This window comes from Coffea arabica, chromosome 7c, assembly GCF_036785885.1.
Source record: "Coffea arabica cultivar ET-39 chromosome 7c, Coffea Arabica ET-39 HiFi, whole genome shotgun sequence".
NCBI lineage: Eukaryota > Viridiplantae > Streptophyta > Magnoliopsida > Gentianales > Rubiaceae > Coffea > Coffea arabica.
The window spans coordinates 16,686,119-16,787,167 of NC_092322.1; the positions used below are offsets into that span (position 1 = coordinate 16,686,119).

General features: G+C 35.2%; 3 protein-coding genes and 4 long non-coding RNA genes across 13 annotated transcripts; 5 read left to right on the forward strand and 2 right to left on the reverse strand.

Annotated features, from left to right (window-relative positions):
• Positions 1-32,362: 32,362 nt before the first annotated feature.
• LOC140010213 (uncharacterized) lies at positions 32,363-34,655 on the reverse strand. Of its 2 annotated transcripts, none has more exons than XR_011817492.1 (2): positions 33,948-34,655; positions 32,363-32,792 (listed from the first exon to the last, which is right to left on the reverse strand). It is a non-coding gene; the product is annotated as an uncharacterized lncRNA (long non-coding RNA). The 2 variants fall into 2 exon arrangements; XR_011817491.1 differs by having other exon boundaries at positions 32,363-32,857.
• Positions 34,656-45,816: 11,161 nt separating this feature from the next.
• LOC113698959 (ribosome biogenesis protein BOP1 homolog) lies at positions 45,817-53,604 on the forward strand. The gene is made up of 17 exons (XM_072058294.1): positions 45,817-45,894; positions 46,095-46,147; positions 46,619-46,773; positions 47,306-47,423; positions 47,538-47,639; positions 48,624-48,771; positions 48,913-49,021; positions 49,106-49,208; positions 49,342-49,492; positions 49,581-49,713; positions 49,800-49,906; positions 49,986-50,071; positions 50,197-50,257; positions 51,047-51,274; positions 51,378-51,462; positions 52,020-52,198; positions 53,218-53,604. Exons 2-17 carry the CDS (start codon positions 46,118-46,120, stop codon positions 53,301-53,303), a joined length of 1,881 nt encoding a protein of 626 aa, XP_071914395.1. The 5' UTR covers positions 45,817-45,894; positions 46,095-46,117; the 3' UTR covers positions 53,304-53,604.
• Positions 53,605-54,257: 653 nt separating this feature from the next.
• LOC140010777 (uncharacterized) lies at positions 54,258-55,358 on the forward strand. The gene is made up of 3 exons (XR_011817923.1): positions 54,258-54,488; positions 54,582-54,633; positions 55,212-55,358. It is a non-coding gene; the product is annotated as an uncharacterized lncRNA (long non-coding RNA).
• A 929-nt stretch (positions 55,359-56,287) lies between these two features.
• LOC113698159 (KIN17-like protein) lies at positions 56,288-57,925 on the forward strand. The gene has a single exon (XM_027217865.2). The coding sequence runs from the start codon at positions 56,429-56,431 to the stop codon at positions 57,602-57,604; it is 1,176 nt and encodes a 391-aa protein (XP_027073666.1). The 5' UTR covers positions 56,288-56,428; the 3' UTR covers positions 57,605-57,925.
• A 3,390-nt stretch (positions 57,926-61,315) lies between these two features.
• Positions 61,316-63,335, forward strand: LOC113698209 (aspartic proteinase nepenthesin-1). Its single transcript, XM_027217929.2, has one exon. It carries the CDS (start codon positions 61,859-61,861, stop codon positions 63,194-63,196), a length of 1,338 nt encoding a protein of 445 aa, XP_027073730.1. The 5' UTR covers positions 61,316-61,858; the 3' UTR covers positions 63,197-63,335.
• Positions 63,336-84,582: 21,247 nt separating this feature from the next.
• On the reverse strand, positions 84,583-86,976 carry LOC140010778 (uncharacterized). Its single transcript, XR_011817925.1, has 2 exons — positions 86,428-86,976; positions 84,583-86,055 (listed from the first exon to the last, which is right to left on the reverse strand). It is a non-coding gene; the product is annotated as an uncharacterized lncRNA (long non-coding RNA).
• Positions 86,977-88,291: 1,315 nt separating this feature from the next.
• LOC113697853 (uncharacterized) lies at positions 88,292-95,434 on the forward strand. 6 transcript variants are annotated; one of them, XR_003450033.2, is made up of 6 exons: positions 88,292-89,325; positions 91,120-91,229; positions 93,119-93,316; positions 93,437-93,909; positions 94,115-94,248; positions 94,992-95,434. It is a non-coding gene; the product is annotated as an uncharacterized lncRNA (long non-coding RNA). The 6 variants fall into 6 exon arrangements; XR_011817926.1 differs by lacking the exon at positions 94,992-95,434 and adding an exon at positions 91,363-91,582 and having other exon boundaries at positions 94,115-94,432; XR_003450032.2 differs by lacking the exon at positions 94,992-95,434 and adding an exon at positions 92,246-92,534 and having other exon boundaries at positions 94,115-94,432.
• The last annotated feature ends 5,615 nt before the right edge of the window (positions 95,435-101,049 follow it).

A 101,049-nucleotide genomic window follows, 5' to 3' on the forward strand; every position in this document is an offset into this window, starting at 1 on the left:
TAGGGGGAAATACCTGCCTGCAGAGGAGGAAGGCGACGAGGAGGCGGCGGACTATGAATTTGGAGGACGCAAATGATTATTGATTTTGGAATCGGATGCAGAAAAATTATCTGAGATGATAAAATTGAAGAATCAATGGTTATGTTAATGCTGATTATTGATGGCTGCGACTCTGATCGATGAAGGCTGGAACCCTAGCGGTGGGTAATAAGCACAGTCGATTGATCTCAGGTGGAGGGGAAGAGAACGAAGGAACGAAAGGACCCAAAATAAAAAACCCCACTACTACTGTCTATTCAGGTTAAAAACAACAGGAAGACAAGGGCACAATGGTAATATGATCTGCTGTTTGGCCATGCTGTACAATATTTAGAGCAGAAAGCACAGATTTCTAGTGCAGAGCTGGTAATGGCAAATTTACAAAAGTAGACACCTATTTGACGTGCCCAGGGACAAAGGTTGATACTATTCAATACTCTAAGGGTTAAGTGCAGTTTGCACCCCTCAACTATTCATAAATTGAACTTTGCTCCTTAATCTTCTAATTTTTGCAATTAACTACCTTCTACATTTTATTTCTCACGTGATTCAAAAAATGAGGTGACCGGTTTACCCTTAGTCTTTTATTGAACTTCCTAAAGTCCCCTCATCACTTTTTCCCTCCTTATTTAGTTTTATGTTCTTAGTTAAACCTAAATTGGCTTTGAGAGAAGCCACCAGATCCACTATGACTAACATTGCCACCTCTATCGTTGGAATAAACTCTTGTTCCACTAAAGGATTCTACCGAACGGCTCTAAACCGTGCCAACACTACTACTACTACCAAACAGTATATCCGTATATTTAGTGGTGATAGGTAAGAGTCTAGAAAAAGAAAAGAGAAATGACTAAGATCCAGTTTTTTGGTTGAAATACAAATTAGCCACTCTTGCTATCAATCTCATGGACTAAAAAAATAAAAGGGTGAAAGTTGTCTTTATATGATTATGTTGATGTGCGTTCACTATGTTTAGTATACTAATTTTTTTCAACTAAGGAATCCTTTGCACGATTCTTTTAGTAGATTCTTTTGATTGGACTTTTATAAAGGAAGAGCAACCAATATGATTCTAAATAGAATTGAGGGAAGCTTCTTGAATGAAAGTTGGTTGAAAGAAACTAGGAGTTGTAAAGATCTATAGGAGCCAATAGTGGTTGGTTTTCATGAGGATATGGTGTTTCTTTTCAATTAAAAATTTATTTTTTTTGAAATCTCGGGCAAGAAGTAATAATCTTCCATTTCTTTAGTATCCAATAAGATTTTTTTTTTTAAATTTGGAGTAGTTGTGCCCAGTAAGTTTTATTGTTCACAATTTACTCTTTTGATTTGATTTGGGAATTTTTCTTCTCTCTTTAATCTAGGCAAGAATTAATGCTCTTCTATTTCTTTTTAATTTTTTTGTCATCGAGATGCTTTTCTTTTTCACTGGTAATTCTCTATTTTGATTTGCATTTTTAATGTAAAGATTCTTTCTTATGTAATTGGTGGATTTTTTTTTCTCTTTTATCTTTTCTTTAGTTCTTGTTTGGCAGTATATTTGTGGTACCTTAATTATGTGAGCTTTGGCCTCTATCATGATAAAAAAAAAAAAAAAAAAAGGCATTTTGGGCTAAAGAAGAAGAACGGTAGAAAGGATCTTTGACTAATTAGTTGCTAGAAGACATTTGTTTTGATTTCTCGAAATTTGGATTATTGCAGTGCATTGCTAAAAATCAAAGGGTAAAATATAATTAACCCTTCGGTGGTTTCTAAACCACATAACTTCCCGTAATTCTAAAAACTATACATAACCCCCATTCGATTTTAGTTGAAGTGTCAAACAAATGGAAATCATCCATCATCACGATACATGGGTGAAATGTCCAAATTACCCCAATATAAGTACTAAAAAAGGTCAAATGAAATTAGAGTTTTTGCGAGCTTGGTCATCATCGTGAGAAACCGAGAGAAAAAAGACTTATGATTGAAGGAGAAAAAGTTTTAAAACCAAAATAAAAAACACCAGATCCGCTATTGAAGATCATAAAATAGCTGTGGAAGACTATCACAAATGTTGTTGCTCTGTCTGGTAAATATTTCGACATCAACTTTAGAATCTGAAATGCATTTGCGTATTTTGAATAGAAATAGTACTATTGTGTGTTGGAAATCTAATGAATCAAATGATTATGACAATTAAGAGGTGATTAGTTTCAAGTTTTTTTAATTTGGGATAACTAGTATTATCATGTTTAAGCAAAGAGTTTTATCGGCTAGGATTCAACTTATGGGTTAAAATTGGATTTACAAAAATGCATGTGGGTTCTAAAATCGTTGGGATTATAGATAAATATGGGTAAAATATGTTTTTGTTAGTTTGAAAAAATGTTGATTAGTATCAGATATGGGTGACACATACATTTGGCAATTTTAAAAATTTTATCATTGTCATTAGATATCTCTAAAGTATAATTTGGTCAGTATGTCATTCTCATATTGTAGCCAAATCGATATAGTATGATTTGGTTGCCAATAAAATTTTGGTAATTTGGGCATAGACTAATCCTCGCTTGTCGGCTTGTTGGCTATCATATGGTTCATTGAAATATGTAATATACTACATGTCTTTTTATTTATCAGATTGTGTCTTTTTCTTATCATATGTATCTCCATTTCTAATGCAGGCTTTGAAAAAAAATGACAACTTCAGAAAGATCACTATAAAAATGCATTTTAGTGGTATATTCATATGGGAACCAAAACTAGTATATACTAGTAACAACATTGCTATATTTTAAAATTTGTGATACAAGAAAATTGTCTAGGGATATGTTGTGTAATATGTATGCTAGGTATGGTGATATTTCAAATGTGAACCTATATTTTGAAGTACTAGTATGTGGCTTGGATGTTGGAGCAGATGAAATCAAATGAGATAAAGATGTAAATTTAATGTCAATTGTGCATGAAAGCGTAGATATTGTTGATATATATATGTTGAATTACATGATGAAGTACCTAGTCAAGTTGTATCCTCTGGAGGAAAAAGTCCTATTAAAAGTGTCACTGCTGATGCCCCACATGTTGTGAGTTATCACAATGATAATAGAAAGGGCAAAAAGTCCCAGTGGCTCTCAAACTATTAGTAGGATGAAGTTTTGGCCCCCAAACAATTAAAAGTAAAATTTTGGTCCACGATCTATTCAAAGTACAAAATGTTAGATCTTCTGTCAAATTCAGCAGTTAATACCGACGGAATCTACGACCACGTGAGAAGTACGCCGAAATACGAAGGGCATTTTTGTCCACAATGAGCTGTCTTCCACTCGATAAAATGGGACTTCTTCATGAACTTGAACAAAGAAAAACTCCATTGCAACCAAAGAAGTTGCTGAACTGAAAGCATGCGAGAAACCAACAATCTGCCTTTCCCATTGTGCAGGTGTGAGAAAATGTCGAGGGTCATAACTTCGTGGACTTCAAGAAATCCTAGGCGGAGATTTGCAGTGTGCATGGATGGTGGTTGCAGATTTTGACAGTGGATTGACAAGGAGATGTGCAGCCGGTCAACGAAGATCATACCTGGGTTTCTGAAAAAAATTAATGTAGCTGAACAACAAAGAGATGCGTATGAAGCAGAAGTAAGAAGACAAGAAAGGAAAGTCGCAAAGTTGAAGGTCAAAGTGAAAGAACTAGAAAAAGAAATCCGTAGCAAAAAATGGGTGAACAAGTGTCTGGTGACATTGTTTTTGTTAACATGGATGCTTACAACTATAATCTTAGTTAGTTAGGGCAAAAAAAATGAAAATTTCACAGTTTTTAGGCAAATAGAAGGAGCAGTATGAAGATGAATGAAGTGGCGCATGTTATTGTTTCTGTACTCTGTAATGACTGTATTGGTAGATGTGCAATGAAGTCTAAGTTTTGATTTGTTGAATGAAAAATCAGACATGCTTCGTTGGAAAAAAATCAGACTATATTTGCAAGGTTTTGTTGTTTCACTTGTTTGTTGAAGTACTCTGTAATGTTGTTTTACTTGTTTGTTGAAGTACAACTGCACAGCTTGAAAGGAATGACACAGTGAAGCTCAATTGAGTCCCAGTAGCCCTCAATATGATGACCTAGTACATTCCATTAACTAGATATACTAACTAGACAAAGACATGAAAATTTGCAAAAGTGGGGTAATCAAATATAAAGACCATTATATTATACTGACCCTACATAACCAATACTGCTGTCAATGGTCTACAAAAATATAGTCAAAATATAAAACATAATCAGCACTAACAAAAGTTGATTGGAATTCATCCACTATCATCCAACGAGATTGGAGATTGTAAGACAAAAAATAGTTGGCAAAAATGTGATGTGGTCCCTCGTCAATTAGCTCTTGACTGTTGGCCCTCTTTAATTAGCTCTTCCCCCTCCCTTGTCTTTTGTGGCTTGTCTTCCTCTCCCTCTACCTCTTCCACTCGACTTTCCTCTGCAAGAACCAACTGTGTACGGTGGCTCCTTACCCAAATATGTATAGTTAGTATTTATGACTTCTTTTTCTGCATCAGTGAGTGGTTTCCTAATTGAAGTTTTCCTGCTATGGGTTGATGGACAAGTCCTTTCACTCGGACTTGGGGTTAGGGTTGCAAACGAGCCGAACCGAGTCGAGTTTTGAGCTAATCGAGCCGAGTTTCGACTAAATTTTACCAAACTCGAGCTCGACGAGTCGGCAATTTTCAAGCTCGAGCTCGAAAAATATAAAAAATAATTTTTTATTTTTAAAAAAATAAATAAAATAATATTTTTTTTCTTAATAAATAATAAAATACTAAGGATATATACGTAATTTTACTATGAAAATAAAAAATAAAAAAATATATATAATATACGTAATTTTATTATTAAATAAAAATAAAAATAAAAAATATATATATATACTCAAACTCGCGAGCCGACTCGCGAGCTAACGAGCTTAATATTCTGAACTCGAGTTCGACTCGAGCTTGACTCGAGTCGCTCGCGAGCGGCTCGATTCGTTTGCAGCCCTACTTGGGGTAGATGTTTGTTGTTGTTGTTGTGGTTGGTGGTGTCTAGGTTCATGATCATGGACTTCATGTGGTTGTTGCTGGCCTTGTGGCTGCTGATGCGGTCTTGTTGTTGGCCTTTTTGCTGGCCTTGTTTGTTACTGTTGCTGGCCTTGTTGCTATTGTGGCTGCTCATGCGCAGTTTCATCAATCTGCTGTTGCTGTGGTATTTCTGACTGCACAACCTGCAAAGTTTCATGAACTATGTTAACTACTAAACAGGAAAAATTAAAAGTGAACGTTGTTGGTTGTACTTACTATTTGTCTCCTCCTTCTTGGACTTGATTGCTGCCTTACAGGTTCAGTTGAAGTTTCTTGCTGCCCTTGTTCATTGGTTGGCTGCTTGCATGTTGCTGCATTATGACCAGTCTCCCCACATTTTCGACAATAAATGATGATCCTTCTTCTTAGTCTTCTACCGTGATTTTTGCCTTCAGTCGTGTCCCTTCTCCTAGCTTTTCTAGGCCTTCCAAATTGAGTTACTGATACCGGGGGCTCCAATTCAGGCATTGTTGATGGGGGCCAATGATTCTCACCACTAATTGGTTGTAACACATTTTCTTAAAGCTTTAAGAATAGCCCCCTACTATAACAAACATTCAAGTACTGTCATGGGTCTTCATTCCTCAAAAGAATAGCAGCAATGGCGTGACAACATGGAATGCCACTAACCTCCCATAACCTGCAACTGTAATTCCTTTTCTCCATATCTACGACAAATTGGGCCCCTCTTGGTCATTTCACCTGGTAGCCATGTAGTGCATTCCAAATAAGCATCCACTGACTTGCAATTTTTACCTTATTTTCAATAATTTCGTTGATTAGAGGTCCAGTTAGGCAATCATATCTTTTCATTGCTGATTTTCTCTTCTGGATCCTATCCATAAGGTACTCCCTGATCATTTCCAGCATTGTTATAATTGGTTGGTTTCTAGCCTCAAGAATATGTGCATTAAAAGACTCACACAAGTTGTTGACTAGCATGTCACTCTTTGTGTGAGTTGGAAAAAAGGCCTTACACAAATGCCGAGAAGTTGGAGCATTTTTTACCCACTGATATGCCTCGTTATCAAAATCTTTGAGTTCTGCCATTACTTTATTGTAAAGTTCCTCTGTTGTGCTGTTGGCAATGTTCCACAGCCTATCCTTAAGAAGCAAACTGAATGTTTCTTCTTGAAGTTTCGATATATGTGTTGGACACAATACCTATGCTCACAATTTGAAAGAACTTCAGCTAATGCTCTATCCAACCCTGTAAAGGAAGAAACAAAATATCAGTGGAGGTTACTATGTATATATATATACACATACATACACATGTCCACATTATTGTAAAGTGTATATATATATACCTTTTGTTGGTCAAAAATAAAGGTATAATGAAATTGATTTTCAATTTCCAAATCATCACTGAGGTATTTCAAGAACCGCGTCCACTGCTCTGTAGCCTCTCTCTCTACAACTGCCCAGGCAATAGGCCACCACTCATTATTAGGGTCAGCTGCAATGGCAGTCAATAACTGCCCTCTATAAGTCCCCTTCAAATGGCACCCATCCAATGGTATTATTGACCTCAAATCATCCTTAAATCCTTTCTTCAATGGCTCTAAACAGCAGTAGAGTGTCATAAATTTTGGATTGCCCGCAGACCCTCTAAATGGAGTAAACATCACCTCCATTGTGTTGCTCTCATGTGTCTTTTTTATCTCAGCACAATACTCCAAAATTCTCTTATATTGTTGTTCGGCTGATCCCTTTATCATTTCAAGTGCCAGTTTCCTTGCTTTGGCTGCTATCCATCTGAAAATTTGAGCTTGGTACTCCTCATTCACAGTTTGCCGGATCTCTCTAACTGGGATTCGAGAGTTCGACCTAATCCTCTCCATGTACCTGTCAGACAACCACTTAGCCTTCAAGTTTTTATTTTTCCAGGCGTGATTGCAATTTTCATGCTTGTCATTCATGCTTTGAACTACCAAATCAGTACTCCCAAGTGCTTTTTCAATTGAGGCAAACACAAACTATTGGCATGTGGCCTTGTACTTGGCTCTCACCCTTTTACTCTTATTTCTCTTGGTGTATATTGGCCTCCCCATCTTGATACTATATTCTTGAACAGCTGCCTTAAACTGGGCTCTTGAACCAAATTTCATACCCAACTCAAATCTGGTATCAATCTTGAATTTCTCCATACAAAAATCTTTGTACTTCCTTTGGAATTGGTCACCATTTTTTTCTTCTGATGAGCCACCATCATTGCTAAGGTGGTTTGGAATTACATCTTCAGCCAATGTATCAGAAGCTTCTGGTTCATTTTTAGTTTGTTGCTGCTGTGCTTGTACATTTTTCCTTCTCCTGACCTGTTTTTTTTCTGTTGTGGCTGCTGTACATCATGCTATTGTGAAGAGAATATGCCTGTTGCTTCATTATTTTGTTGTGAATCAGGCTACGGTGAATGTGTTTGTGGCTCATCAAACTGCTACTTTGAAGTTTCACCCCCTGTTGTCTCAAACAACAAACCATCGAGTAATGCCTCATCGCCATAGTAGTCACCAGTGCTAAATCTGTTAGAGTCATGCTTTGATTCTGATTCTTCAATATCTTCCATAACTCCTTCCTTTTCAATAGGTTGTTCATTGCTATGATGGCCAATAGGTCGCTGGTTAGTAGAAGCTTCAAATGTACCTTGTTACTAGTCAGTTGAAGCAAAGGCAGCACCTCGTTCTAGATCTAATTCACTAGCTTGCTCATGCTGGATAGTAGAAACAGAGGCAGCATCTCGTTCGGATGTGCCTTGATACTGGTCTATTGAAGCAGAGGTAGTAGCTCTCCCATCTGGATCTAGTTCACTAGCAAGCTGCTGGATGCTCTGCCTATGTACAGCACTATGAGGCTGTTCTGATGACCCAATTTGAATATGTTGTAAACCTGAGTTCTGTAACATATTTTGATTGTCTTTTGTACCAGTATTTTCCTCAAACAACAGACCCAATCTAAAACCTTTTTCAGAACATGGTTCCCCTATTATTCTTCCCTGCTCATCCAACTCCTCAATCACAACACCACAACGTTTTTTTTCTACTTGTTTAACAATCAAAGGTGACCTAAAATTTTCAAATTTTTCAGGTGTCAGGTGATTACAAAATAGCTCCATTACCTTAAACTTGTAAACTCATTCTGAAAATTTGTTAACATCCTCATCAGTGCATAACTCTCTTAAACTATTGGATAGATCTTTGTTTGGTTCAACATAGTAATACAGTATAGCAGCGTTACGATGTCCCAATTTTTCACTATCTTATCCAATTCAAGAATGGGCATTCTCTCGGCGTCGCAAAGATCTATATCATCTACATCTCCATCAACATACCCCACATATTGTCCCCAATTAATTCTCCCCCCATGATGCAAACGTATAGTAAACTATTCAGAATCAGCCTCTGCAACAATAATTTTAGCCTCAGGTAAACACAATACTTAAAATAGGAAGAATAAATTATCTCACAAATTATGAGTCAAAACAGTTGTATTATGCCAATAAACTACTATTTCAGTAGCCTCTTTTGTGAGGACTCGAAAAAAAACTATTATTTTTAATCCCTAATTTTGGCTCGATTAATTATTTATTTGGATTTTTGCCACGAATAATATTTTCTAGTTTTATTGGACCTAAATATATTTCATTATAACTTCGTTATAATTTTATAGAGTCTCGTTTCAAAAATTAATTTTCGGAAGCGTGTTTAGTGAAAATAGTGAATAGTACTTGGAAATTTTATCTGCTTGAGAGTACGATAAGTTTGGAATATTAGAGACTTGTACAATAGTTCTAAAATAGGTAATTTTATGTTTAAGTACTCAAATGATAGTTAGTAGTATAATCGTTATAAGAATTTTCGAAGGTTTCGCGTCATAGCGTTCAGATGGACGGTACGCGTTTTCACACGCGCGACTTTATTTGAAGGACTTTAGACCCTTATTTCGGGACAATTAAGAGTGAATAATATTTATATGATTACAAGTGCATTAGAGGTTTAGTGCACTAGTGAATCAAACGCGAGAGAAAATCGAGGCCTAATCGTGCCAAACGCACCTTATGAAGAGTTGACTTATGGGTGATTTGTGGCCACCAGCTTGTAGCTTCTCAAGGAAACCAATTTTGATCAAAATCACTCTCCCTCCTCTCTCTCTTGGTTCGGCCAGCAGCATTGGAGAAACTAACATTTGCTCTCTCAATTTTACTTCACAAATCTTCACAAAAACTCATTCAAATCCCACCAAATTTGAACTACACCTAGCCTATCACTTGGAGAGACCTTTTAACTAGGAAGAAGGAGAGCTTTCACGATTTTCTTGGAGCATTTGAAGGACCGGAAATTCTGATCTAGGAACACCAAGAAGGTATACCATGGTCCAACACCTTAAACTTGATTTATGGTGGTAGAAAAGCATCTCTAAGCACTTGCATGTAAGTGGGTGACTTAATATTGTTGGAAAAATTGGAAAGTGGGCTCTATGAACTCCCACTCTTGGGTTGTTACTGATTTTGTGGTTGATGATATTTATAATGTTGGTATAGTATTTGAAATGGTGGATTAATGGCGTATAATTAGTAGAAACTTCAAGGAACTCATGGGATAGAAATTTCTGATTTTGCCCCTGTCTTGTTCGGTTATTTTAAGGCCAATTTTTGATGATCTAATGGCTTGAATATGATATTTATATGTTGTATTAGTTGTGTAAAAATTTTCATTGGAAAATATTGAGATTTGGTTGGGCAAATGAATTTCTTTGTGAAACTAGTCAAGCTGGAAAACTGTTTCCGTGTAGCTCTGTCCAGCGATAGTGTTTCGGCTGTAACTCTGTCCTCCGACGTCAAAATTGAGTGCCGTCAATGGAATTTGAAACTAGACATCCACACCTTTCCAACGGTATAAAATGCACGTTTTGGTTCCAAGTGTGTGAGCCAAACCAATCATTTTAAGAAGGCTGCCCTGTTTCTCTGTTCTGCTGGAACGATTTGATGATGCTGCAACTTTAGGCTTAATTTCGAGCTAGTTGCATGCTTAATCTTAAAACGATTTCTTCTGCGAAATTATAGTCCTATGAATGTATTTTCCAACACTATCAACCATGCTCAATTCCAAGTTAAATTGAGTGAGTCATGATCAAAATACGGTGACTGCCTTGTTCTTGAAAACCCTTGGATTTGGACAGATTTGATGTGAGACTCGTTGTGGTCTTACTAAATGAATTTCTTGGTGCTAAACACCTACCAAATGTACCATGTATGTTTCTTAGACTTTTCTTGCACAAATGAACCATGTTTGGAGGTTTTCCTTAGTCGAATGTTTGGAAACGGAGAGAAATGGAGCTAAAGGCAGTTTTGCCTTAGTAATTTCAAAACTTTGGTTGATTGGTTAACCACCTTCCCGAAGGTATTTTACCACGAAATTTGATAGACAAATACCCTTCATATAGGAGTACTATACTGCAAAATTTGGCACCAATCCAAGTCCGTTTCGACACTTAACTAAAGGTCCAAAGTCGGAGACCCAAATCTGGAAATTGTTCAATAGTCTTGAATTTTCCCCAACTTTGAGCTACCATATCTTGGTGCTCGAAACTCCGATTCTCGATCCGCTTGTTCTGTCCTAAACCTTACTTGCACCTCTAATTTAGTTATAAATTTTAAGGATTGGTTTGCAACGAGTGAATTCTACCGAATTTCCAAAGTTAGCGAAAAACCAATCCCAGCTCAATCCTGAACATTCTGGAACAGTGATTTCAAGCTCATTTTTTAGTACTTTTCACTTAGATTCGTGGAAAAGTGTCTTCTAAGAACTTTTAGTACTTTCCAAGAGGTTTCCAACGGTATAAAGTTTTCCAATTTTTGACTTGTATCGAGTGAGATACGATTTTTTCAAAGATCCATATCAAAACTGAAAATTTTCCAACTTTCAAGGAAATAGAGTTTTCCAAGAACCCTTTATTCTTTCGACATTATGCAAACGTTTTAATCTCGATTTCCAAGATAAAAACCCAAATGCTCCTGTACTTTATGAAACGCCACTCGAACCTCGATTTACAAGTAATTAAGGTTCCTTTTCACGAAATTCCCTAGATTATTATAGTGCACGAATTATTTCTCGATAATTGGGTTGTGTGAATAATAATTCACTATTATTTGCTCAGGCGCACACGAGGACCTTCAAGAGGATCCCACGGTGAACGCTTGAATTTTCCTTGACCCTACTTGCACTTAATACTTGGTGAATGTCAAGTGTATGAGTACTTGATACGTGCTTAATTGTTATGAATGATTACTGATTTTAGGAGTGGAGACGAGTGTGTACTTTATCTCACTCGTTCTCAGTTGAATAAATGATATTGAATGAGATTGAATGCAATGGCCGCATACGTCGCTGGAGTGAATCTTCTCGACACACAATGGTAAATGGGGGACGCCCAAACTCATAGGCTGACCTGGGACTCGAGCCGGCATGGGTTTGGTCGGGAACCTAGGCGTGTCATGAGACAAATAAGTTCGACCTATTGAGAGGTATTGCTTGGCATACTCGTGGAGTATTGTCTCATACATGTCTTGCGGGCCCGAGTGGGTGTTCGGTGGACGGAAAGAAGTAAGTGGTGATCTACGGATTGGAAATATCGACCCAGTTGATGGAGTGTCATCGGGGGAAGGTATACGAGTGACATCGTCAAAGCGAGTGGAACTTAGCTCCCGAGAGCTACTATATCCTTGAATTGTTTCTGATAAATTTCCTTTGGTGAATTGTCAATTATTGGAATATATTATTGTTTAGCTCGTAATTGAGATTGTTATTTGAACTACGTGCATGTGTGTTCTTGGCCTCACGAGCGTTTTGTTCACTCTATAGATTTGTTTTCCTTAACAGGATTAAATCTCGGGGAAGTGCAGAGAAACCCTCCTGATGTACTTTTGTTTTGGGGTTTCTATTATATTTTGGCTATGCCCTTGGTTTGGGTTGTACTTTTGGAATTAAAGTGTAATGATTTGGGCCTGACGCATATTTGGGATTTGAGTTGTATTTTGAACACCCCATGTATGGGTTGGATAATGGATGATTGTTAAGCTTGAACGATTTCGCATTATTGTGTTTATGTTATTCTATCTTGTTGTGACGTTCGGTCTGGCATTAAGCTTGAATGAAATTGTTTGAGTTCTGGCGAGAGTTAGGCAGGCGCCCCGAAAATACCCTTTGGTTCGCTTTAGGGAGAAGTGGGGGCGTCACAGTTGGTATCAGAGCGCTAGATTAGAGATCTATATGGGGGATATATTAGATACTCTACCTTTAAGACTCGATATGGGATGACTTAATCATACCTAAAATGATACTCGGGGCAAACTAGCAACTAAGTTAGTTTTACCTCGAGTGATACTTGGAGACGAATTAGTGAATAAGTAAGCATGCATTACAGGATATCCGAACTAGATAGTGATTTAAATTTCTAACCCGAAAAGTGCTATTATTTTGCAGGAATGGAAAACGGAAATGGAGTTCCTGCTGCTGACGGAAATGGCCATGCGAATGGTCATGTAGTGCCTCCTAAACTTATCTACTACCGAATTTTAGTTGGGGAAGCTCGGGTACGCTACTCGCCTGATACTCGATACCCCCGATGTGCTTGTAGAGTGACCTTTGCTTACCCAAATCATGTTGTACTAGCCTTGGACGACGAGCGTCGTCAGTTGGTGAATGCCAACTTGGACTTACAGGCTGAGGTGGACGAGTTTCGACAGATGGTTAGCGCTCAGGGCTAGAGGATCGCCGAGATCGAGGAGGTGCTTGAGGGCGAGGTAGCTACGTCTGCTGTGGTTAATGAGGAGCTTCAGAGTATTAGGGCTCAGCTTGCTAGGTTGAGGGAGGAGATCCGTAGTCGGGCTTCCGATATCGTAGCTGATGCCACTAGGCTAGTAGATGAGACGATGGGTGTGACTCAGGACTTTGAGGAGGAGGTTCCTCCTGATAGTCCTACTGTAGACTAGGTCTAGGCAATTTGACCTTTCTTTTGACTCTTTTGACTAATATAGTTAGAATTAGTTGGGGTGACGCTAAGTGTTGAAACCATTGTATTTTGCATGACTGTGTGGCCTATTTTGAGGCACTTGCGTTTATTTTAGTCTTCCGTTACTAAAAGTACTCTTGTGGCACCTGTGTGCTATATTTTTTATGACTAACCCATGACTTGCTAATTGTATGAATTTGATATGCTAATGAATGTAAATTATTGGTATTCCCGATATTTTCTTGATTGGTTCCTATTCTCTACTTTGCACCGCATAATTTATTTATTTCTTGCACTAGACACGTCTAGATTATGGAGGGACTAAGAGGCGGTCGAGGCCGTGGTCGAAATCGTGGGCAAGGGACTAGACAGGCCCAACCTAAAAAAAATGACTAGAGATCGGCAACTGGACCGACCCAATGTCAGGAAATATTGAGGGTAATCAAGTGGCGACTGCCATTAATAGGATGATTGATATCCTACAGCGCTTAACTGATAGATAAAACCCTGGATCGTTTAACCAACTTGGGGTCAAAAAAGAGGAGAGGATAGAGCCTTGAAGAGATTGCTAAAGTTCAACCCGCCTAAATTTATGGGTGAACCGGATCCCGAGGTAGCAGAGAATTGGCTTGAGAGACTGACTAACATATTTGCTGCTTTTAATTACACTGAGGAGAGGCGAGTGAATTTTGCCGTTTTCAATTTGAGGGAGTAGCCCGTGCTTGATGGGATCTGACAAAAGGAAAATAGGAGAGAACTCAAACCCCCTAGACTTGGGATAATTTCACGAGGGAGTTTAATGAGAAATTTCTCCCACCCTTAATCCAAGAGAAGAGGGAGAATGAATTTATTAAGTTGAAACAAGGAACCTTTACCGTAGTAAAGTACGAGAGAAAATTCACTAAACTTTTCAAGTATGTCCCTGAGTTAGTGGTCAATGAACGGAAGAAGATTAGACGGTTTGTTCAGGAATTTAATGTGAAAATCCAGAAGGGCTTAGCGGCGGCCCAAATCTCTACATTTACGGAGGCTTTAGAGAAAGCACAGAGGGTTGAAAGTGCAAGATCTCAAGTGAGAGACTTCCACAACAGAAAACGGAACTTTTCTAGCCGAACTTCTGGACAGGCTAGTAAGAATGTACAACCTTCCAAAGCGGGAAGAGGAGATGGATGAGCAAGGATTACTGGAGCTTCTAGGGGAGCTCTAACCAGAGGGGGCCGTAGTGGGACAACTCAAGTTAGGGAAGCACCCTCTACTGGATCGGCTGTGACTCCTCAAGTCACTTGTGGGTATTGTGGTAAATTCAACCACTCTGAAAACGATTGCTGGAGGAAGTTGGGTAAATGTTTGTTTTGTGGTAGTGCTGAGCATCAAGTCGCCAATTGTCCAAAATCACCAAAGACAGGAGGAAATGCTCAAAGGCCAGAAAAGTCAACTTCTAAGCATACAGTGCCGGAGGAAGCCGACCGAAAGTACCGGCTAGGGTTTATGCACTGGACCATCAACAGGTTCCTGAGACAACTAAGGTGATGGAAGGTACAATTCCAATCTTTCATCGACTAGTTAGGGTTTTAATTGATCCGGGTGCAGCTCATTCTTTTGTAAACCCTAACTTCATGAATAGAATAGACTTGACGCCAATTAAATTACCTTGTGACTTTGAGGTTAAAACACTCACTGGAGACAAAAGCTTAATTACTAATCTGGAGTATAGGAATTGTGATATCTATGTAGGGGAAAGAAAATTGCTGGCCGATTTGATAAGTTTAGCGATTAAGGGATATAATGTGATTTTAGGGATAGATTGGCTAGCCCATTATAATGCCCAGTTGAATTGTAGGACGAAAATTGTTGAATTGGGTATTCCAGGGGAGGTAACTCTGAAATTGGACGTAAAGGAAAAATTGGCTTCGTCTGCACTTATTTCAGGAATTCGGGCTAGAAAATTGTTAAATAAAGGAGCTCGAGGATATTTGGCTTTTCTTATTAACACTCCTAGTGATAAGGTGAATTTGGAAGACACACCGGTAGTAAAGGATTTTTCAGATGTTTTTTCTGAAGAATTTGAATCTCTACCCCCGGAACGGGAAATAGTTTTTAAGATCAATATGATTCCGGAAGTGGCACCTATTTCTAGAACGTCATATCGAATGCCTCCAGCCGAATTGAAGGAGTTGAAATTGCAATTACAAGACTTGTTAGAACGGAATTTTATACAGGAAAGTGATTCGCCGTGGGGAGCCCCGATTTTGTTTGTTAAGAAAAAGGACGGGAGTTTGAGACTATGTATAGACTATAGAGGCTGGAATGATGTCACCATTAAGAATAAATACCCACTGCCCCACATTGACGAGTTATTTGACCAATTGCAAAGGGCGGTAGTATTCTCGAAGTTAGATTTGAAACAGGGTTATTATCAGTTAAGGATTTTGGAGAAAGACATACCCAAGACTACTTTTAACTCGAGATATGGGTATTTTAAATTTGCCGTGATACCGTTTGGATTAACGAATGTACCTGCTGCTTTTATGGATTTAATGCATAGGGTCTTTAAACCCTATCTAGATCAATTCGTGGTAGTGTTCATTGATGATATATTGGTGTATTCTGTAACAGCCCCACTTTCCCCTAAAGCGAACCAAAGGGGTTAGCGGACTGCCTGCCCAACTCTCGCCAGGACTAACGGATCAGATGACGTCGATCTAATACGTTCCGAAACATACCAACGCGCGCCAACAAGTCAAAATCACAAAATAAAAAAAAATGAAAATCAAAACCGATGATGAACAGTACCGGCCACGTCAGAATCCGGATACTAGGCCGAGAGTAGCCAAATTTTTCTTTTGCCGTTTGAAATACGAGTTAATCCGAAATCCAACCAAATGTCAACCAAACATATATACATTGAAATGTATCATTTACAAGCCAAAAGCCAAAGCGGCATATCAAAACGATTCATCATGGATATACATGTTCGGTTTGCCAATCAAAAGAAATTGAACCCAATACACATTAGGGTTTCATTCAAAGAGCTATTCAAAAGACATTTACATGAGCTCAACTTGACAACCAACTAACACAACCTTATCCAAAAGTGGTCATTTCCTGTAAGGAAAACAAATGGAACGGAATGAGTTTAAACCCAGTGAATTACTACCACATAAGCAACAAAGAGCATATAGCATAACTTTCATTTCAAGTACACAATTAAAGAATAAAACAAGTCGGTAAAAGAATACGGACGGCTCTCAAGAGCCCATTTCCACGCTTACATTCTTGATCCAATCCCATTGACTCTCCGTCAACGTTTATGAGTACCAACCGTAGAACCCACTTCACTCCCATCCCTTCCACCAAACATACCCCAACCGGGTCCGCACTCCAATCAGTAGCTTTTGGTAATACTCGAGTTTACCGGAATCACGAGTCTCATTACTACAAGATTCCCCAGTACAGTTCCCGTGGCATGCCAATTTTCACGACCAAGCCCTCGCCGGCTCGATTCAATTGACTACCAATGGGGTTGAGCTCAGTAGTAGAGTAAGGCCGTTGGATACTCGTCCAAACGACACCAAATCAGTTTTTCATTAAGTGAATTCAATATCTCATATAGTAAGTGCAGTATATCAGTGAGCGGTAAACAGTCATTAACGGTATCACAAGGGGTGAGGGCGGTCAAGTACACCCTCACCTCAATCCATTCCAACAGCCAAATAAGCCTTCAAGGCATCAAAATCACATATAGCAAAGCCACATTGTAACATTCAAGTGAGTAGTATACTCACTTATCAATTAAGTGTTGTTTCATGCACTTCCGTCAAGAGAATGTCGTGAACCACCGTCACGCCCTAGAACACGTAAACAAGTACAATGAGACTCAATAACGAGTCATAAAGTAATGCCAATCACAACCCCAATTGGGTTTCATATGCATATACAAGTATCATAGGTAACCAGAAAATCCGAAAATGCAATTAACTTTGGCCCTGAAAAAAAAATAGTTTTTGTGCTTATTTTGCGATAATGGTACCAATTTCACTACGATTATCGGATGAGGGTGCAAGACCCACCATCTCAAAGCTAAAAGACAGGGCTACAACATTACCGAAGGTCACTCAACCCAGTTTTGAGTGCAAACAGGTCAAAAATGCAAGATACTATATCAAAAACGTAAAACAGATTCACCAAAACGCATTCTAGCGGAAACATCATCACTCAGGCTCTACAAGTCCACATCCAGAAATTTCAAAGGCATATGGTAGCTAAGACATCAAGCTACATTTCATCAGAAGACCTCAAAGGCTAAATCGTGCATTTTCATGGTCGAAAATGGAAGACTACACGAAAACAGAAATCTGGGCGCGAAACAGGTTTCGAAAACAGTCAAGGGTATTTCGGTCATTTCACATGCTACAGTGGTCGGATCAAGTTGACAATTTACAAGAAACTAGTTTATAGCCTTGGCTACAACTTTCATGTTTTAGCCAAAATCTAATTCAGTGAGGATCAGGGTGAAAAGTCACGGTCAAGTTGAGAGAAAAGGCAACCCTGTTCGCAGCACCCCTTCCTAGACCAGTCTCAGTATTTTCGACTTATCTCATTCTACACAACTTCAATTGATCTGAAATTTTACAGACACCTTTAAAACATCAATACCTACAACTTTCATGTTTTAAGCCAAGGCCAATTCGGCCTCTATCTAAGACCTAAAATTTCGGACAGAATGCCCCCCCTCAAGAACCCTAGGTTTCTGAAATTTCTTCCAAACCAGAAATTGGTTGCAAATACCAATCATGTACACCTACTAGAGTCATTAACATCATTTCCAACCATCATGGATAGCCACAACATCATGATCAAATTAAACCAGAAAAATCACCAATAAATTGAAAACTTCACCAAGTCATCCAAAAGCAAGAAATAAACCAGAAATTTCAGCACTTTAGCTACCACTAAGCACAACTTAAGTTTCATTAAGTGTAGGAGGAAGTTCATACACCACTCACCTAGTAAACAAGAGAGGAAGAGTTGTTGGACACCTTAACTTCCTTAAACACTTCACCTATCAACTCACCACCACCAAAAGAAGGATTTTTATGGAGCAATTCTAAGTTTAATTGGTTGGAATGGAAGATTGAGCTAGTTGGAAGCTTGAAATTTGGAGAAGTTTTCTTTCTTTTCCTACAGAGAGAGCCGGCCAAGAAGATGAAGACAAGAGTGAATTTTGTGTGATTTTTGAGATATTTAAGCAATTGGTCAAAAAAGTCAAGAAAATGAATAGTTGTCCTACAAGTGCCACCACTCACCAAGCGACACTTGTCACTACATTTAAAGCATTTCTATCCTTTAAGCCTCTCTCACATCAATCACATCTCAACCTCTACTTATCTCTTAATACCCGATAAATTTCAACCAGTATCTCAAAACTTAACCTAATTGACCGAATTTTTTCGAACTTTTCGCACTAGTGGGTCCCACGTCCGATATATATCCTTAATTTTTCAAAAACTCTCCAATGCAAGAAAAATCATCTAAAAACTATAATTACTCATAAAATTTACCAGAAAAATTTTCTAAACCAGAAAATACAGAAAACATGCCATTAAAGGGGAAAAACCCTAGAAAAATTATTAAGAGGAATTTACGGGTTCTCACATATTCTAAGAATGTGAAGGATCATGAGAAGTATTTGAGAATCGTTTTGCAAACTTTGAGGGAACATCAATTATATGCTAAGTTTAGTAAATGCGAGTTCTGATTAAAAGAAGTGACTTTCTTGGGACACATAGTTTCTAAGGATGGGATTAAAGTGGATCCAGCTAAAGTGGAGGCTGTTTCGAAATGAAAACGATCGAAAAATCCTACCGAGATTCGAAGTTTTATTGGATTAGCAGGGTACTATCGGAGATTTATCAAAGATTTCTCTAGAATTGCTGAACCCATGACTGAATTGACCAAGAAGAATGGGAAGTTTCTATGGAGTTCCAAGTGTGAAGAAAGTTTTTAGAAGTTGAAAAGACGGTTGACCAGAGCGTCTGTGTTAGCTTTGCCAAATGAAAAAGATAGTTTTGTAGTTTACACAGATGTTTCTAAGAAAGGATTGGGGTGTGTTTTAATGCAAAATGACAAGGTGATAGCATATATCTCTAGAAAATTGAAACCGCATGAAGGAAACTACCCGACTCATGATTTGGAGTTAGCGGCTGTGGTCTTTGCTTTGAAGAAATGGAGACATTATTTGTACGGGGTAACATTTGAGATTTTTACAGATCACAAAAGTCTTAAGTATTTGTTTTCTCAAAAGGAGCTGAATTTGAGGCAACGTAGATGGATGGAATTCTTGGAAGACTATGATTGCACTATTAAGTACCATCCTGGGAAGGCCAATGTAGTGATCGATGCTTTGAGTCGTCAAGTGCAAATGGCTGGATTGATGATTAAGGAATTCGAATTGTTGGAAGAAGTTAGTCAGTGGAATCCTCGACTGGAACCGAGGAAAGTAATTTTGAAAAATATTGTATTGAATTCCACTTTGATGGAACGTATCAAAGAATCTCAAGGAAAGGACACTGAAATGCAGAAATGGTTGGAAAAAGTTAAAAAGGGGGACAAGTCGGACTTTAACTTGGGATCGAATGGTGTATTGAGATTTCAGAATCGGGTAGTTGTGCCAAAGGATGAAGGGCTTAAAAAAAAAATCTTAGAAGAGGCACACCGATCAAAGTTCACGGTACATCTAGGAGGGAATAAAATGAACCAAGATTTAAAGAGTCTGTATTGGTGGGAGAACATGAAGAAGAAGATTGCTAAATTTGTCCAAACATGCTTAATTTGTCAACAGGTTAAAACCGAATATCAGAAACCATCAGGACTTTTGCAACCTCAAGAAATACCTGAATGGAAATGGGAGAATATCACCATGAATTTTGTATCGGGATTACCAAGGACACAGAGAGGCCATGATGCGATTTAGATAATAGTAGATAGATTGACCAAGTCGACTCATTTTCTGCCGATTAACATGAAATACCCGTTAGAGTAGCTGGTCAAGTTGTATTTGGATGAGATTATTAGATTACACGAAATTTCCGTGAGTATCGTGTCCGACAGAGACCCGAGATTTATTTCGAGATTTTGGCAAAAGATGCAAGAGGTGTTAGGGACTAAATTAAATTTTAGTACTACCTATCATCCTCAGACTGATGGACAATCTGAAAGGACAATTCAAACTCTTGAGGATATGTTAAGGATTTGCGTTCTGGATTTTGGAGAGAGTTGGAGTAGGTTTTTTACTTTAGTAGAATTTGCTTATAATAACAGTTTCCACTCTTCCATTTAGATGGCTCCATATGTAGGTCTCCGATTTGTTGGGATGAAGTGGGTGAACGGAAGATCATAGACCCGACCACAGTGTCTTGGATTGAGAAAACTAATGAAAAGATAAAGTTGGTACGACAAAGAATTCAAACCGCTCAGAGTCGTCAAAAAAGTTATGCCGATAATCGGAGAAAGGATTTGGAGTTTACTATTGGAGATTTGGTATTTCTCAAGATTACACCTTTGAAAGCAAGTTTGATGTCCGGAAAAGGGAAGAAACTACACCCAAGATTTGTAGGGCCTTATAACATTATCCAGCGTGTTGGAAGTGTAGCCTATATGCTGGAATTACCGCCGAACTTATCTCGAATTCATAACGTATTCCATGTATCCATGCTTAAGAAGTACCATCCAGATCTCTCTCATATTTTGCAACCAGAGAGTGTTGAAATTGATGAAACCTTGACCTATGAGGAGAAACCGGTAAAGCTTCCGGATCGAAAGGTGAAGAAATTGAGGAACAAGCAGATACCACTAGTAAAAGTTCTTTGGAAGAACCACGAAATAGAGGAAGCAACATGGGAAGTTGAAGAAACAATGAGAGAGAAGTATCCAAACTTATTCGTCAACCAAGGTAAATTTCGAGGATGAAATTTTCTTAAGAGGGAGAAGATGTGAGGACTCGAAAAAAAAACTATTATTTTTAAGCCCTAATTTTAGCTCGATTAATTATTTATTTGGATTTTTGCCACGAATAATATTTTCTAGTCTTATTGGATCTAAATATATTTTATTATAATTTCGTTATAATTTTATAGAGTCTCGTTTCAAAAATTAATTTTCGGAAGCGCGTTTAGTGAAAATAGTGAATAGTGCTTGGAAATTTTATCTGCTTGAGAGTACGATAAGTTTGGAATATTGGAGACTTGTACAATAGTTCTAAAATAGGTAATTTTATGTTTAAGTACTCAAATGATAGTTAGTAGTATAATCGTTATAAGAATTTTCGAAGGTTTCGCGTCATAGCGTTCAGATGGACGGTACACGTTTTCACACGCGCGACTTTATTTGAGGGTCTTTAGACCCTTATTTCGGGACAATTAAGAGTGAATAATATTTATATGATTACAAGTGCATTAGAGGTTTAGTGCACTAGTGAATCAAACGCGAGAGAAAATCGAGCCCTAATTTTGCCAAACGCACCTTATGAAGAGTTGACTTATGGGTGATTTGTGGCCACAAGCTTGTAGCTTCTCAAGGAAACCAATTTTGATCAAAATCACTCTCCCTCCTCTCTCTCTCTTGGTTCGGCCAGCAGCATTGGAGAAACTAACATTTGCTCTCTCAATTTTACTTCACAAATCTTTACAAAATCTCATTCAAATCCCACCAAATTTGAACTACACCTAACCTATCACTTGGAGAGACCTTTTAGCTAGGAAAAAGGAGAGCTTTCACGGTTTTCTTGGAGCATTTGAAGGGCCGAAAATTCTGATCTAAGAACACCAAGAAAGTATACCATGGTCCAACACCTTAAACTTGATTTATGGTAGTAGAAATGCATCTCTAAGCACTTGCATGTAAGTGGGTGCCTTAATATTGTTGAAAAAATTGAAAAGTGGGCTATATGAACTCCCACTCTTGGGTTGTTGCTGATTTTGTGGTTGATGATATTTATAATGTTGGTTTAATGTTTGAAATGGTGGATTAATGGCATATAATTAGTAGAAACTTCAAGGAACTCATGGGATAGAAATTTTCGATTTTGCCCCTGCCTTGTTCGGTTATTTTAAGGCCAATTTTTGATGATCTAATGACTTGAATATGATATTTATATGTTGTATTAGTTGTGTAAAAATTTTCATTGGAAAATATTGAGGTTTGGTTGGGCAAATGAATTTATTTGTGAAACTAATCAAGTTGGAAAATTGTTTCCGTGTAACTCTGTCCAGCGATAGTGTTTCGGCCTTAACTCTGTCTTCCGATGTCGAAATCGAGTGCCATCGGTGGAATTTGAAACTAGACATCCACACCTTTCCAACGGTATAAAATGCACGTTTTGGTTCCAAGTGTGTGAGCCAAACCAATCGTTTTAAGAAGGCTGCCCTGTTTCTCTGTTCTGCTGGAACGATTTGATGATGCTGCAACTTTAGGCTTAATTTCGAGCCAGTTGCATTCTGAATCTTAAAACGATTTCTTCTGTGAAATTATAGTCCTATGAATGTATTTTCCAACACTATCAACTATATTCAATTCCGAGTTAAATTGAGTGAGTCATGATCAAAATACGGTGACTACCTTGTTCTTGAAAACCCTTGGATTTGGACAGATTTGATGTGAGACTCGTTGTGGTCTTACTAAATGAATTTTTTGGTGCTAAACACCTACCAAATGTACCATGTATGTTCTTTAGACTTTTCTTGCACAAATGAACCATGTTTGGAGGTTTTCCTTAGCCGAATGTTTGGAAACGGAGAGAAATGGAGCTAAAGGCAGTTTTGCCTTAGTAATTTCAAAACTTTGGTTGATTGGTTAACCATCTTCCTGAAGGTATTTTTTCACAAAATTTGATAGAGAGATACCCTTCATATAGTAGTACTATACTGCAAAATTTGGCACCAATCCAAATCCGTTTCGACACTTAACTAAAGGTCCAAAGTCGGAGACCCAAATCTGGAAATTGTTCAACAATCTTGAATTTTTCCCAACTTTGAGCTACCATATCTTGGTGCTCGAAACTCCGATTCTCGATCCGTTTGTTCTATCCTAAACCTTACTTGCACCTCTAATTGAGTTATAAATTTCAAGGGTTGGTTTGCAACGAGTGAATTCTGCCGAATTTCCAAAGTTAGCGAAAAACCAACCCCAGCTCAATCCTGAACATTCTGGAACAGTGATTTCAAGCTCATTTTTGGGTACTTTTCACTTAGATTCGTGGAATAGTGTCTTCTAAGAACTTTTAGTACTTTCCAAGAGGTTTCCAACAGTATAAAGTTTTCCAATTTTTGACTTGTATCGAGTGAGATACGATTTTTTCAAAGATCCATATCAAAACTGAAATTTATCCAACTTTCAAGGAAATAGAGTTTTCCAAGAATGCTTTATTCTTTCGACATTATGCAAACATTTTAACCTCGATTTCCAAGATAAAAACCCAAATGCTCTTGTACTTTATGAAACGCCACTCGAACCTCGATTTACAAGTAATTAAGGTTCATTTTCACGAAATTCCCTAGATTATTATAGTGCACGAATTATTTCTCGATAATTGGGTTGTGTGAATAATAATTCACTATTATTTACTCAGGCGCACACGAGGACCTTCAAGAGGATCCCACGGTGGACGCTTGAATTTTCCTTGACCCTACTTGCACTTAATACTTGGTGAATGTCAAGTGTATGAGTACTTGATACGTGCTTAATTGTTATGAATGATTACTGATTTTAGGAATGGAGACGAGTGTGTACTTTATCTCACTCGTTCTCATTTGAATAAATGATATTGAATGAGATTGAATGCAATGACCGCATACGTCGCTGGAGTGAATTTCCTCGACACACAATGGTAAATGGGGGACGCCCAAACTCATAGGCTGACCTGGGACTCGAGCCAGCAAGGGCTTGGTCGGGAACCTAGGCGTGCCATGAGACAAATAAACTCGACCTATTGAGAGGTCTTGTTTGGCATACTCGTGGAGTATTGTCTCATACATGTCTTGCGGGCCCGAGTGGGTGTTCGGTGGACGGAAAGAAGTAAGTGGTGATCTACGGATTGGAAATATCGACCCAGTTGATGGAGTGTCATCGGGGGAAGGTATACGAGTGACATCGTCAAAGCGAGTGGAACTTAGCTCCCGAGAGCTACTATATCCTTGAATTGTTTCTGATAAATTTCCTTTGGTGAATTGTCAATTCTTGGAATATATTATTGTTTAGCTCGTAATTGAGATTGTTATTTGAACTACGTGCTTGCATGTGTGTTCTTGGCCTCACGAGCGTTTTGCTCACCCTATAGATTTGTTTTCCTTAATAGAATTGAATCTCGGGGAAGTATGGAGAAACCCTCCTGATGTACTTTTATTTTAGGGTTTCTATTATATTTTGGCTATGCCCTTGGTTTGGGTTGTACTTTTGGAATTGAAGTGTAATGATTTGGGTTTGACGCATATTTGGGATTTGAGTTGTATTTTGAACACCCCATGTATGGGTTGGATAATGGATGATTGTTAAATTTGAACGCTTCCGCATTATTGTGTTTATGTTATTCTATCTTGTTGTGACGTTCGGTCTGGCATTAAGCTTGAATGAAATTGCTTGAGTTCTAGCGAGAGTTAGGCAGGCACCCCGCGAATACCCTTTGGTTCGCTTTAGGGAGAAGTGGGGGTGTCACACCTTTTTGTCGGACATGGTCAATAGGAAAAACAAAAAAATAATGTAGAATCACTGAGGCGAATATAAATTTCTATAGTAAAAGATACCAACATATAGGACCACCAATCTTCCTGACAAACTGAAAATCTGAATAATACCCTCTTTTTAAACGTTATTAACAATGCTTTGGTACTTTCATATACAAACCATCACTGCTAAAGCGAAAATCAAACAAAAATAGGGTCAGACCACTTACTGTAAACAAGAAATGTATCAAAGTACACGTCTGGCTTCCTTATTTGCCACTCCATTTCACATCAATGTCTACTTCCACGGTGCTGGTAGTAGTGCTCGTAATCGAAAAGGTGCAGCAAGAGCCGTTAATGGCAGACAGACGAAGAGATAGTGGAGAAAGTAAACCATTTAGTCAAAATCATTTTTCGCTCCATTTTACCAAGTGGAAGACAGCTCTTTGTAGACAAAAATGCCCTTCGTATTTCAGCGTGCTTCTCACGTGATCGTAGATTCTATCGGTATTAACTGCTGAATTTGACAGAAGGTCTAACATTTTGTACTTTAAATAGATCGGGGGCCAAAAGTTTACTTTTAATTGTTTAGGGGCCAAAAGTTTATCCGGCTATTAGTTTGAAAGCCACTGAGACTCTTTGCCTTAATAGAAACAAGCTATTAAATATGAACATGGGAGAAGATAGTGAGCCATAAAATATCACATTTGAGAAAATTACACCAAAAAGTTAGAAAACTAAAAGGTAAAATAAATAGTCAAGAAATCAGTGAGAAGATCAACCAAAGAAGCTGGAAACAAAAAACATAGAAAAACAATCATAAAATTAGCAAAGAAAAAAAAAGACAAAAAAGTTGTACAGAAGCAAGATGAAACTAAAGAATAACCTATAGTTGAAGATGGTAATAGTGATGTCAAATCTGACCGTTTAGAAAAACCTGAGTGGTTGAAAGAGGGATTAGAAGAACCAAAAGATGAGGATATTTTTGCAAACATAGCAAAGCCAATGAAGCAAAAAAACAACAGCAGCCAAAAGGCACAACTGATGAACCAATAAAAGCAAAGCATACATATAATGAGAGGATCTGCCACTACCCATAGTTGGTCGTAACACTTTTGAAAAAAGGGAAAGTTCTAAAACTAAAGAAGACTACAATGAATTTGTTATTGATGATGAAGAACTGCTTGACAATATGTAGGGAGATGATGACAGAAATGGGAAAGATAATAGCTGCCGAGATTTTAACGCAGAAGTTGCGTTAAGAAAACCTAATTTTGAAAGTTCAGGATAAATTCAAGAACTTATGGGCCTTTGGAGAAGCACTTATGGAACGGAATGTCAGGGAAGGCTACAAAATCAAGTATAAGAAAAATGAAAGAGCGAAAGTTATAACCATGTGTAAACTGGGTTGTTCCTAAAACACACAAACAAGTCCAATTAAAAAAGAAAGCACTTTCCAGAATAAATCAATACAGGGAGTGCATATGTGTAGAAGAGAATACAACAACCATCATGCAAATGCAAGATATTTGAGTAAACAATATCTAGACAAGTTCAGAGATGAACCAAATTCATCTATTGAAGGATTTGTCAAAACTGTGAAGAGAGAAATTATGGTCAATATAACCAATAGATTGACTTATAAAGCTAGAAGGTTGACAAGAGAGGCATTACAAGGGAATGATATGAGACATATCATCAGAGATTATATTGCAAGCTAGTTGATTCGGAATTCTAGTAGCCATATTATATTGCAAGTGGCTAGACTATTTGAGAATGAGTTCAGGACATTTGAAAGAATGTGCTAGAGTTTAAGTGCAATGAAGAATGGGTTTCTAACTGGTTGTCGATCAATAATTGGATTAGATGGTTACTTTTAAAACGCTTATTTGGTAGATAGCTTTTGATAGCTACAAGTAGGGATGGTAATGATAGCATGTTTTTCGTTGCAATTGCTATAGTAGAAACTAAGAGGTATAACTCATGGAAATGGTTTTTGATGGAGTTGAAAAATGAATTTGGTGTTGAAAATGAAGCTCCATGGACATTTATATCTAATAGGCAAAAAGGGTAAGTGAGTGCAATTGATGATGTGTTTTTTGAATTAGAGCATAGGTAATGCATTCGACATATATACCAAAACTTCAAACAGAAGTTCAAGGGCAAGGAATTGAAGCAGTACTTTTAGGCAGCAGCTTCCACCGGGAACATTCGTGATTTTAGGACTGCGATGGCTAAATTGGAAAGAGCTGATCCAAAGATAAGAAATGCTATTAATGTAGCTAGTTGGTTAAGTAAGATTCTTGCACATTTGTGGTCTAGATCACACTTCAGCTTCTCATGCAAAAGTGATATTCTTGTTAATAATTTGAATGAATCATTAAATTCCTACATATTGCCAGCAAGAGATTTTACAATTATCTCCATGTTTGAGTGGATAAAAAGAAAACTAATGTATAGGCTAAATGTGAAAAGGGGAAGGCATGAAAAAGTATCAAGGGAACCTTTATCAAAACATACAAGAACGACTTGAGAAGAACAAGCTCAATAGCAGGTACTGCATAGTTCATTACTCTTGAAATGCTGAGTATGAAGTAGACCGTGGGATAAGAGGATATGTTATTGATATAAGTTGTAGAACATGCATATGTGGATTATGGCAACTAATTGGGATTCCAGGCCCATATTTTATTGCTTCCATTTAAAGGGATGAATCTGAACTTGAACAGTATGTTGATCCTTGTTATACCAAAGGAATGTGTTTGAGGCCCTACAGCTACACTATAGCTCCAATGCACTCTGAAAAGTATTGGGATTCAAAAGGAGCTAAATAGGTACAGCCTCCTTAGATTAGAAAATAACCTGGAAGGCCTAAAAAAGTAAGAAGAAGAGAATCTGATTAAGCTAAAGGCACTACATGTACCAAAAAAAAAAAAAGACTTGTTGTACATTGTAAGAAGTGTTTTAGGCCTTGACATAATTCTAGGAGTTGTAAATTCCCAATCCATCCCAAAACTAGGTTTTATAAGGTAAATTATAGTTTTTGTTAGTTTTTAATCAGTGTAACTATCTCTTTTCTATTTTTTTTCTAAATCTCTAATTAATTTGTTACTATTAAAATAGGCATCAGGTAGAACTGGTGATGTTGGAAATGTAACTAATGATGTTGTCAATGAAACAGGTATTGCAAGTTATATCTTAGTGGTTGCTAAACTTTTTGAGTAGAAACTTATCTATGTACCACCTTATTTTGTTTTGTAAAAACTGATTGATGTATTACTAGATTTTAGTGAACTTCTGGACCACTTTTGGTTTGTCACATGAATTCAAAGTTCAAGTTATGACTTCTAGGCATTTTTTTTGTCAAATTTGATGTATGTCACTTTATCAAAATTCTGTATTATATTATGCACTAGAATTTACTTTGGTACTTCATGCCATATGAAAATCTTGTCTGACCATTTACATCAATTGAGTATCAAAATAGGTTCATTCATTCATTGAAGATAAAATCATAAAAAAGTAATTCATTTGAAGACAATGGGTCCAGAGTTACAGCATTTTCATAGCCATAATTCATCTGATATGTTTCACTAGGACATCAAAAAAAAGGGAATGATAGCACAATATTTTTATTTCAAGCATTCATTCATTAAAGACAACAAAGTAATTCATCTGAAGATAATGGGTTTAGAGTTACAGCATTTTCATAGCCATAAATCATCTCATATGTTTTCACTTGAACATTAAAACAAGGAATGATAACACAGAAATAGAAAAACAAGCAACCATACAAATCTTCATGACTCCTAAGGTTTCTTCAATGCTTTTCATTTTTCTCAAATATAAACAATTATCCACACGCAAGCTTTCCAAATCTGAACCATCAATACTTGATTCCCCACTAAAAATTTCTCTGCTTATAATATTAAAATCACTGGTGTAATTTGGTCTTGCTCTCCTTGTTGGATTGCACCATGAAAAAAATTCACTAGTTTTTTGTCGCACAAAAAAAAATACAACCTTCCCTTCAAAGGTTTTTTGGATTCAACAATCTTTACCACTGCTTTTCTTTCGTATGCACACAATACTGGTATTGGTACCTTAGGTCTTGAGTGCTTCCACTAGCACTGCTTGAGCATGGCATCTAGAGTTTATTGAAAATTTCTTTTAATAAACCAATCGACCATATTTCAGGAAAAAAGAAAAGACTGCATCTTGAAATTATAGCTTACCTCCGGATCTCCTTCTTTCTAAATCTAGGTTTGGTTTCTTGAATAAATGGAGTGCCTCTATCAAAATTCAATAGAAAGTGAGGTGAAATAATTTCATTTCATAAAAAGAGAGTTGGAGTAGAGATTTGAGGCTTTCTTAGGTGCGTTAAAATAGTTAGGGGTAATGTGGAAATATTTCTTATTGCTACCAACAGTACAATCACATATATGCCACATATTAGCTAGGAATTGTGATGATGGATGATTTTTGTCTATTTGACACTTCAACCCAATCCACAAGGGAATTATGTATAGTTTTTAAAATCATAAAGGATTATGTGGTTTAGCGAGAAACCACAAGGGGGTAAAGTGTATTTCACCCAAAATCAAAAGTTGATGATAGTTAGTTGCTAGAATTAAAATTTTGAGGCACAAAGTCCAATGCCCGAATAGTTGAGGGGTGCAAAGTGCAATTAATCCAAACTGAACTTCCTCTTTGTATATATGGTTTTTTTTTAACCGGTGCAATCTTTATATTCATTAGTATATATAATTCACACCTAACTTGAATTTGTTATATAAATACATACACTAACAATTACTTTTCTCCTTTGCATTTATAAACTTTCTTGATTTAATTCTACTTTTCTGAAAACTTAATATTTGAACTCTATAGTATCGAGTGCCCTATTTAGTGAGCTGCTGAAGTTTAATTTTCATAAGAAAAATTCAAATTACATAAAATTGAAATAAAGAGACACATGTCTAATATATGTATGTGTGTGTATTCAACTTGACACAATTTTGTTGTCTCAAATTACCATATGTATGTAAATTGACGTGTAGAAAAGAGCTTCTTTATGCAACTCAATCTAATCATTTCATATTAGAAAACAAGCACATTTTTTGAAATAATCTTCTTATTGTCAAATCTATCTTTTCAAATTAGTAGTGTTGCATGAATTCCATGTATTTTTCTTGTTTTTAATATCTCATGGATATAATTTTCAAGTTAACGATCTTTAATTGCACAATAAACAAATTTTCAGCACATTGTTATTGCTATATGGCTTCAATTACAAATAGTGTTAGCAAAATTAATGAGATAAAAAAATAGTACAAATTAATGATAATATATTATTTTATCGTTGCTACATTATCTTGGCACCTTTTGACTATTTTTAGCACATTGTCATTGATTTATTAGGTCCTTTATGCTATTAATTTTGCTAAAGTTGTCATTAATTTAATTTGAATGGAACAAACTTAGGAGTTTAGAATGCAAAGTATATAAAATTGAGAGTTTAGGATGCAAAGTAGGAAAATGATGCAAGTTCAAGGTTGCAAAGTGGAGCTAATCTATAATGGATATACCATTTTTGGCAAAAGATGCACATTTGTTACAGAAAAAAAAATCCTATAGAGTCCACTTTTATTTTATAAGGGTTAATACAATTTATCTCCTTAGGGCATATTCTGATTCTCATTGTATCCCTTAACCTTTACTTTTTATTGCTTAACCCCCTAAGAGACAAAAGTACCCCTCTATATGCTAAGTTTTTATTTTCAAATTTTCTACTTCCTTTAAACATTGAATTTTAATATGTGGTTTGTTTTTGACTATCCTAATTGATGGCGGTAAAGTTTCACATGAAATTAGTATAAATATTACAGAATACACTAAAAATTTAATAGTTAAAAAAAATAAACGAAAGATCCTAATAAGCTAAAAAATCATTAAAGGAAAAAAAATAAAAATCTATAATACTTGTTATGTGAATGTGCCATTGTAAAAATAGAAATTGAATTTGAATCCAATAATTAGAAAATGGAAGTATAATTTTTTGTTAATTTCTTAAATTGGAGAATAGATGAAATCAATTTGTAAAAAAAAATATAGTTTCTTTAATTTTGTGAATTAGACAATGGATAGCCTTTTTTTTTTTGTTAAACAAATCCTTTTTACAAAGTTTGTAATATATAAAATTTTAAAAAAAAAGAAACTAATTTGGAATAGAGAAGAGGATAGAGACAAAAAAATCAACATAGTAGAGGAGTGTTTTTGTCTCTCAGAAGGTTGAGTAACACAAAATAAATGTTAACAGGTAAAGTGAGAAACAAAATATATCTTAAGGGGATAAATTGTAATTAACCCATCCTACAACGAGTGCATAGAGCATAAGGACCTTTCGAATATTATTACATTTATTCATTTCCATTAAGGGGGTACGTTTGGTTCTATAGAATTAGAAATGAATTAGAATTGAAATTCTATAGAATTAGAATTCTATGAATTGGAATTCCAAGTCATTTCAATTCTTTCGTTTGGGAAATGCATAGAATTGATACGGAATTTATTTGAAATTCCAAATTCTTTGTTTGTATGACAGAAGAATTCATTAGGAATTAGAATTGTTTTCATGAAACATTTGCTTACATAAAATTTTTCTTTTTTTTTCTTTTTTATATAATAATTTCTTTTTTTTCTTACATTTAGCTAATTTTTACTAAAGATTTAAAAGAAAGAACCAATTTGTGCCTTTAATAATTTATTTTTTCCCACTCTCATATCAATTTCTTTGGTGAACATTTCCAGACTTAGGTTGTGCTAAGCATAGCATTAACGAGACGTGTCATATTGACTGCCTTCTTTTGTTCAAGTATGGTATAGATATTGGCATCCAACCAAAACTGGACCTCACCCCCTTAAAAGTAAATCCCCAATGACACTAGCATATTTCTTAAAACATGGTAGAATACTAGACAGTGAATTAGTCACTAATTAACTCAAATAGTACGTTTGTAAAACAATTTAATTAACATTCTCAACAAATAAATTCAGTTTACTATTCGAATTCTGAATCTAACAGTTGATGGTGGAAAAGGGTGTGGAGAAAGGTGGAAGGACCAAAAAGAAAAAAAAATCCAACATGCCTGAGTTATACTGGACACTATTTTTTTTATTGCGGACTGCAAGCAGTAATTCAAAAAAATAAGGATCCAATGGCTAGTAAAGGAGCCACTGACTGCATGAAAAAGACGAAGCACTGTCAAAGCTTATTTTATCACCCTTTTAATACGTGTTGATACTCGTATGCATACTTGCTACTGCTGCTATTTCTGCAGTCCAGCAGTGCACTACACCTCCTCTTCATGTAGGGTAGTGCAGCATTTGGAGGCACGCCACATCCACATTGTCAATTGTTTTACAAACGTACTATTTGAGAAAGAACGCAAAGGTTCATGCAGCTAAAGGACAAGTCAGGGCATCAACACAGGCAGCTATGTTAATCTCAATATCTAAAATGCTATTTCATCAGACAAAAGATCCAATGTCCCATTCTTATCATCTCAAAAACAGATAGAAAATAGCTGAAATACTCCCTCGAATCTTTCTATAATCTTGTTTTGATCCATTACATAAAAAACAAAGAACTCATCAGAATTTAAAAAGTCATGGATACACGATGGAGTAGTAACAACTTCTACTTGCTCTACTTGGGCTTCCAGCAATCAGCTCAACTTCTTCTACAAAAATAACTTCAACTGGAGATTACCCAAAAAAAAATCAATTACCAATGTGCATCAATAGCCAATCCTTTTTTAAAGTCATCTCCGAGACCAGAAAAAGTGTCATACTTTGTCCTGTCATTCATAAGTGAAATACCCTTTGCCTTTCCTTTTTGACTGAGATGTTGCTTCAGATGCCATATCTAAGGCAAATATGCACCAGAAAAACATCACAATGTCATGTTCTTAAGAATAGATTCAACAGCCACTGCATTATAGAATTAAAAGTGAGAGGCAAATATGCAACAGAAAAATCCATACATATGTTAAATGAAGAACTTATGCTGACTTATTTGGACGGAACCTTTTTGTAAAAGCAAATTGGAGATGTTGCTAAGATCATCACTTATGTGCACAAAATAGTTTGGAGATGTCCTAAACTTATTCTAGTGACTTAAAGCTTCTACTGGTAAGGATTTTCCAGCACACTGCAACAAAAGAAAGAAACAGAAAAGTCCCGACAAAGCTTTCTTTCTAGAAACAAGACTAATTGGCTACGAGAAACATCAGAATCCTTCTAAAGCCTTCTATGAGTCTCATCAAAAGGAAAGATTTAGTAGAGTCTCATTTAGAGGGAAGCTCTAATGGAGTTGCATCCTTAAAATTATCGATGGATAATCAGCTGAAATTCTACATAACACAAGAATTTAGTGTACTTCAAACCAAGAAGAATTAAACAAGAACAAGTTTCCGTAAATCATATGAGACATTAATCTTATCTAGATGATAGAGAAATAATATACATTGCAGAATATTGATAATTTACTAGAACACTGCTTGCACAAAATACAGGATATGAAGCAGACATGAACCACAACAAAGCTAAATATTTCATCTTTCAGTGTAGAATCCAAATGCAGTATCAATTTGTGGTTCCACAATGCAAAAGCTTCTAATAGATCTCAAAAAACCATTTTAAGGAAGACATACGAGATTACCCCTTTCATCTTCATCACCAATATGATTTTAAACTAACATTATATATTCCAACAAGCTAAAACTTGGACTCGATTTAACTAATTGAACTCAAACCCAAAATAAGAAAAAGGAAACAAACGATCAACTTGTGCTTTTTTTTTTTTTAATCCTTATTAACAGCATAAATCTAGAAGCCAAAAATACTAGAGCAAAATATCAGAAAATACAAAAAAAAAATTGCTGTTTGATTGGCAAAAATTTAGACAAATTTACCTTCACAAAACAAAACAAACCATTGCAATGTATCCAATGAAAAAAAAAGCTATGTAATAAAGCCCATAACCAATGATTAATTGAAAAAATTTCAAAGATCGAGTTACCTTTCACAAGCCCTAAATGTGTCTGAAATTTGGGGAAAGCGGGAGAGCTGAAGGAGAGAGCTCAGAAAATAAGGATGGGAGGAATAAAAATGATTACAGCAGCAATGGAGGAGCGGCAGAGGCTACCAAACTGATTGAGCCATATCCTTGTGAACTTGGTACTGGCTATGGTCAGCCTTGTTTATCTACGAAATTCGCATGGCGCAGCCCATATCACTTATAGCCACTGGATTTGAGCCAATTTACAGAAAGAAACCCTATAATTTCACTCTTAACATGCGTAAATGAAAGTAGATGTTCAATGCTGGGAAAAGGCAGAGGAGGAAGATGAGTAAGAGGAGAGACAAGGCGTCAGCAATGGAAGTATAGGTGGAGGCAGAGGAGGAAGTATGGGAGGAGAAAGAGCTGCAAAAGAAACGGTGGTTGGTCTGTGACAAGAGATAGAGAGAGGACTTTCATTTTCAGTTATGTTTTTGTTGATTATATAGAGACCCGTTTCACTGATTTAATCCATCTAGGATCCGCGTACTAACCCGAATAGGAGGTGAAATTATGGAATTGGAATTGTAATTCTTAGGTCCTACCAAAGAATTGAATTTGTGGAATTGATGGCCCGTAGAATTCGAATTGAATTCTAATTCTCTGGCATTGATAGTGTCCAAACCGAAGATTTGGAATTGGGACTTCAATTCTAATTCTAAGCCTCCAATTCTGTGGAAACCAAACACACCCTAAGGGTAATTACATGGAATGTTCTTACTAGTAAGGGCACTTTCGGTTTAGCCCATTCAACCCAAGAACAGTTATTTTGCGTTGATGGTTTCAAGTCGGAGATGCTTTCAAGTCATGCAACCAAAGAGAATATCGTGAAATGACCAGATTATCCTAAAAAAGTACATAAATTAACAAGAAACCCTCTATAAAGCAAATATTTACATTTTGCTTTTTCCAGTTGGCAGGAACTTGTAATTGTGCTTTCTTCTAGAAATGTAGGGGGCAAAGTGTATATTCTTCAGGTTTAGAGGGCAAAGTGGAATTACTTCTAGGAGCCAAAGTGTCATTAATTCTTAGTTTGATGACACTTTGCCATAGTCACTATGAAGAGTTTATTCTTTAGAAATGAAGTTGTTATGATTTTGACTCAAACTAGAAATTTCCTATATATGGTGGAAACTCTTATGGTCAAGCACAAAAGAATTACCCTGTCAACCCGTTTACTGAACAAAACAGCAACCAATTAAAATGACTTACAAGATGCTTTGGATAACCACATAATCCATTCAGCTTTGAATTGTATAATGACGAGAACCATGTTAGAATTGAAGTTCATATATGTTTTGGTATGAAAGTTAGCTTATGAAATAATTAGAATAATCCAAGCAGTATATAAAGAAAGAAAGAGAAGGACGAGTATTGAAGTTCATATATGTTAGAATAATCCAAACCAAACTAATTACATTTTAACAATTAGATTAAAATCGGTATGAAAGTTAGCTTAGGAAATAGAGAGTTATGTTGTGTTTCAGTATGAGAATTAGAATAGCATTTTTTTTTCTTCTTTACTAAGTTTTTTTTTTCAGATAAACAAGTGGCTGAACCTCCCAAAATAAATATCACTTTAGGCACATAATTTGAGATAATTTTTAATTAAAGGTCTTTGTGTTACTAAATGCTATAGTTTTATATCAAATAAAATTGATGTTATGTATTTATGTTGTCATAAAACAATCGGGTTATAATTTTTCAATGGCGGTGTTAGTAGATTACATTCACCGCTTATAATTTATAGTTGAGTGGTGGATACACTATTGTGAATTTGTAGAGACATATTTTGAATTCTAACGTCTAAGCTTTCAAGGAGATTTTTTTTTTTTTTAATAGAAAAGCATTGACCCAAGGGCATCTCAAACATGGCCAGGTTCCTAAAAACCCATCGAGTTGTGTTTGTCTGGTCATATTAGGATTGTAAACCAAACGAGTAGTTGACCAGTAGAACTGCTAGGCCAGACCAAATTCAATGACCATGGAGTCAATGAGACCTAAGTTGAAAAAAAACGCTCAAAAGTTGGGTAATATTACAAAGGGAACATACTGATAATTTTGAATATACTTGGAAAATGTAAAATTTATAAAGTGGTCTATCTTTTTTCACCTCATGTTTTTGTTTTATGTTTTTTTGAAAAGCACATCACATTTTATGTTGATTGAGAAATACTTGTTTGAAGATGATTGTTTGCAGTTTCTTAGGTCCCTTGGTATGTTTGTAATATGATACTATGAGAAGCAATGATTGAGCCAAGAGGGGCATAAACCCCTTAAGTTTTGAAAGTTTTAATTCATAATGTGTAAATATATGTGTAAACCCCTAATTTTTTGTAATTTTAGTTTATATTATAAGAGTTTATATATATATATATATATATATATATATATATGAATTAGCCATCTTTAAATTAATTTTTTTCTTCAAAAAAGTTATTTATTTTTATTGTGCTAATTATTTAACTTCAAAAAATTAAGCATATAATTTGATGATCTATAGTAAATTGACCAATTTGATATATTATAATAAAAGACCCAATTTATAATTATCAATAGGCTAAAACAAAAATAATTACTGTTGGCCTATATACAAATATACAATGTGGCCCAATTGATTAAAGTTGCTCTCGCTCTTCTTGTATCAACTGCAACTACAGAATATGCATTTTCAATTATGAAGATAATCAAGACAAAGCTCCAAAAAAAGATGGAAGATAACTTATTGAATAATTACCTAACTGTGTATATGGAAAAGGAAGTTGTTGGAAAATTTAGCACTGATTCAATCATAGATGAATTTAGTTTTATGAAAGAATGTAAAGCTCAATTTACTTTTAAGAAAAGAAGTTGAAATTTTAAGATATGTTAACATAACTTTTATCTTTTTTTTTAATTGAAAATAGTTATATTTATATTGCATAGTTATATATTTTTTTAAGGGCAAAAAACCTCAGTGGCCACTAAACTATTGGTAGGATCATGTTTTGGCCATCAAACTATTTTTCATCAATAATTGGCCATTAAACTATATTGCATGGTTATATATATATTTTTAAAACAGTGACATATTGGAGCATCTTCTCATAATGTGCAACTTGGGTGGTTTATGATATTTTAAGATATTTAATCAAAGGTAATTTCTTGTCTTAATTTTCGTTATGACTATATTGCATATTTATGGAATGGACATACCTTTATAATTAAAGTTAATAATTGATATTTTTAGATGTCATATATTTAAATAGATGAAAATTATTTTGAACATAACATATTAAGATAATTTTGTTAGGAAAAATTTTGGTCCCCCAAAGAAAAGTCCTTGCTCTGTCACTGATGAGAAGATATTAGCCATGAAATAAAAGTGACAAATTTTATTTAAATCTAATTTGACATTTTGAACGCAATTTTCTTGATTTATGATTTGTAAAGATTCAATGCTCCGAATGACTATCCATAGCTAGTACACACGAAACCAAGCAGTAGATTAGCATTTCTGTTAACTTAATTGACCAGTTCTTTTATTTAAAATATAATGTATATGCTTGAAATTTTGAAAATAGAAGCAAAAAACATCAAATGATACATATTAGAGAGAACAAAGTGTGGCTATTTATCGGAGGCTTCATTTGTAATTGAGAAATTATGCGTTCGAATCATTAAGGAAATGAGTGGAGAATCACTATTGATCCTCTTTTGAATGGAAAAAAAAAAAAGAAAAAGATACATATTAGAGCATGCATGTGCTCGCCAACAAAATGATCTTCTAACTAGAAATGTTTCTTCGTATTTTAACCTAAAAGTGCATGATTCACTTTCCATTGAAATCTCAAATTATAGATAAAAGGGACTGTTCCATGTATTTATTATACCACTATTCAAGTGCAATGAATTCTAAAAGGGAAGCAGCTAGTTTCATTTTAGTAATTTCCACAATAATTAAAATACAATGAACTTCATACTAGAAAAGAAGGTATGATGGAAATGATGAATATTTAAGACCGCAAAGATGTAACACTCCAAAGTAGCCAAGAGTCACCCTAGGTACATGTACAAAGTGTATATAATAGATAGATATAGCTTGGAACATCTTTTTTTTTTTCTTAATCAAAAAATTATTTCTCAATTAATCTTAGTTCACGAATTTTCAAAATCCTCAACAGCCAAGTTTTGAAGGTGGTAACGCAAAAAATATCACAAAAATTTGCAATATTTTAGGATGGAGACATCAAATTCACTCCCTTGCATTCCCACCGACATGCATTCTTCACATCTTTTGCAGGCTACCAGTAAAATCTCTAGTTCATTGCAGCAGTGCCTGGAGTTTTGGAGAAGCCTCATGGCCTCCAACGAGTTTTTGATCAAATCCCATATGGAAAGATCTCTTAAAACCAACAAAAATTTTACTCTTTTAGTTTACAGCAAGAAAACTCATAAACAACCATGCAAACTATCACGATCCCACAACTGACATTGAGAAATTGAAGAAAATTTGCCTCGTTACAGGTTGCCTTTGTCTTCCAGATGACTACATTGTTGCAGGTAGCTGTAATGGTCTCCTGTGTGTGTACAAGAATTGTAAGTTTGTAATTGTCTTACTTCCAAACAAATATATCTTTGGAACCCTGCATTGCATCAATGTAGGACTCTTCCTTGTAGCAAATCTGTTAGACGTTTCACTGATTTGGGATTCTCCTTCGACAATTGACCAAGAGGTTGTCAAAATCTTCATGTTCCAACTATAGTTTGAAGGACAAATCTTGAAAATCAATTCACCGTACTGACATGCCTATCCGTTCTATCTATACCGTAGATATTTAGATTCCTGTGGCATTCAATGGGGTTCTGCATTGGCTTGTGTTTAACGTTAATCGTGATGAAGGTAAGCCAGCCTATTCAGTGATCAATTTCTACATTGTTCAAGCAAAGTTTGAGGAGACTTTCATTCCAGAAAGCGTTCCTCTGGGTGACTCTGCTCTGGTTTTTGACAATTTCACTAAGCTCCTCTAAGGTTTTGAAAATTACACTTACCTACATTGATTTGATAGTTTTAGTAACAAAATCTTAAAATAATATTGACTTGGTCAAAATTTTAAGTGAATACCCAAAAATACCCTTGTGTAATGAATTTTAATTTACTTCTCCTATATAATTATAGAATTATCTAGTATAATTATAAGGAAAATATGCCAAATTTTTCATATCCATAACTACTATTTGATAAACAACTATAATAATAATAATAATAATAATTTTATCACTATGACATGATACTTTTCATGGTATTTTATTATGGATAGATTTATAAGATAGAAAAGAAATTGTTAAAATAATTCATTTAGAGTTTATGAATTTTTTTAGTAGTGGGATTATCATAATTTAGCAGTGCCTTTGGGCCATTTTCTTTTTAATTTATTGTTAATTTTAAAACCAAAAAAATAGAAAACAAAGATCAGTAAAAACATTGGATTGCATATAAAGTTAATTCATTAAAAAAAAATCACTAGTTGGTCATTTGGTTACAATAGAAACTAGAGGTAATAGTGATAATTCTATAGTTTTATTGGCAAAAAATTTTTAAAAAATGAATAAGAAGGCAAAAGAATGAAAAAATAATTTTAAAAGTCATTTTAAGTATAAGCATATCAAGCAAAGGAATTTCGTTAAAATATTTAAGGGTAGTATCATCATTTTAAATGATAAGGGAGGTCTGTGCAATTTTTAAAATCTCAAAGGAACTAAATGAAATTGTTAAAAACCTCAAGGGAGGTTTCTGAAATTATCCCAATAAATATGTGTGTGTTTATGTATGTGTGTGTGTGTGTATAAATGTTATTCTTATCTATTTTAACTGTTGGAACAGATATATTTATGTTTGGCTTGCATTCTTTGGGTTTTGGAAATTTCCCTAGCATTCTTTTGAAATGTAATTGATCCGACGTAAAAATGTGATTAAGAAAAATATGTTAAGGGGATATTCCCCAAAATCTTCAAAGAAAAAATTTTCAACAAAAATTACAATCCAAACAAGGGATTTTTGTGAGAAATTATGGATTACTAGACAGATCAAGTAGCTGAATTACCATATAACACTACTTTAAAACAATATTTACTGATATAAGAATAAATCAATTAAAATGTCCTCTCTGTTTTTTTTAAACGTCATTATAATTGAATGTATGGGAGTATTGCTATAAATTTATGAAAGTAAAGCTAAAATAATGAGGCTCATGAATCTTAAATTTGAACTAACAAATTGGTACTTTGTTACCTGAGTTAATAAGTTCAATTGTAGGTTTTAGTTGTCATTTGTTTGTATAGTGTTGCTAAATATGGTAACTAAGATACCAAGGACATGGAGTCTTCCAGAAGTCAATGCATGATTAAGTTAGGTTAGTTAACATTATTTTAATGTTCAATAAATCTAGATTGTTTTGCTAGTCCATTATCGGTTGGGTTTATTAAACTAATTTTTTTTTATAATTTTGTCTCTCACATATTAATTACTTGAGATAAGGGCTGTTTAATTCAAAAATGGATATGAGGGTAAGGAATGTGTATCAAAATTAGTGGTGTCCATACTTATTGTTTAGGTGAGAATCATTCAATGAAAATGAAAGCGTTAGAACCCATTCATGATTTGAATCTTAAATTGATTAACTTAATAGTGGAATGAAATCCATTTCAGTCTCAAACCAAATAGGTAAAAACAAAAATTCATTCCTGGAGCGAAGCTTATGATTATGTGATTGCAATTCTGGAATGTGAACCAAAACACCTCCTTATTTGTGTTTCGAGATTGGGTCACTATTCATTCCTGAAAGAAAAAAAAATTTTTTTGGCGTTTTGAGCAAATTAAAATATACGTGAATATTGTTAATTTACTCTATCAATATTTTTATGCCATCACTCTTATCCTTGTTTGAGGGCGCAACTAGGGGTGAGCAAATTCGGTTCATACAAAATTCATAACCGAATTCAAATTCAATTCGGTAATTTAAAATCGGGTATTTGGTAATTTGGTACAAATTCGGTACCTACCGAATTCATCGAATTCTAATATGGTATGAAATAGGTAATGAGATTATGAATTTGGTAATAACCGATTTCGCATTCAAATTCAGTAATTGAAATAGGGTACTGCATTACTGCATTCGAATACCAAATTGGTATATAAAATTATATAATATATAGATAAATGCTATTTAGTATTAGTATATACTACTAATATATTATTATATTATATACGTAAATGCTATTAATAATAATTAGTATATGGTATTATCATCATATCATGTACTTATAATAATAATAATAATATATAATAATGTACAATATATTATTTTAGTATTTGTTAATTGTTATATGACTGTAATAATACAAATATATAGTAATACATAACAATATAAGATAATTATAATACTTATTATTTTATACACGAGTAACATGACTAGAATTAGATAATAATAAATACATATATGTATAATACTAAATATTAAACAATGAACATAATTAGTAATTAGAATTTAGATATTGGTAATTTGATACATCATCCATGTTTGAATTATTAAATATTTGAATGCGTAATCTGTAACTTGCAAGTATTAGTGTGCTCTAAATTTACATTACATATTTAACATAAAAATTCATATTATCTATTTACTAATCTTAAGGCTTTAAGTATAGATAAGACAACTAAATAGTGTAAGTGAATGCATATGAATTGCAAATCAATGTATTAGTGTATTGACTTTCATAATAATATATGTAAGTAAATAAGTTTTATTTTGATTTCAAATAAATTATAAGTTTGTAACTAATATAACTTATCACTAATCATTGTAATTTGTAAGTTTGTAACTAATATTACTTATTATTAATCATTGTAAATTTTAAATTCATAAATTATCACTAATCACTGTACAGTCTAAGGTTTATTTTAGTTTAAATTAATCACTATTTATGTGTTCCTTAAATCATAGACTAAGGATTCTAGGTATAAGTGATCATATAAGTTAAAATTCATATTATCTATTTACTAATCTTAAGGCTTTAAGTAGAGACGAGACAACTAAGCAGTATAAGTGAATGCATGTGAATTGCAAATCAATGTATTAGTGTATTGACTTTCACAATAACATATGTAAGTAAATAAGTTTTATTTTGATTTGAAATAAATTATAAGTTTGTAACTAATATAACTTATCACTAATCATTGTAATTTGTAAGTTTGTAACTAATATTACTTATTATTAATCATTATAAATTATAAATTCATTGTAACTACTAACTAATATTACTTATTAGTAATCATTGTAAATTATAAATTTATAAATTATCACTAATCATTGTACAGTCTAAGATTTATTCTAGTTTAAATTAATAATTTTTTATGTGTTCTTTAAAAAAAATAATAAATAAAAGATATTAGGGATACAATTGATATTATATATGCATCAGGGGAGGAAAATGAAATTATCCATTTTCAGAAACAAGCGCCTCAGAGTAAAGCCCTTCGCTATCACTGAACCCGCCATAGTCGTCACTTTTGTCTAAGCTTCCGCCACCGTTACTCCCAGCACCTCCCTCCCGATAGCTCCACCGCAAGAAAACGTAATCGGCCTCTCTGAAATCATCAATAGGACTCCACTTAAGGTAAAGATTAAATTTTTTCCGTTTTCTTTAATATGCCTGTATATATATGTCACCGGTGCTTCGAAATATTAATTCTTTTTGCAAGCTTTAAGTCGATATACTTGTTATTGAGCTCTGCAATCGGAAAATCATTATGTTGAATTATAATTTTGTCTACTACTAGGTTATCTTGTTGCATTTTCACTGGATTTTGAAAATATACTGCTTGATTTCGTCGGCATTATGAACAATATACTGGAAATCTTGACCTTGACACAATTGAGATGCATATCATCCTTATATGGTAGAGATTTTACTTCACTTTTGTGTGGTTCATATGGACCAGACTCGGAAGGCGTCCTATCAAATGTTTGATTAATCTTTTCTTTTTTAGACCGAATTCATTACCGTTTTCAAATTTGAAATCGGTTGCGGAATGAATTCGGTTATGGCCAATTCGAAATTGAAAACGGTTTAGATTTCTATAGGTCGAATAACCGAATTCACTGAATTCATTGCACCGAATTACCGATTTTGCACCGAATGCACACCCCTAGGCGCAACTTATTACCGGTCGTAAAGTTTTGGAGGTCAAAAAATAAATCATATGAGATTATTGAAAATTTTAACATACTCAAGGGAAGGTTTAGCATTTGCAAATCTCAAATTAACTCTAATTTTCCACTTTAATATTTAATCATACCCTAAATTCAGACTACTTTTCCAAGCGTGAAATTCAGACCTACCATTTCTAGCAGTTATTCCAATTTCCCAAAAAAAAAAGAGTAAGGAATAGAAGTAGGGTCTATCTATCGGGTGCCCATAAGATATATTTTAGATGTCATATTTTTTAAAATGTAACATTAATTAAGGAAAGTAAATAAATACAAAAAAAGGATAGGGAAGATATATAAATATAAGGGAAGGTAATAATTATTAGCATGCATGTATATATATATATATATATATATATATATATATATATATATATATATATATATATATATATATATATATATATATATATATATATATATACTAGGAAGAATGCCCATGCAAAGCATGGGAGTTTATACCTGTGGTGTTAAATAATTTGGTAATATTGGACAATTTGTTTTTACCTTAGGCAAGGCATACAATTAATAGTAGCCAAAAAGGTCATAACATTGCATACTATTATAGTAGATAATCAGTTGAGAGATTTATAAAAGTTTACGCAACCATAATGTATGGATAATAGACATAGTTGTTGTTCAGATTGAAGGTTGATGTTGAATAGTTCTACTATTCAACGTCATACTATTCACATAGATAGATAGATAAAGTAGTAGTGCTAAGATGTAAGTAGATAAATAACTGAAGTAGCAGTCTCGCAATCTTTTCTATTGAAGAGTAGGTGATATAGGGATGAGAAAGGACACGATTAAATTTCTGCTTCTCTAGGTACGGTGCTTCTTGGTTGGTGGCTGAGCGCCTTCTGCAGAGTTTTGAGTTTTAGTAATTGTGGTTGGCGTTTTTGGAGTGGAGCTTGGTTTTGTTGTTACTTCCAAAGACTTCTATTTCATGAGTTCAACTAAATTCAGTGAGAAAATAACATAGCATATGAACATCAAGACTTGTCTATTCAAATAGCAATTTCAATCTACTCACACCATCTCATGCACTTAATTATTGAAATAAAAAATTTGCATTATCTGTAATATATTTTTAAAATTGGATCAATCATTCACATATTTGTTAAAGGCTCCACATAGCTGTAATCAATGCAATAAAATTGTAATCACATTTAAACAATAGATGACATGCATCAAGTGAAAATACACAATTAACTTGTACCTTTTGGAACAAAATGCAATCTAACAAGAAAATCTGCCCACACTTCACCCACCTGCAATAGCTATGACAAAAGCTAATTCATGAATTTTATTGTGCAAACAAAGCTATACAGTTCACAAAGCAAGAAGCATGAATAAAAATGAAGATACCTCTACAAATCTAACTCTGATAGTCGGAAATGGTAGCATCTAAACCCACAATTTTGTATATTAATGACTGCCATTATTGCCACTTAGTTCAGAAACTAATCTACAAATGGTGGAGAAGATGGAGGGTCCTTAGTTACAGTTGTAACATTGAGCTCAAATGATTCTTAATTTCCCACACTTTAATGAGCTCTTAAACATGCTGCAATTACTGGTTCAAATGAATTTGTTTTGTTGGAAGAACTCAATTAATGTTTCTGAGGTCTAACGATTAAAAGCACAAAACTTCTTATCGTTACAGTTCACAAATAGTTTTCAAATGGTTCTTCTACTTTGGCCCATTAATAAACACATTTAATTCAATTGAATGGCTTACCCCAATTCACCCCACTTCCTTTCTGTCTTACCATTGTACTAAACGGGTAGTTAAAATGGTGAAACTGTCACTAACTGACATATAAGCACCATTTGTGAATGTAATCATCATCTCACAAAGGACACTTAGGTAAACTCATACTCCAATGAGCATGGCATGCTTGTACTCTGAGGTGAATTACTTGTATGATACTTATACAATTCCTAAATTGCCCCTTAAAATATCGGATGAAAATCACCCAATAGACAAACTATAACTCGTTTTTATATGTATTTATTTATATATATGTATATAAGATATAGGTTAAGTGAATGTTAAATGTGTTAACGAGTGTTTTGCTAGAAAAACTTATAAAAAAATCATTTTAAAGTTTAGAGAACAAAAATAAAAAAAATCATAAAAGGTTTGAGGACTACACGCTTTTGTACAGTTGCTCATTGTTTGTCCCTCAAGTTTTTCCTTGTGGTCCGAACATAATTGTTTAGGGCTATTTTGTCCTTTGACTCTTAATTACCAGTTTGTCCCTCGAGTTTTAACAGAGGCTCCGAACAGAACAGTGCATAAGTATTGAGGCCTGTCTCTGTAATTATGAACAATTATTATAATTCTTTATTTTTTAGTCTGAGGTTAGTGGTCTGGTCCTCTCTCTTCGTTCTCTTCGCAGTCAGGAGAGAAGAAACAACGCAAATACACGTCTTTCCGCTGTACCTAACCTCCCAGTAAAAACCCTAGACTCCATCGTCGGCCTTCACTCTCCCCATTCCTTCATTCGCCGACGTTGTCACCCCTTGGTTTGAATTTCTTAACGAGGCTATTGTTGCCTGGTGTTTATAGCTTTTGAATGAGAATCCATCTGAAGACTCATTGACTGATACACAATCAGAATCGGTTGAGCTGACAGACAGCGAGGTACATGGTAATTTTGCTTAATTTTTTCAGAGTGGTTTTATGGAACGGAAAATGAATAAAGATATGATTGGTAACCTCCACATGATTATGGAAGTGTTTATGTTTGCTATATATATATATATATATATATATATATATATATATATATATATTTTTTTTTTTTTTGATGATTTGGGTTGTCAATTTATTAGGGTAATGATGTCTCAGAAGATGATGACTATGGTGAAAGTATGGCGGAGAGTGATTCCTCTGAAGATGAGGTGCGTTATGCGAATACTCTTTTGTTAAGTTTTCTAATGTTTTTCAAGAGATATGGTTGGGGGATCATCAAATTTCTTTTCTTCCTTTCAATATGGTGCCTCTTACTCTTCTGTCCCCTTAGAGTGGAAAGTGGTTTTTTTTGGGTGTTGATAGAGGATTGAGCTCTTCATGAAAGTGTGAAGCAGATACTTAGAATCAGGAAATTCTATACAGTGTTCTGATTACAAATTTAGATGATGATAATCTGCCACCATGTGCTTTTTGGTTGTCCTTTAAACTTCAAAATTTGCAATCAAAGCAAAACTAAGAAATCATATCCCATTGCAAGCAAAGCTACTGTTCTCAGTTGGTTGATGTTTGAGGGCCTTTTCTTTTCCTGGATAGCCTTTTCTTAATATAACTATGCTTTGACTTTTTTATTTAGTTTGGCTGAGATAGTAATGAATTGTTCCTTTCTCTTGTTAAATTAGGTTGCTGCTCATAATACAGTGGGAAATGTTCCTTTTGAATGGTACAAGGATGAAGAGCACATTGGATATGATATTGCTGGGAAGAAGATTAAGAAGAAAGTGAGAGAGGACAAACTTGATTCCTTTCTTGCCAGTGCCGATAACTCTGAAAATTGGTGATTACATAAGCATATTTGTGGTCTTCCTGTCGGTTTCTTGATTATACATACTTGAGATTGAATTTGGTTCCTTTTGGCAATTAATCCCTGCAAAAAATGTGGGATGTATGATTTTGACTGATTGTCAATTTGGACATTGTCCGTATAAATTTTTTTTCTTGCCAAGCTGTGTGAAACAGATTTTCCTGAAGTCCATAGAAAAATTATTGCTAATTGACTGCAGTGAGTAGCGCAAGTATTCTGATAAACTAGTGAAACCAATGGCTATTTATCTGCTTCTTGTGTTTCTTACCCTGTGAAAGTTTACTGTCGCATCTGAATTTACTGTTGCTGCCAATAACAAATTTACTGTTAGATGTTATGAAATTGCACCTGTGTTCTGTTATTTGACATTTGAAGCTTTATTCTTTTGTTGGTGTGTTTTTGGTAAGTAGGAATGTCCTTGTAGTGCTGTTTGCTTATGTCCTCTTTGCGGGGAGAGGTGGGGCCTTTTTCGATGCTCCTTTTCAAATTCTACCTGGTTTTGCAGGCGCAAGATTTATGATGAATATAATGATGAAATAGTGGAGCTGACCAAAGAAGAAACTAGAATGATTCGTAGGGTGCTGAAAGGAATGGCACCACACCCTGAATTTGATCCATATCCGGTTTGTACCTATATCTGTCATGCTTTCTTCTGCTTTTAGTGATTGTCATTCCAACTCTATCTTGTGAATGATGTTTAAACTTTCAGAAGTTCGTTAATTTTTTCCCCCCTGCAGACAGCTGTTGATTGGGTCACCATAGATAAAGCTGAGCATCCCTTCCCTGATGCACCAGAGCCAAAGCGACGTTTTGTCCCTTCGAAGTGGGAGAGTAAAATGGTTTGGAGTTCGTGAACCTTCATTTACTGTGTATTGGGGTATTTGCTGTTAAAAAAAATTACAATAGACGTTGATTTTCCAGTAAAACACTAATATAAGATTGTGTTTTTATGTTAACTTTGATTAGGATATATGGAAGAAGTAGAAAACGGTAATGCTTGTCAATTTTTGATCCTGAATTTTCATGCCGTGAAATATTGGTCCAATATATGAAAAAGGCTATATCCAACTTCTGAAATCTGAAGTCTATGCTGAATAGTTGTTTCAGTGGAAATGTCGTAATATTATGCGTGCTACTAGCATTCGACTGCATCTCTGATAAGAAATAGAGAAATTGAGCATATCGAATCTCTCTTTCTCTCTCTGGGGGTGAAGATGGCATGTATAATCTACTTGGGATAACATCTGGTATCCCAGTTATTCAGGGGTTTGGTAGCCTCTAAGACATCCGTTCAATTTCTACAACCCCTGGTCACCTACCCCAGGGAAAAAAAGAAAAGAAAAAGAATCATTCCAAGATCCTTTAGTGGATAGCTGGAACAAGCTATCCGCTACATGACAAGGACAGGAACATCTCTGTCTTTCTTGCCCCAAGTTTACTGTGCTATTCAAATGATTAGATCACATTAACTGAGATGGTAATTTTATAAAAGCTATTTTAGAAAAATGAGATTTTGTTTTCGCTTTTTCTGGTCCTCGATGCTTTTTCCCCCTTTGTGACTTATATTTTGTGTCACTTGATTTGAGTAGTTCATTTCAGTATTCGATCTTAGGAAAAATGGGGTTCACTTTTCGCCTTTTCTTGTCCCTTATGTGTTTTTCCTTTATCACTTATATATCATGTCACTTTATTTGCCTATGTGTTGAACAAAATTGAAACAAATAAAGATTTACTCTTCTGTAATAACCTTCTTGTTAAGTATGAAGTAGGGCTTATGTGTGGATGGCTTTTAATGTGTTTAATGGTTTCCTTTCCCCTTATAGATTGTTCGGCTAGTACGTGGTATTCGGAAGGGACTAATAAAAGTCGATGATAAACCCAAAGAGGAGAATCGTGTATATCTTCTATGGGGTGATGACCGTAACTTAACAGAGAGGCACCATATTCCTCCACCAAAACCTAAGTTGCCAGGTGGGTAATTCTAAAGTAACTTTTTTTGAATGAAAAGTTCCATTAGACTGTTAATTTTCTGTATTGTGACAGTGTTTATCTTAGTTTTTGTCATTTATGAGGAATCAGAAAAAGATACACCATTAATACTATAAGTTTCAGGTCATGAGGAATCCTACAACCCTTCTTTAGAATATATTCCAACAGCTGAAGAGGTTAAAAAATATGAGCTTATGTACGAGGAAGACCGGCCTAAATTCATACCCAAACGGTGGGTATCTGGTGGTGCCAATTGATTTTCTGTCTTTGGCATTTATGTTGACCATGGTCAATCCTAATGTGCTTTTTTATTTAGGTTTACATCTATGAGAAGTGTGCCTGCATATGATAAAGCTGTTCGAGAATCTTTTGACCGTTGTTTAGATCTGTACCTGTGTCCAAGAACTCAAAAGAAACGTGTATGTATGGGCAAATCTAATTTGTTTACTTGACTTCCATTTGATGGCTCGTGAGTATCTAAAATCTTAGCCTTGGCTATTTTGGTTAAACATCATTAACAATGAATCTGGCTCCCATCTTCTGCTTTTTTAGATTAATATTGATCCTGAGTCCTTGAAACCCAAGTTGCCGAGCCGTAAAGATCTTAAACCCTATCCAACTACATGTTATCTTGAGTATAAAGGTCACAAGGGCCCTGTGGTATCAATATCTACCGACTCTACTGGGCAATGGATTGCTTCTGGTTGGCCACCTTTTTTCTTACAGTTTATCACTTTTCTGTTTACCAGTAATGTGAATTTTCTTCATTATCAAATTCTATACGTATTAAGGTTCTAATGATGGAACGGTGCGTGTCTGGGAGGTTGAAAGTGGAAGGTGTTTTCGAGTATGGGAGCTGGGAGAAGCTGTCCAGCATGTTGCCTGGAACCCTTCACCTGAACTTCCTGTCCTGGCTGTTTCTGTGTAAGGATGATGTAGAAGTTATCTTTCTTTTCATGTGCTGGTTTTATTAAATAAGGCATGTAATTTGAGAGTGGCATAATATTTAGGGGACAAGATGTGTTTCTTTTGAATACTGGACTTGGTAACGATGAAGAAAATCGAAGGGTGGATGATCTTCTGCACGTCGAATCACACATGGCACACAATGAACCAGGTTAGTGTTAGTCACTTTCGCCTAGCATACTGCACAAAGGCTACTCCTTGACTGGTCTTTTTTTCTTTTCTTTGCTCAGGTGCTAGTGAGGCCATTATAAGTGAGACCATTGTGAAATGGTCTCGAGATGATAATCACGGGGCAATCAGATTAAATCACTATAAGGTACTTCAATGCTGGTCTATGTTTGCATGTTATATTTGAAAGCTGTTAAGCAAGTTTTTCAACTTGATCAGTTTGAAGGCCCTTATATAAAGAGAATAACTGCTTATTTTTCTCTGAATGTGCAGACAGTGTCTTCTGTTGAATGGCATCGTAAAGGAGACTATTTCTCAACCCTCATGCCATATGATATCCTTTCACCCATTGTATGTTGATTTATTTTAACCATGTCTATTACATTCTGTATTTTCTCGAATTAAACCACAAGCTTTGGGAAGGGTGGAATGCCGGACTATCAGTTCTGTTATTAGTGAGATGACTATCTCTCTCTCTCTCTCTCTTTCTCGTGAAATTTTACCTGTGATGATAAATTCATGTGGGAACTCAATATATAATTAGATATGCATGATGTCTAAGTTGGTGACTGGAGATAGAATGCAGAGGTACAGGATCACTGGCTTTTGATTTGATTGGATTGGGTGGGATTTTGATTGGGTATTAGGACTGTCATGATTAATAGTCCTGACGTTCGCAGTCCTTTGTAAAAGAGTCATTGTGTGTGGATATCCTAAAGAAAAAGGTGCAAACTTTTTTAGGTTTGTCCTATGCTAATTAAAATAAATTGAAGGGCAAATAAAGTCCATTTTGTAGTATATCTTATGCAGAACTTGTTATCCCAGGAGATTCTCTCCTTTGATTTGGGAAATTTTATTCCATGTAGATGCATGAAACTTTTTATTGGGTATGATGTTATGTAAAAATGCCAGCTAACCACAGACAATGCAGGATTCAGAATCTACTCTCACCTAATTTCATGAACCAAATCTGACCTAAGTGCCAATCAGCATGCCATCATATCATTTACGACCTAAATTAGTTGCACTTGGTATCTTTCTTCCTTTTGCTTCAAGTGCTTATGTTAAGCTAGGAACTTGGTCTCTCTTTGGATGGTGAGTGTTTATTCTTGACGCAATATACGGGAATCAAAGGCAGTATTAGTTCACCAACTCTCCAAGGGGTTAACACAAAGGATACCATTCAAGTTGCATGGGTTACCAGTTTCAACTGCTTTCCATCCAACTCGTTCAATATTTTTCATATCAACAAAGAAGAATGTCCGCATTTATGACCTGTTGAAGCAAAGGCTAATCAAGAAGCTTGAAACTGGAGTACGTGAAGTCTCGTCCATTGCCATTCATCCTGGTGGTGAGATAGTGGTTCCTATGGACTTGTCCTCCTTTCTTACTTGACATTTCCCCCTTTTGCATGTATACATGATTGCTTAATTTTGCAGTGTCTTTTGATGCAGGTGACAATGTCATTGTGGGTAGCAAAGATGGAAAACTATGTTGGTTTGACATGGACCTGTCATCTCAACCTTATAGGGTTCTCAAGTAAGTCACTGCATTAAATTGCAGTGTTAAGAATTTACGTTTGAAAGCTTTATATGAATTTTTGCAAACATTTTTAGTGTTTTGGGAGATGAAAAAGATGCATGTGTATTTGGTTAAACTCTCCAAGTCTGTCTTGTCAGATTTATGCACTGCAACCAAGAAAAATGAACGAAGTAGAATTTTGCATGGCAAAGATAGATAATATAGTTGAAGTGAGACAAATAATTCATAATGAATTAGTGCAATACAAGTGTGGAAGCAAGATAGCAAATTATTTTTAGAAAACAAAAAGGCATATTGAAAGTTTTATGTTTCTGATCGCACGAACTGCATTATGCATTTTGCTTTGTGCAACTTGAATGATGCGTGGAACATGTCTATAATCTGTAAGACCTATATAATGAATGTTGACCTAGATTGTGCTAACCAGCTGGAAGAATCTGCCTGGTGACGTAAAATCCCTTATGGATGGTGTAGAATATGCACAATCATGCAAAAATTGTGGTTGTATTTTCTGCACCATTAATAATTGTGTTTAATTGGTTTTTCAATTTCAGTTGCCATCCAAAGGACATTACCAGGGTGGCGTTTCACCGTTCGTACCCTTTGTTTGCGTCAAGTTCTGATGATTGCACAGCATATGTTTTCCATGGCATGGTGTATTCAGATCTGAACCAAAACCCATTGATTGTACCATTGGAGATTCTTCGTGGGCATGCTAGTGTGAATGGAAGAGGTAACTTGTTGATTCATGGATTTTATACACTTCGGAATGTTGATGGAAAAGGTAGAAATGATGGAATTGATATGAATTTCTTGTTGGGCCTGAGCTTGCTTGCTTAGATTGGTTGAACTGTGAATGCTGTGCCTCTCTAGTCACTCTTTTTGTCATTTCTAGAATTAAATGATGATTATAAACTTGGGCTGCATGACAACCAGTAATGTTGGTAACTCTTTGAAATGTTCGTCATGCTGACTTTTTACCTGTTGAGTTCTTTTTTAAATGTTTGGATTTTTGGTGTAGTAGGATATTAGATAAAGCTTTTTGCGCTGAGCGGTTTTATTAGGTTTATCTCCTTCATATAGGGGAGATGATCCTAATTTATGTCGTCATGATTTGACTTTGAAGGAAAGGGATGTGGGCCTTGGTTAGTTTGACTCAAATTTTCTTTGATTATGCAAGTTTAAATTCTGGAGGACTTCCTTCTTTGATTTCATCATCAGAATTATCGGAAAATGGTTCATGCTCACATATATGGTGAACAAGAATATGAATATGATTATGTGCATAACTGTTATTACTTGTAGCACCATCACCTAAAAAATCCTGCAGAGTGCTATCGTATTAGATATAGGCACCACATGATGCTGCCTGTTGGCCTAGTAATATGATTGCCTTCTCCAGAGACACTTCGGAGGGGTAGGGAATATTTAGTGAGGGGGGAAGGCAGCTTTTCATCATCTGCTCTATCCTGTGATCTCAAGAAGGAAACTCAATGTCAGAAGTGGCTTTATCTAATCATCTCTAATCATGTTTTTATTTTGTATGCTGTTGGCTTCTAAGACTTTTACCATTTGTGATCCAGTTATATACTCTTCCGAGCTAATATAGTTGGTTTCTTTGGATGAGTGAGTGATACCAGCTTGTTTACGTATATCAATAGTTCTGATCTCATGTAGAACGTCTCAAAATTTATTATAAAAGAAACATGTAGGTGTATAATCAATCATTGGCTGAAACATTGCTCTTTTCAGGAGTCCTGGACTGTAAATTCCACCCTAGGCAACCTTGGTTATTTACTGCTGGAGCAGATTCTGTGATCAAGCTCTATTGCCACTAATTAGATGGTACGATCGTCCTCCTTGATGAGTTGTGGATCAAGCGTCAATATGCGGCTAAGATCAAACAGGGCAAATTTTGACTTGTGTGAATTGAGCTGTATGCTCTTTCCGTCTTATACGACAATTAAACACATTACAGTCCATTTAAAATGATGGACTATTGACATTATTGTTGGTTGTTAAAAATTTCCTCCTTTTTGCTCTGTATCCAATTTTGGTCATGTAGGTTATGAAATGCGGAATCCCGTTACATATCTTTGTAAAAAGAATGCTAGATATCATCCTTTTTGGTTTTTTTTTTTTGGCATGTGTGTTTTTGGGTTGTTTTCTTGATAACCACCATCATCAGACGATTACTATTGCTGATTTGCTGTGTTTGAATGGTGGTGATGCCACCTATCAGCTAGTCAATATCTGAATATTCAATATGGATTAATCAGAAAAAAAACCAACTCATTTTTTGGTACCGCTTCTCGTATTGCATGAACTAGAGAAGTCAGAGATTTTTTCGTCCGTCCGATAAAGAGGGTTTATAATGATAGAATGCACCCACCCTTAACATAGTGAGTTTTTACTGTAAAGCAAAAGGCAAGAAGATACACCAGGAGAGAGTCGAAATGGAACCCGGTAAACGAACTCAAGTTTGTAATGCAACACGTAAAGTCTCCGCTGCTGCCTCAAATAAATTTCTGTATATTCATCAATTATTGAAACTGATGCTAAAACATTGCGGTCGGGACTGTACAGAACGTAATTAATTACCCAGGGCAAATGTCAAAGCATCCCTCTGTACCGTATGGATCATGCTAGTCTTTTTCAGTACTGCTTGATTTGATTCTCTTTTAACATAATTCAACATTTTCATACTTGGCTGTCCAACTCTGGGATGGCAGTAAAAAGTTGAATATAATGGTTTGCCTTTTCTACATTTTCTTCGTTCAACTCAAGGCCAGTTTCCTCATCTGGCATTGATTCAACAGCAACAACAACTTCAGGGATCTTTTCCACCGGTCGACGTTCATTGTCATTACAGAGCTTGGACGAGAACCGCATGCTCCCTGTAGCTTGAGCTTGACAACATTGCCATCAATTTCATGTAATGCCACGTTACCCCCAATCTGCAATTAGGTAGGGACGAATTTCAGGTTGCCAACATTGCCATTCTTTTGGTGCCTTGCATCCTGGTAAATACATTTCTTCCCATTCTTTTTTTCTTTATTTTTTTTGCACCACGAACATACATGCTGTATAATCAATGTTTTTTTCGTAATTTTCAGCTTTGGTCTGAAAATAGAAAAGGTTTTGCAGCAAGATATCTGTTCATTCCAGGTCAGTTTACCTTTGATTTGTATCATTAATTTGCTGAAATTTTGTTAATATTATATGGGATGATATTTTAAATATTTTAATATTACTGTTATGTGCCTATATGTTTGGCTATTTACTCTTATGATAAGTTTTTGCTTATGCTTCTTAAGAAGATATAGCTGCACTTTACTGGTTTTATTTTATGTGGTATTTTAAGGCATCGAAATATTCATAAAGTATATTTGAAAAAACATTATTTCTTATTGGCCAAAACATCAGTGATTATCCCCCCCCCCCCAATTTATGCTTGCCCTTCCGATTTACATTCTATGTACACTATCTCATCTCCCAACCATGCAATTCTTTTTTTTTTTTTCCCAGAAAAAGGAGAGAATCAAAGAGGGGAAAACACTGTACCTCTCCCCTCCCCACCCCTATCTGCTTTCCTAGCCAAAAACACGAAGAAAAACTCACATTTTCGCATCAATTTTCAGGCATTTGATGAGTTTATTGTTGAGTTTTTCTAGCCTTTTTTTTTATTTCCAAAATTGACCTCCTAGCATAAATGTTTGCTTTTGTTATTGTTGATTGTTTTGTAGGTTTGAAAGAATCAAGAAGAAGCACAGCGAAGTAAACATCCAGTGTTTAAGGTGTGTGATTATCTCTTACAACAGTAGCATGCTTTGTGTTTGATGATTTGCTTCTAAAGGTAGCTTTACCACCACACTGGTTTAGTTTTCTGAAAATTTACGTGTCCCATTGTTACGGAGTATTAAATGATTTGAGAGATGTTGTTTAGCTCACTGTTTGGTTCTAAACAAAAATGATTTTACTTTTGCCTTTGTGTTTGTTTGCTGAATGATCCTTTAATGTCTTGCAATGACTCGAACTATCTTTAAATTCCATTGGAAACAATACTTTGATAGACCTAGAAACATTAATTTCATCAATTGTTTTTGACTTTTACTGCATTGTCATGTTAGTGACTATCATAGTTTGGACCAAAGACCAGCTAAAGAGTAGTTTCCCAGCTTCTACTGTCTTGGCTCTAATTTTCCACATGTTTTGGGGCTCAACAAGTAGAATCTGCACTCAATCACGATTTGTTTGATATAATTTGGTTTCTGTTTAAATTTTGGTTTTAGGAACTGGTCATGCACTGATTAATTTCTGGCATAGATGAGCACTTCTGAATTCTATGCCTTGGTTCATTGAAAGGGGATTATTCAATGGTTGGATCCTAACTTTTTTGTTGTTTCAGAGCGGCAGGCGGCCGGGAGGGGGGAAGGGACAAAGATTTCTAACATATCTTAGTCCTCAATTATTTTGCAGCTTCCTTGTTATATTAGTGTCTCTGGTTTTGCACATGGACGTGGACTTTGCTTTAATTACCCTAATGCTATAATGGTTTACACATGGATATGGTTTCTGAACATGACACAATTAAGATCTTCCATGTTCTATTAATTTTAAAAATGAGAGTTACTAGGAATTTTTCAATATTTTTTAGACAACAAATTGGGCATTGGCACAACCAGAAAATTTCTAGTAACAAAGATAGCTGTAGAAATGAAATCTCGAGCTCGGGTGTGTTTGGATTGAGAAGATTTGAAAAAAATTAATTTGCTTCACAAATTTTAATCACCTTTTTATCTCACAGACATCACATCACAAAAAATGCTACGATAATTATCTCAAATAAATCATCCAAATAAACTCCTATCCAAACAAACCCACCTCACCACCAGCCGGCTGGCCGTCTACAGACTAGGGGGGTCGAAACAATCCTACTGAAATCAATTCTTGATCCGCTGCCATGGGAAAGAATGAGTTCCTGACGCCAAAGGCAATAGCGAATAGAATCAAAGCAAAAGGCTTACAAAAACTCCGATGGTATTGTCAGATGTGCCAAAAGCAATGTCGAGACGAGAACGGCTTCAAGTGCCACTGCATGAGCGAATCACACCAGCGGCAGATGCAGGTTTTTGGCCAAAACCCTAATCGAATCATCGACGGCTATTCCGAAGAGTTCGAACAAGCATTTCTCGAACATATGAAGCGTAGTCACCGCTTTAGTCGCATCGCCGCCACCGTGGTATATAACGAGTACATCGCCGATCGCCACCATATTCATATGAATTCAACTCAGTGGGCAACTTTGACGGAGTTTGTCAAGTATTTGGGGAGGACTGGCAAGTGTAAAGTTGAGGAAACTCCGAAAGGGTGGTTTATTACTTATATTGATCGTGATTCGGAGACCTTGTTTAAGGAGAAGATGAAGAATAAGAGGATTAGGGCTGATTTAGCAGAGGAGGAGAAGCAGGAGAGGGAGATTAAGAAGCAGATTGAGCGTGCCGAGCAGCTGATGCCAGCTGGGAATGAGAGCGGGGATGGGAATGAACAGGAAGTTCAGGAGAAAAGGTTGTTTGAGAAATCGGAGGAGAAAATCAAGTTAAGTTTGGGGTCATCGTCGAAAAGTAATCTGAAGGAGGAGGGTTCTAGGGTTGTTTTTGATGATGCGGAGCATGAGACTAAAAGCGACAAGGGGAGTAAGGGCAGTGGAAAGATGGGGAGCTCAGTGTTGGATGAGTTGATGAGGGAAGAAGAGAAGGCGAAGGAGAGGAGTAATAGGAAGGATTATTGGTTGTGTGAGGGGATTATTGTGAAGGTAATGAGCAGGGCGCTGGCAGAAAAGGGGTACTATAAGCAGAAGGGGATGGTGCGGAAAGTGATTGATAAGTATGTTGGGGAAATTGAGATGCTAGAGAGTAAGCATGTCTTGAGAATTGATCAAGAAGAGCTTGAGACTGTGATTCCACAAATTGGGGTACTTGTGAGAATAGTTAATGGGGCTTATCGAGGGTCAAATGCTAGGCTGCTTGCTGTTGATACAGATAAGTTCTGTGCTAAGGTGCAGATTGAGAAGGGGATTTATGATGGCAGGGTGATTAAGGCGGTTGAGTATGAAGATATCTGCAAATTGGCTCAATGAAAAATGTTGACAAGAATGTACTAACTGTATTGTGATCAAGTAAGTGGTAGTTGTTCTGCTCTCCAGAGTTGTTCAGTACCATGAAAGTCTGCATCTCTTATGAATGATTGCAATCTTCTTTCTTGTGATTATATTGAGCAGTCTGCTCTGTTTCATGCCATTCCATGCTTTTCTGAATGTGTTAAGCATTCTGGTCTCCGTAGGTTATGCGCCATCTTTCACGCTACTTGTGGTACTTGTATGAATGAGGGGCCTGGAATTTGTAAAGGTCTGGTTCCTTAAGATCATCACTTCATTAAAACTCTTTTGCATTCTTCTTTAGGTTGCCTGAGTTTTATAGTACATTCTTTTACTATATTCCTTTCAGCTGGTAAATTACTTTTTTTGTAAAGTTGAGATTTGCTTGGCTTAACAACAAAGCAGCAATGAAATTCTTTCATTCATCTTCTTGTCAGCATAAAAAAAAAAAAACCCACAAATTTAGTCAGCATCTTCTTGTCTCATCCAGCATTCTAGACAGAAAATTGTAGTCCCCTCACAATACCTCCTAGAAGGGAGGAGACATGGGCTGTGCCTTGACCGGGGTATTACCAGGCAGGTCTGTAATCTAGACAATTCAGAGAACTGCAAAAGTATGTGGTTGAGGTTTTTGACACAATTACAGTGGCATAAGAGTTGCCCGGTTGGATAAGTGGGAAGTTATTGTCAGGTATTTTCACAGAACAAGCCAGATTTAGAATGGAAACTCCTTAGGTTGCTGCAAAAGTTCTGTATTCCAAAATGACAGGCAGTGAAAGACAGACCAAAGGGATATTTTGAAGTTGGGTTGAGACCCCTGGCTGCTGTTCTTTCCTTAAAGTTGTAGTGACATTATTTACTCATTGGTTGAAATTCTTGCAATATCTTTTTTAATTTATTTAAATTGTGTCCCTTATAATTTTAGTTGAAAAAAAAAGCTATAGAGGATCAAATTTTGAAGCCCATGAATTCTGTGATGCAAGTACAAGACTACACGAATAAAAAAGTTCGTAAAATGCTCCGCATCACTAAATCATCGAACCATCACGCGATGCGTGGAAGACAAATAAAATAACGGATCTTGGCCACAATTTCCTTGTGCTTTACTTAGTTAGGCCACCAACCATTTCAGTTATACTGCCTGTTTAATTGGATCTAAATCTTTAGCAGACAGCATCTACCAATTGCCGTGAGGAACTTCTTAGAGAAAGCTGTATTTGTCACGCCGCAGAAATTACTTTGACATGTTTTTCGATCACTTTTTTTTTTATCTCGCATAGATCATATCGTTACAGTATTATTTTATTTTATTTTATTTTTATAAAAATTCCAAAAACTTACAATTTAAACGGGCTCTTTACTTTTCTATTTTCTAACTGTAACACTGGCTAAGGCTCTTTCGTGGTCATCCAATGGTAGAACAATTAATTTTTGTTACTTCCAAAAATTTAATCCCATAAAAGTTTGAAAGAACTATAATTCTTTGGTTAGATGAGGTGATTAATGTTGGCAAGTGTGATTAGGTTGAGAGATTGTCAATCTGATCATTCTTCATAACTGATAATTTGTGTATAAAATAATGACCCAAAATAAATTTTTTTTTTTTTTTTTGGTTTTCTTAATGATGCACATCCTTGTTCTAACTAGTATTAAAAGTGGCGAGACTTGAGGCATGGTGTTCTTCAACACAAGTCCCATTGTTCTTAATGATTTACAACCCCGGATCCTCTGTTTTTGCAGTTGCTGCTGGATCCAATTCTGAATCCGATTATGGGTTCACTTGGATTTGGGGCTGGATCTTTACAAACGGGTCAGAAAATTGTGGTGCCATTTCACCTTAAATGACAGTTATGTTGGCACCAAAAGGTGCGTCTTCACTAGACATTTTAACCGCACATTGGGACGTGTATGAGAACTCATTTTCCTTTTACATTAATAAGTCTCTTAACAATTAAACAACTTTTCTGTATTTTCATCATTTCTTAATGAAAAAAAAAACTTGATTTTGCTATCAAATTCTCTCTCGTTCTTGTTATAGTGTGGTGGCAATTTGCCTTATCCTAGTAACAAATTACTTAGTTTAATGGAAGCAAATAACACCTCGAGACTAGTATAATTAACACATGCCTCAATTTAATTTGTATACCAAATATATATATATATATATACATATATATATATATATATATGAATTATTGAAGCATGCATATGAACCCTTTTTTTTTCTATTTTTTCTTCAAAGGATAATGGCAAGGAAGGAGAGCCCTGGCACTGCAAAGAAATAATGAGTCAATTCTACAAAACCTCAATTTAAATACAACAATTTTTCTTTGTAAGGAAAATAATAGCTTCTACAGCTGCAATAATGTAATTATTAACGCTTCTTTAAGCAAAAAATCGGTGGAGACAATTTTGTTTTGGTTAGATAGAGACCAAGCATTAGTGGTGTCAAAAATCTAAGTCATGTTCCATGATAGCTAAGGCATCAGCTGCGTGCTGCACTAAGCATTTTAATAAATACAAACCATGATTAGATATATATGCTGATATATATATATATATATATATATTTATTTATTTATTGGTAGAAAGATATGTTCAAATAAATATGGTTGAATTACCAATACACCTTGTGGTTTGTGCGGTCTAATCATAACCTCATGGTTGTTGTCAAATATATATATTTATATATATATGGTTAGATTCATTGTAGTCAAATGTCTATAAATATGTAGGCCTTTGTATCATTATTTTCAATATCAATAGACAATATGTTCTTTTCCTTCATTTGGTTTACAATTTTCGTCCCCTTCTATCAATTTTTACGAACTTACCTTCTGCCCCTTTGTGGATTTAAATTAAAAGGTCAGCTGAATAGAAAACTTAAAAGATAAACTATTTTCACATTATGGTCAAATGACCTAAAATAATGTCATACAGAGTTTTAGAAACAGTTAGAAGTGGATTACAAAAAAAAAAAATCATGAAATTTTAGCCCTGTAGAATCGATTTTCAACTGTAGAAAATATTTAATCTTGAGTAGTAAGTTTAATAGTTACGTTGGTGAATAAAATTGGGATTTTTCTAACGAGTGCCTTTGGCATTTTTTTAGACACTTATATCTTAAATTACACGTAAATTACTGTTTATATGCACACATTTACATTTATGGTCCCCAAATTAAATATTTTTTAAAATTAGTTTCACTTTTGCCAAAAAAAAAATTAACACTTGAATCAATTTTAACGAGTGTCCCGAAGGCCTATAAATTAATATTTTAGTTTTTGAAAAACTTCTGCTAGTAATTCCCCAAATGAGTTGTAAATGACCATTTGTATATGTGATATCATGAAAAAATCACTATGATTTTATTTTACCTTTTAATTCATCTTTTGGTTCAAAATACAAAGGGGTAAAATTAGACTTAAAAAGCCATTAGGAAATTAAGGGTAACATCCATAAACTACAAGGGAGATATTAGTAATTCATCTCTGTATCAGTAACAATACAGTGATATACATTAGAACACGAATTGGACACTCCTAGCTGTAATTTCCAAACCTTAATTAATCTACAAGCAACAAGCGGTAAGATTATTCAACATCTAAAATGAATTGATATGATTAGTGGTACTCATTTTTCACACATTAATTTCATACATTTATGCATTATTCTACTCAATGTATAAATCAATTCTTCTTAGGCAAAAGTCATCATTACAATACTTGACCTTTATAATTGTCATTAGGCTAGTGGTCTCTACAGGAAAGGTGTGGTAGGTTAATAACTTTGATGTTCTTCTTGCTTGGGTCAATCAAATAGTTGAGATGTGTCACCTAAGTTGGTGGAGAAAAGCATGTTCTATGATGTGGGATTGCTTCATACTAAAATTGAAAGAGTTCTTCAAGAAGTGTATTTCTCCTCTTCCTTCAACAGTCACCCATAAGACCAGGTTAATTTGAGTGAAAGCTGCCGTAATATTTCATCCTCTTCAGGAGTTGATTTAGCTCAGATTAGCTTTTTATTGTCCAGATGCCACTTTTATCTCAGTCCCGCCTCAGCCTTTTCCGGGGGATCATCCATTCCGCCAGTTCCTGATTTTCAGGAAATTCTTGGATAGATTGCGTTCTTTGTCATCCCACATTTTTCCGTCAATAAGTACTATATAAGAAGCAGGTTTTGTGCTTAACTTCTGTACAATACCCAACTTAGACACTTGAGTAGCAAACAAAGAAAATGGCTTCATTTCAACAGGCTTTTTCGTCCGTGGTGTTAGTGGTACTAGCAGTGGCAATTTTATTCGTTACACCGACATTTTCCACTTCAAGAAATGCAATTATGAAGGATGAAAAAGTGCAGAAGGCAACAGGATTTCAGGTAACTCTCAAACATGTCGATTCAGGAAGTAATCTGACAAAATTTGAGCTCTTGCAGCGTGCAATGAAGCGTGGACGACAAAGGTTGAACAGGCTTAGTGCTATGGCATTAGCTGAATCAGATCATGATGTCAAATCTTCAGTTCATCCTGGAAATGGAGAGTTTCTCATGCAGTTTTCCATTGGGACGCCATCAACTGCTTATTCAGGCATAATGGACACTGGAAGTGACCTGATTTGGACTCAATGCAAGCCTTGCCAGCAGTGTTTTGATCAATCTACACCAATCTTTGATCCCAGGAAGTCATCTTCATTTTCCACACTTTCATGCTCTAGCAGCCTGTGTGAAGCATTGCCAATGTCCTCTTGTGGTACTGATGGATGCGAGTATCTCTACACTTATGGGGATTATTCCACCACCCAAGGAGTTATGGCTGCTGAAACCTTTACATTTGGTGAAGTTTCAGTCCCAAAAGTTGCATTTGGCTGCGGTGAAGATAATGAAGGTAGCGGATTCGGCCAAGGAGCTGGTCTGGTGGGATTAGGCCGCGGTCCATTATCGCTTGTATCTCAACTTGACGAACCAAAGTTCTCCTATTGCCTAACTTCCATTGATGATAGCAGCACTAGCACTCTTCTAATGGGATCTTTGGCTAATGCCAACAACTCGGACACGGCAAGTAAAACCACGCCTTTAGTGGTAAATCCATCACAACCATCATTTTACTATCTTTCCCTTGAAGGGATTACAGTTGGTGGCACTCGCTTACCTATCAAGAAATCTACTTTTGCACTCAATAGCGATGGAAGTGGAGGCGTTATCATTGACTCCGGGACTACACTCACTTATTTGGAGAAAAGTGCGTTTGATCTAGTCAAGAAAGAGTTCACTTCTCAGATGAAACTTCCAGTGGACAAATCAGGCTCATCAGGGCTTGACCTTTGCTTCACATTGCCATCAGATGCAAGTGACATTGAAGTTCCAAAGTTGGTTTTCCATTTCAAGGGTGCAGATGTGGATTTACCAGGTGAAAATTACATGATTGCCGATTCAAGCGTGGGTCTAGCATGCTTGGCAATGGGAAGTTCAAGTGGAATGTCAATTTTTGGCAATGTTCAGCAGCAAAACTACTTGTTGCTTCATGATCTCCAGAAGGAGACTTTGTCGTTCATCCCAACAAAGTGCAATCAATTGTGAACAGCTCTTTGCAATTTATTGGTGTCCTCCTCAATATACTTGCATTTGCTGTTTGTGTGGGCAAATTAATGACTTTACTTTGATGACCTTGTAGCTTCCGATCAGCTCAATGAAATTACAAAGTTGAATTTGCTTTTAATGAGTTATTAATCAAGTTCTGTTTATATATAGTCCATTCCAATATTCATTGCACGTACATAGACTCAAAACCATCCCACATTAATGAGTTGAACACTCTATATAAATATAAGTTAATTAGAAAAAATGTATAAATGTAAAGGAAGATAGTAACTGTTAGTGTGCGTGTATACATGGTAGTCGGATCAAATTTAAATCTGTTAACGAGTGCCCAATAGGCACCTGTTAGCAAAATTTATACATATTCCAATTATTGCTAGATGTTTTTGTCTTTAATCTGAACCTTCTTTTGCCAGAATTAATGACAGTCTCCAAAAGGTACAAAAAGGAAAAAGAAAGAAAATAAGTAGTGGAAAAAAAAAAGAGAATACAAATGGAGAGGAAAGGGGTAAAATCATAAGTTTACTCACCTAAAAAATTTAATTTTTCCCTTGGTCTTTCCTACTCCCACCAGCCTATACAACAAGTATATTCTGTTAATAGAAATTATATTGTTTCTCAACCCTACTCAAAGAATTGGTTGCTCAACTGCCTAACTACAATTGCCAATATTAGAATTGAAGTATTAGTAGATAACGAAAACGAAATGTGACCTAAAAACAACACTATTTGCGTACGGGTATGTTGTCACTAATTGTTGGGTTCTAGGTGGATTGCCACAAAATTTTTCATCATATACTCCCAAGGCAGCAATTGGTGGAGCCAATGACAAAAACTAGAGAAGTGGAATAAAAGAGATCTATTACTTCCAAGCCAAGACCATTCGCAAGTGTAATCATTTAGACTAGGACATTTGGATTCAACTATTAGATTCATACATACACTCCCTTTCTTATTTTTTTTTTTTTAGATTTAACTATTTCTTGGGACATACTAATTTGGTATCATGAAAATTCAAAGTGGTAGAACTCAGAGGTACTTAGTTGTTTTTTTTTTTTTTACCTAATGAAAACAAAAGTGAAGCATACAAAGTGGATTCTATAAATCATTTTTGCAATCCTCAAAATTTCTTATTATAAATTAAAAAATATTAAAAAGAAAAATCTTTTGCTTTTTGTATAATATAATTCCATCATAACATGCGAGAGGAGATTTAAAATCAGAAACATTTTCTGAATGAAATTTAATATACATTTTCTTGTTCTGCTGCATCATTTCCAAATTGAACAAAACAATTGTTTTGCGAAATATTCTGTCAACTCAAACTACATGGAAAGTAATCAGTTTGGCCAAGAATTTTATGTTTGTTCATGTTCCTAAAGAATTACGTAATGTTTAAAACATAGTAGTAGTTCCATCTGGTCTTAAAGAAAATTATTACGGAGTAAAAGCAGCTGCTTATGTTCTTTTCAAAATAATTGATGCAACGATTATATAATTGAATCAGTTGGAATATTGTCATACAGAATTGAAAAAAGGTATAAGATCACATCACCTGTATGAGGCTAAGTATGGTTAAAAGAAAACCAGTCCTATATTGGATGAAGTAACCTATAACACACAGAGAAAATATATAAAAGCACCAAATCTAAATGGCCATTGGCCTACTTGAAGAGAATCGATGGGTTATTTGGATAATTGGGTTCTACTCATTTTTGTATTCAACTATTTTCTAATTTATTTTTCTTATAGTTTCTCCCTCTTCTAACAAGTTTTATTTAATTTTTCATTATTGTTTCTCTTTCTGCAAATAATTTTTTTTATCTGTTTTGATATATTTGAACCTTGTTATTCTAAATGGAATAACTTTACTTAGTGTGATTTTAATTCCTACATTAGTATATTCGCTAACATTGCTAGAAACTAATTATTCATTCATGAGAAAATAGGTTATTGTATCTTTTGTAATTAACTGAAAACAAAACATATACTTCAAGGTTTAAAATCATTGTAAACCTTTAATAATTATCTCAATTAATGTCTATCAATGATCTGATATGCCTTGCAGTATTTAATGTATATTATTATATTATAATAAACATATAGAAGTTTTTAAAAATTGATATGATAGTTGAAAACTTATAATGCATTAATTTTTAAATTAAGTATGAACGAACATGTAAGAATAACTTTTAATATCTTTTTATTGAATTATTCATACTTGCACAAGTTCACAACTAATTTTAAAAAATTGTGCTAATACATGGGATAAAATACTAGTTATACAATTTCAAAGTTATGATGATCTTTACCTAAATATTCATCCAATTTTGCTGTAATTTCTTAATTTTTTTTTCTCTAAAAGGGCTTTGGCAGTTATTTTGGCCAAATGCTTATCTACTAGTGATGGCAATTAATCCTAACATGTATACAACATAGTTAATATATAATACGAGAGTGTCACTGTGTGATATAAGCATACAATGTCACTCTTTAATGTTTCCAATCTATCCTTAATTATACGATAAAATTTGTTGAATATATATTACCTTTCATCCTTACCCACATCCTTCTCACTCCCAATTGTCAGATCCAGGATTTGAATAATCAAAATATATTTGAAGTGGAGAAAGAATCCATATTACCTTTTTACAAAAAAATTAATGGGGCGGGGTTGCGAGAAGATTTAACAAAATTACCTTTTTGTGTGCAGAGGGAGGTGTGATAGCCCTTGCTTTGTTCATGAAAGTCCTAAAGAGCCCTAATAGGAAGCCAAAAGATGTCAACGTTCCTTACCAAAATTAGTTGCCAGTAATTTTTTACTATCCTCTGGATATTGAGTGCCCACCGATTTAGTTTTGCAATTTATTGTGAAACCAAAATACCCAGTCTCCAAATGAGTGTAAAAAAAAAAAACATAGAATTAAGGGCTAATCTTTTATGTACTGTCAGTATAAGATTATTGTTACGCTAATAGGTTTAAATGAATGTTATATAATCTTTATTGAAATTTGAAATTGATTTTTTTTGCACACGTGACATGTATCTAATCTTGTTGACGTAAAAAAATATCTAACTAACCATGCATAAAAGATTTATGCTAAAATTAGGATATGTTATGCCAAAAACCTCAATGCTTGAGAATCCAACTTAAATATAAAATCATGTAAAATAATACTCCCTCCGTCCCACTTTGATAGTCATGTTTCTTTTTTCACACAGTTTAAGAAAAAGTAGTTAACTTTGTTGGAAAAGTAAATTTAGATGGCTATTTTCCTAAAATATCCTCACATTAAATAGAGTACAACTTTATGGGAACTTGAATTGATGGTAAAAAAAGAGTCAACTCTCATTAAATATGATAGGTTCATAGTAACAATAACTTACATTGAATAATGGTATTTTAGAAAAATTAAAATACAACTACATTCTTCAATTGGAAAGTGAACTACAATTTAAGACAGATGAACAAGGAAAACAGAACTATCAAAGTGGGACGGAGGGAATACCTCTTTTGCCATTTCTACTGGGGAGAAGTGGCTCTTGCCATGTGTAAGTTAGATAAGTCGAGCCGACAACGGGTATGGTCGAAACAATCTTGCTGCCATGGCTTTGCTATACACTAATTAGTGAGAATGATGACGTCATTTTTTTGGTATCTCAAGAACATTTGTGTTGTTGTGGCCACGCGAAGTTTGAATATATAAATGACAAAGGTTCAAAGTTGGAGATTGTTATACATTTTGGAGTTTGAGCTGTCTTTGGAGTTAAATACTATGCAGAGCAGTATGCTACAATCAAGAAAGGGCGAGAACTACCTTTAGAGCCCGTATCAGTCCTTGGAGCTACATCCAAAGAAAAAGTGAGGATCACCTCTATAGCCTATATCAATCTATATATTTCTGATACGAATTCCGTTGATGACAAAATTCGCGACTATGAACCCCGAATAGATAGTGATATTCACAGGTTTGAAATGGGTGGAATTTTCTACTCCGAACCTCTCTAATTCCCGTGATTGCAAACCTTCTTGACCACAATTAAACGAACTAGAAAACTCTAGAAATTTGTTAGAAGACGTCATAATCAAGGATAATATTCTTGATTGATAAACCGAGTGAACGCTAGATAATTCTAGCCGTTCAAGAAGGGCTTGTTGAGCCAAGAGAGAGCACTCTCAAGAAATGAAATTTCTTGCCAAATTGACGTAATCTCCCTTTATTGAAGGGAATTGATGCTTTTTTATAGGCTTACAAGACTTGACTCCTAATCTAATTAGAATAATGAAACTAATCGGCTTACAACTTCCTAAAGTGGCCGAATTGTGACACTAGTCTTACCACGCTAAGTAATCGACTAACTAACATAATCAACTGCTAACCAACCAAGGAACCAAATGTCTAAACAAACTAGTAAACAACCACAATACTGGCTGGACCTATGCTCAACATGAGCTGGTCGCTTGTTCCACAAAAAGGGAAATAGAAACAACGACATAAAAAAAAAAACTAGAACAACTCAAAATTCGATGAATGCAAGCTGGGAATTCACGAGCTCACGAACAAGTTTTCTTTAGCCACTCCAGTGAATTGAATTTGATTGGACAGCTTGCCATTTTCTATCATTCCCCTCCTCTTGAAGAAGATTTGTTCTCAAATAGCTTGGACACCAAAAACATTGTAAGCAGCTTGAGAAAAACTAGCCAAATCGCATGTCGTTTGCGCAAGTGATAGATACTCGCGACCTCAAATTGGTGCATCAACTTTAGCTCTTGTTAACAGCAACATGAAAGAATTGGCAGCAATAACTTCACACGAACACTCATACGGCAATGAAGAAGTTAAGGGCAACGAATGACCCAATTCAACAGATGAATGGAAACTGAAAAAACCATGGACTGCTGCTGGTTTTGGGACATCAAATTCAGCTGGAACAAGCATGAAATCCGATTGCATTGCACAAGATAAATCTGGAAATGGTTGGATAGCGTTACCACCCAAAGTTAAAGAATGAGAGTCAAAATCTGGAATTTTCCCTTCAAGATGAGCTCGAAAGAACTTGCTATTGGCGTGAGCAGATTTGAACTCAACCGATTCTAGGAATTGATAACAAGTAGACTTAACTCCTAGAAGACAAACTCCATGTAAGCTATGAAATTCTCCAATGGATTTAGGAATAGAACATGCAATGATCAACTCAATTTCCTCTTGTTTAACCTGCACAAAAGAAAAAATACTAAACAAAACACATGTTAGCCTGTTAGAAAACAAAACTGTCACACACTCGACTTTTGCAAGCATGGTTAATTTCCCTTTTTACTTCTCACTAAGGCCGAATTATTTTTGTCTTGTTCCATTCTATTCTTTTCGATCCATTGCTCACTCATCTCACTTAATTTTTCATTCTCTTTTTCTAGCTCATTCTCACACAATTCCTTCTCTACTAGCTCACTACAACTAACTAGAGTAGGTGAAACTTCAAGTTTTTCAAGCTCATGTTCATTGCTAGTATTCATTGATGCTTCGTCAATCAATGGTGGATTGGAATGAACATCTCCTTTATTACCATCAGTTGAAACATGATTATTTTGCTCGAAGTATGAATTCAGCACTTGTCTAATTTCTCCCATCATAGATTCAACCAATCCTTCAGCCCAACTTCGAATGTCATCCCTTGGTTCACGAGGCCTTGACTCAATTCGAGAATTCTTAGGTTCCATGACTTGTTTGTCATGATACTCTTTAGATGAAACTCTTTTGGTTGAGGATGAACTCTTCTTAGAGGTTCGACACAACCGCTTTTGTTCCTCTTCATACTCATCACAAGTACGCTTATATCTGTCATATGCGCACAAGGCACGGTAACGATCCATCTCCTCCCGAAGTGAACGAAATTCATGTTGTGAATGCTCGGAGCTAGACTGCTTGGAACCCCTCCTCTTGAGAGGCTCATTCCTCAAGAGTTTTTTATTTTATGAACAGGATGCAACTCCACTAGGCATGATTACATGACCTATAAAAATAGTTAGCAAAAAAGAAATTCCTCACAATACACAAGTTCATATATATATATATATATATATATTCGTCACTCGTGTATCACTCAAGTATGATCATTCTAGTATTCTCACCGAATAGCTCTCAAGGCCTTAGATTATCCCACTGGAAGAAATCAGAATCTTTCATCAAGAATATCAACCAACTTAACACCAAAAACCAACTCAAGTTGTGGTACTTCACTCAGTTCATTTGGGTGTCAAATGACTATGTTGACGTGCCCACGCCTTATAAGAGGTAGTCTTCTGGTAGTGGTCTGAAAATTGGCTATTTTTGGGACTTCTATACAGGGATTGGTGACTGAAATTAACTAAGAATGGTAGATTTTATCAGCCTAACAACTCGGAAACAACTTGACGCAAGAACTACTAGAAACGAAGTTAACCGTCTCTAGTTGTGACTACTTGTGACTTGTGTAATCTGGAAAATTGAATTTGGATTGGAAATTACTGGAAAAAAAAATAAAAATAATGGCACAAATAAAAAATAAACTAAAGACTTGACGCAAGACTGTTGGACCAAGTGACACGATTTTAGTTTCTTGACTTTGTTCGTGTGACTGTCGCAATCTGGAATTTATTTTGGACTGATTTATCTTGAAACAGGTCTAGTTCAATCCCCTTTTCCCAATGGTTCAAGGATTTCACAGCTGGTATCAGAGTTAGTTGGTGATTTTTCAGGTTATATCCCTTTCTTGTTTTGTGTTTTGTTAGTTGATTCTTGTGTTTTGTTATATCAGCTGATATGAATTCTGTTGATGACGAAATTCGCGACTATGAACCCCAGATCGATGGTGATATTCACATGTTTGAATTGGGTAGAATTTCCTATTTCGGACCCTCTAATCCTTGTGATTGCGAACTTTCTTGACCCACAATCAAATGAACTAGCGAACTCTAGGAATTTATTAAAAGGCGTGACACAATCAAGGATGATATTCTTGATTGTTAAGTTGAGTGAATGCTAGACAATTCTAACCGTTCAAGGAGGGCTCATTGAACCAAGAGAGAGCACTCTCAAGAAACGAAGTTTCTGCCAAAGTAAGTTTATTGAAGGAAATTGATGTCTTTTTATAGGCTTATAAGATTCGACTCCTAAGGTAATTAGAATAATGAAACTAATCGGCTTACAACTTCCTAAAGTGGCCGAATTGTAATACTAGTCTTACCACACTAAGTAATCGACTAACATAATTAACTACTAACCAACCAAGGAACCAAACATCTAAACAAACTAGTAAACAACCACAATACTAGCTGGAACAATGCTCAACATGGGCTGGTCGCTTATTCCACAAAAAGGGAAATAGAAACAACAACATAAAAAAAAAAAAAAAAACTAGAACAGCTCTAAAGCCGATGAATGCAAGCTGGGAATTCACGAGCTCACGAACAAGTTTCCTTCAGCCACTCCAGTGAATTGAATTTGATTGGACAGCTTGCCATTTTCTATCATTTATCCTTCTCACACGTGTTAAATTATTTATTTGGCCCTTTTATGTAAAGGTGTTGATTGTTGAAATTATTCGTGTAACAATTAAGGTTAACATTAAGCTGTGTTTACGATGATATAATAATATTCTTTCGCAAGCAATTTTTGGAAAGCTAAATGTTTTACAAGCCAAACCTCAGTAGGTCTAAACTCATATTATCAGTTTTTAATTTGTTTATCTTAAGTAAGAGAGACCAAACATCGGAGGATTGGATGATAAAGAAGGAAACCCAAAGAATTATAACTTTGTAGATTGTAATTTAAATATTTAGTTTAGAACATTATAGCCGGGATATACACATTACGAGTTTCGTATGGAATAAGCAAAATTTGCAATCATGTAATTTTCTGAAATGTTAAGATTTATTGTCATTTTTCGCCATGGTGTAAGCATCTAATTGGAATTCTGGTTGGGTTGTGACACAAATTATCTAAATGGTTATTCAACATTGACGAAATCAAATGCATGAGCGACGAATGGGCCAAAAATGTCAACATAATAAAAGGGAAAACCCCTACATTGAGGCTCTTGATTCAGCACGAATTGAACCAATGTGTCATGTATTTGGAATCCTTATGAGATGAGAAGCTCATAATTAGTAGTATATAATGAAGAATCTGACAATGATTTAGTCTTGCAATAGCTAGAAACAGTTGAATTTACACAAAGTTAAGGCGTGAAAATTTGAAAGATTTTGTACTAAAATTCTTGTTGATTTGAATTTCCTCCTCGACGAGTGTTTTGGTCTAAGATTCAAAACATTTGGTGAATCATTTGAAAGTGATGATAGAATTACCATCATTGACTTTAGCCTAATATTACCTAGCGACATTCTTTAAAGATTGAACACTTAATCGATCTCTATGGGAAAAAAGGGATCTGTAAGAAATATGATATAGAAGTACAAAAGTGTGTTGAGTCAAACCAGAAAATTCAAGAGAGGATTCTGTAGAAATAAGTTTACACAAACGGGGATCAAGACTTGATGAATTCAAGGCGTGTAATCACTTTCCTTGAAGTTTGATTGCCCCCACTATCTTGCTAATCCGGTCTTTGGGCAAAAACTCTAGGATACAATGAATTCTAATTAGACAACCAAGTAGCAAGTTCTTGGATTTGTCTAGTCAAGAATAAAAATGCTTAAATTAGTTTTCTGGTGTCCAACCCATTGATTTATACACCCACCAAAAAATAGAAAAACTGTTAGAGACTGTTCACATGTAACCGTTGGAAGGAACATGAAGTTTCACTGTGAAAGGGTGCTTCAAAAGGTGCTAACCTTTCCTATATTGCAAACTACCTTAACAATCCCCCACTTAGTTTGCAAAATAGAAAGTCAAACTAACACTGAAAGTTCATGCATCAAGGAAAGTAACTCTCGTCTTAAACTCCCCTTGCTGAAAAATTAAGTTTCGGTCTGATTTGGTCGTTCCGGATTAGACGTGGGCACGTCAAACTCATAGGAAGTCTTATGTTTTGTAACTGGAACTCTGATCTTTAAGCGTGATCACTTAGCGTGGGCACGCTTAACTCCTAAGGAGTCTTCTGGTCACCAAACCGAAATACACATTTAAGTGAAGCCCTTAGTGGCTAGATTGCTTAAACCAAGATTCACAAAAATAAGAAATATCACATACATGAATCATGTAGCATTTATATATTCACAACCATCTGTAGCACTATTACTGGCCATGTGCTCATCCTATTCATGATCATATACAAGAGATCACCCAAAACTCTTGTTAGAAGCGGCACCACTTCTATGACCATATAGGTAAACTATATTTCTAGTTTTAACAAATAAAACACAAGAAATATGTTTATTAAGAGTTACTTCTCATCCTACTCACTTAAGAGTAATGCATAACACTACTAATTGGAATGGTCTACACACAAAAATGTAGTGTTCACTATCATTTGAAGCAACTTGTTATTACCCTTTAAACCTTCCAAACTAGGGGTAGTACTAGAAGAAAGGTTGGGTTACCATTGCTAAGTGATTTTAGTATAAGGGTTTTAATCCCATTCCGGATGTTATCACATTCATTAACTCTCTTGTTAGAGGTTTAGTCAACGGATCCGCCAAGTTTTTGTGTGTTCTTACAAACACAATACTGACAACATCACTTGCAAGAATTTGTCCTATAAATGCATGTCTCAAGCTTATATGTCTAGACTTACCATTGTAAACTTTGTTCAATGCTCTAGATATAGTAGCTTCACTATCACAAAAGATAGTTGTTGGAGGCATTGGTCTAGGCCAAAAATCAATATCGAGTAAAAGATCTCTTAGCCACTTAGCCTCTTTACAAGCTGAAGATAGTGCAATAAATTCAGATTCCATGGTTGAATGAGTTATCACCGTTTGCTTCTTTGAAACCCATGAGATAGCTCCACCACCAAGCATAAAAATCCAACCACTAATCAATTTTTGCTCACTGATACTAGTAATCCAACTAGCATCTGAAAACCCCTCAAGAACACTAGGAAAACTATTATAAAAGAGCCCAAGATCTTTGGTTCTTTTAAGATAACCAATCACCCTACAAATAGCTTTCCACTGATCTTTACTTGGATTTTTAGTGTATCTAACTAGTCTACAAACGGAGGATGAAATATCCGGCCTAGTGCAACTCATTGCATACATAAGACTACCAATAACACTAGCATATTCTAGTTGAACTATTGGTTTACCGGTATTCTCATACAACTTAAAATTAGGATCAAAAGGGGTGCCAACTTCTTTCACATTTAAATATTGATACTTCTTTAATATTTTCTCAACGTAATGTGATTGAGACAAGGAAAAACCCTCACTATGTCTTTTAACTTTAATCCCCAAGATAGTATCTACTTCATCAAGATCTTTCATCTTGAACTTAGAAGATAAATACTTCTTAGTTTCTACTACACCTTTAAGTGTAGCACTAACAATTAGCATGTCATCGACATACAAACAAATAATCACACTATACTCAATATTGGATTTAGAATAAATACACTTATCAGCATTATTGTATCTAAATCCATTAGAGAGTAAAACAGATTCAAATTTCTCATGCCATTGTTTTGGAGCTTGTTTCAAGCCATATAAAGATTTCACTAGTTTACACACCTTATGTTCATTACCTGGAGTACAAAACCTTCCGGTTGTTCCATGTACACCTCCTTGTTCAAATCACCATTTAAGAAAGCTGTTTTAACATCCATTTGATGCACATGAAAGCTAAAAACAGAAGCTAAAGCTGGTAGTACTCTAACAGAGGTTATCCTAGCCACAGGTGCATATGTGTTAAAATAGTCTATTCCTTCCTTTTGTCTATAGTCTTTAGCCATCAATCTAGCCTTGTAAGCAAGAATAGTTCTATCAGTGGCATATTTCTTGCGAAATACCCACTTACAACCAATAGGTTTAGAACCTTGAGGCAAATCGACAAGAACCCAAGTATTGTTAGACAATATTGAGTCCATTTCATCATTCACAGCCTCTTTCCAAAATGCAGCATCTCTCGATTTCGTAGCTTCATCATATGTCTTAGGATCGTCCTCTACACTCAACAAAATTGGAGTTTTATTTAGTAGAGAATCTCTATTTCCTTTTACTAGAAAAACAATAGCTTGAAGAGACACAAAGTCGAGGGGCAATTGTTTTTTTTTTCTTTGTCTTTGACTCCTCCTAGGTTCACTAGGAGTATCAATTTCTTTCATTTTTGTACCACTAGAAGAGACTGCATTTGGAGAGGGTGGACCTATAGTGACTGTTGAGTTTTTAAGAAACTTATCTTCAAAGAACTCAACATCCCTTGACTCAACTATTATATCTGAACCAAGATCAAGTAGTCTATAGGCTTTCGAATTTTCTGCATAGCCAACGAACACACTTTTAAGGGCTCTAGGTCCCAATTTAGTCCTTTTATTATTAGGGACCCTATAGTGGGCTATACAGCCCCAAATCTTTAAATAAGACAGATTTGGTTTTCTATTTTTCCACACTTCATAGGGAGAAATTCTAGTTTTTAAGGAAGGAATTCTATTATGAACATGACATGCAACTAACAAAGCTTCACCCCTCAAATTATTTGGCAACCCTGAACTCACAAGCATGGAATTTACCATATCTTCAAGAGTTCGATTTTTCCTTTCGGCCAAACCATTTTGTTGTGGTGTATATGGTGCACTAGTTTGGTGTACAATTCCACTTTCTTCACAAAATTTTGAGAATTCACTAGGGAAGTACTCACCCCCTCTATCACTTCTCAAAATTTTAATTTTCTTATTCAATTGATTTTCTACTAAAGCCTTGTATGTTTTAAACATACCAAATACTTCTTCTTTGTGTTTCATAAGATACACATACACAAACCTAGAACAATCATCTATGAATGTGACAAAGTATCTATTTCCACCTCTAGTTAGAAAACCATTGAATTCACACATATCAGAATGCACAAGATCAAGCATTTGTGTTTGTCGTTCAACTTTAGGAAAAGGCAACCTTATAATCTTGGCTTGAACACAAGTTTCACATTTCTTATTTTCAAGGTCATTATATGAAATTAGGCCATCTTTAGACATAAATTTCAATACCTTATGATTCACATGTCCTAACCTACCATGCCACAAAAAATAAGAACATGAGAAGAAGTAGAAGCCAAAGAGTAAACAGAGATATCATTCACTTTATTAATACTCAACTTGAACATTCCATTACAAGAATAGCCCTTTCCTACAAATACACCATTCTTACAACCTTCAATCCCTTCTTGTTAAGAATGTCCGCAGACACTAAATTCTTAACAATGTCGGGAACATGAAGTACGTTGGTAAGGACCAACTTTTTACTGGATGTGAATTGAAGATGCACATCCCCTTTGCCATGAACCTTGGCTTTCACTCCATTTGCCATGACAACTTCATGACCTTCAAGAAGTTCATAACTCTTGAACTGATTCTTATCGTTGCAAACATGAATTGCAGCACCAGAATCATACCACCAATCCTTTGAAGGCGTAGGTGTTGTCATATGAAGTTCAGTCACCATACCAAGAGTCATCATTGCTACAATTTCTGCATACTCATCAACAAGATTAGCACTTGGAGCAACATTTTTCTTTTGTTTCTGGTTGAGTTTGCACTCGGCCTTATAATGGCCTTTCTTACCACAATTGTAACAATTTCTATTTCTTTTCTTATTGTCTTTTGAATTAGTATTCTCAAGCCTCTTTCTTTTACTACTAGAATTCATTTTCTCTTCAACCATATTAGTCTTAGGAGCATCGTCAACTTCTAGTTTTTGAAGTATTCTAGCCCCTTCTTCAATTCTAAGATGTTTCAAAACACTAGATAAAGTTAAAGTTTCAGAAGTGTGAAACAACTTCTTTTGGTAATCATTCCATAATGGTGGCAACTTAGCAATTATTGCACCAACTTGGAAAGATTCAGAAACTTCCACACTATAATCTTTAAGTTTAGAAACTATCACTTGAAGATTATGAATTTGGTCCATAAGAGAAAAGGAATCAGCCAACTTAAACTCAAAATATTTCTTAATGAGAAACTTATCTGTGCCTTGCTTTTGGGTTGTATACTCTCACTCAATTGCAGCCCAGATTTCCCTTGGATTTCGTACTCCTTGGAACATATCATAGTAACTATCTGAGAGGGTGTTAAGAATGTGACCTCGGCAAATAATCTCGTCCTCTTCACGCTTTTGCCTTTGCTTTGTCACTTCCTCGGACTCACTCTCCGCTGGAGCAGGAATCTCTGGAAGATTCAGATCGAGAATGTAAGCCACCTTCAATGCAGTGAGGAAGAACATAAGTTTGTCCTTCCAACGGTTGAAGTTGGTTCCGGTTCCATCAAGTTTGTCCAACTTAACGAAATCTTGGTTCATAACTTTGATGGCACTCTCTTGGGTAGACTCCATTCTTGTCAATCAATCAAACTTTAAGATTGTAAAAAATATGATATAGAAGTACAAGTGTGTGTTGAGTCAAACCAGAAAAATCAAGAGAGGATTCTGTAGAAATAAGTTTACACAAACGGGGATCAAGACTTGATGAATTCAAGGTGTGTAATCACTTTCCTTGAAGTTTGATTGCCCCCACTATCTTGCTAATCCGGTCTCTGAGCAAAACCTCTAGGATACAATGAATTCTAATTAGACAGCCAAGTAGCAAGTTCTTGGATTTGTCTAGTCAAGAATAAAAATGCTTAAGTTAGTTTTCTGGTATCCAACCCATTGATTTATACACCCACCAAAAAACAGAAAAACTATTAGAAATTGTTCACATGTAACCGTTGGAAGGAACATGAAGTTTCACTGTGAAAGGGTGCTTCAAAAGGTGCAAACCTTTCCTATTTTGCAAACTACCTTAACAGGATCAACGGGTGTAATTTCATCGAAATTTTGTGATAGAATAGTAATGAACAACAATCAATCAAAAGCGGTCAACAATCATTGATCGATGATTAACAGTCGCAGCAGTTGCCACACATAATTTGCAGAAGAAGAAGAAGATCAAAACTACATCATGGTTTTATGTGAAAATTGAAGATTGTTTGGATTGGCCATTTTTTCAAAAACGAGTTTTTCAAATACAATGTTATAGTAATACACAATAATTCAAAAAACATCTCATCCATACAATATATCAAATATTTCAAAAAATTTTTATAGTAAAAATTTTTCATATACACTGCTAGTCTGTGATAGGGTGCTAATTGTTAGTAATTTTATTGCTAATGTTCCCTTTTGTCCCTGCCAAATATTGTTTTAATTGTTAATATATACTTATTTTTTGGTCTTTGGACCTATCTGACAAATGCTAAAAAGGAGATTTTATTGAGAAAAATCCTCCACACGCTAGAACCTCCGGCGGATATACAAGTTGGACCCACATGATGCTATAAAGACTCCATTTTCAGTTGCTGATGGAGAGCTCTTATTATTGGTAGTTAACTTGTACGTGTAGGAGTCCTCCTAGCAAGAGGAAACAAGAAAAGTGGAATTGGCAGGGGCTTTCCTCTTGTACTTGGACTCCCCATTTGTCGGCGGGGACCATGAAGATAGGAAAGGCATTTAGTCATTTGGCTTAAAAGGTAGAAAACATACAGAAGCTGGGGGCGGCTCTTATGCTTAGTTTTTAGGATAGTTTTAGTTTTTCTTTTTCTTTTCCCTTTGTGAGGCGCACGCCTAATGTTCGATAATATTCCCCAACGGGAAAAACATCCCTTATTTCTTGCTTTCTAATGAAAAACTTGATGCCTTTGCAATCAATTAATTTGCATGGAGATTTATTTATGCAGTGTGGCTAAGTATTTCATCTAATCAAGGATCAACTCGACGACGCAGTCCCGAAAATCTATGAGATCTAATTAGTTTTCACGTGTTTCTCAATTTATTAATATTTGCACGTTGTCTACTTGAATTTTCATGGAATTATTTTATTAATTGGATGTCAAGGGCCCGATGTTCAATGTGATTTATTAATCTCGTGCCAATTTAGTCAATTAAATCCGTAATTGTTTGATTGATTAATATTAGTGGCAACTGGTGTGTTTACACATTAGGGGAACGTGCAATCTAATTTAAATAACCCTCGTAGCGTGCTATTGATTAGGGTTAGATTTTTCTAGTTATTAATGCAATTGAAAAATTAATTCCTACGGTCGTACCTAGGAGTATTTCCTGGTTAAGGGTGATCAATGGTCGTACCTTGATTATCAATAAATTAAGAAAAAATTGGTCGTTAAAGTTCATCGGCGACTATAACTAGCCTATTAATAAATTAAGTGAACCTCTATTGCATTAATGATCGGATAAATAAACTATGTCTGAGTAGTTGTATTCTTGGCTAGAATTTATCTATTCTTGATTTAATTTCTGCTATCTTCGTGCTAGTTAATTATTTATTTTTAGTTGAATTGTTTAATTGTTTTTAGTTTCATTCCTGTGAAATCCCCCCTTACCAATTGGAATCTAAAAGAGACAAATATCCTCAGTCCCTGAGGAGACGACCCTACTTGCCACTGTCTACTATTTAGTAGTTTTTGTCAACTAATTAATTATGGTATATCGGATTAAGCAAACTCTTCGGGAACAGGGTGAATCAAACAACCCATTGCACACCTAGAGTCCCTACTCCAGTACCTAGGATTAATTATTGACTACTTTTAGTGGTAGTTAGGTTCTATTTTTATTATTACACAGGCTCGACAACTTGTCAGTTTGCTACAGTAAAATTTTTCAAAAACACCCCAAAAAATAGTTAATCCAAACAGAATGCATCGGTTCAACACAGCTAATCCAAAAACAGACACGTTTTATAGGTTCAAAGTGCAATGTGACACACTTCATAGTTAAAGGGCCAAACTGTATAACTTTATCGTTCAAGGACAAGGTAGGTAATTTTCTAGAATATATATTTCAAAATTTTTAGGCGTTTCTAATAAATATATAGGGGAGAAAACAAAATACATATATGTAGTTGCTATGATTATAAAATTTGTGCATTAATATTAAAACCATTTGTTAAAAGATACCGAGTTTTTCACAAAAAAAAAAATCTTAAACATTGGGATTAATTTTTAACATGTAAATTTAACTTATGCGACATTGTTAAATGGGTTGGGCCTCCATTGGGTATTTGGGTTAAACCTAATAAGGCTCGAGCTTGGCACATGATTAATTGTGGGGTAAAATCTGGTTTGTGCGAAAGTCAAGCCACCCCTATAAATTCCAAAATGATAAGACTTGTGACTTCAACCAACAAGAGAAATGGATGGAAAACTCCTAACTAAATTGGTCAAATTTAGCATTTGTCAAAGCCCATTAAACCCATTAAGTAGGTGAAAACTTTTAAGTGAGCAAATTCGGCATTTTACTAAGGGAAAATTGGGAAAAGAGAACAGAAAGATTGAACAGCCATAAATGGGGTGTAAGTTTTAGGAAATTTTGGCAATAAGATATTAGTTTTTTTTTTTTGAAATGAAGTATAGGTTACTATTCAAATACTTTCGTCGCTAGTGAAATACTAACTAATTTACCCTTATTTGCACATACATGTGCACATACATCATATGTGTGCAATCGAGCATATACGTGCACCTTTTGCGATTTAAATGTGCACAATTGGATGTACACTTATATTAACCAAAGTATATATTTTTATTTGTTGAGGTGCATGTTTCTATTCAATAGAGTACACATTATTACGAGGGTAATTTAGTAATATATTTTTTTAATTAATTTAATTCGTGAATACCAACCCATACTCTATCTACAAATTTTTCAAAAAAAAAAACACCTACTTAAAAGTTTTCAATCTTCTAATTACTTTTTCTTCATATTTTTTTTTAATGTGCCCTACTTACATGACGAGTAAATTCTCAAGAAGTGACATTTTTTCAATATAACTCCAAAAAGTAGGTCGGGAGGGATAGGTTGGATAGCACGGGAAGAGGGAATGTAAGTGAAAAGTTTTGGATTCGAGACCTCATACTTACTCTAAAAAAAAATACTGGTGCATTTCAAACCCTTCCCAAAGGCTGAAAATGCATGTAGTAAATGCAATATTTCTGAAAAGACACATCTACAAATGCATTCTTCAATTTATTAGGCATCCGTTTTTAAAAAAGGTTCACCCACAAAAAATGACTAAACTAAAATCATGACTATGCATTCTTCTATTTACTGGGCATCCACTTTTTTTAAGAAAAGGTCACCTATAGAAAATGACTAAATTAAAATCATGACTATGCATTCTTCTATTTACTATGCATCTATTTTTTTTTAAGAAAAAAGGTCACCTACAAAAATAACTAAATTAAGATGACAACATGTCTAAGTGATAGATATAAATATATGACTTCCTAACATCAAGAAGGTGGACCATCATTTAGTTTGTATTTATCTATCTATCATATAAATCGTACATAGCTTAGAGTAGGATTTTCTTTTAAAAAACTCTGAATTTATCTTTTAAATGAATGTGTTGTCTTAATAGAAATGGCGATAGGGTGGGAGTGGGGTAGGAGAAGTTTCATTGCCCAAACAATCCCCCTGCCCCCACCCCACCCCCTAGCACCTGCTCCTCCCGTCTTGTCTCCGTCCCGTCCACCTCCCTTGTGGGCACATTTAATTAGTAAAAAGTGTAATTAGGAATTTAGTATAAATATATTAGTATAACTAATCAACAATTTATATTAATATAAATATACAATTATTATAACTAACAATATTAATATGTATATATATTAGTATAAATATATTAGTATAACTAATCAACAATTTATATTAGTATAAATATATAGTTAGTATAAACAATTTATGTTTAGGTGGGTGATGGGATCAGAGATAGGGTGGAGGTATACTTCCCTTGCCCCGTTTTTTAGCTGGGGAGAGAAATTGATGCTCTTCCCCATTAATCTCCCGTAGGGCACCTGCTTTAGTTACCATCCCTATGTTTCCTTTTTGAAAACAACGACTATTTTGAGAATTTTACTCCTTACATGACTACACCTTGTTGGCTTTCGACAAATGACTAACTTTGACAATTTTGTCACATTTTTGTACTAAAGTTTAAGGCTTAAGCCAAACCCAATAACCCATCAAACCTAATTAGTAATTTAAAAAGGTTAGGTTGGGTAAGTTGGATCTTGGGTTTTTATTCAGTTCAATTGACAAAACGGAACTTGTTTTGAATTACTTGGATTGCTAAATTCGTGTTTGGAAAAAACAAGTAAATTACTAATAACTTCTTGAGATTTTGCATATTATTATATCACTCTCTTAACATCTTAAAATTTTAAAATAACCCCCTTAGGATTTTATGTAAAACGAAAAATAGACAGAAATTACCTTTGGCTATGGCAATTGTTCCAAACACACTCCACAAAATGCATGGTAAAATTATAATATCAACTTAACCTCCCCTATGGTTTTGCAAAAGTATCCACTTAATCCCTTTATGATTTTGCATATATGGACATAATCCCCTCAGGATTTTATGCATAGTAGTTAGATACTCATTCTATTAGTACCTAAGTAAGGATGGTACAAACATTTTAGCTAACAATGATATGTAGGTAAGAGTGGCAATAGGATGGGATTAGGGCGGTGAAGGATCCCCCACCCCTCGCCCATTGTCAAATAACTCCCCTTGTCCCCCACCCCCCTCCCCCGCCCCATTTCCCCTGCAGGAGAAGAAATCAACATACTATATTTAACAATCTACTTATCTATGAGACAATTTTATCATTTATTCTATTTCAAAATATTCAATAAAAATATGGTCAAGTACTCAACCTTAGACCATTCAACGAGTTGCAAATACTAATAACTAAAGAAGATTAGCAACTTGTCAATACCATGAAATTGACATTAAAACATCCGGCTAAGATGTAATAGGACCAAGTCACAATTGTATGTTCTCAATTATATTATTAAATATAAAGAATTGGATTATAACTAAATTATTATATTGTGTATATATATGTATTATATATACATCTGGAAATATATATATATAATTTTTTTGTATGTGTGAGACGGGGTGGTTGCATGTTGCCCCCCTCCTCACCCCGTTTTAAGGTGGGGGGGGATTTTCTCCCCCTGCCCTGCCCCATTTCTACCCCTGTGGGGTGGGTGCTCTTGTTGCCACCCTTATTTATAGGTTGCTTTTCGGTAAATATCTGTTTTACATAAAATTACAAGGGCTTATGTCAATGTTTTAAAATATTAAGGGGTCATGTGTTAATGTGCAAAACCATACAATTTTATTACTAAAAAAAAGATCAAAAGCCTCTTTGGTGCTCAAACTTTAATGATTTTATATTGTTAATCCTTTAACTCTTAGTCGTATACTTTTGGCTCCCAAATGCATACTTGTAGCCCTTCTCTCAGTTTGAGGAGTTTAAATTGACAAAAAAGCATCACTTGTAATGAACGAAGCAAAATAGAAAGTTTTCATGTTGAAATAGTAAATGAAACAACTCCAAATTAGGGTTTTTAATTTAAAGTTAATTAGGATAAATAATTCGTATGTCTAGAATCGTAATGGCATGAGTAGTTTATCTGCATAAAAGTATTGAAAAATTTGACACCTATTGGGTTTGAATTAACTGGGAAAACTTAAGATAGTGCAAAGTTGAATAAAAAATGTTTGAAGTATTTCATTCCAAAACTTTGTTGATTTGAACTCTCAACACTTGAAGGAACATTTTGGAATAAAATTCAAAAAATATGGTGAATGATGTGTAAAATTACGATAGGACTGCCACATTAATTTGACTTGAGATATATTCTTGATTACTTAAATTCATTAAGCATAAATTTGAACTCTATGGGAAAATCAAAAGGCTATAATTTGATCAAATTTCGACAATGATAAAATAACAAGAGTAAATAATTGTGTCGCACCCACTTTTTGAAGGTGTGAAAGCAGTGTGTAGGAGATGTATGTGAATGTGTGTGAAAGTGAAAATAAAAGGCCGTGGGATTGTGAAATGCGACGGTTTGGCCAAACAAAGGGTTTTAGATAAAAAAGAAGTCGCCACTTGGTATAGAGTTAGGGTGTACCAAGTCACCCAAAAAGTGATTTTTTGGAAAAGAAAAGTAAACAAACCCTTTTTAAAGAATTTTTAGGTCTACGTAACCAAAAAAAGGGATCGGGGGTCACATTTGATAAGGGAGAAGGCAAAAGCAAAGCCTAAGGCACTCCCTCACCCTAACCAAAGCTAGTTGCGTAACTTAGCATTTCTTTTCCTAATTCTTCTACCCAAAGTATGTGTTGCATGTTGGATATGACTAATGGATGCGGAAAAAGAAAAATGCAATCCTAAATCTAAAATGTCTCTTATGAGGCTTTTTGGTCCCAATCACATGAGTTGTGACGGCCAGTAAGGAAAACTCTCATAGAGGTCACGGGTAATGCAAATGAAGTCCCAAATATGAGTGCAAGTGTGAAAATGTAAAAAGAATGCAAAATAAAATAAAATAAAAATACAAATGTAAGTGCAAGTGTGCAAATGTAAGAAAAGTGCATGTGTGCAAATTGAGAAAATGAATGTGTACGTGTGCAAATGGATGAAAATATGGTATAATAGTAGTAAATATATAAGTGCAATTGGGTGCAATTTGTGATGTAGAAAAATAAATAAGTGATAGGAAAAGAAGAAAAATGTGCGAATATGGCATGTGGATTGAGAAAAATATAAATAGTGAGATAATGTGGATAAAGAAAATGAGGAAGTGATATGATAAAAATGAGAGTGTATGAACCTAGAGGAATGCATCAAGTCGGGTACGGGAATGACTCCTAACTTCACGATTTTAATTTTTCCTTTGATTAGAAGGAAGAACTAGCGTGCTAAGGCTATTTTGTAGCCACACTCGCTCGTTTCCCTTACCGAAAGGGGACTCTCAAGTAAATGTACCATATAACTAGCATGAGGATGCAAAAACCTAAGATGAAGGGGAAAGGGTTGGAGGGGCATGCCAAATGCTAGAAAAAACTAAGAAAAATGTATGAAATGTAGTGAGACATGCAAGTATGCAAGTATGTGCTAACGAGAGAGATCCCTAAGGGTTTAGCGTTGGACTAGCCCATATCTATGAATTCCTACTAGCGTTGGACTAGTGGAAAACGGGACAATGAGCCACAACTAGCGTTGGACTAGTGTGGTGACGTGCATTCATCCATCGTATTCATCTATGATTATAGAAAACAAGTAGACATGCCAATCACCTATAAACACGTAGCACATAACACTCAGCATACTCGACTAAATGCAAGAGCCTAATAAAACAAATTAACACGTAGCAACAAAACAAGCAACCAAGCTAATGAACTTATTATATTGGCTAACTAAAACAAATGAGGAAAGGAAAAAAATGAATAAAAATGCTCTCCAAGCCCTATCTATTACAAGCCAAGAGGTGTACACATACCCCATAAAAGAATAACTTAATAAAAGTAAAAGTAAATGAAATAATGAAAGGAATTAATGAAAGGCAAGAAAAGCGAAGCAGACATGCAATTCTCACTTAGCACGTTGGATCACATAGGGGAGAGACAAAAAGATAAAAGAAGTTATACCTCCCCGTTTGTGATGTTAGTAAAGTGAACAAAACTTAACTTGGGCTAGAGTCACCAAAGAAAGAGATAACATGAGCTAAAACCATCAAAGCAAGGGATTAATGCACCAATTTAACGGTAAAATGTAAATAAGACAATTTGAATCCACCAAATCATCGAATCCTTCCTCAATTGCAACTTAAAAATAATCAAATAATGCACAATTACAAAGAAGGAAAATTACCAAGAAGGAAAATTACCGACCAATCCCAAAAATAATCATTGACCAAATCTTTTCAAGTCCAATTAAACTATTTGGGAACTTCAAGAGTCCAAGAGCGAAGAAAAGGTCGAGTAATGGTTCAAATTGCAATATTTTGGGACTCAATTGCAATAAATTGGAACACAATAGGGCCTTAATAGCATGAGGAGGAACATGTGGGCAAAAGTGCAAATTCTTAGAAGATTTTTCCATGCATAATTCACGCAAAATCTATGGAGGAAGCTTCTGCTATCAAATGAATGCCTGCGACTTCAACTAAGTAGCAAAACCAATAACTTTCATAACCAACAATCGAAAACATAGCAGAAAACTATGCAAGTTCTTATGAAACTTTCATGCAAACTTGAAGAAAAATTCTGCAACAGCAAGTTTCGGCAATTGATGAAGCTTTTTTAGCAACAAAACTAGCTGCAACTTTCATTTTTCCATTGTCATGCTCAACGCAAGTGATGCAAGCTAAACAGAGACAGCATTCTTTCACCCAAAATAACCAAACATGCATTGTATCATTTAGACCCAGTCCTATACTCTGCATTCCCAATGATTTTCCAACCCAAATCACGCACAAAGGAAACCAAAAGAAACAGCCATGCACTCTTTCGCAGATCCATTAGCCAGCCCAGATTTCAGTAACCTTTTGTTAGTCGCCTAGATGTGAAATGAGAAGCAACCCGTGCGAAATCTACCAATTCCACAACCACAACCTAATGCCGCAACTTCAAACTATCTTTATTAACATTATTTAGCACAAAATATCTATCCCAGGAGATCCAACGAAACAACTAGAAATGAATAATGCAGCAAAGATAGAAAAAAAAAAAAAACAACTTGCGGCAATTTTCCAGCCATGGCTCTCTACCCTTGCCATGTTCATCAGATGTATCCTCCATCCGAACACAGCCCAATATCCCAATCCATCATCAAACCGCAATCTTAAGTAAGAAAAAAAAAACGAAGTTCAACATCCGAACATACAAACAACAAGAGAAAGAGGATCAGCCAATAACGAGGCGTCAGCACAAACAAGCCCGAATCTTTTTCCATTTCCTGAAATTTTTATGCATCAGATTCGGATGACATGCGTTTTCTTAGCTGGGTTTTGTCAAGATTCAAGTTCAAAGCATACAAAATCTAAACAACCCAACCCATGAAATCGATATATACTGATGTAAAGAGCAGCGAACGAATCCACTATAAACCAAACATTCAACAAGCAGCCCACGGAAAAAATGCAGTAGCAAGGATTTCCAATATTCTGATCCAAATGTCACACTTATTTGACTAGAAAGGGCTGAAAACATCACCTTACTCACGGACAAAGCGTGAGATAACCCAGGAAAATAACTCAAATGGAGCGACCGGATTGCTGAAGTTGCGTCAGTGGCTTTGAGTTCGCGGTGAGGACGGTGGTGATGAAATTTCAACTTCCTTTTCTTCTTGTTGTTTTCCCTTCGGCCAGATAAAAGCCTTATTTCAAGTCCTCCTCCTCCTTCGTTTTTTTCTCTTTTTTTTTTTCTTCTTTCCTTGTCTCCAACTGCCACCCGAAACTCACTCTCTAATTCCTCCTCCCTCAGTTTCAATTTTTCTCTCTCTCTTTTAGCTTTCTCAAACTCTCCAATGGAAAACCCCCTCCGCTCTCGTTTCTTTCTTGCTCTTTTCGATACCTTCCCTCACCCTGGTTTTCTTTCCTTTTTTTCAGATTCGCAGCCGTCACTAGATGCCCCCTCTTCTTGAACCCTTAGCCTTTTCTTTTATATCCCATCCAAACCCCTTAAACCTTATCTCAATGACTCTAAAACAACCTCAGCTCCTCCCCTTCTTGTTAGCCGTAGGATCTGCCAGAAAATGGTATATGTTTTCACGCTGCTGATGCGGCTCTTTTCCCTTTTTCTTTTTATTTTTAATAAACAACAAAGTTGCGATTTTTCATTTTTCTTTTCTTTTCTTTTTTCAATCAATAAATAGTAAAAGGAAACAAAACATATTTTTAAAGAATAATTTTCTCTTTTTGACAAATTTTATGCTAAAAAATCTTACAATAAAAATAAAGATAAATGGCCAAGAGGGCAAAAACTAATACGAAATAAAAAACTAAAAATAAAGTAATAGATAATAATAATCTAAAATGCTAAAAGTGCCTCAAAACAAGAAATAGATAATAGCTATACTAAAACAAAAATAAAATAAAAAATTAAATAAATAAGTTGAAAAATTTGGTGTCTACAAATTGCAGTGGTTAAGACTTGATTGAGAAAAAAGAAGTTCAAAATGATATCGTTTTGAGCTAGTTTCACTAATTAGAGTTAACGCTTGACCTAGTTCCACTAGATTAACGGTTTCAAATTGATGGAAGGGCCATAACTCATAAGCATATGATTTTAATAGTTCATGGTCTAAAAATATACAAATGATAATTGGATGGCTAAAATTATTATAGATTGTTAAAATTTGAGGGTCAAAACTCAAATGAACTTTTTACCCAAAAAAATAACAAGACTAAATTTTAAAAAAGTTCAAAAAAAAAATAGAGGTGCGCGCGCCTTTTTTTTTTTTGCCTGTGCTCTCAAAATTCTAAACAGCAAAACAACTAACAAGCTGCTCCTCGTCTCAACCGCACAAACCACAGACTCCATTCAAATCCATCTCTCTCTCATCAGAATTCGATCCCGCAGAAACCGTAGGAGCGGGGACTTTGAGCACCTCTCTTTTCCTTCTGAAATTTCAAAAATCTCCCCTAATTTCAGCTATTTTTTGCATTTGTTTAATTTGCCTCGCGTACCTGCGTAGCCAACTTAGATATCTGGTTCCGATTGAATGTGATAGAATTCTGTGAATTTGATGTGCCGACTGGAATGTGATAAAATTCTGCGTTGAATTTTTTTTTAAGAATCTCGATGCCCAAATTATGTTTGCAGAAAGTCCTGGCTCAAATTATGTTGGCCAATTTGTAGCATTCTTAACCTCCCCTCCCCCTCTCCCACACCCCAAAAAAAACAAAGATTTATATGTGAACTCTCTATCTTTCTGACTAGTTTCTCTCATTAATTTCTTGTTTAAAACTTTATTTTGGTAAGGGTTAATAGCTCATCAAGAGTAAATTGGTAGGGGTTAGGTGGGGGGAGAAAAGGAGGGGAGGGGGTGGCAGCGGGAGGGAGTAGAGGGCAGTGGTGGGCCTGGGTGGGGAAGAGTGAGAAGAGAAGGGGGCAGAGGTGGAAGTTGGTGAGGTTTCTAGAGTGTTAGTTTTTTTTTTTTCCCAAGAAACACCACGAGCAACACCCAATTCAAACGGGCCTTTAATCATATTTTCTATTAAGTAGATGTTTGCTTTCTTTATTCCTTTATCTTGATTGGCTGTTAAGAACACTGCTGCATCATATACTTGCATCGATTGTGGACGAAGGACTTCAGTTCCATATCGTGCACAAGGCTTTCTCCTTTTTTTTCTGTGTAAAAAAAAGCATTAATGTAAAGTTTAAATTGTAGTCACCTTAGCTAGCAAGTAGGTCTGCAGGGTAGAATTGTACGTGTTCAAATTCCATTGTCTGTACACTTGTCCCGTGTTGATGTGGTGAACTAATTTAGATTCCTAAATTAAGATATTAGCAAGGTCATATGTTTTGCTCATAAGAGTTTAGATGGACTTAGCAGCATCAACTAAGTGAATTTACAGAAATCATAGTCTTATAGAGAGTGGAAATTTTGGGTGGAATGTAGCGAGGATGTAAATCTTTGTCTTGCTTTCCTTTTCCCCGAGTCCAGTCTCCTATTTCCTATGATCAAAACACTTAAATTATATGAAGTTTCTCCTCAATAATCCTTTCCTTTGTTTCTCAATATATTTCTTTGACTTGTATCATCCTTTATACTTCCTTTTTGAACTAATGTATAGGTCTAGTTATCTCTTATAGCGATACCAGTCCTCTGATACCAGATTTTGGATCCAGTGAGTACAAGTTTTTCGATGGGACTTAGCTAACTATATTTTGGATGTCTTTGTTCTTTGTTCTATTCTAATTGCATGCTGCTATTTATCGGCATTGACTAATGCAGAAATGCAGATTTATTTATAGAGAGTTGCCATCCCAAGTAGCTCAATCGTGGAGGATGGAGATGGGTGGAATACTTAAAGGCAATCCAGTTCCAGTTTAATAGATGCAATGCTTTTAGGCCTACTTGAGCTATGCGAGATGTAAATGGATAAGGTATGGAAACAGAGCATAGCAAACCATTGGTTATTTATGTTGCTGGAGTTGAACAATCATGTTTATACAGCTAGAATAAAATACCATTAAATTAAGGACATCCACTTTCTTCTTTTTATTTTTGTTTCTATTTTTTTCCTCTTTGATATTTAATGATATAAAGATAAGCTCATACTTCTTTGATGCACAATTCTGGTATGATGCAACTCAACTGGACAGCAGGAAAGACCTGGAGTTTCCAACATTACAATTTATGTAAGAAAAACCATCTTTTGACAGAAATGCTTCGGAAATTTAGTATAATAGTAGTACAATCCATTTTTACTTCAGTATCACACACAGGGAGATAGGGAGAACCCTCATTATTCTCTCTCTACATTGAGTTCAAGCATCACCACTCATAGCTAATGACATAATTACCAGCACACGCTCATGAACTATATTTATTGATAGTTGAACAGATGAAAGATTTCACATCTTCTGAGCCTTCTCTTCTACAGCTCCAGCACCAAGTCTGCAGTTTAATCAATACAACAGTTAGATTGATGTTTCATACCAAGATAAATACGTATTTTTTTTAAACTTACAGTCAGCATCAGTTTTGATCCAGTGCTCCCTATTAACCATTACACGGCCGCTGTCTGCCCGTTTAAAAGATAGCACAGATTTGGAGATTTCCTTCCTTAAATCGGACTTGTTATGAGACCTTTTTTTCCCCGTGTCTTCCGCATAATGATTGTTGGACTTGCTGGAGTTTTTCTTGCTTTTGTCTTCATCTGCTTTAATGAACTGCTTCTTGGTTGTGAATCCTTCTGGATGAACTTTTCGGTGGAAGATTTTCATGACCTGCATGGACCATGCAGAGATATTATTAACTCATAATGTTCGCAGTCCTCTTACAGTTACCACAACAAAAGAGTGAACTAGTTGTAGTTTCGTTTCTGTAAGGTAAGTTATAAAATGGCCAATTTTCTGTTGGAAATTCATCTGAAATCTTCTTCTAGGGATTCTTAAATTTGTGGTGTCTTAGATCCTACCTCTCAAAGTACACAACTTTGTGATTCCACCTTCATAGGACTTTTATACACTTATTATATATTGACCTGTTTGAGGTAGTGCATGTTGCTGCCTAAATGTTGACCAAGAGTCTTTCATCATTTAGATCACCATGATTAATTCCATTTGCCTCAGATAATATAGACTCTGACATATTAAATAGATCCGGTCATTGGTGCTGTCAAGTTATTCTGCATGTTCAGGAGGCATTTAAGTTTTTGCATGACTTAGGTCATAGAGATAATTGTGGGCCATAGAGGTAAGACTATTTTTGCGAACAATCCTTTCAAATGGAAGAAAGAAGTAAAATCTATGAAGGCAATTATGAACCTAAAGAGCAAGAACAGGTTTGGCCCCATTTAGCTCAGCTCGTTATGGAGATATAAGACAGGAAAAAAGCCATCTTTAGGGTTGCACTGACCTTAGCAACCTTGCTATAGGAACAATTTACCAGTTCAATTAATGTGGGAAATGATTAGAGCACTTAGTATATGATACCAACCTTAGGGAGTTTCCTCTTGATAGCTTCAGATTCAGTTGTTTTTTCTGCGGAAGCAGTTGTACAACTACTTGCCGTTGACTGAAGCTTCTTCAGAATCTTCTTTATGAAGTGTGAAGCATGCCGTTTCTTAGGTTGATAGTCTGTGCAGTCATACTTATTTGTAGACTTCTCACAACTGGTGTCAGTTCTCCTGAAGAGCTCCTCAAGTGATGTCTTTTCTTTCTTTGGCACTGCAGCCATTTCGGGCAATTCAATGGAAGAACCAAAGAGATACGTTTGCAGTGGACAAGTTGTTGAATCTGCCAAGTCTTCTGCATCTGTCTCATCATGCTGCTTGTTGCTAAAGGTAATGATGCTTGCTTGACTGCTTCTTGCTGATGATTCATCAGCAACTTCTTTGGCTTCGGCTTCAAGGAACTTTGCTAGCTCATTGTTTATTAGCTTGAGTTCATCTTCGGTTATCTTTACTTCTTTGTCAGTCATGTTTTCAAAAGGCTTTGGAAATGTCGGTGTTGGGGGCTCTGTGTTTAGTGATTCTAAACCTAGAGTACCAATTGCAAGAAAACCATGGAATAGCTCATCGGATGAGTCTTCTTGGAAGGACTCTTCAATTCCGTTTCCCGTGATTTCGTTTGAGAACCTTCCACATATCCTGCTTGGCTGTCCTGACTGTGCAAAGCTATAGGTGGGCTCTGCATGGTAAAGCTTCTCATCAAATGGCTTCCTTGCCGAGTAGCAGTTAGGAGGATTTCCTGAAACAATAAATTTGAAGGTTTCAAAAGAAAGGACTACGAAGAATTGTTAGGACTTTTCTGTGGTTCTATATCATTTTGTTTTCTATTACATGTTGGATTTTGAGAGTCAACTCTCTGGCTTACGTTCCAGACAAAATAAAGTACTAGAGAAGGGGGTAGCCCCTTATAAGTGATCTATAAGGTTCTTATGACTTACCTGCAGTTAGTATTGGAATTTTAGTCTTTCTGTAGAAGTTTACTAGCTGATAAAAAAAAAATCCTCCAAGGGAGATGTTAGCTGCCAAAATAATGTGATTGAACAGTTTTTTATCCTTGATCTAGGTTGTATAAATTCTTTCAGTCCTGGTGAGCTGAGAACTATGAAAAGGAAGAAAAGAAATTCAGGAAATGCAGATGAAACTTGTGATTGATTTGGAGCTATATTGCCATAGAATGGAACATGAGTCAATTACCAGTTGTAAAATTCATCATTGGGTCTGCTCTGTTTTGGTTTAGTTTTCGGTGCATCCATCCTAGTAACTGTAAAAACATATAGTCAGAAATCTTTTGCGCATACATTGGAAATCTAAAGGAATGTGTGCTAACCTTCATTGTCAATCTTCTTTAGAAGGGTTGCTGCAAGCTGACTGATGTTGGAAAGGAGCTGAATGGAGGAAATGGAAGTAAAAAGGGGAATAAGTCCTTGAAAAAGGAAGAATTGATTTATCTTGTAACCATGATTGCTTGTGCATGAAAATCTAGGTTTTCCTAGAAGAGTCTTGGTAGATAATACTGTATAGAGGAGAACATCGAGAAAAGTACAAAACCTGTTGGCCTTCCTTGTCAAAATTGTACTATGTGGCCAAGTTGAGTTGCTGCAGACCCATGTGTTGGTGATGCTAAACTGGGATGAATTGGTAAGAAGGAGCTTGGAATGATTTAAAGTTAGTAAATATAAACTACTATGTTCTTATCTTGTACGCCGTGCCTCTGATAAGTTGGCACTTGCACTCAAGAAACTTTTGCCACTTGGAACCAATTAATGTGATGTCATAAACAGATGTAATTGTGCAATATTTTGTGTGTGAGCATACACTCTGCATGTAGTAATGATCAGTACTGAGCACCAGCATGATTGGTAGGGCATAGACAGAATAATTGGCTAGTTTATAGATTTTCTTTGAGTGGCAAGTTTATAGTTGTACAGGGGTTAAAAAGATTATTGAATCTTGAAAGATATTTTATACAGTAGGACCACAATCTGGGAGTTTAAAATCTGATCTGACTGGCCGACTATCAGGTGAATCATTTTTGTGTGGTTTTATCTAGAGATCCTGATATTATAATTTCTGAAACAATTTCTGGTTTGTGTTTAAGTTCAGAAATCAGTTTCTTAGCCAAAATTTGATAACGAATCTCAACAGGTGTAATTACATGTTTGAAGTATTAATAAGAGAAACTCTGGTCTATTATGCTAATTACTTTACGGATTGCACTGCAGGATTAGTTTTATTCCAAGACTTCTTCCTTCCCTGCACTACATCTTGGTTGATGAACGAAGAGTCTCATGCTGTAGCTTTCTGCTGATTATGGTTTTGATTCATAACTAAAAGAATTCATGGTTTAAGACAAAAAGTGCTGAAGCACACTGGCCGAGCGAAAGTTGTTGCAATGACAGGAATTTAGCTTTTGACCAGAAGTAAGCAAAAAAAAAAAAAAAAAAAAAAAAAAAAAAATGTTTTAGGGCTGCAAGTAAGCAATTTTTAGTGTCATACTGAACAAGTTTATTGCCTCTTATATGGCTGTGACACTCACGCAGGATGATGAAGATGCCTAAAACTGATAGGATTCGAGTGATCAGTTATAGGGAAACTGGAAAGTGTTGCTGAACTCAGCATGGATATCTTGATGCAATGTGCTTGAAGCTTTGTGTACTGCAACAGCCAAAAAGAATGTAGAGAGAAGATCCATAAGAGAGTAACACTAAAGATCCATAAGAGCAGATCAAGTGGTCATTAGCCCTGGAAAAGAAAAATGCGAGCGGCCCTGGTTTTGATGGTCATGATTCCCTTAAGAATGAAGGGTTTCTGGTTTTTGTGGAAAACCACGAATGTTATGCTCTAGATGCAACGGTATAAACCATGCCATCCAAAGATCCTCTTACATGTTGGATGATTGTTGGTCACGTAAAGAACAAGTTTGCTAAATTCATCTGTAGATATGGAGTATATGCAGTTTGCAGATGCAAAACATTTGAAATCAAGGGACAATTCATTGAGAAAACTCTTCATGGTATTTATGAACTTCATCTTTACGTTACGGTTTACCGTATCTGAAAATTGTTCCATAGTTTATTAGTTGTATATTTAATTATACTTCTATATTGTACACAAACACCATAATACCCACGTTGTTTGTGTCTATTTTATATTCCTCTTATGTTATGGTCTGAATAGAGATTTATGCTGTGCACCAACGTGGTTTTTTCCACTTTCAGTACTTCGGTTGCCGACCTGTCGAGGGAGGACGGATGCATTATTATCTTAAACAGCTATCCTTGGAGTTTCTGGTTGCAATTTGCAAGCACGATAATCTCACAGAGTGACTCCTATCAAATCATTTTACAAACAGGTTTGGTATTTTATGCTTAACCAAATGTATTGGAGTTGAATTATTAAGCACAAAGTTCAACGTTTATGGAACTAGGGATAATATTCTTCTGTCATATCTTGTACTAATGCGTTGGTCTTTAATGCCAAAATGCTTGACAACTGACATTAATGATGTGGAGGAGGGAACAGAAAACATTTCATGACTAGCGGTTGCAGATTGAGAAAGATGCCTTTCTCATCTTTTTCAGTACACATAGTCTCTCCTCCTCCTTGGCAAAAAGCATTGTTGCTTCCACTTAATTAGAATGAGCAATAGTGGCGTGATTAGGGAAAAATCATCTTTGATAATATGCTCTTTCTTGAAACCACCAGACACTGGAAACAGCCCCTGGTGTAGGTATGCTGCTAGTGGAGAGTAGTTTTCCACACGCATTTCTGGTGTCATAATGAGTTAACTACCTAATCCTATTGCATGAGACTGATGAGAGTCAAGAGATAAAAAAAAGTTGGGCAAATTCTCAAATGCCAAAAAGGGCTTTTTTTTTTGGCTTTGTCAAGTAGTATCCAAAAGCCGAGATGCAAGTGCCTAAAAGTATAATTTCAGTATTCTCTAAACCAAATGTCGGCATATCCTCCTGATGGTATGTCAGAAAGGTAAGGTGTTCTTGTGAAGTGAATGTGTTCGTGGGTTCATTATTTCACCAAAGGCATATTTCTTTTCTCAACCTAAAATACTAGAAAACGATGCATTTGGTGAATCAGCAAAGTTCGGGCAGAGCAATGTGGAGGGGAGTCCTCGTGCTGTTGTTTGTGCATGGGAAAGGGATGTGGAGGGATCCACAAGTCCGGATCCTCATTTTTAGCTAGCAACCAAGCCGCTAGAGAACACGCCCCTTACCTTTTTTGGTGGACAAAAGGGGTGTCGTTGCGAATCAAAACAAACACAAAACTTCTGCAAAACTTTCTGCAAGAGCCAAGAGGAGTTGATCAGATTTCTCGGTTGTGGAGTCAGTTCGAGTCCTAACCAAGGACAGATAATGACCAGCTTGTATCACTTTTTTTTTTTGAAAAAAAAAACTTTTATTAGGGAATCAATGTAAAGGCTGCCTGATTGAGCACATTTTGGGTAAATTTCATTTGTCCCTCAAAAAACCAATCAAGCTATTGGATACTTGATTGAATTCATTAACTGTTCAAGTTTGCCACGAGTTTCGTTCGATTATCATAAAATTTGAAATTTACATGTAGGATGTTCAAGTTACTTGAGTTTGTTTATCTTGGGGAAGGGAAGGGATAGGTTGGGCGATATAGATGGAATGTAAATGAGAGATCCAGGTTCGAAACTTATTACTCATACAAAAAAAATAAAAATTTCTTGTTTTATTTCAACTTGATATAACTTTATTTAAGTTCTTGTAAATAAATAAACAAGTCCAACTTCAACACATTTTTAAAATTAATAGAAATAAATAAATAAGTTTAAGCACTTAAGTGCTCGATTTAATTAGGCTTGCTTACATGCCTAATTTCATTTTCACTTTTTGGGGATAAACACTAAATAAAAATACTTTAGATGTTCACTGTGAGCAATGGTCTACTCATCAACGTGTGGGGTTTTTGTGTCCTTCACCCTCTGCTGAGTCGTTCTAAAGTATAAATAATCGGAAATTGTGAGCATGCTAACACCATTAGCTTAAACACACATTAGTACTATATTTTTAAAAAATAATTCCTTAGATTGTTTTTGATAAGTATTATTAAAAGTGAAAATTTTGATCCGAAACCTTTAAAAGTCTATTAAGATTCTTTGACCACAAAAAATTAGTCGCATTTTCTTGAAGTGATCAAAGAATAACTCTTAGAGTCCTCTTGCTGCTAAGTTCAAGGACCAAATCCTCGGCCTAGCAGTTGGGAATGAAAATAGTATGGATTGTGAGAACGAATCGAATCTTGAACCTAAGAGTGAGTGAAAAGGGTATGAGAACGGTTGGGAAGGTAAAAAAAAAAAAGTGATAATAAAGAAGAAAAGGAATTAGTACTTTCTTAGTCCAAAATCTATTGTCTTACTTATTTTGTTAGTGATTTAAGGAAAAATGTTCTAAGAAAAGAGTTTAAACACACCTTTCGATCCCAAATTTTCAATATTCTTGCACCAATAACTTTTACCATTAACATTAACAATTATACAAGGTTTTCTTTTAGAAACAAACTGTATAAATGTAATGCGAAGCAGTATAAATTCAGTAGTCTACATTAATTGAAAAAAAAAAAAACCATGAAAGGTCCTGTTACCATTCTTTCATAGTAATTTGCAACATCCCTGCTTTGATGGGATGTACTTGATGGAGGGCCACAAACGTGTCAGATCCGAGTGGGATTTCATAATCACAGGCCCAAATCCAGACTAGTGACAGCAGTTGTAGATTCGGATCCGTTTACTTGACGGCTCTAAATGTAATAGTTCCGGATGAATCGGATACATCCAAACCGAAAATTGGCCATGTTTGGATTGTCATTTTCTGTTAAAAAATTGTGTCATTTTTCGTGATTATATTTCTCTATTATCTTTTTTCCCTCACATACATCAAATCGTTACAGTAATTTTTCTATGAAAAATCATGAAAAATGCAATTCAAACATGACCTCAGCTTAATAACCAAAGGTTTTTCCGACTATGAAATCTCACATTTGACCTCAAGTTTGGCCCTTCGAGTTGATGACCCAATATAATGTTGAGTTTCGTACTAGGAATGACAATGAAGGCAGCGCCAGTGGGGGAAAATACGGGCTAAGTGCTAGGGGATTTTTCTCTCCCTGTTTTAGATGGGGAGAGGATAGGAGAGGATACTTGAACTTTGCCCTGTTGACTACCTATAATTTAGTAACGCACGTGCACACACATAATATGAAATAAATTCTGCACTATTAATGTATATAAATAGACTGTGTGACATGAATTGCATGATATTTTGTTATGATAAAGTATGATGCAATTTTTGTTATGAATTTATTATTGTGAAATGATTATTTCGTTATGTTAGTTTGCTTAATTTTTTTCATATACTGCATGATTTTTATAAAGACATAATAACAATTAGTTTAGATTCTTAGTGTTATCAAATAAGGAGAAATGAATTCAAAAGATCAAGGTGTTTTTCAAATTTTATTTCAAGTTCAATTTTTTTCTAAAAATTCAAAAGGATGATTAGTAAAACTATTATTAATTTTGTATTTATGGAAAAAAATTAGATCAATTAGAAAAGAGTTAATCACACTTTATCCCCTTGGACTTTAGGGGTAGTCACACTTTACTACCATTAACTTTATATATACACTTTACCTCCCATGAAGACTAGACAAAATTAGAAATGCATGAAAAAGTAAGTCCACTTTCTTTATCACCCTATTGGTTATGAGATCATTTATAAATTATTATTATTTTCCTTTTATTGTAAAAAAATTATATCTTCACTATGCCATCTACTATACCAAAATATAAAATTGATAAAAGCTTAAAAAGTTTACACTTATCTTATTATCCTTAACATTTTTCTATTAGATTAATACTCACTTTTATGTATACTTTCTTCGATTTATTAGACTTTATTCAAACAATAAGGATAAATAACAGACTAATAACAATAAATTGAGTTAGTAAAATTTTGAAAAAAATAAGATAATAGTAAAATTTTCAGTCTTTAAAAAATAGTAGTTTACTATACTAGTCTATGTACATTGTTAAAATAATATTATTATTGTTTTATCTTTGTCAAATTAGTCAAATAGTAAATGCTTAACCAAAATTGTTTAAAAAAAAGGCTAATATGCCTTTAAATCATGAGAAGGAACATAATAGATTAAATCAAAGTTCACTTTTGTTTTGGGGGTGGAAAAAGCAATAATTGTAAGGGACAAATTCAGAAACCTCTCCTGTGATTTTTGACTATTTCATTTAGCTGCCTCGAAGTTTTAAAATCACACTTATCTCCCTTGATTTGATACTTTTGTTAATCAAACCTTAAAATAGGGTCAAAATTTAATGAATATACTTAAATGGCTTTCTATTATAAAGTATAATTCATTCTTCTAAACAATTGCAAAGTACTTTGGCACAATTACAAAAGGAATTAGTGTCAAGATTTTTATATCAATATTTGTTGTTTGATAATCAACTATAACAACAACTTTAGTATTATAATAGACTACTTTTTATAGCGCTTTATGAAGGATATATATATATTTTAAGATAGAGAAGAAAGGATATCTTGATTTTTTAAACGTCTATGCACTAGTTCAACGGCGAAACAATCATAGTTTGATGGCAATTTTAGACCATTTGTTTTTAGGTTGTTGTTGATTTATTCTTGATTGTGATACTAAAAAAAAGAGTTACAAAAAAATGGATGATATTAAAAATTAGGAAGAATTACAGTTTTGGTTCCCACTCTATACCCCATGCATATAACTAGTCTCCAATCTATTTCACAAATAAATTTGGTCCCCAATCTATCCAATTTTGCATGAAAGTGGACAATTGACGGATTTTCTTCAATTTTTTCTAGAACCAGGCCACGTGAGATCACATGTTGACACTTAAAACAGCTATTTCATTTTTTTTTTTTAATGTGGAATGATATGAACTCAAATCTCCAAACTCCTGCTCTTGAAGAAACGAATTGCACAGGCAACGAAAGAATTTATCTTGATTAGGTTATGGACAAAATTGGATGGATTCTAATCCAATCAAGAACCACTCGAGATAAAGGATACTCAAGTTTGGAGCTCTTGCACAAGAAACTCGCGCAACACAAAGTGTTTGCTGGAATTTTCTTAATTCATTTTTCTCTACTGAAAACGTTCGGAACAAGGCTTATTTATAGCCTTTACAAAGATTCAAAAACCTAATCCAACTAGAACTTACCTAAGTAATCCTACTCGGCTAGAACTAGAAATTAACTCAACTTATACTAACTAAAATCAGCTCAACTATGGTCCACATGACCTTTGGCCGCTTATTCCCTAACTAACCCAATTAGCTCTAGTTAAATAACTAACAAATGCTGGAATTAATGAAAGAAACGATAACATGAATGATAACTATCATAAAAGACTAAAAACTAAGGGAAAACTAAACTAAGGAAGGGCCCAGATTTGTTGAGGTTTACGAGCTTCAATGAATCAACCGAACATAAATAATTGGATCTTATGTTCGTATCATGGAAACTCTTAAAAACTTTTTTGCAGCTTTCTTTTTTCCTTTTTTCTTTAACAAAAAGACTAAAATAGAGTTAGGCAGTGGAAACCTATCGAAAACTGGTAGAAAACTGAAAAAACACATTTTTTCTTACATTTCTCTCTCCAACAACAAGAACGGGAAACCCTAAGGGCCAAAATTTAGTGGATACAAAGTACAAATCGGTGGAAATGTCTTGTACAATTCTGTGAGATTGGACTTATTCGTGGATCTACAAAGAAGAAATGGCAGCGAAGCCAAAGGAATTGAATGGGCTGCCACCACTAAGCTATGGTATGCAAATTTGACCTCATTTAGTGTTATCTAAGCTTAATTCTTGCTTATATTATTAGAATATAGTGAAAAAGACAAAGAATGTGTTAGAAATTGGATTCCTAAATAATCTCAAAAAAGCCCTAAAATTAAACTTGTCAATTGTGATGTGGTCTTGTGTGTGTCTATGTTGTGGGTTACATGTAGGCCTTTATTTGGCTAACTAGGATTTATTTAAGTGCATTTGTGGTCCTTCTTTGAACTTTATATTCATTTATTTAATTGTTGGTTTGCTAATTGACTGCAATTATCTATGTGTTATCTAATTTGTGTCTACGTTGTTTGTTTGTTGTGTTTGTTTTATTTTTATGAAAATTTAGACAGTAATAGCACAGAAGAGACTATGAAGTGTTACATATGGCAAAAAAGTAAAACTGATCCTCATGCTCATAATGAGAGAGGAGAATTAAGGGTATTTGATCAGAAAAGACAAGCATTAGTCTCTTTGAGATAGATAGAATGTTAGAAAGACAAGTTCAGTCTATTGGTGACAAAAACTACTATATTTTGATAGAAGAATATGGATTTTGTTTGTTAAAGCATGATAGAGAACTACATGCCTATTATGTTGATTACTTTGACTACAATAGGGTGGTTGATTTGTACAAAGATGTTTCCTTTAGTGAACTTCTAGGATCACAGTAGGGTTTGACATTGATAATGAGGACTTTGCGTTCGAAGATGAAGAGGATGAATCTGACGATAAATATAAGGCTAGTTCAGGGTCTGATTCTGGAGAGTTAGCAAAAAATATTATAGATTGATATTTAATCAGAATATAGGTTAGGGACAACGTTGACAGTTCTTTGGATTTTCTGATGAAATATAGAGAGAAATGAATAAGAAGGAAAAAGCGAAAAAATTATAAAATCCTTTGTATAAGCATGGCAAACATGGGAGTTTTATCAGAATGTTAAAGTTGGTATTGTCATTTTAAATTGGGTAAGAGAGATAGGTGTAGTTTTTGAAATTTCAAAGGTGCCAAGTGAAATTACCAAAAATCTCAGGAGAGGTTTTTGAAATTATCCCTAATAGTAAATAACAATGATTTCGCAACAAAAGGGCAATGTTGTCGTAACACTCCCTTTTTTCCTAATGGATTTAAGATTTTCAAGGTTAACTAGTCTTCGTAGGGAGAGAAATATATATTTCTAAAGTTGAGTGTTGTGACTACTCCCAAAGCTTAAGGGGACTAAAAATGATAATGGCAGACACAGTGAACCGGGGAAGGGACCGGGGGGGGGGGGGGGGGGG

Coding starts and splice junctions, on each gene's coding strand:
- LOC113698959 (XM_072058294.1), top strand. CDS start 46,118: ATGGCGGAGAGTGATTCCTCTGAAGATGAG. Junction 49,022..49,105: donor CCTAAATTCATACCCAAACG/GTGGGTATCTGG, acceptor TTTTTTATTTAG/GTTTACATCTATGAGAAGTG. Junction 50,258..51,046: donor CTCAACCCTCATGCCATATG/ATATCCTTTCAC, acceptor GACGCAATATAC/GGGAATCAAAGGCAGTATTA.
- LOC113698159 (XM_027217865.2), top strand. CDS start 56,429: ATGGGAAAGAATGAGTTCCTGACGCCAAAGGCAATAGCGAATAGAATC.
- LOC113698209 (XM_027217929.2), top strand. CDS start 61,859: ATGGCTTCATTTCAACAGGCTTTTTCGTCCGTGGTGTTAGTGGTACTA.